The sequence below is a fragment of the Pezoporus flaviventris genome, unplaced genomic scaffold, assembly GCF_033815535.1.
Source record: "Pezoporus flaviventris isolate CSIRO_AGI_PZ_B2104156 unplaced genomic scaffold, CSIRO_AGI_Pfla_v1 ptg000112l, whole genome shotgun sequence".
Lineage (NCBI taxonomy): Eukaryota > Metazoa > Chordata > Aves > Psittaciformes > Psittacidae > Pezoporus > Pezoporus flaviventris.
The window spans coordinates 1,855-138,304 of NW_026892660.1; the positions used below are offsets into that span (position 1 = coordinate 1,855).

At 57.4% G+C, this 136,450-nt stretch overlaps 4 protein-coding genes and 2 long non-coding RNA genes across 17 annotated transcripts in view; 3 read left to right on the forward strand and 3 right to left on the reverse strand.

Moving 5' to 3' along the window:
* The first annotated feature begins 8,171 nt into the window (after positions 1 to 8,171).
* MEF2D (myocyte enhancer factor 2D) lies at positions 8,172 to 56,450 on the forward strand. Of its 10 annotated transcripts, XM_061477865.1 has the most exons (12): positions 8,172 to 8,232; positions 17,027 to 17,096; positions 30,396 to 30,673; positions 34,539 to 34,742; positions 39,432 to 39,569; positions 43,001 to 43,211; positions 45,490 to 45,546; positions 48,841 to 49,034; positions 49,662 to 49,682; positions 52,427 to 52,556; positions 55,176 to 55,422; positions 56,104 to 56,450. In XM_061477865.1, the coding sequence occupies exons 3-12, from the start codon at positions 30,620 to 30,622 to the stop codon at positions 56,432 to 56,434; spliced, it is 1,587 nt and encodes a 528-aa protein (XP_061333849.1). In that variant the 5' UTR covers positions 8,172 to 8,232; positions 17,027 to 17,096; positions 30,396 to 30,619; the 3' UTR covers positions 56,435 to 56,450. The 10 variants fall into 10 exon arrangements, with proteins under 10 accessions (XP_061333849.1, XP_061333858.1, XP_061333853.1 ...); XM_061477874.1 differs by lacking the exons at positions 8,172 to 8,232; positions 49,662 to 49,682 and adding an exon at positions 39,707 to 39,841 and having other exon boundaries at positions 17,009 to 17,096; positions 52,430 to 52,556; XM_061477869.1 differs by lacking the exons at positions 8,172 to 8,232; positions 39,432 to 39,569 and adding an exon at positions 39,707 to 39,841 and having other exon boundaries at positions 17,009 to 17,096.
* Positions 56,451 to 63,258: 6,808 nt separating this feature from the next.
* LOC133281987 (uncharacterized) lies at positions 63,259 to 72,239 on the reverse strand. Of its 2 annotated transcripts, none has more exons than XR_009747607.1 (3): positions 72,080 to 72,239; positions 66,256 to 66,409; positions 63,259 to 63,469 (listed from the first exon to the last, which is right to left on the reverse strand). It is a non-coding gene; the product is annotated as an uncharacterized LOC133281987 (long non-coding RNA). The 2 variants fall into 2 exon arrangements; XR_009747608.1 differs by lacking the exon at positions 72,080 to 72,239 and adding an exon at positions 66,560 to 66,929.
* A 19,299-nt stretch (positions 72,240 to 91,538) lies between these two features.
* LOC133281990 (uncharacterized) lies at positions 91,539 to 98,359 on the forward strand. The gene is made up of 2 exons (XR_009747609.1): positions 91,539 to 91,732; positions 98,007 to 98,359. It is a non-coding gene; the product is annotated as an uncharacterized LOC133281990 (long non-coding RNA).
* Positions 98,360 to 124,977: 26,618 nt separating this feature from the next.
* LOC133281968 (ammonium transporter Rh type B-like) lies at positions 124,978 to 128,819 on the reverse strand. The gene is made up of 8 exons (XM_061477916.1): positions 128,622 to 128,819; positions 127,196 to 127,382; positions 126,794 to 126,944; positions 126,538 to 126,685; positions 126,110 to 126,276; positions 125,796 to 125,933; positions 125,567 to 125,700; positions 124,978 to 125,161 (listed from the first exon to the last, which is right to left on the reverse strand). Exons 1-8 carry the CDS (start codon positions 128,800 to 128,802, stop codon positions 124,978 to 124,980), a joined length of 1,290 nt encoding a protein of 429 aa, XP_061333900.1. The 5' UTR covers positions 128,803 to 128,819.
* Positions 128,820 to 130,097: 1,278 nt separating this feature from the next.
* On the forward strand, positions 130,098 to 133,505 carry HAPLN2 (hyaluronan and proteoglycan link protein 2). The gene is made up of 6 exons (XM_061477881.1): positions 130,098 to 130,298; positions 130,512 to 130,625; positions 131,401 to 131,751; positions 132,475 to 132,591; positions 132,680 to 132,865; positions 133,185 to 133,505. Exons 2-6 carry the CDS (start codon positions 130,538 to 130,540, stop codon positions 133,466 to 133,468), a joined length of 1,026 nt encoding a protein of 341 aa, XP_061333865.1. The 5' UTR covers positions 130,098 to 130,298; positions 130,512 to 130,537; the 3' UTR covers positions 133,469 to 133,505.
* An 823-nt stretch (positions 133,506 to 134,328) lies between these two features.
* BCAN (brevican) overlaps positions 134,329 to 136,450 on the reverse strand; it is a 12,617-nt gene continuing 10,495 nt past the window's right edge. For both annotated transcript variants that reach the window (XM_061477892.1, XM_061477893.1), the window contains exons 10-15: positions 136,404 to 136,450; positions 136,072 to 136,230; positions 135,437 to 135,519; positions 135,008 to 135,152; positions 134,640 to 134,822; positions 134,329 to 134,543 (exon numbers count right to left, since the gene is read on the reverse strand). The exon at positions 136,404 to 136,450 is cut by the window's right edge and continues 61 nt beyond it. In XM_061477892.1, the coding sequence (XP_061333876.1) occupies positions 134,518 to 134,543; positions 134,640 to 134,822; positions 135,008 to 135,152; positions 135,437 to 135,519; positions 136,072 to 136,230; positions 136,404 to 136,450 (643 nt within the window). In that variant the 3' untranslated portion in view covers positions 134,329 to 134,517. The remainder of the gene's footprint in view (positions 134,544 to 134,639; positions 134,823 to 135,007; positions 135,153 to 135,436; positions 135,520 to 136,071; positions 136,231 to 136,403) is intronic.

Genomic DNA, 136,450 nt, shown 5'->3' on the forward strand with positions numbered 1-136,450 from the left:
CCGAGGCTTGGGAAGTGAGCCGGCAGCATCCCATTAAACCCCGTTAATACCCGGGAGCACATGGAGGTGGCCTGAGCTGATGGGGGGCTGCTGCGTAGATGCCGTGGCCGGACTTCCCCATCTGCAGCCACAGCTAAAAATACCCCCCCCAAACCCCCCTTTGCCTCTCCCCATCTGCGCCCAGGGCCGGGGCTCGGGTTTGGGTCGCTGTTTTGGCAGGTCCTGGAGGCTGAGCCATCCCCAGCTCCGAGGTGACTCTATTGCAGATGACATTCCTGCCCCCGGGAAGCTGTGGCTCTGCTCTAGCCAGGCGCGGCCAGCACAGAGCAAGTGAGTCACAGCAGGGGCAGGGAGGAGGAGGAAGAGCAGAATCCCGCGGCCGCTGACAGCAGGACCATGGGATGCATCAGCCCTTCTCCTCCTCGAGATGCTCTTTATCCCTTTCCCATCAACGCACCTCCAATTCCTTTCTCCTTCCTTCCCCCCCCCCCGCTTCTAATTAGAGCAGCTTTCAAGAAAAAGCTGGAATTTCCTCCTCATTTTGTTCCATGGGAGCTTAGGCAGTGCCGGAAAGACCTCGAGGTTTTTCCCTGTGCCTTGTTTGAGCAGCACTTTGCTTTTGCTCTCAAGATGGATCTAGCTGTCTGCCTGCCAGCAGCTCTCCCTCCACAGATCTGTCGGGTTTCATCTCGCGCTCCAGTTTGGTTTCCTTGTGCTTTTTCCTTCTGTTTTTCCCTTTTTCCCTCGCTCCTGGTGTCTCCCTGCTGGAGCTCCCCACCGCTTGAAAACAAGACGGGAGCTTGCATCCTCTAAGGAATAAAGCCCCAGTGCCCACGTGGAGTTAAAGACGTGGATTTGGGGTGGTTTATTATGGGGGGGTGTGTGTATGTTTGCTTTCTCTTCAATGGTGGCTGAGAGGATGGGGGGATCTGCATCCTGGGTGCAGGATGGGGGGAGTTTTGGGGGGAAGCTCGGCCCATGGTGCTTGTGTCCAGGTTGGGGGCTGCTCCTCGGTTTCCCATCTCCCGAGCTAGAGGTGCCCCTGGATAGCAGTGGGATAGTGGGTCTGGATGAGCTGAGCTGCAGGGGGACCTCGCAGCAGCATCCAGTGCCTGGAGGGGCTACAAGGATGCTGGAGAGGGGCTTTCATCAGGGGCTGTGCTGATAGACAAGGGGTGATGGGTTCAGACTGAAACAAAGGTTGGATCTAAGGCAGAAGCTCTTCCCTGTGAGGGTGCTGAGGCCCTGGCACAGAGAAGCTGTGGCTGCCCCATCCCTGGCAGTGTCGGACACAGGGGCTTGAGCGTCCTGCTCCAGTGGAAGGTGGCCCTGCCGGTGGCAGGGGGTTGGACGTGGATGAGCTCCAAGGTCCCTTTCCCTCAAACCATCCCCTATGACAGCAGAGCACCGGATCCGTGCCAGGACAAGCCGGTAGGGCAGGATGGTGGCCGCGCTGGGATGTGTCAGGCTGTGGCCACCACCCAGGAGCCACCACCGTGGTGTCCCGGCGCGAAGCAGCCGGGGCTGCGCCGAGCAGGACACGGATGCTTTCCCAACGTGCGATTCCCCATGGGTTTTCCTGGAGGCCGCGTGTGGAAGGGGCTCCCTCAGCACCCGCGTTCCCGACCCTCCTCCTTGTAACGGACCGGTGCTGACTGAGCTCCGGGAGCAGGAGGGAGCTGAGGCCTTGCCATCTGTGCTTGCCATTGCCCCCATGCCCCGGCGTGGACGTCTCAAGGTCAAAGTCGTGCTGCGGTGGCTTTGGGGCTGAGCCAGCGCGGGGCTGAAGCGCTCCCCACCTCCTGCCTTGACTCAGTGTTGGGTTTGGGGTTGGAAAGGGGGTAATTAACTGGCCTATTTCTGGGCAAGGGAGGAAGAGGAGGGAGGAGGAGGAATCGTTTCTCTTTCCAGAACTTCAAACGGCTTCCAGCAAGCGGCCGGCACCAGCCCAAAACCGCTTCCAGAGCAGGAGGTGCCTCCCATCTGGGATGCTCGGGGCGCGTGTGGGGTCCGGGTGCCATGGGGAGGGAAGGGGGATCTCCCCCGCGGCTCTTCCCCCTTTTATAGGAAGCAGGAAGTCGCAGCTCCCCGATGTTTGGTGGTTGAGTTTCTTTTCCCAGCCCCAAAAAGGAGTAAAGAGATTTGGGGGGCAGCAAACGGGCCAGGTCCCTGACCCCATGCCCATCCCAGGGCTGCAAGGGGGTCACCTCTTGTAGGCTCATCTGAGAAGGCAGCAAAGGGATTCCTCCTCCTCCTCTTCCTCCTTCTGCAACAGGCAGGGATTATTGGCATCATCCTGCACCCCACAACAGGGTGCTGGGGCTGTTGGCAGCATCTTCCCTACCCAGGAGGATGCAGTGGAGCTCGTGGGGCGGAAGGTGTTATTGATGGCTATAAGCAGTGGTTATAAATAGCCTTGGTTTGAAAGTTTGCATCTGCCTTTGGAAATGAAAGTGCCTTTTGGACCAATGTCACTTCTCTCCATCCTTTTGGAAAGCTTCATTATTATTATTATTATTATTAATTATTATTAAGATGAAACTTAATTTTTTAAGAGCATTTTTCCTCTCCAGTTATTGGAAGACTTCAGGGAACACTTCCTTGGGCACTGCAGAAACCCAGGAACACATCCCATGTCTTGCAGGTGGGGAAGGTTCATGGGGTCGGGTTGGGTTGGTTTTCCTCAGGAGAAGAAATAGGGAATGGGAAAATGTCCATGGTGTCAGTGAGAGGTTTCTGCTGGAAGCATCCTTATTTTGGGGACAGGAAAATGGGGTTTGCTTAAAACCTGCTGGAAAAAAAAAGACAAGTTGAAGAAATGGAATAATTTGGGTGAAAAACCGTTGTGTTTAGGACAAAGCTGGCAAAGTTTCTGGGTTTCTGCCTGGAATTCCTGGGTTGTAAAGCCTGAAATCCTCCCCCAGCCCAAGCCATAACCTTGAGCCGCGGTCCCAGCGCAGGAGTTTTCCACTGCCAAGGAAGGAAAAGGTAATGCTGTGTAAAATGAGGAATGCGAAGCAGTCCTTTGGACCTGCCAGGCATTTGTTGTGCTGCCGAGGCTGCCCTGCCCCGCAGCCCCAGGCTGGGGTGGTCCAGGAGCATCTTCTCCTGGGAGCGGGAGATAAATCAGTGCGATGGAATCCACGAATCCCAGCCTGGGTTGGGTTCAAGGGACCTTAAAGCTCCTCCAGTTCCAACCCGGTGCCATGGGCAGGGGCACCTTCCACCTTGCACTGCGAGGTGCAGTTATTCCTAGGGATAAACCCCGTGCTCCTTGGAGACGCGTCTCTGCCCTTAAGACAACGCAGGGATAGCAGACAGCGTGCTTTGCTAACTCCTCCACTGCAGCTGGGTGAGGGCAGGGCGTGCTTGGATGTGGGCTCAGGGCAGTTTTCATCTGGTATTCCAGCGCTTGGGATCACACAGGCAGTGTATCAGGTTGGATATGAGGATGAATGCATCAGGTTGGATACATCAGGTTGGATATAAGGATGAGTACATCAGGTTGGATACATCAGGTTGGATATAAGGATGAATGCATCAGGTTGGATATAAGGATGAATACATCAGGTTGGATACATCAGGTTGGATATAAGGATGAATACATCAGGTTGGATACATCAGGTTGGATATAAGGGTGAATGCATCAGGTTGGATATAAGGATGAATACATCAGGTTGGATACATCAGGTTGGATATAAGGATGAATACATCAGGTTGGATACATCAGGTTGGATATAAGGATGAGTACATCAGATTGGATACATCGGGCTGGATATAAGGATGAATGCATCAGGTTGGATATAAGGATGAATGCATCAGGTTGGATATAAGGATGAATGCATCAGGTTGGATACATCAGGTTGGATATAAGGATGAATACATCAGGTTGGATATAAGAATGAAATCCTTCCCTGTGTGAGGGGGGTGCCCAGAGAAGCTGTGCTCAAGGCCAGGTTGGATGGGGCTTGGAGCATCCTGCTCTAGTGGAAGGTGTCCCTGCCCTTGGAACTGGTTGAGCTTTAAGGCCCTTCCCAGCCCACACCGCTCTATGATGCTCCGTGCGTGCCGGGCTCTTCTCCGGGTGCATGGACTGGTGCCTGCGGGCTTGGGGCTCTCCGTGCTCTTCTGGAGCGATGCTTTCCCCTTAGGGCTTCGATGCTCCACTGTTTCCAAGGCGTGGACTCCCCGTTCCTTGCGCTGGGAGCGCGGGGATGGAGCCCATCCTCGCTCCCTGCCTCACCACAGCCCTCCTTCCCCCGCGCCGCCGGGAAAACTCGCACCTCCCGGCTCGCTGGAGCAAAAATATCCCTGGGCCCCGCTCGGATGCCGCTGCCAAGGCGGGGAGCGGAGCCGGCGCTGCCTCCGAGCACAGAATCTGTGGCGCTGGGAAGGTTGGGAGCCGCCGAGCCCCAGCGCGCTCCAAAATAGAAGCAGAACAAATGGTTGGAGCAGGATGCTGGCGGTGGAGGCAGCCAAGCCTCTTCCCCGCGGCAGCTGGTGGCTGCTTCTTGCTCCCTGCATCAATCCTCTCCCCGGTGCTGGAAGAGATGAGCATCTGGCTTTTTTTTTTTGGGGGGGGGGGGGGGTTGGTGTGATCCCCGTTGGTGTTGGGGATGGTTGGGCCGCATCCAAAGGAGCGTGACCAGCGGGTCCAAGGAGGTGATCCTGCCCCTTTACTCTGCTCTTGTGAGAGCTCACCTGGAGCATTGTGTGCAGTTCTGGGGTCCTCAATGTCAAAAGGACGTGGAACTGTTGGAACAAGGCCACAGGAGGGCCATGAGGATGCTCAGGGGCTGGAGCACCTCCTGTATGGAGACAGGCTGAGGAAGTTGGGGCTGTTCAGCCTGGAGAAGAGAAGGCTGCGTGGAGACCTCAGATATTCCAGTATCTGAAGGGGGCCTATAGGGTGCTGGAGAGGGACTCTTCATTAGGGACTGTAGTGACAGGACAAGGGATAACGGGTTCAAACTGAAACAGGGGAAGTTTAGATTGGATCTGAGGAAGAAGTTCTTTGCTTTTGAGGGTGCTGAGGCACTGGAATGGGTTGCCCAGGGAGGTTGTGAATGCTCCATCCCTGGCAGTGTTCAAGACCAGGTTGGAGGAGGCCTTGGGTGAGATGGTTTAGTGTGAGGGGTCCCTGCCCATGGCAGGGGTTTGGAACTGGCTGATCTTAAGGTCCTTTCCAACCCAAACCATTCTATGATTCTAATTGAGCTGCAGGGCGGGTGTAAAGGGGTTGTGATGGAGATAAGGAGGTGACGGGGAGTTGGGTGGCACCAGGTCACAGAAGGGACTTTGTCCCAAAACAATGACGTCGGTGCTGGGTTGAGCCCAGCGTGGTGCTGGGTGCGTGCGTGTGCGTGCGTGCTCCTGGGGTGCTGGAGGAGCTGCGTTGGGGCCACCTTGGAAGGAGCGTGGTGGGGAAAGGCTCATTGCACATCACTGCGCTGCCAGTGGGCTCCTCATCCCCCCTGCAGACCCTGCTTCTGAGGGGGGACCAAGCTGCGTGGAGTGATGGATTCTGGTTGCAAATCAAGTTGAGTCGGTGCAAGCCCTGCTCATTGCCCTCTGATCCTGGAGGTTTTAAGGTCGGGCTCAAGCAGGGTTTCACGCCTGCCCCTGTGCCCCAAAGGGCCGCTCCAGCTGGATGGGGTGTCAGTGGGAAGGTTGGGAAGAGGTTTCCCCATCAGGGATGATGTTCTTGCCGTGTCCTTTCCAGCGGATAGGACCAGCCACCGCGAGCTCAGCATCCGCTCGGGTGACCTTCAGCGCCTTCTGCTTGGCGAGGGAAGAAGGCTGCTTTGCATGCCCTGTCCCTGCCTTGCCGCACAGGTCCTGAGCAACCCGGGCTCTTTTTGTCATGCAAATGCGGCTTGGTTTTTAGCTTCTCACAGATAAATACCTTAGAGGCGAAATACGGAGCTCAGGGCCCTGTCAAAAGCCACCCTGATGGCTCAAGGCTGACAGGTTGGATGCTGAAGGTGCTCGGTTGAGGGGTTGGCTCCTTTTGGGGCACTGAAACCGAATGCTCTGAATTTTCTTGTCTCCTTGAGGTTCTACAAGTGGATGTGCGCTGAGGAGTGCTGCGAGCCCCGCTGTGCCACCCCATGGCTGGATTGCCTGGGTTTACAATGCTGTGCATGCATTTATGGGCTCGGGAGACCTTTTTGCCCCAGCATCCCGGTCCCCTCCGAGCATCCCGGTCCCCTCCGAGCATCCCGGTCCCCTCCAAGCATCCCGGCCCCCTCCAAGCATCCCAGTTCCCCTCCGAGCATCCTGGCCCCACTCTGAACATCCCTGCTTTACGCTGCCTTTTGGAGCTGTGTCCAGGCACCATGGCTCTGGCACGGTGATTTCCACACCCTCCCCTCATGCCAACCACTTGGGTTTTGCTACCGGGGTCTTCCTCACACCTCATACCCAACCCAAGGGGTGCAGGCTGTGGATGCTGTGCCCCATGCCGGCACTGGACCGAAGCGCCTTCTGCTCACCTCACCCATTACGAAGGGTGTGTAGGTGAGCTTGGTATGGGGCGAGGCGGCCCCCATGGGGCTTTCTGGCTTCCTTTGGGACCCCGTGAGCCCGCTGGCAGCTCACGTCCCCCGTGCTGGGGGTCATGGGCTGTTGGGCTGTGTTTGGGCAGAGCTGTTTGTGTACGATGCGGTTTTGGTTGTGGGTCCATTGGAAGCTCGGTGCTCTGGGTGCGGGGCGATGCGGTGGGATGGGGCACAGGGGGGTGGAAGTGGGGCTAAAGCTGCAGGACAGCTTGAGGCCGGTGGGGTTTGGAGGGGTGAAGCCCTCAGTGCTCCGGCTTGGGTCCTGGTTCATCCCTCCTGTGCGGAAACCCCACTGACACCGCATTAGACCCTGAGAGCACCCAGGGCTGTATCATGGCCTTGCAAAGCCATGGAGCAACAGAGGGGTTTTCTCCCATGGGGAGCTGGATGGGAGCTCCAGGGGTCCCACATCCTGGTGGTGATGGGATGCCACCAGGACCTAAGGTGGGCAAAGGAAGGTGGAAAGGAAAGGTGGTGGAAAATGAAGGTGAAATAAGGGCTGAGGAGCTCTTTTGGAGCTGCTGCTTTGCGGAGTTGGTTGGTTTTGGCAGTGGTCGGGTGCTGAGCTGTGGTGGGCTCAACACCCCCCCCCAAAATAGGGTGTTCAAGCTCAGGGCAGCCTTGGGTACAGCAAGAGCTCCTCCTCTGGCCTCGCCCCAACAGCTCCCTGTCCCTCTTGTGTTGTTGCCCCGGGATGCTCTCCCAGAGGGCAGGAGAGGGGGATCTACCAGATCTCTGTAGCAGGGAGGATCCATCAGCCCTGGGTCAGCCCAGCATCTTGCTGATGAAGCCAAGGTGCTGCCTTGGTCATTGTTTTCCTCTCTTTTAATTCTTTTCCCCTAAATACATCCCCATTGCAGCTCGTTCGCGTACCAGGCACCTTCTCTTCTCTGTAATGCCGAAATTATAGCATCACCCTCATCGCCATGGCAACGTGCAGGGATGGATTTGAAAGGGAAGGGGGGGGGGGAAGAGAAGGACCAAAAGCCCTCCAAGGATTATTACTTCAGTGAGGGATCAGGCTGGAGGGGAATCTGGGTCATGGCTGGAGGAGGCTTTTCTTCCAGCCTGTCTCTGGTAATTCCCCTTACAGCGACCGGAGCAGGGCCGAGGCACCGTTAGCACCCATGGGTGCTCCCTGGGATGGGTGCATGTACCCCAGGACGCGTTGTGTTCCTTATGGAGGAGATGGCTCCTCACTTCTATGTACCCCCAGCAGCGAGCATCCTCTGCCAGCTCCGTGTTTGCACCCCAAGTCCAGGCTTTGCATCCCAAAGTCGCTCCTGTTGGCGCGCGCGGATGCTGCGGGAATGCCGGAGCCGCGCTTTGTGCCTCATCCCCCAAAATAAACAGGACTTTTTTCCTTTTTTTTTTTCCCTATTTTTTTTCTCTCTTCTCCTCCTTTTTCCCCCCTCTCTTTTTCCACACCCCCAGAGCCGCTGTTGCTGGTGGCAGGGAGCCCAGACTCCGTAGGAACTCAGAAATGCCGCAGATCCAAGCCCCGGCTGCCCTCTCGCTTTCGCAATCCTTTGGAAGCAGGGGGAGAGACAAGGAATAAAATGGGAGGGGATTTATTGTTGGGTGGGTTTTTTTTCCCCTCTTTATTAGAGATTTATAGACTTTCCCACCAGTAGGGACAAGGGAGTCGGAGCCGAGCAGCCCATTTCCTACAGTAAGTTTCCAGCCTTTCTCCTCTCCAACCCTCTCTGGTGGGGTGCTGGAGTTTTTGGGATGCTGGTGGTGGGGGGTGAGGGCCACCAGCACCTCCCACGTGGGGTAGGTTTGGTGATGCTGAGAGAGCGGCTCAGGTTGGGGGGGTTTGAGCTGTTAAAGCCTTTTCTTGGCCTGTTTCTCAGTTGTGTGCGAGCCCTTCGGCTTGGGCTTGGTGGTGGTGATGCTGCGGTGCTGTCGCCGTTCCCCCTCTGCCATTTGGCATCTTAGGGCCATGTGTTTGGAGGCGATTGCAGCGTCCAGGCTCGGAGGTTGCTGGGCCAGGGAGGGTTTGGTTTGCTGGTGTATTTTAAGCAGCTGGGTTTTTACAGGCCTGGAGGGATCCGGTCAATGGCACAAGCGGCTCCTGTCCCTGCTGGTGCCGCATTACCTGCAGCCGGTGCCAAGCACGGGGCAGGGTTCAGCTCCCTGCACCCTCACCTTATCCATTCCTTCTGCTCCCTTCCCAGAGCTGTGTCCCCATGAGGTCTGGGTGCTGGCAGCTCCAGTCTGAGCATCCAGGGCTTACTGGGGTTAAAACCGGTGCCATGGTTCTTCTTTTGCATCTGGGCCCGTGTTGTGCTGCGATCAGGTTTAGATAAGGGGCTTGCTGCCTGTGAACACAGTTCCTACCGGGTAATTATTTATACCCTATATCCCTAATAAACATCTGGATCCGCTCCAAACATCTTCATTTGATTTGGGTCGCAGCCTTGCGACGGGGCTGTTTCATCCCCATCCCACCTCCCCTCCGGCGCGTGGCTTTGGATGGCTCCGCTGGAATCCAAGGGGCTTGCTTCGAGCCATCGCCCCGCTCCCATGGGATGAGCCCCGTTGCCTTTGGGATGAGCCCTGCTCCCCGCCAGCCTCTTTTGCCTGCGGCGCCGCTGCTCGTGGGGCTGGCTGAGTGGATTCCCAGCTCCTGGAATCCCGGGATGGGGGCAGAAGTGGCATTGCCTTTTCTCCAGTAGGAGAAAGTTACTGATGGTTGTGATTGCAGGGAAAATAATGAGTGGCCAAATCCACACCCCCCCTCCCCAAAAAGCACCCCCAGATGTGATGCTTTCTATTTTAAACCAGCACCGTCTGGTTTGGGGGCGAAGCAGGCTCCTGACCTTTGGGAGCGCGTGGGGCTGGCAGTCACGCCGAGCTCTTTGAGGCCAGGGCTGACTTCTTGCTCTGTTTGCCTAGAGCCAAGAAATGCCTATTAATAACTTTCCCTGAATGAGAGTTGAGTACCTGCTTCCCTGGGGCTTCTTGGAAGGCTCCGGCTCGGGCGGATAACCGCGCCGCGCATTAGGACCGGGACCAGAGCATCGCTGCGCGCAGCTGGGATGCAGATGGGAAGGGACTGGTGTGGGAGGGGAGAGATGAAGGGAGGCTCTGGCTCGCTTTTAAAGGGCCTCGGGCAGGGCTTGCAGGCGCCACAAGCTGGGTTTTGGTGCGTGTTCCTCCATCCTTTCCACAGGCTCAGCCCCTCTTTGCACGGAAAAACCATCCCGAGTGGCCGGAGCTGGCAGCGGGGGCAGCTCCGTGTGGATGGGCCCACGGAAAAAGAAGTTTCAGTGCTGCACCCAGATTAATCTCTTTAAACTCTATTTCCCTAATCCTTCATTAGGATCTCATTGTGAGCTTGTTATCCCGGGAGGGCTTAGAGAGCCCTGTGTGGCGGCGGTCCCGGGCTGGGAAGGGGCTGTGTCATTCCCACCGGTGCCACGGCAGCGCTGGGGGAGATGGGCTCTGCTCAGAGAGGTGGGGATGACTTTGGGGTGGTCTGCAGGGATGTTTCAGGTGATCTTCCCCTCCATCGCTGCCTGTGTTGGTGGTGGGAACCGGAGCTGGTCTGGTTCATCCTTAAGAGCGGCCCCGAGTGTCCCTGCTGCGGCACCCCCGGGTGCCAAGGCTGTAGCTGGGGTTATCCAGTGAGCTCGGTGCTGGATATCCCCCTTCCCACTGCCATAGGAGCCTTAAAAAGGGCATCGGATGGAGCCGGCGTGTGCGGGTGGATTCCTTCCCTTAGCGAGCGGCCGCTTTCCCGCTGGGAAGCTGGAGCTGATGCCCCGATGCTCCGTGCTGCCAGCACCCAGCTCCTGCATCCTTCCCTTGTCCTGCTGAGTGATGGCAGCAGCTCTGCAGCCCCCGGGGCAGGGTGGGGGTCAGGATCGCTGCAAGCCTCAGGTTTGGAAGGCGCTTTGGAGCCGGGGAGTGGGAATCCTGCCTGGCCGGGTGATGGAGCGGGGCTTGGCCTCGCCGGCTGCGACCTGCAGGATCCCAGGAGATGGTCTGAGGAGTGAGTGCCAAGAGCAAACCCAAAGCCACGCTTCCCACGCGCGCAGCAAGCAGGGAAGCGCAGTCCAGGGGGGATAAGCGAGCAGAGATGAGCGGAGACTCAAGCAAGAGGCTTTGCCCCCCCCTTTCCAAAGGAGATAGGTGGGATGTGTTCGTTAGCCCTGGGTTTGGGGTGGGAACGTGGCTTGGAGGAGAACCACGGTGGCTGAAAGGTTCTAGTGCTTTCCTGTCCAACCTCCTCTTTGCTGGCGCGTAGGTTCCTGTGTCCTCATCCATCCTCCGTGCCAGGAATGGTGGGGTCGGGAGAAGGGGATGAACATGACCCAGGCTCTAAATGCTCCTTCTCCGGAGCGTTTGCTGCTGTTGAAAGTTTAATGCACATTTATTTGCCTTCGGAATGTGGAGAGCATCCTTTTGGCTCTGCCAGGGCACAGCGAAGGGCTTGGGGCATCGCTCGGCTCCAGGAGATGGGATCTCCCCAGGGAACCTGGAGTAGGATTGAGCCATTAGTGCTCCTTGTGCCATTGCTGGAGCAGCCCCAGGTCCTGCTCCCGTTGTGGAGCTTCCCAGGGCGTGAAGGAATTGGGGAGCTGTGATTTGTATCCTTCCGGAAGAGGGGAATGGTGATGTCCAGGAGCGCGGGGCTGTGCTCTTCTCACCCTGCCCTTTGGGATGCTCCCACCTTGGGGCCGTGCTGCCCTGCTTCCAGCCGCTGGGAAAGGTAGAGCTTTTCCAGCCGCCTCTTTCCCCTTTTCCTGTGCCTATAATTAGCCCTGGCTCCCCGCCACCATATACTGTATGATCCTGGAAGGAGGTCATGGCTTTGCTGAAATTCCTGGGAACAGAGCTGCCTTTGCAGCTGGGAAAGCGGTGCCGTTTCCAAGCAGATAAGAAATAGGGCAAACGCAACTCCTTTTCCCTGCTGTAATTTATGGGCTCCGGGCATGGCATCCGACGGCCTCCTCCCTGCCCTGGCTCTCCGCTTCCTTGGGGGATGGATGAGGCCACGTGGCTTGGCAAAGGGGTGCAACCAGCTCCTGGCTCTGGTGTGCTGCTCCAGCCCTGCTCCTGGGTCTTCTTGTCCCCTCCTGCTGCATCCATCCAAGGTCTTGCCTTGGATAGGAAACAAACCCCATTCCTGGGTGGTTGTGCTCCTTCCCACTTCTAAAACTTCCCGTTTTGCTGAGCATCCCATGAGCAGGGCTCCTTTTGCGGCAGGAAAAGCATCATCTCAATGGTCCTAAAGGTCTTTTCCAACTCAAATGACTCCCTGATCTCCAGCCAGGTGAGGACCCCACTTTTCTGCCAGGGAAGGGCAAAGCAAATGGGAGCAGAGGGATCTGCTGGGGCTGGGAAGGGATCTCAGAACCCCCCTGTGCAAAGCAGGGAAAACCCAAAGGGAAAAAGGGGGTTTTCAAAGGGGAATGGAGCCAAATCCCCCCTGTGAAGAGTTTCCCAGAGCTCTGCTGTTGTTGTTCTACCCCTGCACAGTGATTCCGAGAAGAAGGCAGGATAAATATGACCAAAAGGGATAGGAATGGGGAGCAGGGCATGGAGTCCTGGCTGGGGCGCTACGCGTGCTGTATCCCGCCGGCAGCATCCCGCGCCCGTCTTCCCTTTCCACTGGAGAGATTAGCTAAAGAAAATCATGGCATTAGAAAGGAAAACACTTTCTGTTGGTTGGGATTGGCTCCCAGGCCCGAGAGCTGCTTCTGCTCCATCCTCCTGCATCAGAACGCTGGGATTCCCACTGAAAATTGGTCTGAGAGGGCAGGTTGGGATGAACCATCCCCAGTGGAAGGTGTCCCTGCCCATGGAGCTGGATGAGCTTTAAGGTCCCTTCATCCCAAACCAGGCTGGCATTCCAACACTTGATAGACCCCACGTTTTGTGCTGGCTGGTGCGAGTGAGGGTTGCCTTTGGGGTTTTCCCCAGGGTGATTGGGGTAGATCCATCACTTCCCATCCCGGGAAGTGCTGGCCATGGAGGCATCATTGCCCCATGGAGAGGGGGGGTGTTCCATGGATTCGTGCTGCTCCCTTCACTGTGCCCCCCATCACACCCAGATCTTCTCCTTCTCTCTGTAGGTGCCTCCACCACCACCCCCCCCTCCTCGTGCCTTCCCCTCTCAGTGGTGTACGTGGGGGGCAGTGTGGGAGTTGCTGACGACGGCACCGCATGTGCGAGTGATGCTCGGCACCTCGCTGGGGAGGAATAGCTTCATCTGGAGGCTTTGGTATCTCCAGCATCAAAGAAGTGGATGTGGGCTTTGGGGAGCAGTTCCCTTCCCTGCACGGGGCTACCGAGGGGGTTTGGGGGCTTAAACCCTTGTTTAAGGGTGGGGATGATTGTCCTGTGGGATGCTGGCTTCGTTGGGATGCGGTTTAGATGGAGACGAGGAGCAGTTCCTTCCCCAGAGGATGCTCAGGCGTTGGAAGAGGCAGGGCTGGAGGCACCAGTTGGACTATTGAGAGGTGCTGGGTGCCTGAAGCATCAGCAGAGGCTGGTTTAGGTCAGGACACGCAGGAGGGTCTGTGGCACAACCCGGCATGAGATGCAAATCTCTGCTGCCCTGTGTTGGAGCACAGGGCACCTCTCCTGTGCGCAGGGAGGGCCTTCTTCTTGCCTGTTTGCAAGTCACCCTTTATGAACGCCTTAAAGAAAGCTCTCAGCTTCCAGCCCCGGAGCTGGCCTGGGATTTTCCAGCGTGTCCCCATTGCCACCATGGGGCAGAGGATGCTCTGGGTGTTGCCTGGTCCTTCCTAGTGACTTCCCCCCTCCTCCCTGTGCACCGGCAGTCGTGCCGGCACAGGGGTTTGGGGTGCAAGCAGCAGCCCCCCCCAGTGCATCACCTGGATGGCAGGCAGGAGGTCCTGGGGACCTGCTGCTCTTTGCCAGAGCAGGGAGATGGATGGGCTGCAGGGTTTGGACCTGGGGGAAGGTGTTTGTTTGGTTTCCATAGGGAGAGGCTGGGTGCAGGCTGCTGACTCAGGCGACGGCAGAGCACGACTCAGAGCAAAGCAAAAGGGCTTTGCTCTTCGTGAGGGTGGTTTCCTTTTCCTGGGTTCCTGGGCTCGGGATGGGGGCAAGTGCTGCATCAGCCTTGGGGCCCATGGGGTTGCTGTTCCTCAGTAGGGGAGCTGGGACCCCCATGCAAGGCAATGTGTGGTATCTCCGTGCTGGAGAGGGGATTCTTCATCAGGGAGCGCAGCGATAGGAAAGGGGTGATGGGTTCAGACTGGACCAGGGGATGTTCAGGTCAGAGATAAGGCAGAAGCTCTTCCCTGTGAGGGTGCTGAGGCGCTGGCACAGAGAAGCTGTGGCTGCCCCATCCCTGGCAGTGCTCAAGGCCAGGTTGGACACAGGGGCTTGGAGCACCCTGCTCCAGTGGAAGGGGTCCCTGCCTGTGGCAGGGGTTGGAGCTGGAGGAGCTTAAGGTCTTTTCCAACCCAAACCATTCTGTGAATCCTTGGCAACTCCAGGTCCCCTCTCCATCCCCCTATGGCAACTCCTGGTCCCCTCTCCATCCCCTATGGCAACTCCTGGTCCCCTCTCCATCCCCTATGGCAACTCCTGGTCCCCTCTCCATCCCCTATGGCAACTCCTGGTCCCCTCTCCATCCCCTATGGCAACTCCTGGTCCCCTCTCCATCCCCTATGGCAACTCCTGGTCCCCCCTCCATCCCCCTGCCGAGCCCCGTGCTGGTCCCCTGCCCTCCCATCTCCCCACCCTCGTCCCTACATCTGGAGGTTTCAGTTCTGCATCTCCACCCAAGGGGGAACTGGGGTGGCGAGAGCGAAACTCAGCGGCTCCAACGGTTGCACTCTTTCCCCCCCCAGCACCCCCTTGGTGTCCCCCAGGTCCTGGCAGGGCCATTGGCCAACGTCGCAACCCCTCCGTGGTGGCTGTGACAGAGAGCACCCAAGGGACGGATTTGGGCAGGAAACCCATGCAACTGGGGCCAAATATGGGGGCAAAACCTCTGCAAGGTGAGGATGAGCCCCCCATCCCTGTGCAGGCTTTGGTGGTGGTGGTCGCACCTTCTGCACGGTGAGGATGTGTCCTTGGCACAACGGGCTTGTGCCATCGCTCCCGTGCCGTCGCTCATCCCCGCATCTCCAGCTGAGCATCTGGTGCTGCTGGAGGTGGATGTCCCCCTCGTGGCTCCCATCCCTGGGGTGTGGGATCCGGCATGATGGGTGCTTGGGAGCTGTGGTTTCTTGCTCCATGGAACCACCGGCACTGTCCCGCCCGGTGCTCCTGCCTGCAGTGGGATCTCTCCCGGTTTGTCCCTTCCCATCCCTTGGTGGCAAGCCGCAGGAAACCCAAAGGGAAAAGACAAATCAGGCCTAATGAAGGCCTGGGGGGGGTATTCCCGGTGGCTGGTGCGGGCTGAGGGCTGAGTTATGGCTGAGATGCTTTGGTTTCCTGGGTTGGAGAAAGGGAGAACGGCCTTTGGGGGCTTGGGGAGCTGGTCCATGCTGCTGCTGGGATGCTCTGAGCTCGGCATGGCCCAGCCCCAGAGTCCGGGGTCAGCATCTTTGGGATGGGGGTCCAGAATTCCTGGCAGAGAAGCCATGGAGCAGGTCAGGAGCTTGGAGATGGGGATGAAGGGGGGGGGAAGTTTGGGTTTGGCATCCAAACGTTTGCGGCCCCGAGCCCGTTGCTAAAGGAAACACAGAGAAAGGGGAAGGAGAGATTGCGGTCGGCTGCTTCCCCTCCGCAATCTGCGCCTCCCTCTTGTCCCCTTCAGCCCGGAGGAGCTCCATCCATCTCCCCCTCAGCTTTGGGACGGCCCCATGGCCCTGCGGGGTATCCCATGGGGCACCAGCACCCAGCCGGGAGCTCACTTTAGTGGCTTCCAGCCTTCTGTGTGCAGCGAGGATGGGCTTTGCCTCAGACCCTTCCTCTAATGGCTCAAGGGGGTTATTTATTTGGGGGTATTACATATATGCATGATGTAGTCAGGGGGGTGTGTGTCTGTAAATGTATATGGGGTTGTATATATTTGGGGGATGTGTATATATGTGGGTATATATATATTTAGGGATTTATGTATATATGTGGGTATATATATGTATAAATACATATATGGCAGGCTGAGAGGGCTGGGCTTGTCCAGCTTGGAGAAGAGAAGGCTCTTTAGTGTCTGTGATTCTGGGTATTTGGGGGTATTAGCAAAGGCCCCGTGCCGAGCATCAGCCCAGCAGGTACCCGAGCATCCGGGGTTGTCACCTGGAGCCATCCCTTCACATCCCCTGGGATCCTTCGGGGCAGCTTGGAGCATCCTGTCCCTGTCAGGCTGCACCAGCCCCAGTCCATCCATTAAAGCCCCCCCGAGGTGCCCCCATGCTGGGGGAGGGTTTCCCACTGTTCCTGGGGCAGATCTCACTCCGAGACCTTTCCCAAAGCTTTGGTTGTCAAACAGGAACCGTTTTCTTGCCTGCTCAGCGTTTCTGCCCCAGAGCTGGGCAGGAAGCTTGTCTGCTCTTCCTCCCTTTTCCTCCCCTCTCTTTCTTCCCTTAGAAAGGGGAATTCACCGCCTTTGCTGCCTCCATCCCTTTCCCCACCTCAGCTCATACAAGAGCATTATGAAACCTCTTCCTGGGCAGCATTCCTCCCGTGCAGACCTTCCAGGTTGGTTGCTTGGAGCCAGCTGCTCCAGTGGAAGCTGTCCCTGCCCATGGCATGGGGATGGAGCTGGATGAGCTTTAAGGCCCCTTCACCCCAAGCCAGGCTGGGGTTCTGTGATCCTATCACACCAGGTCATCTGCTCCCAGGAGAAGATGCTCCTGGAGCACCCTTTGCATTAAACCCTGGCCTCTGTGGCCTGGGTACCAACCTCACGCAGCCATCAGCAGGGCCCCAGATGCGTGGCGTGGGGTTGGATGCTCTTGGCAGCCCGGAAAGCGCCTGCTTTGGGGTGTCCCCTCCGTGTGCATTCCCGACCTGAACCACACGCCCGCCTCGGAGGCTTTGTTCGGGCTGGATTTGGTCGGGTCAGGAAGTGAGCTGGCCGTGGGAGGGGGGGAGCCTGGCTCCCTGCTTGGAGCAGGGGATGAGGGAGCCGAGCACAATTCCTTGCTCTGTTGCAGCACCGGAGGTGGGGAGAGGCTGCGGTGCATTCCCAGAGCCAGGTCCTGGCCCTGCTGCCTCAGTTTCCCTTTTGTTCAGCGGGGAAGAAGGGGCAGAAAACTCCTTCCCCCCCCCCCCCTTTCCTTTTGGGCTCCCAAAGGTTCCCGTGTCCCATCCCCACCTCCGGCCACTGGGATGCTCTCAGCGCTGGGGCTCCTGGGTCCTTGCAGCGATGCTCAGGATGAGGGCAGTGCAGGAGGGGATCCCCAGCTCCTGTCCCCTCACTCGGTAGGGGGGGTCTGGGACCTTCTCAGTGTCCCCTCTGAAGCATGGGGAGCCTAGTCCTTGCTCCCAGCCCCTCGCACTGATGTCTGCTTGCTCTTCCCTTGCAGTGTGATTGAGGAGCGGTGCCTGCAGCTCATCCTCTGGCAGGAGCAGAAGATGCAGGAGGCTGTGTAGCAGGTAGGAGGGGAAACCCCAACCTCCTGGAGCCCCTGCCCCCTTGAGTTCACCTGCCGGGGGCCGTGCATCTCCCCTGCTCCAGACCCACTCTTCTCTTGTTCCTTGTTGGGAGCGGGCCCCATATCCTGGTTTTCCCCCTTCTCCACCTTCTCTGCCTGTTTATTGCTGTTCTGGTAACTGTTGGCCTCTCCCTTGGCTGCAGTGAGGTTGTGGTAGAGACAACGCCGCGGGCCCCATTTATGAGGGCTCTGTGGTCTGATGGGATGCATCTTCTGTACCTGATACTGAAATCAATGCAGGGAGAGACAACGGGAGCCCGGCTCCTGACGGAGGGGGCTCTGTCACCGCTGCTTAGGGAGCGCTGGCTTGCGATGGCTTTCTCGTGCTGGAGAAGGGGCAGTGATTTATCTGGAGCTGGGGAGAGCAGTCGCTGCTTCCTCCGCAAGGTCAGCACCAAGGGCTTCATCCTGCCATCACTTACGCTGATGATAGAAACCAAGAGCAGCTCCTCAGGCTTGTCAGGGCAGACGCAGGGGCAGGGCCCTGCTCCATCTTGGTTTGGGCTGTGGAGCGCTGGAGGAAAGCGGGGCTGGGATGGCTCGGCTGGGAATGGAGGGCAGGATTTACACAGCCCCCGAGTGCCGTGGGCCTGGTGCCCCAGGACGCTGGCAGGATCGCTGGAAATGGGCGAGGGGGAATGGCCCAGGGCAGGGTGTTGGAACTGGAGGAGCTTTCCGACCCCTTCCAACCCAAACCGCTCTGTGATGAGCTGCGTTCCCCCCACCCCATACCCCCTGCTCACGGCTCCGTTCCCACCAGCTACACAGGCTCCTTATTGCCTGGGCTCCCCCAAATCCCAGGCTTTTGGGTTGGCAGCATCCTCCCACAGAGCCCCGTGCTGCTGCCGGCGCCAGCGCAGCGCTCTGAGCAGGGGAGGAGGAGCGCCGCAAGTGATGCCTCAGCTGCATCGTGGCTCGCTCCAAGGAGCAGCGGTGCTGTGCAGCTCGGGGAGACCAAAAGCCTCTCTGGGGGCTGCTCCCCTTCGCCCTGCGAGCCACAGGAGCGGAGCAATCAGAAGAGCAACATCGAGCCGGGCACCGGGAGCTTTCATCCCGAGGCAGCCTGCGCCGTGCAGCATCACTGCCCGCCGTCAATAGGCATTTTGTCTTCCTGGGGCCAGCCCCATTTGAGGTGCACCAGGAAAACCTCTCACAGCCCAATCCCATCTCCTCGGGCCCGTGACCTGAACTGAATCAGCTCTTTCACGTCCTGGAGACGGTCGCATCATCTCGCTGCAGCCGTGCTCGGGAAAGCACGTGGTCCTTCGGACCAACGGCAGGGACGAGCTGCAGGGCTTGTGCCAACCTCCTTGTGTCTCCATGGGGTTTTGCAGCCCAAGGTTGTTTTCCAGTTGTTTTGGGGAGAGCCTTTGGGTCAGCGGCTCTGCTCCTCTGCCCTCGAAGGCCTCTCATGGGGTTCTCTTGAGGTTTAGTGCTTCGTTTTGAAGCTCCAAGCATGAGGGTGCAGCCTTCTTGGTACCGAGGTGTTTGCATCCAGCAGGATCCTCCCCATCTCTGGAGAGAGCTTGTAAAAACCAACCGATGGGCTCACCGAAAATCCCACTTCTTGGCTCTTTCCGCCTTTGGGAGAGGTGAGATCCTGGTTTCCTGCTGCTGGACATCACCTTTTAGCTTAGCTCCCTATGGAGCCACGTGGCCTCTTGTGGGCCCAGCTCTGCTTGTCTGAGCTCACCCAGTGCGTGGCCACCGACGGGGTGGTGGTGGGGAAATGCCTTCAGAGCCCTTTTCCCTTGGGGAAAAGCCAGCGTGGTCAGGAATGCATGTGCAGAAATGTCATCTGCCCACAGTGACCCAGCAGCCGGGCCCACGCTCCCGCTGCACCCATGGCTCCATCCCCATCCTGCCTCCTTGCCCCTAGGTTTGGGATGATGGAGGAAGTGAGCATCGGGGCTGCTGCTTTCAGGCTGTTTGCAAGCGAGCCCTTCTGGGGGCTCATTCCCCAACCCTTCGGGCACCCAAACCCGGGGGGCTTTGGGGTGGTTCCATGTGGGACCGGTGGCTCCATCCAAGCGCTGCCTCCCTCCGTGGCGGCAGGAGGAGGACGCAGCCGCCCTGGCTCCTGGAAGCCCCTCTCACTCTTTCCACTGGAGAGTTAAAATTAGCCACTTCTTTTTTTAAAGCAGGCGTCGCTCCCAGGCTCGCCAGCCCCAAACCGGGTTTCCTTTCATTCCTTCCCCCCCCTTTCCCCTCCCTGTGCCTGCTTTTCCCTGGGTTTCGGTCGGGATTTCGGTGCTGTTGTTACCGGCGCTTTTCTCCCCCCCCCCCCTTCTCCCCTTTTTATTTATTGATTTCCCCTCCTCCTTCCTCCTCCTCCTCCTCCTCTTTTCGTTCCTTCCTTATTGAAACACGGGTGACGCTGCAGGCTCGGTGCTGAGTTTGGAGCCGGAGCAGCAGCCCCGGCACAGCCCCAGCCCGATCGCCTTTCAGCGCCGAATATAGAGCCCTTATCTATGGTCAGCCTCCAGCACGGTCACCGCTGCTCTGCCGTGGAGGGGGGGGGTGTGATTGCCCCAGACCCCCCCTTTACTGCTCCCGACACAGCTCTTCAATGTGAGTCTTGCCTCTGTTTTGGGTTTTCTTTTCCCCCTTTGTGTTCGTGGTAAAGCACAAAAGTGCCCGGAAATCAGGACCCCGTTGCTTTTAATCCAGGGCTGCTTGAGCAGGGAGGGAGATGGGGTTGGGGGTTGGAAATGGGGGGGGGGTTGGGGGTGAAATTCCAATGTTGGGAGGTTGAGCTGCATGGAGAGGGGGAAACTGAGGCAGGGAGGGAGCCCGCGGCTCCCCGGTGGGGAGTGGGTGAGCTGAGATTCCCTCCTGTTTGGGTATAGATGGGGAAGGAAAGCACAAGCAGGCGGATGCAGACTGGGGAGGAATCCAGCCCCTATGTGGGGCGCTCAGAGCCGTGGTCCCCTGTGGTAGGGGTGATGCTGGGGCCCAACACGGGTGCTGTGGCTGCTTGGAAGGGGTTGTTTGAGCTCGGATGTGGGACAGCAAACAGGAAAGCGGGGAGCAGGCACCGTGTTTACTCCATCCTCGTGCTGGGGAGGTGATTTATTGGGCTTCCTCCTGAGGTTGGGGTTGGGGGTTTCAAACGCCTCCCGTTAACTCCCTCCTTGCTTTAGAGTCCAGTCCCTGGGGCTGGGGCTGGCGCTGGGCTTGGCTCATCCCAGAAAAAGCATTTTCCATCTTAATCATACAATTATGGAATGGGTTGGGATGAAGGCACCTTCGGGCTCCTCCAGCTCCAACCCCTGCCACGGGCAGGGCCACCTTCCACTGGAGCAGGGTGCTCCAAGCCCCTGTGTCCAACCTGGCCTTGAACACTGCCAGGGATGGGGCATCCAAACCTTCTCCATCCAACCCATCCCAGTGTCCCACCACCCTCACAGGGAAGAGCTTCTGCCTTCTCCATCCGCCCTCTGGCAGGTTAAAGCCATTCCCCTTGCCCTGTCCCTGCATCCCAAGCCCCTCTCCAGGTTTCCTGCAGCCCCTTCAGGCACTGGAGCTGCTCTCAGGTCTCCCCTTGAGGACCCTTCTCTTCTCCAGGCTGCCCCAGCTCAGCTCTCCCAGCCTGGCTCCAGAGCAGGGATGCTCCAGCCCTGCTCCAGCAGCTCCACATCCCTCTTGTGCTGTCCCAGGGCGGGATGCAGGATGCAGGATGCAGGGGGGGGTCTCTCAGGGCACAGCAGAGGGGTCTGGAGGAGTCGGTTGCTCCCTGCTGATGGGAGCCATCACCAATGGGTCTGACCGGAGCTGCCAGTGATGGCCATTGCCTTGGCTTGATGTTGGTGGCACGGGCAGAGCAGGATCGGTGCCCCTGGGTCTAGAAGGGTTCCTGTGAGTGAGCAGCAACAGCTGAGCACCAGCTGTCGGGGCTGGATCCTCACCCACCCGCCTTGTGATGCAGGGACACGGGGTGAGGAGCTCTCCCTGTCCCACCATGGGCATGCACCCTGCTGCTGAGCCAGGGCAGCTGGGCCTTGCTTCCTGCATGGTGCTGTTACGGACCCGGGTGATTTATGCTGTTTGTGGACCTGGAAGGATCCGGCTGTTTGATGAGCCCGTGGCTATGGACCAAAGCAGGTTTTGGGGTGGGAATGTGGACGGGTGGATGGGCACATCCACCCCTGAGAAAAGGAGATGGCCAGGACACTGGTTTGTGTGGGGTTGTTTCCACGTTGGGAGAGCCAGGGGCTGGTGAGAGCTGTGATGGTTGAGTCTGAGCACTGGGATGGAGGAAGGAGCCTGGTCCTGGTGGTGCTGGCTGAGTCCTTCCCATCCATCCCTCCACTCTCTGGGGTCACCCTCCCAGGGCTCAGCATTGTCACAGCAGTGGCAAATCAAGTTCATTTGCATCAGTTACGCTCCTAAGCTTGACTTTGCTGAAGTTCATATCCTTCTTCTCATGGTCAAGAGGAGCTGGTGACTCCCATCCCCTTCCCAATGCTGGGAAGCTCCTGGCTTCACCAGCTCCTCGGTGCATGTGCTGGACCCTGCAGACCCTGAGGATGCCTCTGCTCCCTGTCTGTTAGCTTAGGGGTGAAACCCTGACCTGAGGGTGCGATGGGGCGATGCAGGAGCAGCATCTGCTTCAGCGCTGCCCTCACATCTGTAGACCTGCTGGAGGTGAGGGCTGCTGTGGGCATGGATGTGGTTTAGCAGCGAGGAGATGCAAATAAGCCTGCAGCCCCATGACTCCGGGCATTGCTGCTCTTACTCACCAGAGCCTGGGGGTGGAGGAAGAACAAGAAGTGGGTTGGGGAGGCCGGTTTGAAAGATCTTGGTGGCCCCTTGGGGAAGGGCTGAGCCTTTGGGAGCATCCTCGAGGGCTGGGGATGGAGCTTGGGACCCCGCTGCCCTCGGGTGAAGGGGAGGTGGCAGCAGGATGCCCTGTGCTGGCCGTGGAGGGTGCGTCCCCCATCCCCATGGACACGGGGGATGTTTCCCTTGGGACAGCTCCACTCTCTGCCCTGTCCCGTGGGGCTGCCGTGGGTTTCCATCCCTCTCACAGAGGGTCCGGAGCAGCAATTGGGTCTCATGGAGTTTCCCCTGGGTAAAACCCACCATGGGGAGAGCTGTGCTCTGCGCTACCGGGGGGGGGGGAATCCCATCCCCTTGCAAGGAGAGCCCCTAAATTCCCTGCAGGGGAGGTTTCCTCCTCCTCCTCCCACCACGTGGAGCCCCGTTCCGGTGTCCCAGCCTGGGATCCCACCCCTGGTGCAGGAGCTGAAGGCAGCAGTTCCCCCCTCTTGGTGCGGTGTGCTTTGGGGGTACGAACTGGTGGCCCCACGTCCTGCTCCTCCATCCCTCCTTTTCCTCCCTGTGGCCTCAGCACTGGGGCAAGTGGGGCTGAGAGCTGCTGGAGGATCCCTTCCGTTTAGGAACCCTCACCCATTCCATGCTCCGGGGACAACCTCCCGATTCCCGAGCGCAGGATCCGAGCCCGGATTCAGCTCCCTCCTTCTCGCTCCGTTCCTTTTTAATGAGTCAACCTCTCATCTGTCACATTAAACCTCCTCATTACCAGGTATCTAAATCCTGCTCTGACAACGGTGACAGGGGAAGCTGCGATCTCATTGCCAGGGCGCGGGGCTATGGGGAGCTGGCAGCTGGTTATTTCATGCCCTGCAGGGAGCCGTGGGGTGGGTGATGGAGCTGGATAATGGGCTCTTGCTTCCCTTCATTTAGAAAACCCTACTTAGCACAGAGGGGAAAATTACCCCCGGCCTCCAGCTCCCGAGCTGCTGATGGATAAGGACACGAGGGAAGGGGAATGGCTCCGTGTGGTCCGGCTGCTCCTCCCTGGGGATGGATGGAGGTGGCACAGGGATGCTCCACGCAAGAGGCTGTGCCCAGGGAAAGGGGGTGCTGTCCCTTGGGCTTTTCCCCCAGGAAGCTGTGTCCTTGCCTTGGCACGGGGTGATGCTGGTTCCCTGGTGGCCTTGCCCAGGCTCCCTTCTTCCAGGGGCACCTTGCACTGGAGCAGGATGCTCCCAGCCCCATCCAACCTGGCCTTGAGCACTTCCAGGGATGGCGCAGCCACAGCTCCTCTGGGTACCCCCCGGTTTAATAATTGCCTCCCTGTCCTTCCTGTCTCCCTGCCCTTGCACAGGCAAATGCCAGCTCTCCGGCATCACTCTGGGATGCGCCTCGCTCCCTCCCCAGGCTCTGCCCGTCTTGGCAGGGCGCGTGGTTTTGTTACAGCTCAGCAGAGCTGGTTGGCATCTGCTTCCCTCCGGAGAGCTTCCTGAATCTGGGTCAGGGATATCTGTGTCTTGTTCCTGTTCCTCAGGGACCCGATCCAATCCGGCTTCGCTCCGGCTCTCCTGAGCCTCCCGAGGTTTGTACCTGCAGCCGCCAGGATGGATCCTGTGCAGGCAGGAGGACCTGAGCCCTCGGCTCGGCTGCTGATGCTTGGGGAAGCAGGGACCTTCCCATAGGCACCAGGCGTGCGGGGGATATCGGGCGCTGGGTCTGTGCTTGCTGTGGACGAGCAGGATTCGGCCCTGGGGAGGTTCCAGCTGCGTTTCTGAGCGGGAGCTGTGCTCCGGAGCCGTGTTTCGGCCGCCTTCCTCTTCCCCTCCCCCTGCCTGCATCTGGAGGCTCGACACAGGAACCCAGATAGCATCATCCTGAAACCAGAATAGAAGCCTTGGAGGAGACTTTAGCTTGTTGGTGTGGTTTTGATCTTGGTTTGGAGATAAAGAGGTGCTAAACAATGCTGTGCTGGTGAGTTGGAGTCCTTCATGGCTGCGCTCGCTGCCCGCTGCGGTGCCAAGGACATCCCTGTACGGGTGCACATCCCCTTTGCTGCATCCCGCAGCAAAGCCGGCTTGGGTCAGTGGTTGGTGGCAAGAGCATTGCCAGTGGCTTTGCAGGCTAATGGGGACAGTGACAGGGCAAGGGGAATGGCTTTAACCTGCCAGAGGGGAGATGGAGATGAGCTCTTAAGCAGGAGTTCTTCCCTATGAAGAAGCTGAGGAGCTGAGATGCGTTGAAGGGAGAAGCTGTGGCTGCCCCATCCCTGGCAGTGGTCAAGGCCAGGTTGGACACAGGGTGCTTGGAGCAAGCTGCTCTAGTGGAAGGTGTCCCTGCCTATGGCAGGAGTTGGAGCTGGATGAGCTTTAAGGTCGTTTCCAACCCAAACCAGTCTGGGATTCTGGGATTCTATAAGAGCATCATTAACATGGATGCAGACTGGATTTCAGGCAGGGTGGCTCTTCCCCCCTGCTGCAGAGGAGGAGGAAGCCGGTCCTGCAGATCCAGAAAGCACCGAGAAGGAAACTCAAAAGTCCTTGGTGTCAGCAGAGAGGATGTGTTAAAAAAACAACCACTAAGTCACAAAAGGCAGGCCTGGCCGGCAGCGAGAAAGGAAACAGGAAGGCAAGAGCTGAACTTAAACAGTCGGGTTCAAGAGGTGACTGCAGCTAAATCCATATCCTTAAGGGATGGAAGCCCAGCGGCCCTGTTGGTTTGTGCTGGGGCAGGACGTGGGCAGCCTCAAGCTGAGGTTTGGAGCCCTCGGTTGTGCTTTGCTGCTTGCTTTGCGGTGATTCCTAAAGCTCTCCTGCGGTGGGAGGAGGAGTCCGGTGCCGCTGCTCGTGCCCCATCGCGCCTCCCCTCAGCCCCTGTCCGTGGGCAGGGCTGCAGGTGTGCGCTGGGGAGCATCGCAGCAGAGCGTGGGGCTGCTCTCCCCGCTGCCGAAGCAGCAGCATCACCTCCAGAGCATCCTCGGTCCCCCCTTGGCTTGGCCGGCTCCCCCAGCACGGGGTGGTGAAGGGCTCGGCAGCAACACAGAGGCTGTAAAACCACTTCCCATGGCAGGCTCAGCTCACGGGCTGCTTTGCAGCACAGCGTGGGCTTTCTCCTGTCATGGGCAGAGAGATGGGACAGATCCTGCGCTGTGTAACCCCCCCATGCCCATGGGCTGTGTGCAATGGTCCTCATCACCTGGAGGTGCTCCAAGATAGGGAAGGTGTCCACGGAGGGTGTTTCTGTACGTGGATAGATGCTGAGCCCCCCCCTCCCCAAGATGTTGGTCCCACTGGGCTGGGTTGGGTGAATTGGTCCTGTTGGGTGCCAGGGGAAGGATGCTTGGTCCCGTTATGCTGAGCCAGCCCCTTGGTTTGATGGAGCCAAGTAAGATTTGATGGAGCCAAATAAGGATAACCCCATCTTTGGAAGAATTCCTGCAAATCCTGGGGAAAGGATGGGTTTGTCCTGCAGGAATTGCATCTGGTGCCTGGGCACAACGGGCTGCTGTAGCTGTCATCTGCTTTTCTCCCTTTGATTCTGGACTTTCTGTGCCGTGACCAGGCATCCTCCATTCATCTCCTCTGGAAGATGAGCCACGTTGGTCCTTTCAGCATCTTCACAGGAGAGAGGTTTTCTTTTCCCTTTTCCTTCCTCTTTCCCCCCAGCCTCCAGCTGTCCTTTGAGTGCTTTTGCAGTGGCCAAGGACATCCCTGTGGCGCTGGCCTGCTTTGGGGGATGGAGAAGGGGAAAACACCCCTTGAACCAGTGCTGGGATGGACCCATCCGCATCCTGGCCTCCCTTTGGCTCCCCTGTGTATTTCAGCGCAGGACTGGGAAGCAGCAGGGGCAGATGCTGGGAGAATGAAGGCTGTGGAGGGCTCGAAGGGAAAATCCAGTTTGGGACAGGAGGCGTTGCTCTGCCTCCATTCCTCTTCCTAAAGCTTTTGGCCTCAGCGTTTTGATCTTCCCCGCGCAGCCGAGGTTGGGTTTATTTAAGCTGCCGGCGTGCTGGGAGCGCAGGAGGCTTTGCGAGGCGGAGGTTTGAGGGAGGACAGCTGAATGCCCTCACCTCCGGGGGGAGCGGCCGCGGCGGGGCTGGCTTGGAGGGAGGAGGTGACTAAAAAGGGATGCAATCAAAGCGCAGTAAAAATAGCAAGGGGCTGTGAGAAGTCCAAGTGGCTTCAAGCACGCGGGGGGAAATACGGGGCTGTGTAGAAGCGATGGGGAAAGGGAGGAGGCACCGAGCCCTGCTGCTTCCAGTGCCGAGCGTTTTGGAATAGGGAAAAGGGCTGGGAAATGTGGGTAGTGGCTAAAAAAACCCTGAAACAAAGACTTGGAAGAGAGAGCAGCTCTCGCTGCCCCCCCCCCCGCTTGTGGGGCTGTGGATGCAGCACCCCCAAATCCCTTGTTTTGTGAAAACATCTCCCAGCTGAGATGCTGAGATGCCTCTTCCTTCCCCCCCGCTGCACAATGCCGGCTCTGCTCCCTCACCCGCCGCTCCAATTGAAAGCAATTTACTTGGAGCCGGCTCTGAATTACTCAGCACAGAGTTAACCAGCACCTGCTCGGAGTTAATTAGCGAGTGTGTTAATTGCTGCCGTAGTCATAGGCGTGCGAGGGGAGGGGAGGAGGGCAGAGGGAGGGATGCGGGTGCTAATGGGCTGCCTCCATCCTGGTGCTTCTCCTCGCTTCCCTGGGGCGATGCTGAATCTGACAGACTGGGTTGGGATGAAGGGACCTTAAAGCTCACCCAGCTCCATGTGCAGGGACCCCTTCCACTGGAGCAGGGTGCTCCAAGCCCCTGTGTCCCACCTGGCCTTGAGCACTGCCAGGGATGGGGCACCCAAACCTTCTCCATCCAACCCATCCCAGTGTCCCACCGCCCTCCCAGGGAAGAGCTTCTGCCTAAGAGCTCATCTCAGTCTCCCCTCTGGCAGGTTCAAGCCGTTCCCTTTGTCCTGTCCCTGCAGACCCTTGTCAAAAGTCCCTGTGCTGCCGGTGGTGGAGCAGCCGAGATGCTCGGTGGTTGCGTGGAGATGGTCACCATGGAGACGGGTACCACTGGGTATAGTGGCAGCATGAGGGATGGGGGGGAGGCTGTGGGTGCCTGGGTTGGCCCTGTCCCGGTCTTGTGATGTTTGAGCCATCCGAAGCGTGGTTCAGGACCGCACTGGGTCACATTTTGGCCAAGTCAACCTGCCTTACAGGGCTGCAGAGATTCTCTAGTGTCTTTTAGTGTCAGCCAGGCCCTGCGTGTGGCAATGGACAATCCCAAGCACAAACACAGCCTGGGTGGAGAGCCGATGGAGCCCTGAGGAGGAGGACGTAGGGGTGTTGGTTGATGAGAAACTCCCCATGACCTGTGTGCTGTGCTGCACCCCCAGAGCATGAGCAGCAGGTTGAGGAAGGGGGCTGTGCTCCAGGTGCTTGACAGCGTGTACCTTTAGGTGCTTCAATTGCACCTGATCACGGAGGAGGGTCCTGGGTCATCCCCATGGCTTGGTATGGTGATAGAGCAGTGCTCATGGAGGAAAGGGAGCTCTGGAGGCTCTTGTCCCAGTGCTTGGTGTAGTGTGGCTGCTTCTGGGCTGGACCAGAGCATGCAGTGGCAGTGCATGGGTGCTGGGCAGGGGGCCAGGAGGTTCTCCAGGTTTCTTGGGCTCATTGATGCTGATCAGAAACTCAGGCCTGTGGTGGGACCTTCTGAAACAGCCACCTGGGCAGGAAACGTGAACGCGTGCCTGGAAAAACGTGGTGTGGGGAGAAAAACAGCCTCAAACCGCAGAAACCCACCCCAAAACTCCAGCACCAGGACCAGGAAGAGGAAAAGAGGGAGTCTGAGATCCCAGCTGTGCTTTCCTCCATCCCTCCTTTTCATCCCATCCGTGGACCGCACTCCCTGTGGGTGTTTTCCTTCCTGCGGAGGGGAGAGGGGTGAAGAGCATCAAGGGGCCAGCTCCTTTGCTCCCCATGGGGTCAAGCCAAGTGTTGCCAAGTCCCCCTTTTTTCCTGCAGGGGACTTTATCCATCAGCATGAGCAAACCCTGAGGCTGGGACAGTGGCCCCCATCCAGGCAGCAGGATGAGGACCCAGGAGACCGTGGTCTGGTGGTTGAAAAAGGTGGTTTGTGTGGAAACACCTGGGTTTATTTGTGGCACGGGAGGGGAAGGTGCTTTCAATGCCACCACTCCCCCGTAAGAAGCACCAGGTTGTGGGAAGCCTGGGGCAGGGATTTTCCCCTCATCCCATCTCTTTTTCTAACTCTTTTGGCCACGGGAGCGTCCTGTGAAGAAGTCCCACAACCAAATTGTGTTAGAATGTGTTTCCTTTCACTCGGTTTAAATTTACTGCCCGTTGTTGTGCAGTGTTTATTGTTGCTTCTGGAGAGTTCCTCTCTGGTTTGGGCAACAAATCCGCTGTCTTTTCAGAGGGTTTCTCTGTCCAAGAGCTGCAGCACAAGGAAAGAAATAGCATCTTGCCTTGGGTCCGGATGTGGAGCTGTTGCTGCTTCCCACTGCTGCCGGTGGTTTTGAAGGTGGTGAAGGTGAATATTCTGCAGCCAGTTGAAAGGAATGGCAACTCCAAAGGGAAAAGCTGCAAAGCAGAAAGGGCAGAAAGTTCCTCCTCTGCCACGTGTTCTCCGTGCGTGTGAAAGCCTCACCTCATCCCCTCTCCCTTGTGGGCTCGTGGTGGTGGAAATGCCAAGTGGACACCCTGGGTGGATGAAACACGAATCCTTGTTTTCCTTTGGGCTCTTCCTGTGTCATGGACCTTTGAGGGATGTTCCTGTGGCAGTGGTGCCAGGCTCAGCAGTGATGCTCTGGAATCGGTGGTACTCTGGGACCAATGGTGCTCTGGGACCAGTGATGCTCTAGGGCTGGTGATGCTCTAGGATTTTGCTGCCCTTTTTCTCTCTGATCTCCTTCCTGGGCTCCCCATGGTTCATCTTCCCTAGAAGGCAAATTCTGGATATCAGGAGGGGAGAAGTGTCCTGTTTGCCTCTTGGCTGCCTGAACCAGCACTGAAACCACAAAGCATGGTGCACAGTGAATAGTTTCCCCCCCAAAAGAAGCAGAAAACAAGATTAAGTGACTCTGACGACTCAGTGAACCCCCAAAACACAAGTGTGGGAGTGAGACCATCAGGGCTTGTTTGTTGTCGCAGCATGGTCCTATGGGGAGGCGAAGGATGGGGTCAAGGTCCCTGCGGGGCTTCAGTGAGGTCCAGAGGGGCTCCATTCTCTGGGGTGGGAGATGAGCAGGAGGAGCTGGGATGCAGATGCTGCGGGTGAATTTGGGATGATGGGAAGAGGAGAAAAAGCCTTTTTTCCCCATGCTTTTGGTGACGACCGAGGGCTGGGGACTGCCAAGTGGAGGCAGATAGGAGGCTATTTTGGGACTGGCTTTTCCCTCTGCCTGTGTCTTGGCAGGGGACACCCTCGCCTTAAATGCAGCGTTATCGCTGCCCTTATCCAGCCACTCGGAGAGAGAACCAGGAGGAAAACGTCCCTATGGAAGGATGAACTGGTGGCTTTCCCTTTTATCCCCCTTGCATCCAGGGATGCGAGTGCTGGGGAATGCTGAGCCCCTGTCCCATTATCCAGTGCGGAATCATGGAGTAAGAAGCATGCCCATAAGAAGTAGGTTTCTGTGCCTGATTTTTTATATATCTATATTAAAAGTAGTCAAATAAAGACTTCTTCAAATTCCCAATTGAAGATTAATGCAGGAATTGGAGACGGATTTAAATTGCCCAAGTTAATCACCAGCCGCTCGGCTGCTGCTGACTTTATTAAGGGGAAAAGAAAGCCTGGAGTGTCACAGAGGGATAATGATTCACGGGCTGGGTGCTGTCGTCTCCTCCTCCTCGATGAGCATCGCTGTGTCCAGCCCACGCATGTCCTGCAGCGCGGGCGGTTTCGGGCTCCATCCTTGGGGTGAATTGGGACCAGGTTGGAGAAAGGCAGCGGGGCTGCAGCTGCACCAAGCACAGACCCAGGCTGGGGGAGGCTGGATGGAGCAGACCTGAGGAGAAGGTCTTGGGGGTGTTGGGTGAGAAGCTCTCCGTGACCCGGCTTCAATGGGGACAGGCCAAGGGGAATGGCTTTAACCTGAAGCAAGGGATGAGCTCTGAGGCAGAAGCTCTTCCCTGTGAGGGGGCTGAGGTGCTGGCACAGAGAAGCTGTGACTGCCCCATCCCTGGCAGTGCTCAAGGCCAGGTTGGACACAGGGGCTTGGAGCAAGCTGCTCCAGTGGAAGGGGTCCCTGTAAGGCCCCTTCAACCCAAACCAGTTTGGGATTCTCTGAGTCTATGAAAGCCCTCCTGGCCCCAAGGTGGGCAGGAGGATGGAGCAGAGACTCCCGTGGGCTGGAGGGTCGGAGCGATGCTGGGGACGGGGAGAGTGCTGGATCCTGGATGGGGTTTGGGGCCAGAGGGTCTCACTCTTGTCTCTGTCCTTGCAGAGGTTCCTGAGCAGCCGCTGAGAGCTCAGCCCCACAGGACCCGGCCGCGCCGGAGGGTACCATGAACTGAGCACGCAGCCCCCCGACACAGCCTTGTTTGGGGGTTGGTTTTCCTATTGACCCCAAAGCATCCCACAGCCGTTCATGACAGCGTTTTAACAAGGAGCTCCTCTTCCCCTCCCCTGGAGCGAAGTCGTCCCGGCTGCGGCGAGGATTTCCAGAGAAGATGGGGAGGAAAAAGATCCAGATCCAGCGGATCACGGACGAGCGCAACCGGCAGGTCAGTGCCTTCCCTTCCCTTCCCCTCTCCACTCCTCCTCACCCGCTCTTCTCTTGGGGATTGGAAGGGTTCTGCTTCAAAATGACCCATCTGAGCCCAATCGATGCCTTCTGCTTTGGGTCTAACCCATAAAAAGAAGCGGAAACCGGGCCTCGGGGCCACATCCAGGCGGATCCCAGCACCGCTTCTGCCTTACCCGGGCGTTGCTCCTCATCCCGGAGCTCCTCACGCCGTTTCCATCTGAGCTCTTCTCCAGAAGGAGGTCTCTTCTCCGCTTCGCTCCCTTCTCTCCCGTGTCTCTTGCAGAAGATCTGGTTCAGTTGACATTTGCCGTGAGGTTTTTCCAATGAAAAGCAGCCGCAACGCGTCTCCATTTTTTTGGGATGCAAACAGCAAATTATTCCCTTTCTTTTTTTTTCTCCTTGTTTTTCTCAATTGAAAACTCAGATGGAGCCAGGGCTTTGTTTCCCCCCGGGCTCCCTTGAAGCCAAGCCCTAGACGTGCGCGTGTAGAGATGCCGGTGTGTATCTCAGGGATGCAAAGGACCAGGGTTCTCCCCGATGCTCATGCTCCTGGGCAGCACCAGCTGGGTGGCAGCATTTGGCCACCCCGGCTTGGCTCTGGGGTGACTCCACCGCTCTATTTTGCCATAACCACAAGACTTCCAGGCGGATCCCTTTGCTCCCTGGCTTCCTGTGGTCCTTGAGTCAGGCTCAGCACGTCCAAGCCTGTGCCTCCGGTGCAGCCACCGCTGCCCATGCCCCAGTTTGGGCTGCCCCACTTTTTCTCCTGCTTTTATTCCCAAAAACAAGATTGTTTTCTATATCCTAATGTTTCCAGAGGGGCAAATGCCAGCACTGGGGGAGCTGCTTTAGTGCCCCACAGCAAAACAAGAGGAAATTGCAGGTTTTCTTCATTAGGGCTGGGGGGATGCGATGGGCATAAAATGCTTTTTGATAATCTCCCGGTTGCTCATGGCACTGCTTAGTCCCATAATTAGAAGGGAATGGGGTTAGTGACAAAGCTGGAGTGTGTTTTATGGGGCAGCAGTGACCAGCCTTGCACAGGGGGAGAGGGATTTGCAGCTCTTGGAGCCCCAGTAGAAGTTCAGGTGAGCAGAAGGTAGTTGGTAATGCTGGGGGTTGATGGCACAGCCGAGGAGCTTCAGGAAGGCCTGGCCAGGGATGGGACAGGACTGAAGGACACTCAGGAGCAAAGGGTGAACAGGAGCAAAGTGAAGCTCTTCCCATGCATCCTGCATCCAACCTTCAGCATCAGTGAGTCCAGCCCTGCTCTCACCCTGCGCCTTGCCGCCCGTGGGTGCATGGACCACGAGCCCGCACAGAGGAGAGCAGAATGACAGCAGAAGCCAAAACCAGGGGAGGAGAGCAAGTAAGAGTCGCTAATGTCATTAAAGGACTTAGTGGAGAGGATTTGCCATAACAGATCAGAGCATCAGGCCGTCAGGGCCAGCCTGCTGACTCTGGCAGCGACCAATATGGTCTACATCAGGGGAAAGGCAAAAATCCCTTGCTAGTGTGGGGCAGTAATTCCTTCCTGACCCCTTTGGTGATCAGCTTATGCCGTGGAGCATGAGATTTGATTACCCTCTTAGACTTAGAAGGTTAATTCTTCTAGATGAGACTCATGCACGGCGGTAGGGGAAGGTTTGGGGTCTCTGCCCCAGGTCACAGGGAGATGTGCAAGGCAGCGTTGGCTGACCCTTGTGAGTGTTGGGGCTGACTAAATGGCAGGGCTTTGCTTTTCTCTGGGGTACCAAGGCAAAAGGATGTTCCTCCACCCGGTCCCTACCTGCAGAGGGAATACCCCTTGTCCATAGAGGGATGCTTCGGTGCTCTGGGTTCTGCTTGCCTCAGCTCAGGTTGTTGCTTGATTTTGGGCAGGTAACCCCATGCTCAAGGACGACAAAGAGGTTGTGAATGCTCCATCCCTGGCAGTGTTCAAGGCCAGATTGGACACAGCCTTGGGTGACATGGTTTAGTGTGAGGTGGAGGTGTCCCTGCCCATGGCAGGGGGTTGGAACTGGCCACTCAGTCTGCACCAGGGGAGGTTTAGATGGAGCTGAGGACCAGTTCCTGCCCCATTGGAACAGGCTGCCCAAGGCAAAGGCTGGACTCACCGTCCCTGCAAGTGTAGGCGAGGCCCTCAGTGCCATGGGTTAGTGGTGGCCTTGGCAGTGCTGGGCAATGGTTGGACTGGATGATCTGAAAGGGCTTTTCCAGCCCGGTTGATTCCATGGCTCCATGGTCGTGGCCAAGGGATCTCATGGTGCCCAGCAAGGTGGGTCCCCAGCACCGGGCACTGCTGGAACCACCACCCTCAGCTGTTCCCTCTGTCCTGGTGGTGACACCACTGTGTTTTCCTCTCAGTCCTGGGAGCATCCCAGGAGGGATTTTGGGTGGCTGAGAGGTCCTGGATGCCACCGGGAAGGGGGCCACCGGCAATGTGAGCGCTGGTGCTCGCAGCCCAAGCATGCTGAGAGCGGGCGCACGTGGCACGCGGGGCCAACGCGCTTCCCAAGGGATGAGGAGATTAGAGCCCAATCTCGTTACTGCTTAATCATCTCTGGATGATGGTGGGGCAGGACAGGCCGTCGTGTGCCCCTGGCCTGCCCTCCCAACTGCACAGAGGGATGCGGCTGCTGCTGGAGGGATGCTCGGAGCTGGGTGCAGCAGGGATGCTGCCGGTGGGGATGGGGATGCTCCAGGTGAAGCTCTTCCTGGTGTTACAGCTTGTCCAGGCTTGAGTTGAGCGAAGGCAATGGACTCTCCTCCCTCAACACTGCAAATTACAGTTGTTCAGCTGCAAAATCGATGCTGTGGTGGAGGCCCAAAGTGGGGTCAAGCCCTCCCATGCATGGCAAGGGGCACCCAAGGGCATCTCGGCTTCATCTCCAGCCCTTCCCCAGGCTGCTGCCTCAACCTGAGAGCGATGCCTAAAGCAAAGCACTGACTCCTGCCTTCATTTTCCTTTCTTTCATTGGCTAAGAGGGCATTGGCCAAGTGGGGTGCATTTGTTCCTTGTGGGGGCTGAGGGACCTTCAGTGGCCACGGTGGAGAGCCCAAACCAGCTCCTTCCCCACCAGCTGGGTCCTGTTAGGAGCCTTGGCTGGGAAATGCAGCCCAGCATCTGTCTGGCATCTGGGGAGTGTTTTGGAGCCTGCACCCAGCTCTGTCCTCATCCCCCAGCCAGCTCGCAAGGATCTGGGTTCTGCTGTCCCCAGCATCAGAAGGGCATGGAGCTGCTGGAGCAAATCCAGAGGAGGCCACGAGGATGAGCAGGGCCTGGAGCCAGGCTGGGATCATTGGGGTTGCTCAGCCTGGAGAAGAGAAGGCTGAGTGGAGACTTCAGAGCAGCGGGTCAGGGCTGGGGTGGGATGGAGCAGCTTTGGGGTGGCCGAGCCCCCAGCTCCTGGCACACAGGGCTGGGTGCTCACAGCACTGCTGCAGTGAGCGAGGATGAGATCTCCAGTGCTTGAATGTTCAACTTGATGAGCACCCAGCACCGCGCAGCCCCCGGACAGATGGCAGCTCTGCTTGTTGGGGGGGGGGGGGCTGAGATTCGTTTGCTCTTGATTTGGCAAGATGTGATGATTTCCAAGGCTGATAATCATCTCTGTGCTTGTGAAGTGTCTGCCTTTGGAGGAGCCCGAAATAGGCAGCGATAGGAACTGGTTGGAAGAGGGAGGTGGGAGAGGAGAGCTTGGGGTATGTGGTCCAGTTGGGCAAGCTGAGGAGAGAAGATTCCCTCTGCCCTCCTCTTCCCTTTGTTCTTCCTCCAGTGGTCATCCCGGCTTTCTCCAGGCTGTTTGGGGTTGGCTCCTCACCGTGGTTCTTGCTTTCAGGTGACCTTCACCAAGCGCAAGTTCGGTTTGATGAAGAAAGCCTACGAGCTGAGCGTCCTGTGCGACTGCGAGATCGCCCTCATCATCTTCAACCACTCCAACAAGCTGTTCCAGTATGCCAGCACCGACATGGACAAGGTGCTGCTCAAGTACACCGAGTACAACGAGCCCCACGAGAGCCGGACCAACGCGGACATCATCGAGGTGAGGTCACCCGTCCTTGTCCGGGCTTTGCCGTGGTGCTGGAGCCAGCGCCGGGTCGGGTACCGCAGCCGGATGGATGCAGGAGGTCGGTGCTGGGTGGGGATGGGAGCAAGCAGATCTCCAGGACTTGATGCCAACCTGGTTTTGGTCCAGGCTATGAAAAGACTTGGGTCTGGGTAGTAGAGTTTGAAGCTGTCTCGAGTGATGTGTTGAGCTAGTGCCATACAATCGGGTTTTTCGGGATACTGCGTTGTGGGACTTCCCCGTGGTCCAGGCAAACCATGGAGTTTGGGAGGCATCTCCCAGGGTTGCAATGGGGTGCAGTGGTGATGGTGCCCCTGTCTGTTGTTTCTGAGACACGTGGTGGGGTTGGAGGAGGGCACCAGGGGCTGAACCACGAAGTCATTCAGCTTGGGAGGCACCTTTGGGTGCCTGTGGTCCGACCGGCTCGAAGCACGGCCACTCTCTTGTGTAGATGGGGTTGCTCAAGACTTGTCCAGCTGCGGTTGGGATGGTGAGTCCAATCTGATCAGCCCTTGGCTGGCTGATCACTGACGTTCCTGGGGGGGTAGATTAATCCCAAAGGAGCGGAGCAGCACAGCCCCACAGAGAGCCCTGTGTGGGTCAGAGGCTTGGAGCTCACATGGCACAAAGCTTCGTGTCAAAGCACTGCTGAAGGCATCGGCTTCTCCTGCCACTCGGGCCTTGGAATCCCTTTGGTGCGGCTCTGGCAGCACATTTGGGCCGTGATTTCATGAAGAAGGAAAAACCAAACACCTTCCTTCCTAAATCCTGCTTTTTCTTGTGTTTTCTCCATGAAATGGCTCTTTTTGAGAGGTTTGGGTTCAGGTTTTCACCTCACTGGTTCCCACCAACATGGCCACGGCCAAGCATCCACCATGGGGGGTTTGGCTCCTTGTCCACCAGTGCCTGGTTGTGGAGGGGGCATAGAAATGGTTCTGAATTGCCCCTTTTTGGCCTCTTTGAGCCAGGTGATGCCCATGCCGGGGTTGTTCCGGCACCGCTCCCTGCCTGCTCCTCAGCACCGCCTCATCCAGCCTCTCCGGGATGCTCCGACCGCGGCGCTCGCGGCGTCGAACAGATTTGTCTTGGCCTAAAAATACCCGTAAACATTTTGGGCAGCGTTCGCTGTTCCCTTATGGTCCAGGCTGCAAACACTCCCAAGCCGACAAGTTACACACAGTCCTTGGCACCCAAAGAAATACTGTGTTTGCACCACATGAAAAGCTGGAGCCGCATCCAAAGCCGAGGAGAGAAACATCGGCAGCGGAAGGACATTGGTGGATGGCAAGGAAAAGAGCCCAAACACGCCGGGCTCGGCATGTCTGGTTGGAAGAGCTCCTTGGAGTGAAACCCACTGGGGTGGAGGCAGCTTTTGAGGCTGCTCAAGCATCCCCCCCTTGTCCTCATCTCGTCTGGGAGCAGAGTTAGGGTTGCCCAGACCATTCCTGCTCCTGGTGCTGATTTCAATCCCACCCCTCCAGCCATGTCCCCTTGCCCAGGTCAGGTCCTACCAGCCCGGCTTTGGCCCCACCACGCACAGACCCAGTTTATCTCATGTCTCTTGGTGACTCCCAGTTGAACTTGACTCCTCCAAGTGCATCTTTGCATCCTTGGAAGCTTCCCCAGCAACAAGCCGTGGCTGCCCCATCCCTGGCAGTGCTCAAGGCCAAGTTGCATGGGGCTTGGAGCACCCTGCTCCAGTGGAAGGGGTCCCTGCCCATGGAACTGGGTGAGCTTTAAGGTCCCCTCAACCCAAACCAGTCTGGTTCTATGCTATAACTCTATGGCATCCCCTGTGGGAACGCCTCCGCGCTGGGGATTGGCAGCAGTGGGGTTGAGCCACGCAAACCCCTGCGGCTCTCTCCGTGCCTGGCAAAGCCCTGGCCGTTGGAAGCTTTTAAGTCAGAGCAAATCTCTCTTAATGCAGAGAGGGGGGTTCCCTTCATGAGGCGGGGGACAGCGGAGGCCCCCGGCCAGGCACGCTGGGGGCCACGTGCCGGGATCACGCCGGCTTTGCTCCTCGCTGTCGCTTCTCGTTTCCGCGCAGCCCGCCTGACGTGCCAGTGTGTGTGATGAGGGAGTGGGGTGAGAACAGGGCAAGGGGATGCTCCAGAGCCACTTGAAGCCACGCAGCAGTGCCTCTCCTTGCTTTCCTTGGCTGAATGTCACGGGGAGGGCTGAGATTTCCCTAAATCCCGGGGCTGGTGTTCCTCAGAGGGCATCGCAGAGGATGCTGCAAAGGCAGCTGCCGGTGCCGTGTTTTCATCCTCATCCTCGTCCTTATCCAGACTTCCCCAAAGCCTGCGGTGGTTGAGTGCCCCCTCCTCGAAGGGAAGTCAGCCACATCCTGGTTGAGCATCGTTTCCTCTCACATGTTCTGCATTTCCTGCTGCTCTCTCCCCCTCTTCGGGTTAGAAGTCTGTTCCCATGTGAGCTGGGATCATGGGAGTGGGAACATGGCCTGGAAGAGGGGGACCTGCAGCGGGTCCTGCCGTGGTGGGGGGAGCCTGGGGGTGGCAGGGAGATGGAAGGTGATGAATGGAGTTTCTTTGCCATGTGAGGTTCTCACCCTGGTTTTCCTTGAAAACCTTCTGCTGTGAAGGGGTTGGTTTTAGGTCTGTTTTCTATGGGGAGAGAGTGGTGTTCCTCGGGGTGCAGCCTGGTGACAAAGAGCTTTCACGCCTCTGTGCAGCTTTTCTCCTGGAAAAGGGAATGAGGAGGAATGAGAAGGAAGGCTCTTCTCCAAAAGACCTTGCAGAGATCCTGAAACCGGGAACGGCTGGGGTTGATTCCCGCTCCAGCAGGATGGTTTTCCTTTTACATCATCTTGTCAGGGAGCAGACAACGTGGGACACACATTATTTTATCCCAAAAAAATGACAACCCCAGCAGCTCACATGGCTGGGAATGGCATTTTGTTGTCCCAGAGCTCCTTTGGAGCAGCAGATTTTGCTTTGCGACTTGGGCCCCGGTGCTTCCTGTCCCACCACACTGCAGATCATCCCCATCCTCTGCTGTGCCAGCTCTGGAGCCCATCTCCATTCCTTTCCTCCCCTCCGTGCCCGCAGGCAGCTGCCTGTAGCATCCAGGAGGGATTTTTCTCCCCATGCACAACTGGCTTGATGTTTCCTGGGGCTGCTGCTGGGTTTTCAATGGGATGGTGGCATCGCAGCCGCTTGTCCCAGCTCGGGATGCTCTGATCTGAACTTGGTGGTGGAGATCAGACCCAGAGACAATTAAGTTATAACAAATGTTGTGAAGTCTGTGACCAGGGACAGGGACCGATTATTAGGTGGCAGGAATTATAAGTAACACCAAACAGGGCTTCAGATGCCACCGTGATCAAGAGTGAGCCAGTCCCTTCGCTGGTGGAGCTGGATGTGGATGAGGACTTCTCCCCACTGCGTCATATCTAAGTAGCGAGTGTTCAACTGAGGACGGTGAAGGAGTAAGTTTGACTGGAAATAGGGTGAAAAGCTTCAGCTGGAGGATGGGTTTGGTGCCTGTTGCTTGACCAATGTCATTCAGCACAAGTGGCCACCAAGCAGGACCAGTGGGAAAAGGCAGAGCCATTCGGTTCCCAGCAGAGAACCATGGAATGCTTTGGATTGGAAGGGAGCTTAAAGCTCCTCCAGTCCCAAATCCCTGCCACGGGCAGGGACACCTTCCATTAGAGCAGGTTGCTCCAAGCCCCATCCAACCTGCCCTTGATGTTTATTACAGTTTAGGAAGACAAGAGGAGGATTGTCAAGGCTCCCTGCTTTTTTTCTTTCCTCCTGCTGAATTTGGCATGAAAAGAGATCAAGACTTCCAGGAAATTCTGTAGCTTTGACTTCTAAATAAAAACCCCCTGAATTGGCAAGTGATGGTTCCGTAATAACATCTAATTGCTTTTGGTATTTTGAAAATAGAGTGATTAAATGTGCATGTGTAACACAATCTGCAGATTGGCTACTGCGCTCGCAAGAGGAACTTTTGGGGCTTCCACCGTGCGTGTGATTACCAGGCTCCTGTTCACGAAGGAGGAGATGTCGCTTCAGTAGCTCTCTGCCCCTTTGCTGCTCGTGCAGCTGGGGATCGCTGTGGGGTTTGCTGCCCTGGGTGTTGTCACCATCACCCTCCTGTATCACCCGTGCCATGCTCTTGATGCGATGCTCTTGATGCGGTACCCATCACGCATGGAAAATGCGCTCCATTAGAACCCAGCTGGTTTTTGCCAGGAGAAGCTGCTCTTTGCTTGTTGTTTTGGTCCTTATTTTGCTATTTGGAAGAAGGTTTTTCCCTATTTTTAGCAGGAGAACAGGTATCATTAAAGTTTATTTCCCCTCCTTGTCATTGTAGTAATTGTAGGTGATGGATGCGCCTGAGCTGGTACGGGTCCAAATTCAGCTCTGGCATAAACAGATCCTCTGAAAGCACAGAAGCTTCTCCCCATCCATCCATCCATCCCTCCCTCCCCATGTTGTAATTCCCGACTTAGGGACAGCCTGGTGTCAGGGCTGGCTCCTGACTCTTTAACTCCATGAAGGTCACCGAAGCCTTGGGGCAAAGTCATCGTCTTTGCGGTCCAGGGGCTGTCCTGGGGGGGACCTGCCCGTCTCGGGCACCTTCCCGTGTTCCCCATCCCCACTCCCAGACCTCAAACTGTCCCGGTTGTGTTTGCAGACGTTAAGAAAGAAAGGTTTTAACGGCTGTGACAGCCCGGAGCCCGACGGCGATGACTCCATAGACCAGAGCCCCTTGATGGAGGATAAATACCGTAAAGGCAGCGAGGATCTGGATATCCTGTTCAAGCGCTATGGTGTAAGTACCGGGCCCCCTTGGCTGGAAAACCTTCATTATATGTTCTTCTTTTGTTTTGTCCTCCTTCTGTTCCATTTCCCCTCCCCGACACCCCCCTTCTGTGTCCTGTGTCCCCCCCCCATCCCCAAACGTCACAGGCGCTGAACAAGAAGCACAGGGAATGCGAGAGCCCGGAAGGGGATGAAGTGTTTGCTCTGACCCCGCAGACCGAAGAGAAGTATAAAAAGATTGATGAGGAGTTTGATAAAATGATGCAGAGTTACCGGCTCGCAGTGAGTAGCTGGTGGTCTGCAGCCCCCCTCCTTTCCCTTCCGAGTGATGGAGGGGCTGCCTTGTGCATGGCTTTGCTTCGGAGCCGTGCTGTGCCTTGGGAGCCGATGCGTGCAGCCCACCACAGCCCCGAATGCACCCTAGGGGTGAGAGGCACGAGGGCCCTTGGGGGTCCCTCGTGTTTCCCACCGGGAGGAGCAGGAGCATCCTTTGGGAAAGCCATTCCCATTAGCTCCAGCGTTCCTGAGCCTCGGTGGCTCCAGCTTGGCAGTGAAGGAGGATGTTCTCCCCATCTTCGCTGCAAATACTGGCTTAAGGCCTCCTTTTCCCCCCTTTTTCCCCTCAAAACCAGGTTTGTTTTGCCTGGATTAAGACTCCAGGTTCACGCCATGCCAGCCCCTCACATCCCTGTGAGACTTTGGGCTCTTCCACATTAATTCCCCCCAATCCACCGAGCCCTCGGGGCAGCTGGTGGCCGTGGCAGGAATCCAGGGAGGTTTTAGCCTGAGATCCCGGAGCCGGCACCGGGGTGGCATCAGGACAGTGCTGGAAGGGATTTGTGTCAGGAGACAGGAGGAGGAGGAGGGACACGCTTCAAATTAGTTGTTAGTTCAAGGGAGCAGAGACTGTTGATGCAGGGGAGGCTCCTTCAGAGGGATTAGCCCTGAATTGCTGCAGCCAGAACTGATGCTGCCCGGAGCAGAGCAGAGGCTCATTCCTAAGGGCTGGATGAAGCAGTGTCATAATTCCCCACACCCAGACCCCCTCCCCCCCAGAAAATAACCTGCCCTTTGGTGCTTTGCAACCCCCACGAGTTAAAACTCCCATCTCCTCTTGAGAATTAGCCCTTGTGACGTGCACAGCTCTTCCTTGTGCTGACTCAGCAGGTGAGCTCCAGGAGCCTCCCAAGGTCCCCAGCATCTGCATCTGCAGGGGTGATGGGGGGTGGCTGCCCTGAGCCCTGGGAGAGCTGAGGAGGGGAAGCCAAATGGGATGCAGGCAGTGATGGATGCTCAGAGCTGTGCCCTCCAGGCTGGGTTTAGTGCAGGGTGAGCTCCTGCAAGGCTTGGCTCTGCCTTGGCCTCCCTGGTTTCACTACTGGGGAGCGGGTTTTAGCCCTGGCACCCCCCCAGTACCTGACACAAGCCCTTTCACTGGTGCAGAATAGGTCGAAAAGTCATTAGAGGTTTAAGCTGGGTGTAGAATCACCTCAGACAGCAGGGTCTGCTCAGCATCTGTGTGTGCCTGCTGCCAAGGGAGGGCTCCAAGCAGGCTCCCATCATTGGAGGCAGCATCCAGCTGTGCCACAAAGGAGCACTCCGTGCCCTGAAGTCATTTTGGCTGGTGGCATTCAGGTGTCGTAGTCTGGGCGTAGCATCGGGCTCCCCCACTAAACCTCCGTGTGCAGCGAAGGGACCAAGCGATGCAGTTGAAGAAGACGCTGCTTCCTTTATAACCAGCTGGGTTGGTTTTGTGTGTGACAAGAACTAACCAGCCTCAGCACCCGGGGAAGCTTAACAACAGCCTTGTTTGCTCAAGAGAGGCCTCGGCGTGGCTTCTGCGTTTGGTGTTTGGAATTGCTTTGAGTGGGAACAGGAATCCTTGAGGTTTGGCTGCTGCGTGCATCTCCTGCCCCACGTTTTGGGTTGACGTGCAAGCTGCCTTCCCTAGGGGTTGGGGTGGGGGGGGGAACCTGGGACCATGTTCCTGGTGGCCTGGGTTGTGCAGTGAGATAAGAGACAGATGAAAAGCAAACGTCCTCTCCGCAGGTGGGGTACCAGCCTCTTGGTTTTGTCAAGGCGTTGTTTAAGGTGCGATGCACAAGGGGCAGCTTTTGCCTTCCTTTCCCTTGTGCACGGGCACCGATGGGTTTGCAGCGATGGAAACCCGTGAGGCACTGACTGGGAGGTGCCCCTGCCCGTGACAGGGGGTTGGAACTGGATGACCTCGGGGTCCGTTCCACCCCAGCCCATGCCGTGTCTCTGTGTGTGGTTCCGTGATTTACCCCCGCTGCCGCTCCCGGTGTTCCGGCAGTGCCCCGGCCACCTTCCTCCTCCTGGCTTTGCAGCTCCCGGCAGGAGCAGGGCGATTCCAGCTCTCCCCAGCAGTGGGGAAAGGCCGAGCCGGGTCCCCGTGAGCGCGGTGCCGCAGCGCAGGCTCCGAGCCGGCGTTCCCGGAGCTTGGCTGCAGGCGCAGGATCTCTCTGAAGGACGGGATGCCCTTGAGAGGCTGGTGGGGAGGGTTTCCAGCAGCCAGGCGTGGGTAAGCACCGTCCCACTCCTTCCCCCCCCGGCCTCCTCTCAGTCCCCAGAGGACAATCACCCGCCTAGGAGCAGCTTTCTGGAGGGGCAAGGGGCCCCCATCGTTGTGCGGTGGGGAGATGCTGGGCTCCCTCTGCCCTCACCACTCCCAGCTCCAGCCCCGGGATGGTCCCATCCGGCCCTGGGCTGCTCTGCCCCTCCATCCCTGAGCAAATTAAAGTGGGACTTTAGCAAAGCCCCTGCTAAAGCCTCTAAGCAGGTGCCTGCTCCTGTTAACGAAGAGCAAATCAGTGACATAAGACAGACGCTGGGATAATCGCAGGGAGTCTGGCTCCAGCAGGGCACCCGTAGGTGAAGCCGGTCCTCAACCCACAGCCCCGGATAGGGCTCGAGCGATGCTCCTGCTCCCCAGGGTCAGCTCCTCCTTCCCAGCAGCTCCCAGAGGTGCCAGGGTGAATCCCAGTGTCACCCTGGGGCCACGCCAGGCAAAACGAGCCTTTCCCAGCTGCCTGTCCACTGGCAGCAGTGCCAGCCTGTGTTGGTGATCCACTGCTGGCTCTCTGGGAGGGCTCTTCCCATCACAGGGGGGAGATTTAGATTAGATATTATTAGGTATTAGGAAGCTCTTCCCTGGGAGGGTGCTGAGGCGCTGGCACAGGGTGCCCAGAGAAGCTGTGGCTGCCCCATCCCTGGAGGGATGCTCCGGTGCATCCCTGCGAGCTGCCAGCATGGGCAGGGCGCCAGCAGAGCGGTGCAGGTCAGCAGTGAAGTGGGGCTTTGAGGTGCTGCCCCCCCCCCTTTTCCAGTTGCTGTGGTGCAGGATCAGGCCCCCTCTTGCTCAGAGCTTGCGACGTGAGGACCTTCCCCCCCTGCTCCCCTTCACCGCTGCTCTCTGCTCAGTCCGCAGTGCCGGCTCCCAACTTCGCCATGCCCGTGACGGTGCCGGTGAGCAACCAGAGCACGCTGCAGTTCAGCAACCCCGGCAGCTCGCTGGTCACGCAGTCCCTGGTGACCTCCTCGCTGACGGACCCGCGGCTCCTCTCGCCACAGCAGCCGGCGCTGCAGAGGAACACCGTGTCCCCGGGGCTGCCGCAGAGGCCGGCCAGCGCAGGTGAGCGATGCCGTGCCCCTTCGCACCCCTCCCTCCTCATCCTCGCTGGGGGAGCCTTGCTGGGTGTGCAGCGGCGAGCGTGGAGCATCCCGGGATGCAGGAGACCCCCGCGGCCATGGGTCCAGGCCAGGGGTCTCAGTGCGAGCATCACCTCTCTGCCTACCCCAGGTCTTGCTGAGAGCTGGATCCCTGCAGGGATGTGTTTTGAGGTTGGGAAGCACAAGGGGATGAGTCACCCGGCACCGTTCCCAGGCTTGGGGGTGGCTGCCGGCATCCCATCGCCGGTGGCACTCCGGTGACATGGGGCTGCTGCCTAAAAAGGGCCTTTTTGGAAGTCGGGCCCTGCTGGTTGCAGTTGGTCGCATGTGGATCCGGTGACAGATCGCAGGGAGCAGGCGTTTCCAGCGGGGACCGGCCATGGGTGGCCGAGGGCAGGATGGGGAGAGGAGGAGCTCATCACCCATTGCACCCTGCAGCAGCGGGGTGGGACACACACACACGACGTGTGGCCACAGCCCTGCAGTGTGATCAGGAATAAGAATAGCGTGCAGAAAGCCCCTGCCTGCTATTTCGGTTGTCACAGGTGGTCTGGAGAAATCACAACCGGCTGCAAATGGCAGAGCCACTGACTGCGACCGCCCGGACATCTGGGTGCTGGGGGTGCCCCCAGCAGTGGGTTGAGTGGGGTGAGAGTGAGCAGAAAGAGATACCAGGGCTGGGATGCAATAGGAGCAGTGGTTGGAGCTGGCTTGGTGGCTTGCTGCTCTCTCCACATGGTCTCATGATGGCTTGAAGCGCTCGGGTACTGCGATGAGCCCTCAGACCTGATGGAGAGGGCCCTTCCTGCTCTAAAAAGAGCAGCCTGAGCAGCAGAGCCTTCCTCGGCCACGGAAAGCCGTAGCTCTGGGTCCCTGCCCTCTTGCAGGCCCCTCTGCTGAAAAGAAAGAGGCTTGGTTGCGGTGCAGAAGGCGCTGGAGGCTCCTCGTGTTTCCATCCCGGCGTTCATCTGAAGGGGGATCATTTCGTGGTTGCGAGCGCAGAGGTGTTCCAAGTCCAACCATCTGCATCTCATTCATTCCCTGCCTGGGACACGGCCGAATCCTGTTTGTAGGAGCCAGGGCCTTGCATGTTAGAACTCTTTTTTCCCCTTCATTCTTTTCTTTACAGCAACGGGCTCGAGCGGAGCCGCGTTCCCAAAGCCAACGCGCGGCGCAGCCTTGGGTCAGGAGCCAGTGCCAGCTCAGGGACCCAAGGGGGTCTGCAGGGCTGGGAATGGGGCTGGCATCATTCCCCCAAGGGGATGGCCCCGCTTCGTGGTGATCACACAAAAGAAGGGTGCCTTGGTTTGGAGCCTTCCCCTATTTCAAGCTGTAAAAGGCTTTAGGGACCCGCAGCGTCCCCGGTCCTGTTCCCATGTGGGGAGCAGGGACATTTCCCTGCGTGGACGCGGCTCAGCCCTCCTGCTCTCCTGCTTTCAGGGCTTTGCGAGCTCAAACCAAGAGCACGGGGCTGGAAGAAAAAGGTTTGTGGCTCAGGCTTCCCCATCTGGGCTGGGAAGGGTTGGGCAGTGGGTAATGGAGGGCTTTGGGATCCGAGGCTCTTCATTCCCCTGCCCAGGGCTCCGGGATGACTGCGGTTGCAGCTCCGGTGCTGGAAAATCACTGCCTGCAGCGTGGCCAAGGCACCCTCGGGCTGTCAATAGGTGGCTTTGAGAAGCAGCTCGCCAACAAGGCTGCAAAGAAGGAAAATCTCCTTGCAGGAGAGGCGAAACCTTCGGTTTCTTGGGATAAGAAGGGCTCTGGAATGGTTCTTCCCGGCACAGCAGGGAGCGGCGGCGCTTCCCAAGCGCTGGGACCACGGGAGGCCGAAGCGCAGCCACGTCCTGGCAGCACGGGGATGGTTTCCATTCGGTGTGAACATTACAGGGGAGGTTGTGTTTCACGTCTTGCTGCTGGGGCTCTCTTCTCCAGCAGCACCAGCCCCCCGTGTCCCCCCAAAGCGGGGCTTGGAATAGAATAGGCGCAGTGTTTTCCAAGCTGCCTCCTTTGGAGCAGGCTCCTGTGCTGCCTGGCTCCTTCCCAAAGGAAATGGATATGCCTGGGTAATGTTTCCCAACCTGATCACCAGGAATGCTGCTCATTTTGCCCAGGACGAGCAGCGCTGCTCCTTTTCCCCTGCGTCCCTCCCTCCCGCTCTCCCTCTTCCTCCCTCCCAAAAGGAGGGATGCTCACCCTGTTCCCGAGCGGATGGTGATCCCATGTTTCCTATTGCTTTGCAGGGGCGATGCTGGGGGGAGACCTGAACAACACGAACGGAGCCTGCCCGAGCCCTGTGGGTAAGTGAAGAGCCCTTGGCTGGGTTTGCTGCTCCTGGCCTCAGTTTCCCCACGTGTAGCGTAGGATTTTGCTTTGCCATTTGGCACCGTTGGTCGATGGAGAAGTGCAAAGGGAAGATTCTGGTGCGTGGACCCCCTTCACGTACCAAAACCATCAGCACCTTCACTGGGGCTGCTGGGTTCAGTAGGGACCCCATAAGCAGGGTGCATGGCCTGGAGCCAGCATTTCCCCTGGCTCTTTGGGATCGCTGCAAACCAAGGGGCTGATGGAGGTGGCCACTGAGGACCGTGATTTGGGCGGCTCTGGGTTTAGCTCCCCGTTCCTGCCCTTGACCTGGGGTGAGTCACTTAACACCCGGTTCCTCCTTGCGCTCGGGCCCTATAAAGGTATTTTACTGCAAGGCAAAAAGCTCATTAAGGTCCTTTCCGCTGCGAGAGCCTCGCTGCTAACAAGGCTCAGACTTTGTGGCTTAGCTCCCCAGCTATAAAGTGCTCTAATAATACCTCCTGCCCCGTGCTCTGCCTCCGCTCCGCCGGCTGCAGGGCGAGCTCTTTGGGGCCAGCGCTTGCGTCGGTGCCTCCCGAGCCCCTGGATCCTGCTGGGAAGCAGCTGTGGGCTGCGGGCCAGGGCTTAGCAGCGTGGCTGCCGGCCATGCCGGTGAGGTGGAGGGGGAAGGTGGCCCTGCACCACTGGCCTGGCTCAGCACCCTCTGCAGGGGGCTCTTTGCAGTGGGGCTCCGGCACAGAGGCGGACGGTGAAGTTCAGCTTTGCCCCCCCCCACCCCAGTTCAAACCACACCGGAGCCCAAGTGCCACCGGTGGTGTGGATGGGGCTGCCCATGCCCTTCCCTGGCACCGCAGCCTGACCTTCACCCTGTGCATGGGTGGCAGCCGCCGTGTGAGCACGGGAGGGCAGCAAACCCTACCGGGGCAATCCATGGGGTTGGCATCTCCCAACGCGGGGCTCTGCTGGGGCCGTTGTGCTGCAGCCCCCAACCACCTTCATGGCCCTTTTCCCCCTCCCCACCCCGTCCCGGAGGCCACCCCAACGTCAGCTGCAGGGAGCAGCCGCGGCAGCGCGGAGCTTGGCAGGGCCCGTGAATGTCAGCATTGACGTCACCGGAGCATTCCCTGCGTTCCTGCTGCTGCTCCAGGAAACAGGAGCGAGGAGCAGGGACAGCCCGGCCGTGGCCAGCCCCGGACCCCCGCTGGCCCCACACCTCCCTGGGGCTCCCTGCGCCGGCTGCGGGCTGAGCGCGTGGCTCCAGCTCTGGCACCGCTTTGGGTACCTGGGACATCTCTTCCTTCTCTTTCTCCTCCTCCTCCTCCTCCTCCTCCTTGCAGTGTGATCACCTGCTGCCTCTGAATCATCAGCCACCGGGTGCCTCTGGCCTCATCCTGCCGTGATGCGATGATGCGCTGCGATGCGGGCTGCGTCCCTGCATCCCGCGCACCCGTGGCGTGCCCCATCCGTCCTCAGTGCCCCCGGCGGTGGGAATCACGCTGCCCACCCTGCCTGCCCCATCGCCAGGGTGCTGTGCCCTGGGTGTCCCCAGCTTGGCGAGGGCACAGGGCTCTAATTCACACCAGGGTGGTGCAAAGGCGGCCCCAAGTGCTCCGACACGCACAGGGACGTGCGTGCCCCTCAAAGGGGCCGTTACTGTGGGGCATCCGTGTCGGTGCCATCTTGGGAAGGGGAATGCTGTGGGGTTTCATGTGTCTTTTGGCTTTGCCTCCACTGGCTTCTGCGTGGCCACCGGCACTGCAAGGTGGAGGTCACCCAGAGCATTTGATGCACCTTTGTTGTTCATAGAGATCAAAGCCAGGGGCTTTGCAAGCGAAATGCATCTGGTTCATGGTGCATTGGGGTAGCCGGGACCTGATCTACGGCTGCCCACGGTGATTTGGGATTGGGAGAGCTCCTCCCTGGGGACGCATCCCCTCCGTGGCGCTGCCGCCGCCAGCATCCCTCCCGCGCCGCATCTCTGATCCCTGGCAGCACCCATGGCACCAGCCCCGGCTCCGTGGCCTGCTTGAGCCCGGGAGCGCCGTGGTCCTCCCGGGCCGGCTCCGGGAGAGGCGGTGGCTGGGGCTTGGTCCCTGCTGAGCAGGCGCCGGGGCTGCGGCGGCGCTGCCACCAGCCGCCTGCTGAACTGCAGATGCAGCACGATGCTCGATGCGATTAATAATGCAATCAGCGACCTATTTTTCCTGGTCTAACGTGCCATGAATATGAGGGCTGAATCCTGGTGATTGCTAAACGCTTTGCTATCTTTGGGGCCTATTCATAAAGCAAGCCCAGCCCTCATCAGAACAGTAATCTGATCCAATTTATTCCTTTCCTGATGTTCATCAAATCTTTTCCTTTTTACATTTTTGTCTTCCTTTCCTTTCTTTTTCTTTCTCCCTCCCTCCCCCCCCCCCCGCTTCCCCATCCCTCTTTGCACATAAAATCCTTAAGTGGGGCAGCAGGAGGAGGAGGAGGAGGAGGGAACCTCAGCTCTTCAAAGGGGCAGTGGGAGCAGTGAACTGAGTCCTCGCTCTGCCACAGCCCCCCTTTTTTTGCTGCTCTGGTGCCATAAAGAGACCTTAAAAGTGAACGGAGCAGGAATTATCCCCCTTTGCTAGGGCCCCGGTACCCTGCCCGAGCAGTGTAAAGAGCCCTTGCTGCAAATCAGGCCTCTCTCATTTGTTGGTTGGTATTGCAGTGCCAGCAGTGGGTTCCTGCAGGTCGAGGAGCTGCCCCTTGCAGGCAGCTTGGGGCAGGTTGGTTTGCTCGTGCTGCGGAGGATGCTCCCGCTGCAGGCATCTGAGTGCTGGGGAGGCTGCAGGTACCTGCCCTGGGCCTGTGGTTGAGCCTGCTTGGTGTGCAGGAGGGTTCTGGGGAGCCTGGGGGCACACGGGGCTGCTGCAGCTCATAGCCCCAGTGCAGGGCTGCTGCAGCTCATAACCCCAGTGTGGGGCTGCTGCAGCTCATAGCCCCAGTGCAGCACTGCTGCAACTCAACCCCAGTGTGGGGCTGCTGCAGCTCATAGCCCCGTTGCAGCACTGCTGCAGCTCATAGCCCCATTGCAGCACTGCTGCAGCTCATAACCCCAATGTGGGGCTGCTGCAGCTCATAGCCCCAGTGTGGGGCTGCTGCAGCTCACAGCCCCGTTGCAGCGCTGCTGCAGCTCATAACCCCATTGCAGCACTGCTGCAGCTCATAGCCCCAGTGCCGCGCTGCTCACGGTGCATCCATTTCCCAGCGCCCTGCATTCACCTCCATCCTCTCTGGCGCCCATTCTCCCTCAGGGAACGGCTACGTGAGCGCCAGAGCCTCCCCGGGGCTCCTTCCCGTGTCCAACGGCAGCAGCTTGGGCAAGATCATCCCAGCCAAGTCGCCGCCGCCGCCGCCGGCACACGGCACCCAGCTCGCCAGCAACAGCCGCAAGCCGGATCTGCGCGTGATCACCTCGCAGAGCGGCAAGGGTTTGATGCATCACTTGGTGAGTGCCCAGGCAGAGCCCGGCCACCGCGGTGGCAGCGTGTCCCGTGCCAGCAGGCACCCTGCAGGGGGGGCTTTGCGACGGAGCCGGTGCAGCGCGGGCGCCTCTTCCCTGCCGTCGCACTGGGAGCGGGATGGGGCTTGGGTTCCCGTTTATGGAACCAGGGAATCAATCTTTAAGCTCATCCAGTCCGACCCGTTCCCCAAGGCCAGCGCTAACCCATGGCACTGAGGGCCCTGTGACGTGACCGCCTGCAGGGACGTTGTGGCCTCACCAGTACAGGGGCACAACCACTGCCCCGGCCCCGCAGCCACACTGGTGCTGATCCAGACCAGGATGCTGGTGGCCTCTTGGCTGCCCGGGCACAAGCTGCTCACGTTCAGCTCCCATCCATCAGCATCCCCTGTTCCGTGAGCGGTTTCCAGATGCTCTTCCCCAAGCCTGGAGCATTGCAGGGGGTTGTTGTGGCCCAAAAGCTCCAGAACAGGATGCCAACAGCCCTGTGCTGGCCACCAGTATGACCAGTACGTGCCCTGTGGTCGGCGAGGGCGCGGTGCTGGTGAGCGTGGTGGTGCTGGTTGGTGTTAATGGTACCTCTTGGTTTTCTCCCTGTTCTCCGGCGCGCAGACTGAGGACCACTTGGCTCTGGTGAGTTCCCTGTTGAGATGAGCATCGTGGCTGGGGTAGGGGGGGACGGGTTGGGATGGGACATGGGCTGCTTGTCCCTTTGGTCCCCACACCCTGCCCTGGCATGGGGCCATCACAGGGGGTGGACGCTGTTCCCTTTGCCCTCCGGGAATACCCGGCCCATTGCCACCACATGAGAGATAGGGAGGAAATCAGGCTCTTCCCATACGAAGGATATTATGTAAAGCCACTGGCTGCCTCCTGCCTCCCCCCAAACCTCCTTTGTGCAGGGGGGGCAGCGTTCCATGTTCTTTTTAATGGCTTTGGGGGGTTTTTCTGCCCTCCCGTGCCAGCAAAGTGAATGCCACCTTGTTTGTGGCAATGATTCACTCTGCTCTGTTGCTATTCTGGTGCAAGGCAGATGGGCGCCAGGTCAGCGCAGCGAGGGAAGGGCGAGCGCTGCTCTCAGATGCAGCTCGAGCAGCCAGGGAAACGCTCTCCAGCAGCCCAGGAGCAAGCCAATGCCTCTGGCAGCCTGCGAGGAGCCACTTGGCCAAGGGGGAAGCTTTGGCAGCCTTGAGTTGTGCTGTTTTCCGTGCCTCAAACCCCCTCCCAAGCCGCTTCGTGCCTCAGTTTCCCCATGCGCAGAGTGGAAGCAGGCAGCTCCCGCCTCCCCATCTGCTCCCATGTCACCAGTCCCGCTGCCAGAGGGCATTGCCTGTCTCCGAGCAGGAGGAGCAGCTTGCTCCAGGCAAGGAATGAGCCCGCTTGGCATGAGCAGCCTTCATTGTTAGGCTGAGCTCACCGGCTTGGGTGCTGCCTGGAGGGGAAGCGCAAGGAGGTGGCAATGGGGGGATGAAACCCGGGCAGGGGGGACAGGGACCTCGGCACAGCTGGATTGGGAAGGGGAGAACCCAGCATTGTCCTTGTGGATTCGCCCCTCGTGGTGCAGATCCCCCCCCTCGCCTTGCTCCGTTAACCTTCTCCCTGGATTTGCTCCTTCCACATTGCTCAACCTACACACCACATCTCTCCGCATGGCAGCTCCCACCTCTTCACGCACACAGGGATGAGTCAGCTGCCCCTCGCGCTGCCCTTAACCCTTTGCCCTGCCTGCTTTTGGGGTGCGGTTTTAGGCTCTGAGCCCTTTAAGGGTGTCCGGATGTGTCCCCCCTATGCCCCTCATCCAAGGGCTGGAGCAGGATCCCATCAGCAAGCCCATGGTGATGCATGGGCTCACCTCCTGCGTGGCACTTTGCAACCAGGACCATTTTGCAAGGGGCACAGTGTGGGGCTGGGGCAGTGTGCACACCCTCAGCATCCTTCCTGCATGAATCAGGATGCGGATCCGGGTCTGGCATCCCCGCACTCATGGTGTAAATATAGGGGGGGGTGGTTGCTGCCCCGTTCCCAGCGCTGATACCCCCCTGCTCAACAGCATCCCCTCATCCCAACCCTCGGTTGTGGTCAGACTCATCCCCATGCCCGTGCTCTCCCAGGAAAAGCAGCTACCGGGGGGCAAAGGGGCTGTGGGGCCGCATCCTGCTGGTCTAGCTCAGGCTCTGGCGCAGGCAGGAGCGGGATGGGGCTGAATTCTGCCCCCCATGAAGGCATTTCCCTGCAGCCTCCTTAACCCGCAGGCTGCGGCCATGGCCCAGGGTGGTTGCCAGCGGGATAGGGGCCAGGATAAACCTGCTCCTGCAGCCCCAGGGCTTGAGCAATTAGAGCGCCGGTAATCGCCTTCAATGGGTGCTGGGGAGGCAGCGTGTGGGTGCAGGGGGCTCTCACCTCCGGAGGTGGCCAGGGCAGGGGTTTTAGCCTCCAGCCTTATCCCAGGCGGCTCCTGCGTGGCCATGAACCCACAGCCAGCCCCACAAGGCTCTGGGGATGCAGGCAGCCTAGTGCCAGGCACTGATTTAAGCTGGGCGCTGCCCTGGGCTTCACGAGGTGACGGGTGCCGGGGTGCTTCAGCTTAGAGGCAAGCCTCTTGAGGCCGATTTAAATCAGCTCAGCAGAGACAGCGCAGCTTATCTGCCTTGTAAACAGGGCTGGATGTGCCCACGTCACTGCCTGGAAAGCCATGGGGCTGGGGGGAGGCTGCCGTGCACAGCTCCAAGGGCAGGAGTTTTCCATAGCGGACCTGCTAATGCCCGAGTCCCCCAAACCTCAGGAGGGCTCTGAGCGGGCAGGGGGCTGAGCACTGGGCTTGCTGAAGGGTACCCGGGGGCCACGGGATGGGCTGGGTTGAAGGGATCTTAAAGCTCCTTCAGTCCCAGCCCCTAGGGGCACCTTCCCCTAGAGCAGGATGCTCCAAGCCCCATCCGACCTGGCCTTGAGCACTGCCAGGGATGGGGCAGCCCTGTGCCAGCGCCGCAGCACCCTCACAGGGAAGAGCTTGTGCCTTGTCTCCAACCTGAACTTCCACCCTTTTTTACCCCAGGGCGGATGCAAACCAAGGCATCCCCTCTGTGCATGCAGGGACATCGCGGGTCCCTGGGGTGAAGCCCAGCCCTGGGTACCAAGGTGACCTAAGGCCCATGCCAAGTGACCTGCAGATGAACATCACAGGGGCCCCCAATGTGATGGGGTGGTTTGCACCTTGCTGCAGTGAGGAGTGGCCCTGCTCAGTCCCACAGCCTCGGATGCTTCACAGCCTGGTGCATGCCTGGAGAGGAGTGGGGGGATGTAGCTGCAGACTGAGGTCTGGGGGGGATAACAAGTGCAATGCACCGGGCTCCTGACCCCTTCTCCCTTTGCTTCCCCAGCAGAACACGCAGCGGTTGGGTGGCTCCCAGGCAGCTCACTCCTTAACCACACCGGTTGTTTCCGTGGCCACCCCGAGCCTGCTGACGCAGGGGCTGCCTTTCTCTGCCATGCCCACAGCCTACAACACAGGTAAGAGCCCGCAGCCCTTTCGTGATGGGCAAGGGGTAGGTGCTGCTGCAAGCACGCGCCCGGCCCTCCCTCCTCACCTCCATCATCCCTCCTGGGGCTCACCGCCAAGGGTTTCACCGCATCGAAATCAAGGGGAGAACCAGTATCGAGCCCCCTAAGAGCTCCCTGTCCCATGCTCAAGGGCTGTGAGGGCAGGAGTCTGTCACGCTGCAGCCCATTGCGCTGTGCTGGCAGCGTGAAGGTGCTTTTAAGTGGGTGCTAATTACAGCTCCACCCATCTGCATGCTCTTGAGAGCTGGGGGTGATGTTGTAATAGGGGCTTAATGGAAATGAGCGTCGGGGCCCCTAAAACTTTGGGAGGAATGCAACCCAGCCTGCTTGTGGGCCATATGGGAATGGAGGGGGATCATCTGCAACGCATCCACCAGGACCTTAAGGACTCGCTGCATGTCCTCCATAGCTCACTGGGGCTCAGAGCAGCCACGATGTCAAAAGCTGCTTGTCTGGAAGAGCCCGAAATAGGCACGTTGGGAACTCCCTCTCCTAATGAGTAGGTGTAGCCCACAGGATGCGTGCCGAGGAGGCTCCTCTCCCCCCCCCGCACCCCATGCAAGGCAGCCCCAGCCCTGGCTCCACCAGCCCAAGGGCCCAAAATAGGCTGTAATTGTGCCCCGCGCTGCTCCCGCTCCGCGTGGGGACAGGAGCTGGCTTCCAGCTCCCCGGGCTGGTTTTCCTCCTGCAGTGACCGCAGGCACGGAAGCGATCCCACGCGGGCTCCCTCCGTGCCGGTGGCTGGGATGTTATCGGGGTTGTCATCGCCTGCACGAAAACCCTGCTGGAGGCTGCAGGTGCCCTGAGCAAGCTCCAAGCCTGGGCCGCTGGGGCTTGTTCTTTCCGGGGTTATCCTATTCATTGGGTGGGAGCTGTGTGGTTATGTTGAGCTTCTCGCTGGCCAGGCTTGCCCTTCCCCATGGCTGCTCTGCAGCCTGGTTGGGTCAAACCCAACTGTTCTCAGCTCTGAGATGGGAAACTCGTGTAAAACGTGACAAAAGAGGTATGGGATCGTGTTCCCTGTGAGGGTGCTGAGGTGCCCAGGGGAGCTGTGGCTGCCCCATCCCTAACAGTGTTCAAGGTCGGATGGGGCTTGGAGCAAGTGGAAGGTGTCCTTGCCCGTGGAGCTTTAAGGTCCCTTCCAACCCAACCCAGTCTATGGGGTGGCTCCAGCTCTTGCCATTGCCCTTGGTGGAGGCTGCCATAACCAGTGGGTGTCAGGAGCTCCTCAACCAGAAGAGCTGGTGCTGGGGGGGTGAAAGGGCTGCGCAGGGCGAAGAGCCAGGCCCTGGGCCTCTCGCAGGGTGTGCTCGGCTCAGCCCGCGGCATTGGCAGCGGTTCAGCACCTTTGCAGCCACCTCTTTGTGCTCGGCTGCTGCTGGCGAGCGGGGCCCCGCTGGGGTGGGGACGCCCAAACCCAGAGCGAGAAAGCAGGAGGAGGCACTAGGGGGGGGCACAGCAGGGAATGGTTTGGGTTGGAAGGGGCCTTAAAGCTGCTCCAGCTCCAACCCCTGCCGCGGGCAGGGACACCTTGCACCGGAGCAGGATGCTCCGTGTTCGGGAAGAGCATCACCCCCATCCTTCATCCCCGCCCCACACCGTGCAAAGGTGGGGGGGGAATGGACCAGAGGGCGGTGGGAGCCGGCGGTGGGCGGAGAGCGCCCTCTGCTGCCCGCGGGGGCGTGGGGCAGGGGGGCTGTTGGCCTGCCCCCTATCCCTGAGCCTGCCCCATGTCCTGATCATGGAAGAAGGATGGATGTAAGGGTGAAATCCTTCCCTGTGAGGGTGCTGAGGCACAGGGTGCCCAGAGAAGCTGTGGCTGCCCCATCCCTGGCAGTGCTCAAGGCCAGGTTGAACACAGGGGCTTGGAGCAAGCTGCTCCAGTGGAAGGGGTCCCTGCCCGTGGCAGGGGTTGGAGCTGGGTGAGCTTTAAGGTCCCTTCAACCCAACCCGTTCCATGACTCTATCATCAGGCTGGCAGAAGATGCCTCATTAGCTGCCAGCTCTAATGACAGCGGGTCAGGGTTGTGGTGGGATGGAGCAGCTTTGGGGTAGCCGAGCCCCCAGCTCCTGGCACACAGGGTTGGGAGGGACAAGGGGGCTTGGGGCTGCTGCATCCCTGCAACCCAAGTGGTGATGAGCAGCGAACCATGGTGGGATGCTCTTGGGAGTGATGGCGAATGGCTCTGAAAGGAGAAGGAGATGGGGAGAGGCTGGATGAAGCCTGTGGTGAGGTTTGTGGCTGGGAACCACCCTGGGATGTAAAAGACCAAAGGGCAGGGAGTAGCAATGAGTAGGCCAGGTTGGATGAGGCTTGGAGCAGTCTGCTCCAGTGGAAGGGGTCCCTGCCCGTGGCAGGGGTTGGAGCTGGGTGATCTTAGGGCCCCTTCCAACCCAACCCAGTTTGGGATGTCCAGTGCCCAGCCTCCCTGTGTGACTCCCTGCAGTAGCTGAGCCTCTCTAAGTCGTGGCTGGTGTGTGCCTCTGGTCTCCATCTCCTCGCAGTGCTCAGGGCTCTGCTGGAGGAGCTTTGACATTGAAGTGACCGAAGGGCTCCTTCCTTTCCAGATTACCAGCTGCCGAGCGCTGAGTTGTCTTCGCTGCCAGCATTCAGCTCACCTGGGGGGCTGTCCCTTGGCAACATCTCTGCCTGGCAGCAGCAGCAGCAGCAGCAGCAACAACAGCAGCAACAACAGCAGCAACAGCAGCAGCAGCAGCAGCAGCAGCAACAGCAGCAGCAACAGCAGCCGCAGCAGCAACAGCCACAGCAGCAGCCGCAGCAGCATCTGGTTCCTGTATCACTAGGGAATTTAATGTAAGTGAAAGGCTGACAAGAAACCTGGAGAGGGGCTTTGGGCAAAGGGATGCAGGGGCAGGACAGAGGGAATGGCTTTAACCTGCCAGAGGGGAGATGGAGGTGGGATCTTAGGCAGAATCTTCCCTGTGAGGGTGCTGAGGCACTGGCACAGAGAAGCTGTGGCTGCCCCGTCCCTGGCAGTGCTCAAGGCCAGGTTGGACACAGGGGCTTGGAGCATCCTGCTCCAGCGGAAGGGGTCCCTGCCTGTGGAGCTGGATGAGCTTTAAGGCCCCTTCAACCCAACCCATCCTTTGGCTCAATGATTCTGATAATGGGTACCAGTGGTCACTCAATTGATGCTGCCCGTTAGAGTTGTGCAGGGTCTGATCCTGGCGCGGCAGTGACTGTTTCATGGTGAGCTCATGGATTGTGATTCCTGGGGTCATCATAACCCCTAGTTCTCACCACAAGTCCGGATCTAGCGTGGAATCAGATTCATAATCTCAGCCAGGTTGGCCGTTCTGGATTCCTTCGGGTGCGGGTTATGAGTTCTGTGCTCCGGCACCTAAAAGGCCACGGCAGAGATAATAACGAGCAACTTCCCATTATCTCCTCCTCCCTTTCTCCCCCCTTTCCTCCCTTCCCACTCCCCTCCTCCTCCTTTCCCAACCTCTCCCCCGCTGCCTCCCGGCCGCCCAGACAAGGGAGTCACTTATCCCACACCACCACTTTGACTGTCAACACCAACCCCAACATCAGCATCAAGTCGGAGCCCGTCTCGCCCAACCGGGAGAGGAACACTGCCACCCCGCTCAGCACCTTCCCCCACCAGCCCCGGCACGAGCCCACCGGCCGCTCGCCCGTCGACAGCCTCAGCAGCAACACCAGCTCCTACGAAGGCAGCAGCGAGCGGGATGATCCCGCCCGCCCCGATTTCGGCTCCTCCCTGGGCCTCCTGCGAGCCAGCAGTGAGCCCGAGGGCGAGAGCCCCTCCGTGAAGCGCATGCGGTTGGATACCTGGGTCACATAACGGGCTCCTCGCCATCCCTTGGCGCCGCGGGGCAAGGGCGGGAGGGGTGGGAGGGATGGGGCGAGACGGGTCCCGGGGATGGGATGGGATGGGATGGGATGGGGTGGGAGGGGAATGATCATAAACTGCCTGAAAAATAGCTTTAGGATTCTGTAGGCATTCATCCTAGCGCAGCAGGCGACGCGCGCAGTGCATAGCGGCGCTCCTCGGCTTGGGAATAGCCAGCGGGTGCTTTGGGAAGGGAGGGATGCCAGTCAAACGGCTGAGTCCTGCCCAAAACCAGCTGGGGATGCTCATCCCCGTAGTGGCGGTGGGGGCCCGTTGAGTGCAAGATGGGGGGATGTTGGTCCCCCTCGGGAGGTGGGACCGGATCCCTAGGGAAGAGCGCCTGCAACAAGGATGGGCTCGGAGGGGAGATGGGGCACAGAGGCTACCCCAAAGCGCAGTGCTGGGGCTCTCCCAGGCCCAGTGTGCAGGGGAGGGCAGCTCGGACGTGATCCAGCTCTCAGGAAGGTTGAAGGGTTTTGGCAGGCACTGATTTTCCTAAATCAAAAGGGATAAGAAGGAGGAAGAGGCAGATTTGGGAGGCTTAAACCTGTTTGCATGAGGTCGATGCAGGCAGCACCCAAGGGAACTCCACTATTCCTGGCCACAACCGTGTTCAGACTCCGGTCATCCTTTCCCAAAGGCTGGCCTCTGCCTGGGTGCAGTGTGTTTGGAGAGGAAGGATTCCTTAGACACTTCCATCCCACTGGACAGGGCTTGGAGCAACCATGCTCTAGTGGAAGGTATCCCTGCCCATGGCAGGGGTGGGAGCTGGATGAGCTTTAAGGTCCCTTCCAACCCATCCCATTCCGGGATTCTGTGATTCTTAATGCTGCTTTTACAGAAAACCACAGGTTTTACCAAACAGGATTGGTAAATGCATTGTAAAAATGCATTCCCCATTCCCATCCCACACGGGACAAAGCTTTAAATTGGAAAAACAGGAATACGTGATTCTCATTGAAAGATGCAGCTGACCTCGTTATCCTTTGGGGTTTGGCCTGAAGGCTTCTAGGCCTCGAAAGACAAAGGTGAACTGGGTGGAAAGGAAAGTCTCAATGGAGTGATTTAGTGGAGGGAAAAAGGAGGAAAACTCAAGGAATTTCCTCATGTTGCTCAGCTCTCTCTGAGCCCAAGATGCAGCCTCCAGCTTAGGGATTGAGGGTTTGGAGACGGGCTTTCTCCCTGCAGGCGCTCTCCTCCAGGATGCTGGTCCCCATCCCCGTCCCCGTCCTTGTCACCGCACCGGCGCCACCGGCACCAAACCTGCCCAGATGCCACCTTTGCCAAACAGCTCCTTTGGATGGGCTCTGGGAGCCAGGAGCGGTGCTGGGCTTCCCCCCCAGGCAGTGCAAGGAGAGAGGAGCAAAAAGTCATGGTGGGATTCATCCCCCTCCCCGTGCCTCCGTTGGCCAGCTCTGTGCGTTGATTCGTGGTGCTGATGGCAAACCAGAAGCAGATTTATGGAGATTTATCCACTTTTCCCAACCAAGCGTTTTTCCCAATGTTTCTAATGGGAAAAACACCCAAAACGTTGCTTATTATGAACAGGGATAACTTAAAAAGTGAGTGGTTGGAGGAAATCCTCCCAACACTGGGTGAAAATCAAGAGCCGAAGAGGGCGCATCCCTTCAGAGCCAACACCTACCCTGACTTTTCCCTCTCTCCCTGATGATGGAATTGGTTCGGGCTGAGACTCAGCACTGGCATCAGGGAAGCCTGTGCTCAGCCCATGACCGGTGCCAGCTCGCACCAAACCTTGCCCAGGTACCAAAGCTTGGGCTGAGCATCCTGCCCTGAAATCCCTGCCCAGGGGAGTCTCCAAGCCAAATTTCCCTATGGAAACCTTGGAAATAGCCAGTCGCTGCCACAGAGTTTGTCCAATTGATGATTTTCTTCCTTTTGAACGGTAAATGTTTAATTCCCTCTCCCATTCCCATGCTCCGTCGAGCCTCGGGACGGCTCCGGGCAGGTTCGATGTGGTCAAACCCCCTCCCGCATCCCTCCCTCCCCACGCTCAGCTCTCACCTCCAAGACGCCAGCTCGGCACCGGCGGCAGAAGCAGATCTCCCTCCCTCCAGCTCCGGTTTTCCATCCGGGAAGCGGGAGAGACGCTGCGGACCGTGATCCTCCTCCTTCGCCTACGCTGACCCCCCTGGCCCCTTCCCGAGCCGGCGATGCCGGACGCGCACCTGAGCTCTTTGCACGGCCTTGCTTTGGAAATTAGGTGGGATTATCGACGTCTCATTGGTCTCATTTTATAGGTTTGATTTTGGGGTTCCTTCACAAAGAGAAAGGAAATAAAACCCAACCCAAAAGGGGGGGTCCTGCCCCGCTGGGGAGCAGCTTGCTCCGGAGATCCCGGCGGGAAGGAGGCATGGAAAACCCGCCTGGCACTCGACGCCATCCGCGCCGCTGGAGCATCCCTGCGGGGGACACAAAAACCATCACCAAAACCCCCCCCCCACCCCTCCATTTTTGCTCATGAACCTCATGCCCTGCCTCCCGACTTCACTCTTCCGAAGCTGAGAGCCCGGATGGAAAAGACCACAAACCCCAGGCCTTAAAAACGCTCTGGGTTCCGTGGAGACGCGGGTTTCGATCCACCCGGCGCCGCCGATCGGCAGCATCCTGGCGGCAGGACTCCATCATCCCCTTGGGGTTGATGCCACGGGCAAGTACAGCTCGTGGGAAGAGCAGGGATACCCGGGCTCGCATCCGGCATCAGCTTCACCATCGCGGTGATGCAGTTTCAGGAAGGGGGGGGGCAGCGTTGATTTTGGGGGGTTATTTTAGGGTTATATTCTTATTTTTGTGTCCGGGTCATTCTCCCCTTCCCCCCCCCCCCAGACTTTAAAACCCAAAAAACTCCCCCTAATTTTCAAAAGACAACGAGAGAAACGACAATCTTAAGACACCAACACCCTCCTTTGTGCTCCTCGAGGCCCGTTCCGGGTCTCCCTTTCTGTTCTCGTGCTCATTGTACTGTTGACAGTTACAATCGTGGGTCATTTTTTTTTTAAGTTGGGATTCTTGGATTTTATTTTTTTTTTTCTTTGAGTTTGGGACAAAAAAAAAAATATTTTCCATTTTTTAAAAAGGGGTGTTGCAAAAAAAAGAAAAAAAAAAACCCACAAAAAACCTTGCACGATTTCAATGACAATAGTTAAAATGCTGCAGTTTTTAGAGATGTGGAAGCAAAAATGGAGCTTATTTATTCTCAAAGGCTATCAAAGGTGTAAAATGCATGAAGAAACAGCAAAAAAAAAAAAAGAAAACTTTACAAAAAAAAAACAAAAAAAAAGCCAAAAAAAAGCCAAAAAAAGTGTAACCTGAACAAAGTAGCGTTCAAATTTGGGAAGGAGGACGAGAAAACACGCAGAAAAGGACAAAAAGGCAAAAAAAAAAAGCTAATATATTGTGTTTGGGCTAGTTTGCTTTTGTTTTTAATTGTTCCTTTTTTTTTTTTTTTTTTGGAGAATGAAATACAATTGTGTATATTTTCATATTAAGAAGTATGCACTGATAATGTTTCCAAAATGATATATCCCTTTCTAAAAGTGTGGTTACTTAACCAAAGTCTTTGTTTCTGATCTTTTACCTTCCTTGACATCTCTTGTGGATCCCTCCCCAACGCGCGCGACCGGGGCTCGACGCCGCGGGCCGTAGGCAGAGGTAAGCTGGGGTGGTTCATAGACCCCCCCCCCACCACCCTCTCCTCCACCAGCATCACCCCTTTGGTACCCCATGGGGACCACTCATCACCCCATAGGACCCCACTGCTCGCTATGGGGTGATGGGGGCACCGTAGTGCCAAGGGGGGGTTTGGTGCTGGTGGATGCAGCTGGGATGCTGGCGTTTGGGGGGGGGGGATGGCTGTGACCCCCCCCATCCCGGGAAGGCTGGTCTTTCCCAGGGTTTGGAAGAGCCGAGGCTGGCTCCTTTGGGGGGGGTTGTGCTGGTGGGGATGGGGATGGGGCTGGTTGGGTCCATGGTGTCCCCTTGGTGGGGTGATGCTGGGGAGAGCAGCGTTGGGGGGGGTATGGCCGTGTGCTTTGGGGGGGCACCAGGAGCAGATGGGGGCTCTGTTGCTGGTGTGCACTGGGATAACCGGGGCTTCACCCTGGCTTGGTGCAGGAGGAGGAGGAGGATGGAAGGAGGTCGCGGGGGCTGGTTCTGCAGCTGCAGCCGCAGGATGGGGCAGGAGATCCCCATGAGGAGACATGGGGATGGAGCAGGACCCTAAGCGATGCCTTGAGCCGCAGATACCAGCGTGGGGTGCATCTGGAGGGTGTTGAGGATGAGGATGGATGGATGGGGATGGTCTCAGTGCAGCGTGGAGCGATCACACAGGGTCTGGTGTGAGGGGTTGGGGTGCCCCCCCCCCCCGCTAAATGGGGTGGGTTTAGGGGATGGCGAAGAGCCCGGCTGCGTTGGAGGCTTGGATGAGGATGGATGGAGATCCTTTGGGAAGGGGGTTGTTGCCGTGTGTATGGGGCTGCTGCCGGGCTTGGGGGTCTGAGGGTTGTTGGAGCTGTCACAGGGGGCTGTGCATGGTCCCGTGGGGGAAAGCGGGGTGAGGAGAAAGACGGTTTCCTTTCCTTGCCCCCTTCATTTTCCTCTTCCTCCCCCCCAAACCTCAGCAAAGCAGGGAAAAAACAAATCTACATCCCCCCCCCTCCATTTTCCATGGAAAATTCCATCTCCTGTGCTTCCCCCCCAGTGCTTTTGCTGGGAATTGGGAAGTTTGGCACCGGGAATGCTGGAAGTGGCCGAGGTCGAGCAGGACCCCTCGGCACAGGGAAGGAGTTTGCATCTCCCCAGCCATACCTTGTCTGTGCCTCCCCCCGGTGCCACATCCTGCATTCCCCCCCGGATGAGGCACAATTTGGAGCTGTTTGGGGCGTTTAGAGCACCCGAAGGGGCAAAACTTCATCCCCATCCGCCTCTCTTGGGGCCGGGGGTGAGTCTGGAACCGTGGGCTTCAGCTCTCGTTTCCCTTTCCCAATCCCACACCATTTGCCTTTGCCTTTTCCTCTTCCCAGCCCACTTCGCTTCTCCTCCCCCTTTTGTTTCCCCCCTTTTCTTGTCGTTTTAACGTGGAAAAGCTCAACCAAGTGTTAGGTTTCACCGCCTCCATCGCCCTTCCCTGCCCGAAGCCTCCCTTCTCTGTCCTCCTCTCCCTCTGCTCTTCCACTTGGGGTATTTAACCTGGCTACTGTACATGTAAATAGCGAGTCTCACTCTGTCGGCGGTGGTAACAGGGCAGAAAAGCTCCTTTTTGTTGTATTGCTATGAAATGAGATTCTATTTTTGTCAGAGTATATTGTAATAATACTGCCCTCGGCCGTGGCCGCCTTGTACAGCTTCTTCTTGTCCCCCCCTCTTGGCTCTTCCCGCGTAGCCCCCTCCCCATCCCTCTCTGCTCCCCACTTTGCCATGCCCCAGCCCGGTGATGGTTTGAGCCCCACGGATGCGTTTCCATGGAGGGCTCCCGGATTGCCTATGGGTCCTGGAGCTCAGCACCACGCAGGAACAGCTTTTGTGGGAGCCTTGGGAGTGGGGAGGTACCTGGTGCACAGGGATGCTCCCAGCAGGAAGAGGGGACCTCAGAGGAATGGATGTGGTCGCCCCAGCTCCCCTCCATTCCCCAGCAGCTGAAAAACCCATTCATGTTCAGTTTGTCCCTCTGGAGCTCCGTTTTGAGCGAAGTCCTCTTTGGAATATGCTTCCTTTAAGCCAGAAGAGGGTGGTGTGGCTCAGACCTCGCCGCATCTTCCAAGCAGGCAGCGATGGGGATTTTATGGCATCCTCATCCCGATGCCGTGGGGAGAGGCAGAGAAGGGCAAGAGCTGCTTCCCCCCTCCCTGCATTTAACCACAGCACAGAGCAGTACAGAGCATCCTTTCCCCATCATGGGATGGATGCTGGGATGTCCCTGAGGGCTCCCAGCAAATGCCTTCAAGGCTAAGGGAGGAAGCAGCCCCATCACCAAGCTCAGGCCACGACTCCCCTTCTCCCCACGGCTCGTCCCAAGCTGTTTGCAGGTGAATGGGATGCTGAACCAAGTGGGACCATTGCGGCTGTGCTGTTAAATCCCATTGGCAACCGGCTCCTAGGATGGCCTCCGGGTCGGGGCCTCAGTCTTCTCCCACCCCCAAGCTCCCCATAGCTCAAGTAAAGCAGGTAGGTGTTAGCATACTCCGGGGCATCTGCAACCGTCTTGGTAAGATAGAACAGACCCTTTAAAGGATGCACTAAAATAAGGGAATAAAGCAGAAATCCCTCTCTCCTCAGTTCCTCTGCATGGGGTTAATGGGATCCCCTGCACAGCTCGGTCTGCATCAGCACAAGCAGCTCTTCTCCTTCTTTCCCCCCTAAGGATGCTGCACAGGTAGAGGCGAACCAGGACGTGCACTTCCCCTGAGGAGCTTATTTATTGTTCTGAGAAGCAGTTGAAAAGAGAGGACAAAAAAAGGACAAAAAAAAAGGATGAACTGTGTATCTATAATATATATCTCTCTATTTTTGAACCTCTTTCGTTTTCCTGATGCTCCTCCACGTGTGTGTGTGTGTACGTGTGCGTGCGTGTGCGAGGCGAGATTGGGATGCTCACGGGATGGGCGGTACGGAGCGGGAGGCAGCCTGCTGCGTGCATGGAGAAGGGGACCGGGGTGTCCCCCTGCCCCATGCTGTGTGTGGGATGCTGCCAAGCAGCAGCGTTGCAAGGGAGGATTTATGGAGTTTGGAACCGGGATCTTTGCCTAATTCCATCTTGAGTATTTGCTGGCCTGGCTGGGAACCTCCCGAGTGCTGGGGACACCATCACCCCCATCCCTGTCCCTTCCCATCCCTGCTCCCGACCCGCACCCTTGACAATCAGTGGCTCCTTCCCAGGGACTGCAGCCCGTGGTTGAGGCGTCCGGTTTGGTTTTCCGATGTCCCTTTTTCTTTCGTGCTGTATGGTGATGCGTTATTGTATATTCCACACTAAGATAAAACAAAGGAAAAAAAAATAACAAAAAGAAAAGGAAAAAAAAAGAAAAATATATTAAAAAAAAATGATGATGATGATGATAATAATTACCATGAAAAATTCTTATGAGTTTTGTTTGGAAACTCTTTCACTATATTTGTTGTAAAGAGGTTTACTATTAAAAAAAAAGAAAAGAAAATACACGTTTCTGATAATTTCCGCTGCTTCTGGCTCTTTCTTTCCTGGGTTCAAGCTCCTGCTGAGGTGGGGATGGGCCTTGGGCTGTCCCAGCACCCAGGGCTGTGGGGTACATCTGGGGCAGCCACCGGGCCCCTGCTTTCCTCCTCAGCTGTCCCCAAGTCTCCCATCCCTGTCCCTGGGATCCAGGCAGTCTGAGGACCTGGGACACCCCGGGCTTTGTGTGTACCCCACCAGCAGCCCTAAGGCTGGGTGATGGCTCCCCTGTGATGCTGTGGGGAGATGAAGTTCTGATGCCTCCCATCCCTGCTTGCTTGCTTGACACCCCGAGACAGCCCTTGCTATAGCTCCCTATGGATCAGGCCCACGTTTCCCAGTCAAAGCCTTTCCCAGCGGGTGTCCGACCATCCCCAGCTCCTTGTGAGCCTGGTTTTAGAGCAAGGAAAGCCTCGCTCTGCCTGGAGGTGGGACTTCTGCTGGGCTGCCAGCGAGGATAACAGGTAAGCGGGAGCGCCTGAGGACGGTTTGGGGTCCCCGTTGCCCGCCTTGGCTCTCTGTGGGGTGTCTTTGGGACCAGGGGAGCTGCTGGGGGACACTGGTGGGAACTGGTACAAGCAGAGGGGAGGTGGGGGGGAGAGGGATGGGGACCCTGCACGGTCGCGTTTGGCCGCCAGGTGGCGGCAGAGCGCAGGGAGCCGCGGCTGCGATGATCCCGATCCCAATCCCGGTGGGAATTCCTTGGGCTGCCCCTATGCGGACCCCATCAGTGCTAACAGAGAGCAACAGGCAGCCAGCAAGGCCCGCAGCGGAGGCAAGGACACATCCCATCGCCTGCACGCCTGGATTTGGAGCTGCCCAGCGGTGCCCAGCATTCCCAGCGTGGAGTTTCCCCATCCCATGAAGATGCTTGAAGTCCAAAGCCATTGACCTCCAATAGGCTGCTCCTTGCAGGCCCTTGACCAAATGCAGGCAGCTGGCTCCGGATTATCCCACTGTTTTACGTGCTGGAAAACGCCATTCCAAGTGTCTAAGGGAGGAGGCTGGATGCTTGGTTAAACCCTTGGTTAAAACATTATCCAGGTCTCAGTGTCCCCACATATGATGCTCACTCCCCGCAGCCAGAAACTACTCTTTGTGTGGTCAAAGATCAGCAAAAGAATAGTAAAAGGTCAGTAAAACAATAGTAAAGGATCAATAAAGGAATTGTAACCGAATCAAGCACGGGTTTATCTGTTATTCCTTGATGTCGGAATTGTGGCCGTAGCCCTGGAGAGGGTCCTGCGGGTCAGCACCGTGTGGTGCTTCAATCAGAGCTTGGTTTATCCCCCCTCGGAGCCAGCGCTGCTCTGTGCAATGGGACCACAAATCAAAAGGAAGCAGAGGAAATTTTCCATTGGGAATTCTCCATTTCCCAACTGGGAGTTCATGTTGGCTCGAGGAAGTTGGGCTCTGAGAGATGGGGAAATTCCCGCTAACTTCGGCTTTGGCTGGGGAGTGCATCGCCCTCCCAGCGCTGGGAAGAGGCTCACGTGCCTACAGCTCCAGGAAGCATCCGCATGGATTTATATCCATTGGGAATTGGTCCCCTGAGACACCCCGGAGCATCTCACCAGCTCTTCCCACACTTCCAGCTCCTGAGCGCATGGCATGTGGTTGTATTCTTATATCCTGTTGTGTTCTTATAGGTGGTACCATCATTATAGGTGTTGCTATAGGTGACAATTCCATTATTAACATTATAATTACCATTAATATTATCGATTATAATGCTATTAATGATGTTATTGCTATTTGCATATGCTATGATGTTCACATATGTGATTATATTCTTCTATGTGATGATATTCTTGTAGGTGATAGCATTATTTTAAGCGATCTGATTATTATATGTGGTGCTGTTATAGGTGATATTATTATAGGAGGTTATCATGTTATTGATATTGATATTATTAATATTGGTATCTTATATGTTATTATTTTCCTATATGTGATTATATTCTTATAGGTGATATCATTATCTTATGTGATATTATTATTATTATACATGATGCTGATTATTATTATACATTATAGGTGATGATTATATTATTATTGATACTAATGATAATCATGATATTGGTATTGATATTCTTACATGTGATGATATTCTTATAGGTGATATCATTGTTCTAGGTGATATTATTATTAGACATGGTGATGCTTATTATACATTATAGGTGATGATTATATTATTCTTATTATTGATACTAATGATAATCGTGATATTGGTATTGATATTCTTACATGTGATGATATTCTTATAGGTGATATCATTATTCTAGGTGATATAATTATAGGTGGTGTTATAAGTGATGTTATAGGCGATTATTATTAACAATTACTATTAATACTACCTATTGATATTCTTACATGTGATGATATTCTTATAGGTGATATCATTATTACATGTGATATTATAGGTGTGTTCTAGGTGCTATTATTATAGGGTTTATCATTATAGGGGCTGTATTATTATTGTTATTATTGTTGTTGAGGATGAGATCATCATCATTATTATTACTGCTATTATTACTGTTATCATTCCCACCATCACCATTATCACCTGAGGAATCCGGGCCTCTGCACTGAGAACTGTCTGACACGTCGCATTGTTCTCAGCCCTTGGAGGGAGCAGCCCCCTTTCCCTCGGGCGTTGCGGGTTTGGGTTGATTTCTCCTCTTTTCCCTTCATTTCGGCTCCACGCTCCAGGGCACAAACTGTAAAAACTACACTGGGAATCAAACCCGGCCCCCAGAGCCCCTCCAGGACAGGTCGAGCCCTTTCCTGCTAACAACCCTCTGGCCCAGCCTTGAAACCTCGGCGAGTAAAGGACTTTGCGGCAAAGAATGGATCATTTTCCCATTTACCCGTGATTCAAGGATTAATAACTAATCCCATCAAAGGACATCTGCTTAGATTGTTCCTTGTCACTGAAAGTAAATAGAGCCTTTTAGTCTTTAGACCTAAACTCCTCTGAGGTTATTATGCGCAGGGAGCCTCCTACAAGCCCTTGCTTTCTCTTCTGCTCCTGCTGTGCCTAACCCTGGAGGGAGAAAGCAAACTTTGCTAGGCCCTGGACATAAAGGTTATTTGCTCCAATGGAGGAGACTTTGATGCGAGGCCGGGTAAGCCGAGACCCTCGCCCTCCCCTAAGGCTCGGCTTTAGCAGGGGGCTGCAGCCCGCCGGGCCCTTTGAGCCGCATTGTCCTGCCTCCGTGCATCGTTTCCCCCTTTCAGGATGGGGATGCTGTGGCTTCGCTTTCACCCCCCCAACACACACACACACACACGTTTAGGTGCTGGTTTGGATCTGCTTCTTGGGGGTTAAATGGGAAAAGGAGGAATTGCTCGGGTCTGGGTCTAAAACCTCGGAGGAGAAGGATCATGGGTTAGGATGGATGGAGCTGTGGGCTCCAGCCGCATGCAGGATGGTGGAGGCACAGCCCCATAGAGGGAAAGATCCAGGTCTTGAGGGCCAAAGAGCTGGGAAATAATGGACTTCTTGTTAAATAACAGATCTGACTCGGGGGCTCATCTGCAGGGCTCCCAACGCTCCGCAAAAAGCTGCTTTTTTGGGGACAGAGACTCTGAAAGGAGCAGATGAAGCCAAAATGTGGGCAAATTACCCCAAATAGGCCTCATCCTCCGCCCGGGAGCTGCCATCTGTAACCATTAACCAAAGGGCCTTCCCAGGGCCGAAAGACCCCCGAAAGAGGGAGATATCCATGGAGAGAGCATGGAAAAGATCGCAGCGGAGCCGAGTTCTCCTTTCCTCTCCTTGTGCTGGGGTGGAAACCAGCCCCCGTGCCAGGCCGTTGGAGGGATGCATGCTGTAAGCATTGCAGAACATCTAAAATTAGAGGGTTAGGGTGGGTTTTCCCCCTCCCCTGCCCTCTTTGCAGAACATGGGAGGAGCGGCTCATCCCCACACCAGCTGTGGGCTTTTCTGCTCTCGTTTTGGGGGTAAAAAAAAGCTCCCTGCGAGGTAGAGCCAAAAAGGGAACGCTGCTCCCAAATCCAAGAGGAATTCTCAACGGGGCCGTGGGCCTGGTGTGGGAAACCCTCCGACATCCAAGTGGATCCCGGCCCCTTTCCTGCACGGGGAAGCCGGTCCCGCTGTGCCTCCCATCCCTCCGGCCCTGTGATGCCGCTGCCATCGAGCCTCGCTCGGAGCTCCGGCGAAGGGAACAATTGCAGGGAGAAGCCAGTGGGAGTTCAAAAGGAGCAATAGTGGAATTAAACGGCAGCAATTTCCCTTATTTTCTGCCGCTTAAAGGTGCACGCTGGGAATGTTGAAATATCCTTGTTATCCCCTTCACTACCTAGGGAAGCTGTTTTTAACGAGCAGGGCTGTAATCAGGCCGCGTTCGTGCCAGGCATCTCTTACTAACAAACCCATTCTCCAAAAGAGCTGTCCACATCAAAGCCCTTTGAAGGAGAAGAAAAGGCACCTGCTGGACTGAGTGCGTCGGGCAGCTGTGGGAGCCGGGGTAGGTGCCGGGGAACACTTCACCCAATTCCATCCAGACAAAACAGAGCTCCCCTCCGCTTGGGAAGAGGGAATATTTGCATTCGGGTTGGGTTTGGTGGGGTTAGGGGGGGGGGTGTGTCTGCTGTGGGTTTTTATTGCTGTTGGCTTGGGAAAACATCCCAAAAGGCCCAAATAATCCCATAGAAATGAATTTCCTTCTTTCCAGGCTCCAAGCCCGCTTCCCTTCGGATGCTCCCAGGTTATAGGGGTGCTTCTGAAGGCATCCGGCTGCGGTCTGGCCTTTTAGGTGAACTATTCCAGTGTCCACCTGAGGTAGGAAATGGTGGGGAGAAGCAGGAGGAGGACACGAGGCTTTCAGGGAGAAGGGATTTGTTTCCCTGTGGGTGCTGGTGGGTGAGGATGGAGCAAAGGGTGAGGGTGTCCATGGCTGGCCCAGCCCTAGGGCCAGATCTGGAGCTTCTTTGCTCCTGTCCTCTTCAGCACGCAACCAAAAAGCATCTTTTGTTGCACTTGTCTTTGTCTGGGGGGATGCTGCAGCCGTGGCACTGCGAGAATGCCCAGTGAAAGCACAAGTGGGTGAGACAAAGACCTTTCCTTGGCAATCACCAGCTCCAAACCCCTCTCCTTCCCCCCCAGATCTATGAGATTAGAGCTCAGACAGCCCAGATTTTGAAGGAATTCTCCACAAGGAGAATTGCGACCCAAACCCTGTATCTGACCATCACTGGGTATCAGCAAGATGCGCTTCTAAGAGGCCTCCCACACGGAGCTGATAGGCAAAAAGGAAGGGATTTCCCTTCAAAATCCCACCAGGGCTGGTCCATGCCAGGGCCCTGAAGGCTCTCAGCACCCTGCAAAGGCATCAGAGCCTCGGAGATGCTCCCTGGTGCCCAGCACCAGTCAGCAAAAGGCTCATCCCTTCCTATGGGCAGAGCAGTTTGGGGGGGCTATTCTGCCCCTCCACACACGGAGGGGCACGGGGAGCATCTCGCTGCGGGTGTGCTTGGGTGGATGGAGCTGGTGTGTGCACGTGTGTTCACGTATGTGCACCCAGCCATGTATGCACCCCATGCGCGCACCGCAGCCTGCGTGTCCTGCACGCGGGGTAAGTGCACCCTGCATGCTCACAAGGGCTGCATGCCTGGGGCACACGCAAGTGGGGTACATGTGGGGAAGGGATGGGTGCACCCCAAGGCTTTCTGAGCCGCTTTGGGGATGCTGCTGGTGCATTCACAACGGGCGCACCCCCTTTGCAGCTCCCCGTTGTGCGTGGCCTCAATGGGGCTGCGGGGAAGGGGATGGGGCTCGAGGGGGGGCTGCGCAAAATAGAGCAAAGACTTTGACATTAAACCCGGGGGGGGGGCTGCACCCCTGCCTTGGGGGGGGGGACGGGACGGGCGGACATCCCCAGCACCCGCTATATCTTGTGCCCAGCGATGGGCGCGTTTCTGGGCAGAATTAAGGGGTTGCTTTGGGGTTGATGGGGGCTTTTTTTGCATCACGGTAAGGGCTACGCGGCTCCGGTGCGCGCAAGTCCCGCGGGGCGCCGCGGGTCCCCTCTCCTGGGGCAGCGAGCACCGAAAATCCCGGTTTTCCGTGGAGAAAATCCTCCTGGATGATCCCTTTCGCCTCGCCGCAGCCAGGGATTCGCCTCCCATCATCAGGTCGCTTAAAGAAAAGCATCCGTTGAAACCGCCTGTTTTTCCCTAAATAACGCCCGTGTGGGATCCCTGGTGCTGTGCAAAAGGGATGGGAGCTGGGAGGGCAAAAGAACTCCGGCTGTGGGGAAGGGCTGGGTGCCCTCCGACGGAGGAGCCAGTCCTCCCGCAGGCATTCCAGGGGGAATTCCGGGAAAGCCGGCATGGATCTCCCTCTCTTTTTCCCTCCACTTTAAAGTTCGATAGAAGAGAAAATAAAGCGGAGCTTTGCGCCCCAAAACTTGCGGTGCGGAGGGGCCGGGCACATCCCCTCCGGCTGCCGGCACTTTGGGAATTGCTGCTTTGGGATGAGAAGGGGGGAAGTGGAAATGATCCCATTTTTTGGAGCATGATGTGGGGGGCGAAGCCGCCGTCCTCGCCCGCGGGTGGTGAAGTGATGCCAGAGCCGCCGTGGCTGGGGTGAGGGCTTACGGGGAAAAGGCTTCGCCTCATCGGGAACTGTGGATTTGCCAGGAGAGGAGGAACCGAAAGGGATTTGGATCGATTTTTCCCCCTTTTCCAGACACCGCTCGGTCCATTCCAAAACTCGCAGGAGATTTGTAGAAATTGGCGGCTTCATTCCCTAAATACAAATAAGAATCAAATCAAAATCTGGGATGCGATGGAAGGGAGATGCCCGGGATGAAGGAGGATCCCTCAGCCTGGCGCTGGTTTCCATTTTGGGCCATTCGCAATAAATAAATGAAGGCGATGGGGGGGAAATATGTGTGTAAAATAATCAGTCCTGGGAGCTGAGGAATTAATGAGGGATGAGGCAGAGGAATGCGGGGAGCAGCGACCTGGATGGAGCCGGGACAAGCGGTTCAGCTGCCGAGCTGCGGATGCGGCCGCTGGAAAGGGGCTTTTCCCAGTTAAAAAAGGGGGAAAACGGGGGGAAAAGGGGAAGGAATAAAGACAGAGCCCGCTGCGGATACCTCCGTTCAGGGCTGTTGCGCTGGCCCGGCTCGGAGAGGGACTGACCGGGGCTTGTGGAGCTGCTGCGGCCGATAATGTGTGGGTCCCCCCCCCCCGGAGCCCTCGGGATGGGTTTGTTCACTTCGGGTGTTTTTATAGCTCTTATTCATCCCCAAACCCCTGTTGAGGGGAAGGAATCGATTCCCGGCTTTCATTTCATTATCGTTACATTAAAGCGGGGAGAAAACGTTATTTATGGGGAATTAAAAACCATCTATCCCAAGTAGGGAAGGAAATTGGAGTCCAACTCGGAGCGAGCATTATTTACCTTTAATAAAGCATGATTCGGGCTTGGGGAAGGAGGAACACAAAGTCATTCCCCCAAATAGAAAGACGGAAGCACAGACCCGGCTGGAAGTTCATAAAATACCCTGGTGGAAAACGCTGCTGAGGGGGGGGGACACCCGCTCCCTGTGGTGTCACCCCCAGCCTTGGTTACTAAATATCAGGGGGGCTTCGCTCCTAATCTGCGCTTATTAAGCGAAAAATAGACCCCGAAAACGCGACGATGCCCATGAAATCACGGTTAATTCCTCATTGCAACGGGGGAACGCGCGATCGAGCCCGAGCGCTGGAAAATCACCCTCTTAAAGTGGGGGTTTCTATAAATCAAACGTTAAAAAGTCCTTAATTCCCCTTAAAATCCTCCTCTCGGTGCCAGAGCCGGGGCTGGGAGCGTTCCGAGCCCCCCCGAGGGGTCGGGGACCCCTTTAGACCGAATTAACGGGGTTTTCCCTGCAGGGCACCGGCTCGGGGTTTTGGGGAGCTCCTCGGGGAGTTTATTTCCAAAAGGAGGGAATTTTATTGTTATTTTTAATTTTAAATGACGGTTTTGGGGGCCACGTTCAGAGCAGGGACGCGGACGAGCCCCGAGTCCTTTGTGCACCCGCGGCCCCTCCGTTTGCCTTTAAACCCACCCCGACACCCCCAAAACCCCTCTATTTTCCCCTCTCCTATCCTTTCAAACCCACGATTCCCGACCCGAAACCCGCTGCCCTTCCCCCGAGGCGCTCAACCCCCCCCCCCCCCCCCCCCACTTTACGCGCCTGCGGAGCGGGCTTGCTAGATTTGCATATATGGTAATGAGCTCTTAATTGCCATCCTTGCTGATCGATTGCTAGCAATAAGCAGGGTGAGCTTGGAAATACGCCCCCCCCCTTCCCCGGCCCCCCCGCCCCGCGTTTGCAGCCCAACTTTTGTTAACTCCAACACGTATACTTTACGTATAGGCTACGTGGAGGCTCCGCGGACGCTCCTATATATCCTTACGCCGGGCACGGCCCCTTCTACCTCCGCCGGCAGCTCCGGTCCCGGGGCCATCGAGGAGACCAGAGGGCTACGGGGAGGGGCGGGCAGGGTAGGCAAGGAAGGCAGAGCGATGCAGGCAGGGCACCGGGGTGCAGGCAGGACAGGAGGGCAAGGAGGCAGAGAGATGCAGGCAAGGCACCGGGTGCAGGCAGGGTAGGCAAGGAAGGCAGAGCGATGCAGGCAGGGCACTGGGGTGCAGGCAGGACAGGAGGGCAAGGAGGCAGAGAGATGTAGGCAGCGCACTCAGGAAGGGAGGTAGAGCCGTGCAAGAAGGGCACTGAGGGTGCAGGCAGGATAGGGCAGGGAGGCAGAGCGATGCAGGCAGGGCGCTGGGGTGCAGGCAGGGTAGGGAAGGGAAATAGAGCCGCGCAGGCAGGGCAGTGGGATGCAGGCAGGATGAGAGGGCAGGGAGGGATGGCAGTGCAGGCAGGTGAGCAGAGCAGGCAGCGCAGGCAGGACCCGCTGGCCTTAGGGGCGCATTCCCCTCGAGTTGGGCTGAAGAATCCGGGGGGAACCCCGGGACCGGACCAGTCCCCCCCTTCTCCAACCGCTTCCCCCCCACACCCCTCAGCCCTGCGGCTGCTGCCGGCAGCCGGGCCGGGGCGCGGAGCCCCCCGCGGGCCGCGCTGGGCCGGCCCCGCAGCCGGACAAACAATGTGAGACTTGGCGGAACAAAAGCGGCGGGGCTTGGGTTGCTGAACACGTCTGAGGCCAGACGAGCAGCGCGATTTATTGGACTCGGTGAGAAAATCATAACAAAAACAAAAGGGGGGGGGCGGCGAAAAAGGGGGGGTCTGGGGGGCTCCATCCCTTAAAACGTCTTTATAGGGGCTGCGGAGTCGGGAAGGGGATGCTCCGGGAGCGGGACCTTGGAGGGGCTGCGGGGTCGGCAGGTGGGATACCCCCCCCCCCCCGGGCATCTGAGCTTTGAAAGTTTGGGGGACACATCCCCCAGGTTCCCCCCCCCTCCGCGTTTCACCAATCCACGATGGCTTTCTCCCGATCCCATGGGGGATCCAGACCCACTCCGGGTGGGGTGCAGCCGAGGACTGAGGTTTGGGGTGCGGGTCCTTGCAGGGATGCTGCTATTCCCGGTCGTGGTCCCCCCCAGCGTGTCCGTTGCTCATTGTTGCCCTCCACGCCAAGAGACCCCCCTGTCCCGATAGGATTTGGGTGGGGGGACCCCAAATCTCCCTCCTGCGAGCGGCCGAGGGTGCTGCGGGGACACGAACACGGGTGACCCCCGTTCCCTGCACCCCCCGGCCGGGCTTTGGGGGCAGGATTTGGGGGTGCGCAGAGCTGGGGACTCGCTACCGAACAACCAAATCCCGTTGGATGGGGCTGTAATGAAATGAAATCAACCCCGCGTTACAAGAGCGGAGGTTACGCTCCTCTTCCTGCTCCCTGCGCGGCTGAGCGCGGCCGGGTGTGGAGCTGAGGGGCAATGGGAGGATTCCCCCCACTTCCAAACTTCTCCTTGCGTGGCCTTCATTTAATTCCCCCCCCACACCAATTCCCAACCAGGGCCGAGCTGCTCCGTTCAGTTAAAGCCCGATGAGAGAACCCCGCAGCAGGCCGAGAAGGGCCCCAAAATGAAGTAATTGGGGGGGGGGGGGAGGTTATTATAATTGGAGCCGTTATTCGGGGCAGATGGGACGCTCGGGGCTGGTGATGGTGAAAATCCCGCGTGGCTTTTTCCTGCCCAGGAACCTTTGAATTAAAATTTCAGTTTTATTGAATTTTTAATTTTAAAATTTTAAATTTCCCCATTTTTTAAAATCTTAAATTTCCCCAATTTTAATTTTTTTTTTTTAAACTACAACATCCGCATCCCTAGCCCTCATTTTCCCTTCCTGGGGAAAGAGGGAGTTTGTGCTTCAACCTTGCTCGGGGAAGAATAAAATCGCGCAGCATTTGGGGTAGGTTTTGATTCCTTTTTCGGTCCATGAGTGGATTCCGGTCTCTGCAGCGCTGGGACCCGCGGGGTCAAATCCTGCCCAGCTCAGCTCCGCTTTTAGCCTCCCCAAAATGAAGTTTTCCTTGCTGCAATGGCCTGCGAGCTCGTTTGAGGGCTGGGAAGCTCCGAATCGGCCGTGCCCGGTGTGATGCCGCGATCGCGGCGGCGGCTCTCGGGTATTTACCGGCGGGTTTGGGGTGGCTTCGGTCTCCCTAAAGCGCCTTTCGGCAGCAGCAAAGCGCGGAGATGGGCTTGGGTTGATAATAAAACACGAAATGCACCCCAGCATCTATGGGGTCCTTCCCCAAAACCCTCCCGGCCCGGGACGGCTCGAACGCGACCTTAATACATACGTACGTACATACATATATACATATGTACATATATATATATATATACACCATGTGTCATTGGGATAATCCCGCTGTGAATGTAAGTTTGAAAGTGGAATCCGTATCATTGCATCGCGTCTCGGGATATAACAAAATTCATCGTGTTTATTCTTTTGGCGGCTTCAACCAAAATTCAAGGGTAATTCTCGGAGGAGCCTAAAATACAAATTTCGATCGTTTGGAACTGATTTTCTTCTTTTCTTCACGTGGATTTACGAAAAAGGAGACTAAAAAGAGGCGAAGGCGCGGGGCCGCGTCCCTAAAATCCCCTCTGGGGGATGCTAGAACCGGGGGTGCCGGACCCCCACGCTCCTCTCCCTGAGCACTCTTTAGGATGTGTCCGAAAATCCGTGGTTTTTTTTCCCTAAACCGAGCTGGAGGTGAAAATTCTACACCCAAAAACCCCTTCATGCAGCCGGGGGGCACGTAGGAGGCCACGAGGATGGTCTGCAGGCAGCGAGAGTCCGGGGGTAGGGAGTAGAGGCTACGTCCTGGGGCAAAAGGGGTCAGGATGCGCTGCCCATTCCCCCCACTTCCCACCTCGGACAGGTTTAGGGCCCCCAGGGCTGGTCCCTGCTGCTCCTGCCCCAGAGGCAAAGCTGCAGCCCCAAACCCGGCTGTTTGATCCTAGGGAAAGGAAACCCAGGCAAAGGGGAATTTTCAGAGTAAAGGAAAAATATTATAAAAAAAACCAAACAAAACAATCAAAAAAAAAAAAAAAGACCCCAAATAAACCCCAAAACCCCGTTCTTGTTTGATGAAAAATCCCGTTATTAGTTTTAAGGCTGGGCAATAAAAAGAACAGGGCTGGGTGTCTTAACGGCAGAAATACAATGCCATCTGATGGCATCTGATGTCCCTCTGGGTCTGCAGAGTGCGGGCAGGCCCCGGTCCCTGCCCGACCCCGCAGTGAGGGGCCGCAGAAGGTAGAGGGCTGAGGCCCCGAGAGGGTGGAGAGATGGAGGAAGGTTTGGGGAGATGATGGTCATGGTGGTGATGCTTGGTGTTGGGGATGGGTAAGGGCCGATGGCGCTGAGGGTGATGGCGCTGGTGCTGAGGATGATAGCGGTGGTGGTGGTTGTAAGGTGATGGTGGTGGCATTGAGGATGATGGTAGCGATGGTGGCCAGGGTGGCGGTGATGAGGGCGGTTGTTGTAACGCTGGCGATGGCGGTGGTGATGAGGGTGGTGGTGGTGATGAGGGTGATGGTAACCGCGATGGTGGTGGTGAGGGCGGTGGTCGTGGTGCTGATCGTTGTGGCGATGAGGACGATGATGGTGCTGAGGGCAATGGCCATAATGACGGTGATGGTGCAGATGGCGGGGGGGGGGGGAGGATGATGAAGGTGAGGGGGGGGGTGACAGGGTTTTTTTTTGGGGGGGGGGTGGTGATGGGTGGCGGCGACGCGCGGGTGCGCGCGGCTCGGGGCCCCTCACCCGCCCATTGATGAACCGATAGGCGCTGCAGAGGGGTGGGAGATCAGGGCCGGGGTGACGTCAGGCGGGGCCGAGCCAATGAGGGGAGGCGGCGAGGGCCGGGAGTGTGAAAGCATGAATGAAAAGTGCCGCGCGCCGCTCCCCCCCGGCGCAGAGGCTGCGGGCAGCGGCAGGCAGCGGCAGGCAGCGGCGGGCAGCGGCAGGCAGCGGCAGGCAGCGGCAGGCAGCGGCAGGCAGCGGCAGGCAGCAGGTAGGAGCCGAGCCGGGCTCCGGCCCCGCGCTGCCTCCGCTCCGCTCCGCGGGAGAGATGCGGGAGAGACGGGGAGGGGGCGGCGGCGTTTTGGAGGAGCGGAGCTTCGAGGACCCCCCCCCCCCCCCCCCCCTCCTTCCGCCTCCCGCAGCCTGACCGGAGGGATGGAGGTGATGGAGGGATGCAGGTGGAGGCGGGAGGGAGGGATGCGGTTCTCCCGGAGGAAGGCGAGGGATGCGGGGTCCTCCCCTTGAAGAATGGAAGGATGCGGGTGGCCCCGATGTGTGTGTGGAGGGAAAGGTGGAGGGATGCAGGATCCTCACCAGAGGGGTGCGGGTCCCCGCTTGCCGAGGAAGCGAAGGACGGAGGGATGCGGGTTCTCCCCTCCCGAGGAAGGGAAGGACGGAGGGATGCGGGTTCCCCGCGCAGGAAAAAAGGACGGAGGGATGCGGGAAAGGAAGGCGAGGACTGCGGGTGCCCTCGGAGCGGAGCTGCGGGTCCCCCCCGAAGCAAAGGAGGGCTTCGGGTCCCTGCGCGGACCCTGCACGCAGGGCCGGGGTGCTGAGCTGCGAGCAGGACTCGCTCCCTTCCTCCCTCCTTCCTCCCTTGCCTCCCTTTCATCATTTCCTCCGTGTTTTCTGTGTTTATTCATCGCTTCTGTCCCCCCAGATCTTGGCTGAGCCCAAGGCACCACAAGTTATTCTTTATTTAAACGGGCAGGTTTTGATTTTCGCAGTCATTTTGTTTCGAGGGCGTTAAATGCATTTATGGGTGGGGAAACGTCCTATCGGTCTTTTAACGCATATTTTAAGTTGCGGGCGCAAATTCTATTTGCTTTGATTATTACCACTTCGAATGCATTAATTTGATAGTTATTAAAAATAATGCGGGCTTAATTCTCAGCACCTGCAGAATAGCATTTGGTTTGCAAATGAAACAAATTCCAACTCGGCAAGAAAATAGGCAGCTCCTGGCGGGGCGATCCTGGAATTCTACTCCAAATTGTGTTCCCGAGGGGCCTGATCCCGCCTGTCCCACCGATGCTTTCGCCCCTGGGATGCAGGAACAGGGCCGCTGCCGTAGCGGGGGTGATATTATGGATCTCGCTGCTAATATTTGCATCTTTTTATCCGTTTTTCCTCCCTCATTCCTTCCTTAAAAGCCATGTGGCCCCTCGACCCCCCTGGAGAAGAAGAGGTTGGCTTTTTCCTGCTAATGCTGTAGACTTCAGGGGTTGGTTGTTATCTTTGGTTATCTAGCTGTATGAGTGGTGTCGAGTCTTCATAAAGCTAGATAACCGAAAGTAAAAATAACCCCATTACACGCCTGAGGAGGAGGATGTGGAGAAGAAAGGAAATTCATCCAAAGGAAGAGGAGGAAAAGAAAAAATGAAGTGAAAAAAAAAAAAAGCAGGGAAGAGAAAGGAAAAGAGGAAAAAAAAAAAGGGAAAAAAGCCCCCCCCCAAAGACAACTTTTTGAGACTGGAATTAAAAGCCGAGGTAGGATTTGATTTTTTTCCTAAAAGAACCTCTTTGCCTCCTGTGATTTGAAGTGAGTTTCTTGATTCTGTGCATGCGAAGAGAACGTCCGTCTTGAGAAAGACGAGGATGTGGCCGGGAATTGGTCTTGAATTAGCAAAGTCAAACTTCCCATCAGATAAGGAATTAGTTAAACCCAGGACGCAGAACTACAGCTCAAGGAGGAACTTTTCGTTGCATAACCAGTCGTAGAGCACCAGAGAATCCCTAAATCAATGCAGATTACTGTGCTGGATTATCTGTTTAATAAAGCAGCAACAGAGCACTGGTTATTAATGGTTGTTTTGCAAATACGAGCGCTGGATTCCTTTTCTTTTTCTCCTTTTCCTTTTTTTTCCCCCTCTCCCCGTATCCCATTCCCTCTTTTTTGTCTGTTTCATTTTCTTCCCTGATAGATATAACTCCATCTCAGGATTAAAAGAGAAGGATCTGGTGATTTGGGAACTGCTTTCTTGCCGTTTTCTTTGTTTTAATTCCCTAGTACCTCTATCCAAATGCTTTCTTTCTTCTTTTAACCCTTTGTCTGTTCCATTTCTTTGAATAGACTCGAGATGCCAAGATTGGGGATTTGCAAAAAATATATTATGCGCGTATGAAACCACGGGAGACTAATCAGAGAACTTGATTTTGCTTAATTTATCCTCTCTGCAAATCCACGCTGGTCCTTATCCCTTCCCCTGGTTTCTCTACCAACCTTTCCCTGATGGAAACAGAGATTTTCTTTTTTTACCTGCTTTACCGTAGAAGGGAATTTTGGGTCAAAGAGGGGAACCGGGTGCTTCCCCCTCGCTTGTAAGGTTCGGACTGGTTGCCTTTAGATGCCACCTGCAAAACACAGCAACCAATTTGGAAAGGGGTCTTGATGGTGCGTAGAAGAACACAAAGATCTTGTGATGGATTGTGATGATGTAAAGATCATTTCTAATCTCAAAATGGTGATTCCAACGCCGGGGGGGGGTGGTGGGGGGGTGGTGGGGAAAGAGTTCATGATAATAAAGAGCAAACGGGGGTGCCAGCACCTGAACTGCTTTGGAGAGGAGCAATTCTGGCATTGCTACCTCATGAAAACCCTCTTGTGAGAGACAGAGGCAAGGAGCTGCCTTCTGACCTGTGCTGGACCCGCTCGTTTCGCTCATGTGCTCGTGGGGGTCTTCGCAAAAAGCAAAGGGGCAAAGAGAAAGAGGCAGAAGAAGCTGTCCCTGGCAGCTTGGCCGGGGCAAGGCTGCACCTCTGGGTGTAACGTAAAAGAGATCTCCTGCTCATACGATGACTTTAAATGAACGAACAAGGTATTTGCCTCCCTCCTCACCCACAGCCCTGTAATTCCGAATAATTCAGTGCATGCCTTAACTCCCTGTAATGATCTGCTTGGGGAAAGCTGAAGGAAAACCTCCTTTCTGTCTTCCCTTCAGGGTTCATCTAGGTGCTGCTATTGTTCCTGGCGCTGCTCCCGCAGCCCACGCCGGCGGTCGCAGGGGCGTAGGGAAGTTCTTAAGAGCTCTTGTTTTATTCTCTGGTGCCTTGCTGCTCCTCCTTGCCCTTGGAGGTGCCACTCTCCTGGCCTGGTTGCTTGTCTCCAGCCAGAGTGGGACATTACAGAGGACAGGGCAACAGAAGCATCCGAGCCTTGGTGCGTGGAAGGGGAAAGAGCATCCTCCGTGGAAAGGGAGAACGTCCTCTATGGATGCTCGCAGCCCTGAGCATCTCATAGGATGGAGTTGGACAACCTTGGCTTTGGTGGCACCAGGAGGTCATCACAAGGAGCTCTCCTCCTTCATCCCTCTGAGGCAGATGGAAATGGGAGGAGAACAGTTGCCGGTGGAACTGGTGCTCACCAGGCTCATGGACTGGGAGGTGGCTTCGGGTGGACCCTGGCGTTGAGCCCTCATGCGAAGGGGTTTTGGTGGCTCACCCAGGGACAAGGGACTTTTATTGCTGGGTGAGCACTGGTGAGCTGCCATGTGCCATCCACCATTGGCCAGTGTCTTCGTTCAAGGCGGGGGGGAAAAAAGCGCCTTTTGTCCAATCAGAGGCTGGAAGCGATGGGATGCGATCATCTTTTGGTGTTCCGAGGTGACCAATCCTGGTCTGTGCAGGGCCAAGGCGGCACCACCATAGGCTGATGGTTGATGGTGTCACTTGCTTGGGTATAACAAAGACAAGAGCAGGAATGGGGGAATGCGAAGTGGGACGAGGGCGAAACTCGACCGGGAGAGGAGGGAGCCCGTGTATGGCAGGATGGATCCAGGGGCAGGAGGTGCCCATGGTGGTCCATGATGGAGAGGATGGGTTTAAAGCCTGGCCCGGCTCTCCAGAGCTTGTGCATTTCATTCCCTGATGCAAAACCCACCCTTTAAACCAGTCCTGAGCCTCCCATCGGCTCAGGGACATCGCGACACCACAGGGCTAAAGCATCTCCAGGTCTTCTCCTTTGTGCTCCCAGCCTGGCAAGGAGAATGGGAGCCAGTTTCACCCCACTTGCTGCTGCTGGGGTGCTGTTGATCCTTGGTACTCTCCATGCCGGTGGAGATTCCTTCTTCATTCGGATCTTTGTCGTTGTGAGTGATGATTCCCAGTGGTGGGACCGGCTGCATACTCAGAGCTTGGCTCTCTCCGAGGCCTTTGGGAACACGGGTGGGAATACTCTTGCAAAGAGCTGATTTATGACTTTTTTCCCCCCTTTCTCCTCAATTTGCCACTGGAATGCAGGAGCAAGGAGAAAGCCCCGCGTGTTGGTGTGACGTTGATCCAAATTGCAGCTTACATGTGGCTGTTTAAGCTTGCTTGGACACTCTGATTTGACTGGTTAACACTCAGCACTGTCTACTCAGTTCTCCCTTCTGGTCACATAACTGCTGGAGACATTAATAGGAGATATGCTTGCATGTTGTGTATCAAGAGATTAGCTCTCTGCATTCTTTTCCGTGCTTAGAAGCAGTGTTTGGGGAGAGGTAAAAATGGAGCAATGCTAATTTTCCTCTGGTTCAGTGAGTCATTGAGAAGAACTGAATATACAAATAGAATTATTGAGAATTAATTTCATTCACTGTAATGCTTTCCCTTAGGATAGAGCTTGTCTTTAGCTCCTGTCCTTAATACTTAATGCCAGGCGGTGGGAATGCAGCGGGTTGGTTTGTTGTTGGGTCCAAAGCCCCTTCTCCTCATGAACAATGCGGGTCGGGACATTGCCAAATGTGCAGGAATACTTGTGCTGGTCAATGCTGCCAGTGGATATTGGAGAGGAGAAACATTCCCCATTTTTACCTATAAGAGAAGGAAATTCTCCGCTCCAAACAGTGAGAAATTGGTCATTTTTTTTCCTATTTAAAACCAGGACTGGGGAAAGCAGCGATTTCCCAACTGGAGGAATTTTCTGCTGGCCTTTTCCACTTCTCAGCTGCAAACAAAAGGAGGCCCTGATGGCTCAAGCCCTTCCAGGTCTCCACAAAGCTCCTTTCTCTCTCTGGCATCGCGCTCCCACCGCAGGGTTGGCTAGGTGCGAAATGGCACGGCCGTGCCACCCCAAAGAAACCATATGGATATGATGTAGATCTGTGTGTATATCTATAGGGTTGAACAATGTATGGATATATTTCCTTTCTCCAAGCACTCCCAGCCATGTTTGCATGGGAGATGCGATGGTTTTAAAGGTGCTTTTGAGGCAGGAGGCAGCGGCTTGCGTCCACATCACCCCTAAAGCTCTTCTGCTTTTGGGGTACTGGGTCCATGCGATGTGCTCCAGGACCAGAGCTGGGTTTTGGGGGTGAGGAATGTCTCTGTGCCAAGAGAAAGCAGAAAGCTTCTTGCCATCGGTACCTATAGGGGTCAAAAACGCTTATTGAAGGCTCCAGCCCTGGATCGAGGCTGAAAGGGGAGCTCGTCTTTGTGCCGAGAGCAGGGTCTTTCCTTTGCAAACAATCAGGGCTCCAAAACCCCCGAGGGTTTTCAAGGGAATGATTTTCCTGTGGGGATTATGAGAAAGCAGCTGAGTGGGCGCTTTAAGCCGCCATCGGAATCGCATCAGGCCCTGCTTTCCTTCCAGCAAGTGCCGGGTGTGTGGGATCAGGGGCTGGATGGATGCTCTGCTTTAACCAGGGGCCCTCACTGGGACATGAGGAAAGGTGACCCCGATCCCTGTCCCCACCTGACGTGGCTCTGGTCACTGATGCGGCTTGGGATGGCTTTGGGGTGTCTGGTGCTGGTTTCTGTGTGTGAGAAGGGATTTCTCCTCTCCCACCCCATCCCGGGGTGCAAGCGCGGTGCTTGGGGGGCCCGCACGGTTCTCCTGCGCCTTGCCTGCGGGAAGAGGGTGGCAGTGCCTTGGGGAAGGGGACGGATAGGAGCAAAATGATGAGCTCTGTGGTCTTGAGGCTGCTTGGAGGAGACAGAGGTCGCTCAAATGCAGCCGGGGTGATTGGATGTGAAGGCAGAGCCGCGGCGCTCGCCGGCAGCTTCGCCTCTCCTGTCACCCGCCGCTGCTGCTGCGGGAGGTTCTGCTGGTCCAGGCTTGTGTTGACAGCGCTGCCAACGTGGCCCTAAAAATAGTCCCTGGGGGCTGCGTTCTGGCTTGTCCTGTGGGATTTTCAGGGATGGAGATGGAAAGGGACGTGTGCGCGTGAGGGCCGACACCTCCCCGCTCGCTGCGCTTCCCCCTGGCTGTAAAGCACTGGGAGGAAGGATGACAACCGATGGGATTGGGAGCAGCAGGGTCTGCCTGTGGCTGGCTTGGCAGCAAAAGGGTTGGGGAGTTGTGGTTCCCAGCTGTGGATTGGGATTGGGGCTGAGGGGTGTCCTTATGGACGGGAGGTCTTGGATCTGAATCCGTCTCTGGTTATCGGTGGATCGCAGGCTTCATGCTGATGGATAACTCCAGGCTTTATCCTGCTCCAGCCGAGACCAGACTTAAACCTGGCATCTGTAAGTGTAAAGCTAAGCTGTGTAATCCTCACCCAGCCGTGGCCTCAGCTTCAGCTTTGACAGCTCGGGCTAGGTGTAAAAGCCATTTTAATTCCACTTTTAGGGCTTGGAGTATTGCCGGAGCAGGGACAAAGGGAGCGGTGCCAGGATGCTGGTGCCGGCAAAGGGAGCATCCGCTTTGGGTTCAGCCGCTTGGTGCAATGGGTTTCTATGGGTAGGTGGAGCTGGTTCTGGAACGGGCAGAAAAAGCAGCTCTAAGAGAGGAAAAATGAAAGAAAAGCTGATTAATAAGTGCTGGCAATGGGAAAAAGTGGGTGTTTGGTGGCTGGCTCAGCCCCGAGCCTGCGTGCGGCTCCAGGAGGCTTTTGGCTTCTCCTGTGGCCTTGCATTGCTTAGGTGGGTGCAGCTAAACCAGGTTTCATTTGACCTTCAGCAGGTTCCTGCCTGGTGGAAGCTCAAAACTCACCCCTGTTCGGGGGGATAAAGGGAAGCAGAGCCCTGGGAAAGAAGGAAGGGTTATCCCTGAGCAGCCTGCTTTGTTTTGCCCATTCCTCCCCTCTGCCTTTGGTAAATACCTGCAAGTTTAGGTAAGAATAAGGCGGAATATTCAGCTTTTATGGCATTTCACAGGGTTGGTTTAGGGATTCCCGGGCAGGAAGGCGCCTGGTCCAAATAACCTTTCTCTGGCATCAGCAGGCACCAGCTGCTTGGGAGGAGAGTGCTTGAAACCCTACAATTATGGGATAATGTATTCCGAGAGAGTTTCTCGGCTTTCCATCCCCAAGCTGGAGAGTTTATATTCCCGATCCTTGTAAAATGCTGCTAAGCTTGGATGCTCTTCCCATCCTCTGGGAATGGGAGCATCCCTCAGCAGCGAAGGGTGCCTAAAAAATCCCTCTGTTTTTTAACCTTTACTTGGGATTTGCTTGGATGACCCCCGGAATCATGGCTTTGGAAAGAGCTGGAAGTGCACCGGTCTCCAGAGCCGCACATGGAGCCGATGGGAAGGCTGTGGGGTATTAAGGATGTAACCTTGGTTGGCTGTTGAAGGGAATGAGGGTCGTAATTCCTTTAGGAACCTTGATGCATGCTGCGAGTATTGGTATCTAAAGGACCTTTCCACTGCCTACAGGGAGCTTTGAGGGCTCATGATGTCGGATGGGTACCACAGAGGACGGGTAGCCCCAGACCGTGGACCCACCTCATGATTTTGCAGACAAACCCCATTCTTTGGGGCATTTTCTCCCTTCTCCCTCTTTGTTTCGACTTTGAGCCACAAACCCACCAAATTCGTCCCTTTTTTAAGGCAAAAAAAGTTATTTTTTTAACCTTAAACCCAGGAACATCCCCTGGGTTGGGTGGCTTTCTGGACAGAGGGAGCTTTTCCATCTTCTTGGCCCTTTTGTCTTGGGATAACCACTTGGTTTTGGAGCATCAGGGAGCGAACAGCTCCCGGCCCCGCTGCCCATCTCACGGAGGCTTTGCCAGCACCAGGGCAAGCCGTTGAGCTGCCTCCCTCCTCCGGTGCGAGAGGGATGGCCACGGAGCAGGTTGCCATGGAGAAGCGGGATTATTCTGCGCGTGTGTGGACCGGGGAAAGGGAGGGGGGAGGCTGGAATATCGTCATTCCTCTTTCAACCCTTGGCGATGGAGCGCGGTGCCGCGCTCGCTGCCGACCTTGGGAGCTGCAAACTCCCAACCCCATCCCCTCCTCCCTTCCTCCTGCAGCCCCAGCTCCTGCACCAGCTCCTCCATCGGACTCTTATCTCCAATAATCCCCCCGTAAGAGGGCTTTCTGCTTGTTATGACACCCAGTGAAAGCGTGGGAGAAAGATCCTTTCTTCGCCCTTGTCCTCCACAGCCAGCCACTGGCTTGAATGGGAGGCTTTTTTGTGTCTCTGTGTGCCTGACTAATTGAGCTGAAGGACTTGCGTCTGGAAGGGCTTGAAAGGGACTTTTGTTGCTGCTGTGGAGTTTGGGGAAGGAGAATGAGTCCTGCTTTCTTAGGGACCGCGGGTCCTGGGCAAATTTGACTCTCGAGTGCTCGCGCCTCCCGGTCCTTTGGGAAGAGCAGAAGAAAGGGCGCTGGGTTTGGTTGGGTTCCTTTCTCTTTTTCCGTGGTGTCTTTGGAGGGATGCAAAAGGGAACGTGGCCCAAAAAACACCGGGCCCTGGCAAGGCTGGTGAGGTGCCTTGGGAAAAGGGCAATGGGAGAGGAGGTGCAAGTGGTTACAGAGAAGAGCAGCAGGAGCTCCTGCCTCCAAAACAGTGCAGGGAGCCTTCGCCTCCTGCTGCGTTAAGGCTTGCTCATCAAATCCCCTCTGTGATCCCAGCGGGAATTGGTTGGTGGGCAAAGTGTGTTTCCGTGTCCCATTGCATCCTTAGAGGTGATGGGCATCAGGTATCGCGAGTCGCTGCTGCAGGATTCCTCTTTTCCTCTTGCTTTTGCCAGGAGTGGTGAAAAGTCAGGATTCTCCCTGAAAGAGAAAGAATTATACCCCTTGGTGCACGTATAATAGCCCCAAATCCCAGATTTCATCAAGAAACCCCCACAGGTCCTGCTAGGGAGGAAAACCAAGAGGTTTGTGCAGCAGTTGGGCACTTTAAAGGCTCTTTTCCTTTGGGAATGTTGGTTTGGGGCACGGAGCTGGAGCCTTTAGGGACTTCCAACCATGGTGGCGGCTCCTGCTGCCCCATAGCTCATCCTGAGGACTTGGTATTTCCACATCTCTGTTTTCCATCATCTGACACTGGATTCAGTTAGAGACCAGCAGCATCCTCGCCCAGCCTGTTTTCCGCATGGTGGGGCTTAGGAAAAGCCCTGGACAAAGCCCAGTGCTGAGCATCCCATCTGGAAATCACCCCCTTTGGCAAGGAGGGAAAATGGGTCTTTTGGGGCATAAAACAGGGCTTATGGGCAGGAAACAGCCAGGTTCCATACCCCCTGGCATGGCTGAACACTCCCAGTGAGTGCTGTTTGGCAGTGGGGTTTTAATGCAAAGTGATGAAAACACTTGGAAAGCTGTATTTTGGTGTGGGGGGAGGTAGAAGCTGCAAATTTCCCTGTTTTTCCCAAAGACTGCAGCCTCGGGGCTGGGAAAACGCTGAAGTTTTCCAGGGCTCAAGAGGTGCAGCAAGGATGGGGCAAAAAGGTTTGAAACAGATGCGGGTGTGAATGGGGAAATCTGACAGAGGAGGGAGGTGGAGGGAAAGAGGTGCCTTTTCCATAGCAAACCACACTTGAAATCACTGCTGCAAACGATGCTTTTCATGTGGGAAGCTGGGAGAAACCCAGAATTCCAGCTCATGGAATCCTGGAGTGATTTGGGTTGGAAGGCTCCTAAGGATCAGCCCGTTTGGGATGTGATCTTCTCCAGCTCTTTCCAGCACTAACCCCACCAAACTTGTGTTTCATTCCCGCAGCCTGAAGCCCGTGCCCTGCAGCTCCGGGGATGCCTCTGCCACCAGGTATTTACTAAGTGAATCCTAAGGAGGTACCAGGCTGAGTAAAGGACAATTTACAAGCTCCTTGTGTGTGTGCTCCTAAGGAAGCATTGGAGAAGTTGGCTTTCTCAGCAGTGTGCTATGATAATGATGCTGCCTATTAGACACCAGCAATAGGGATCTGCACCCACCAGCCCCGTTTTCTGCCTCCAATTCTTTTATCCTTTATAGCATTTCCAATCCTTCTTCCCCCAAAATCACCCGCTTCCAGTTTGACCATTGGGAAGTGGGGCTGGGAGTCCAAAGGAGCAGGGCAAGGGCCGCACATGGCCCATTGCCACGTGCTGGAGGCCAGGAAGAGAAGAAAGAAACCAGATTGGTTTCATTGATAAGGGTTTTAATCCTGATTTGGTTCATTTATTTATTCCCCCTCCTATTTTTTTTTTCCATAGGGAATGGGCTGACCCATTTCTCATTGGTTTAGGATGCTCAAGGTTTACCAAATGCTGCATATTTCTCCCTCTGCAGGGGCCCGAGCAGGCAAAGATCACATTTATAAAGACTATTTATTAATGAAAGAAAAAGCTTTATTTCACTTGGATTTGGCCAATAGCTCGGGGTTTGGGCACTTCAGCTCCCTATAAACCAATCCTTTCAATGGTGTTCCTAACCAAACCCCTTAGATTAGGGAGCTTCTTGCCCTAGCCCAGATTTCCTCCTGCTCCCAGCAGCTCCCAGCCTCAAGAACAAGAGGTTTGGAGCAGATTGGGACCAAAAAAATCAAATGTGGGTATAGGAAGGAGCATAAAAATCATGGAAAATCACAGGAAAATCAGAGGGTTTAGGCATAATCCTCAGGAAAGGCTCAGAATTGATATTAAAATGCATTATTATTGCTAATCAATAGCAGCAGCTCTATAAAACATTGAGAACGATGCGATGCATCCGTTGCTCCCTTGCCATAATCCCTGCGGATGGTGAGCACCGGGATTTCTCCATTTCAGCTCCTGGCACCGGGGCCTTTGTGTTCTGGGGGCTGGGATGGGGAATTGGGCTCTTCCCAGAGGGGTGGTGGTGCCACGACTGGGAGCATCCCGGCTCACAGGGATGCAGATGGGGGTCCTGGTGCCACCCCTCCATAGGTCCCTTCTTGGAGGGGAACGGCCTCACGCAGCACCCGGGAAGCTGCGATTGGAAATGAGGAGTTTTCCAATGCAAAAGCTGGCAAAAAAAAGGGGGATTTGGGGCCGTTTGGGGCCTTCTTTCCCCAGCAGAAAGAGCCGGTGGCTCCGTGCCTGTCCCGGCACCGGCGGGATGTGAACAGCAGAACCCTCGTGGCTGCCACCAGCCTTTGTGGGTGCAGCGTGGGGAGGGTTTTGCCTCCTGCTTTTCCCTTCCCTTTCTTTAGTTCATGGGTTTCAATCCAGATTTTCCCCTTTTTTCCTTTATTTTTTGTCTTCCTTTTCCATTTTCTTTTTTCTTTTTCCCTTTTCTCCCTTTTTCTTCTTTTTTCCCCTTTTCCCTTTTCTTCCTTTTTTTTTCCCCTTTTCCATTTTTTCCTTTTTCCATTTTCCTTTTTTTCCTTTTTTTTTTTTTGCTTTTCCATTTTCTTTTTCCTTTTTCCATTTCCTTTGTTTTCCTTTTCCACTTGCTTTTTTTCTTTTTTCATTTTCCTTTTTCCATTTTTCCCCTTTTCCATTTTTCCCCTTTTCCATTTTTCTCCTTTTCCATTTTTCCCTTTTCCATTTTTCCCCTTTTCCATTTTTTCCCTTTTCCATTTTTCCTCTTTTCCATTTTTCCTCTTTTCCATTTTTCCCCTTTTCCATTTTTCCCCTTTTCCATTTTTCCCCTTTTCCATTTTTCCCCTTTTCCATTTTTCCCCTTTTCCATTTTTCCCCTTTTCCATTTTTCCCCTTCTCCATTTTTCTCCTTTTCCATTTTTTTAATTTTCCATTTTTTCCCCTTTCCATTTTTCCCTTTTCCATTTTTCTTTTTTTTTCAATTTTTTTCTTTCCTATTTCCTTTAATTTTTTTTGTTCCTTTTTTAATTTTTCATTTCCCTTTTTGTTTGTTTTCCCTTTTCCTCCCCTATTTTCTCTTCTTTCCCCCCCAGTCCTGCATTCATCCTGCTTTGTCTCCCCTCCTGCCCGCGTGTGGAAGGAAGGGGCAGGCGCTCCCACGCCAGTGGGGTTTTGTTGGTGATGCTGGGTTTGCCCTGGTGCTTTGTTCCACCCTACACCCTCCATGGGGACCACGGGGCACCCACAGGGGGTGCGGGTCGGGGTGCCCGGCCCTGGATGAGGGAACACAAAGCCCTACGGAAGACACGGGGGGCTCTTGTGATCCCGGTTGCGCGCGAAAGAGTTAACCCATTAGAAATTCCGAGCCCTTCTTCCGATAGTTAAACCTGATTTGCATGCATTTGCATAATGAATGTCATTTGCATTCTTGGAGGTTGGCTACTTCTGTGGGAAAAGTCAAAGCGGGATTGCGGGGAGGGCGAAGGGGGGTCGGCGAAGAAAGGAGGGAAGATCCCCCCCCTTCCGCACCCCATGCGCATCCCTGCCCCTCACCAGCCTCACCCTAATACTCTTCATTCCCCCCCCACTTTTTTCCCTCCCCTCGAAGCCTTCCTGCTTCTCCCTTCCGCAGGATGCACAAAAGCCAACGGATAGGATAGGCCGTGTCGAGGCGAAGCGCATCCTTCCCCTCTTTTCCCCCCCTTTCCCCTCTTTTCATTTCTCCCTCTAATTCCAGGCTGGCTCCCGTTGCCGGCGCCCTTGCCCTCTCCCTCCCCTTCCCGCGGGTGCATGCGTGCTGGAAACGGGAGCAGAAAGGGATAAAAAAAAGGTGGGAATCCACCATTTTAGGCAGCCGACGTCTAAAATGGCCGATTCTCTTCCCCCCCTGGTCCTCGCCATGCGGGCGGCTGCATCCTTGCAGCATCCCGGGCAACGCCGACGATCCCGCCCCGGGCACCGCATCCTCGCCGCGGGGTGCTCATCCCAGCCTCATCCATGGGGGTTTTCCTCTTCCCGCCCCTCGTGGGGCTCACTGTAGGGCGTCGTGGCCATGAACGACCCCCCGGCCATGCCCAAAGCACCCAACTCACCCCCTAAAACTCGAGCTCCTTTTGTTTCGGCTCCAGGCTGTGCAGTGGGATGGAGCCAAGGCAAGGGACAGGCTTTTGTACCCCATCTTCTATTCATTATCATTGGGCCCCACATGGATAATGTGGGGTTTGAGGCTCGGCAAGAAATGCTATTTCGTTCCTCGTAGACCTCAATAGGATGAAGGAAACCCCTTTGATTTGTAATCTCGGTGTCCCCCCCCACTTCTTTCCCCCAGAAAAACCCAACAGAGCCATTTTTAAAGCTGCTGAGCCCGTTCTGTGGCTGTTCAAGAGGGGAAATCAAGGTGAGCCATGAGCAAATTCATCCCCTCCTTGGATAAGCAGAGGTGGGAGAGGCTTCACCTGGTCCGGATGGGTTGTGGGTACAAAGATCTTGCACTAAGAGGGGGGAAACCTCCCTTTCTACACCATAGAACCCAATGGGGTGTGGACTGAGCCATTCTACTCCGGCACTGGGAATGCTGTGGGGTGGGTTTATCTGCAGATCCTGTTGGGAGAAACTGATGCTTTAGGTGCAGATCTGGGTGTTACAGGAGAGTTTTTGTTGTTCTTAATTTCTCCCCATCCCTCTGTTGCCATGGGACCCTAGAAACTTAAAAGCCTCAATACCCCGAGTGAGTTTAACCCTGGTGCGACGGGAATGTGGAAAGCAGATTAAAACCAACCGGAAATTTATCCTGAGAAGGAACAGAAATCCCGGGATTTTCCCCTTGGTGGGTGGATGCTGGAGCCCCAAACGCGCTCGGTTGGGATTGTCCCCATAGGGAAGTGCTGCTCAGCTCAGTCCTGGGCCCGCCTGGGGTCTCTGAGGTGGGAAGGGAGCAGGGAAGTGGTGACCACGACCATCACCATCCCTTGGGATCCCTCCTGCAGCCACGCGCTCCCCTCCGCCTGCCAAACGTGCTTAGTCAGGAATGGGAACCACGTTCCTAAAGCTCCCAAAAATGCACTAAGGCTCTCAGCTATTTGGCTAAGCCGCATGGACTTAGCTGGTTTCTCACTGCTTTCATTGCTAACCTTTGCTCCACGCTGGGTCTGGGGGGGTTTCTTCCTTCCTTATTCTCAGCCTGGGATGGGGCACGTTGATGGGTGGGAAGTGGGGCTGGAAGGAGAGGATGGATGTGGGCATCCCTGCGCTGCTCCCGCTCACTCTCCGTCACTTCCTTCCCACAGCATGGATTCTCTCTCTGATTTCTGTAGTGTTATCAATGATTTATGGGACTAATGGGCAGGGGAAAAGGCTCTTTCTCTGGCCCAAGCACCTTCCTCTATCAAACAAGCCAAGCAACCTCTGCACTCGCTGTTTGAATCCATGTGTGAAGGGATGAAGGCAGAGTTTATGCAGATGGGAAAGGAACCAAGCTCTCCTGCTTGCTTCCCACAGAGCACCGGGTTGGGGTCACAGGGATGGGTTCCACCGGGATCCTCACTCTACATTTGATCCAAGCATCTTCCCTCGATGCATCTCCCAAGGCTTTCAAGTGCCTTGGTGGAGCCGGCAGTGGCCTGGGCAGGGAGGGAAGCCTGGAGAAGGCAAATGGGGAAGAAAAGCAGCCACAAAAGGGGGGTTTTGGCTTAGATTTCCAGTCTCCAGCCCTGCTTTGTCCCAACTGATCCCTCTCTTCCTCCATCCCCTTTTCCCGCCAGGAACGTGGCTGTAATCTCCCTGCTCTGGTGTAATCCAGGCACGGGAGGATGGGGCTGACATTCAGCACATTCCCATCCTCTTTTCTTTCTCTCCCTGCCAGGGACCAGAGTGGGATCCCCCTCCGTGATGCTCTGCTCGTTTTGCAGCTGGTGAATCCCGTGTCTCCGGCCCCGCTGACAGTTGACATGGAATTTCCTAGTAAGTGGATTCATCTCTAAGGCTTTCCATAAGCTCTTCCACTGGGCAGCCTCTGCACGCTGCCGGGATGGGCTGAATCCCATAGGGAATGCTCAGGGACTGCTTCAAGACCACCATGACCGCATCATAGGGAAACAGAGAGGCCAAAAGCTCTGTGGTCACCAGCATCTTCCTCCCCATCCCCTCATCCCAAAGCCTGGGACAGTTGTGGATGTAACTTTGTCCATGTGGGTTTGTTACCTCGTGATCCTCAATCCCTGTGAAAGGGTTTCCACCTGGGAGAACAAAGGGGTCTTTTGGGGTTCTTTTGTCTTTGAAGTGGAAAGAGGGTGAAAAAGGTGTTTCTGCTGCTTTTGATTTTAACTCAGGTGAGCATGAACCCAGCAGTGGGGAAGAAACCACCTCCAAAAGGCACCAGAGCCCCGCCAGTGGGACCTGTGCAGAAGCCCCTCACCGTGGCTGCTCCCACTTGCATCCTCTTCCTCCTTCTCCTCCTCCTCCTGGAGCACAATGATGTAGACCACGACTTGCAGCAGCATCCCTCCAGGCTGCTCGGGGCTCCTGGGGCTTCGCCATAGGGACGCCAACACCAGATGGGACGGAGAAGACCCTGGGACATCACCATCCTGCTGCTGTGCATTGGTCCTGCGCTACTGGTGAGAGCGGGGTGGGATGCGGGTACCGCATTGGGGCGCAGGGATGCCGCATCCGTCCGGGGATGGGTACCACAGGTAGAGCAGCCCCGAGGCGGAGGTGATGGGCAGGGGGAGAGGGGCCGGGAAGGGACAGTGTGTTTATTAACCAGGCGCAGCTGAAGCGGGTCCTTTGCCAGTGGTCAAGTCTGAATCACAAACTCCGCATTGTTGCCGAGTGGGTTCAGCGCATTTCCCTTCTCCCCCCCTCCCTTCCCCTTTCCTCTCCTCTCACCCTCGCACAAAGATGTCATTGTGCCGGGGACTTGGTGATGGCAGCGTTGTTATTTGGTCCAAAACTAAAGGAGAAAGAAGTGGGGAGGGGGGAACCCAACAAGGTGAAGAGGTTTAAATCAGCTTAGCCCAAATGCCAATTAAAAACCAAAGAGGATTAAGCTTGTGATCAGCAGAATAGACACTCATTGTACCCCGACGAGGAGGGTTCCCCCCTCCAGGCCCGACGCAGCCGTGCCGCAGGTCTCGCTGCCGACCGTCGCCGTGGTGGGATGGGGCAGCAAAGACCCCGTTCTTGCACCTTTGAGTGTGTGCAAGGCTGGGGTTGAGCCGAGCAAGGGGAAGTCTTGGTCTCTCTGCCAAGGGGAATGGGTTGAATCCCCCCTGAAGGGGAATGGGTTGAATGGAGAAGCTGTGGCTGCCCCATCCCTCGCAGTGTTCAAGGCCAGGTTAGATGGGACTTGGAGCACCCTGCTCTAGTGGAAGGTGTCCCTGGGTTGGAGCTTTAAGGTCCTTCCAACCCAAAGCAGTCTGGGACTAGAGCAGCTTTTAGGTCTGAGTGCATCTCTTGGCCATGAGATGGTGGTGACCCCCGGAGGTGGGATCCTGAGCACGTGTCTGGGACAGAGCTGGATGAGAGCCCTCATCACCTGCAGGACCTCTGCTCCCAAAAAGCCAACACCAAGCCTTTGGTCCTGGAGCAGTGATGGAGAAACGCCAGGAGCATCGCATGGGCTGTGCCGCAGGCAATGGAGGTCCAGAGAACACTTTGTGCTTCTCTGCACCATGGCCTGGAGATGGCATCTTGGTGCTTTCCTCCTGCTTTAGTCCTCCTATGTCTCACCCAGCTCTAGGCACCTCTGTCAGTAAACTGGTAATACCCCAGGAGCAAAGATGCTCTGTACCCACATGGCTGTTGTGGGTGTAAGAAGTGTGTAGACATCAGGGATGCCTTAATACCACACCAGTGACTTAGAAAGGGTCTTCACTTGGGCAGAGGCTGTCATTACGTGCTAACTTGAAGGCTATGTTTTGGAAGGGAAAGGCTCCCAGCATAGGTGGAAGCCAGACCAAGCAGGGCACCACTGTCTGCATCCCGCTGTCCTGCTTTGCATGGGAGTCCAGGGCGGGCTGTGATGGAGCCTCATCCAGACCCAGGCAAAAGCTCATGGGAGAAGCTGAGCTGAGACGTTGCTGCTGTTGGCTCTGGTTGCAAAATGCTCCCGGATCTGAACCACCAAGAGGAAAAGGAGCAAAAGGGCCTCTTCTCTGAAGAGCAGAAGGAGAAAGCATCGCGCCTCTGCACCAGGATCTCTTTCTCCCCATTCCTGGTTGGCACTGGCTGAGGGACCACATGCCTGATGTGATGGATGACTCCATGCGCAGGCATCGGATGCTTGGCAGCATTTTGGGGCAGCATGCAGGGTTGCTGTGGAGTGGAGACAGGAGGAAGGTGCAGGAGATGTCATGGGCTGGGAGGGGCAACGCCACCACCTCCCTCCTTTGGAAACCCATCAGGCTGCCACTGCCATAGAATCATAGATCATAGAACGGGTTGGGTTGCAAAGGACCTTAAATCCAGGTCCAACCCCTGCCACGGGCAGGGACACCTTCCACTGGAGCCTGTGTCCAACCTGGCCTTGAGCACTGCTAGTGACGGGGCAGCCACAGCTTCACTGGGCACCCAATGCCAGCGCCTCAGCACCCTCACAGGGAACAGCTTGCTCCTTATCTCCAACCTGATCTTGCCCCGTTTCAGTCTGAACCCATCACCCCTTGTCCTATCGCTCCAGTCCCCGCTGAAGAGCGGACCCTGTCCGAGGATGCCCGCCAGCACCCAGGCTGCGGGAGTGGGGACGAGGGCCGGATCCATCCCCTTTTGTTGCTGCCGTGTAATTTATGATATGAGAGGGGCCATTGTCTGGCCCCATCCTGTATTTCTCCGAGGGCTTTGCCTCTCTTCCCAGACCCCCGCTGTGCTCCCGCTACTGTACGGTTGCTATGGGACGTGCTCCCCGCGCCGCGGCTATGCGGGGCAGTGCCGGGGAGGGCTGCCCACGGCGGCCGGACCCATCTGGAGCCCCGAGCCCGCTGCCGGCACCCGGCGGCCCCGCTGACGTGCCGAGGGCCTGGGAATGGGGCTTTCAACCCCTCCAAGTTCACGGCCACTGGAGGCATTCAGCTGCCAAAAGCAAGGGAAGCGGGGGGGTGCAGTGGGATCTGGGGTGTTTGGCTCCATTCTCCCTTCCCTTTCAGTGTCCTCGGCGCATACAGATCCCCCCCGTCCCTTTCTCCTCCTGACAAGTGCGCACATAAATAAATTACCCCACCGGGCGAGTGTGGAACAATCTGTCCCCTAAATTCTATTCATGGCCAGACAGGAGCCATTATTCCCCCGATTAAAGCCGCTGGAGTAGCTTGCAAGGGTTACAGTTACTCTGTCAAACTGTAAATAAGACACTAAAAATAAAGGGCGCTGGCGAGGGAAGGGGGAAAGGGAACCAGACTAATGCCTGCTGCTAGGGAAACCGAATGAATCCCTAATGATGCCTGTGTACAAACTGCAGATAATGAAGGCAAAGTGACCCGCTCAGAATCGCCCTGCTCCGTGGGGACCTGCTCACCCCTTCCTGCAGGGAGTAAACCCTTTTCCTGCGCCCCAGTGCTGAGGTCCCGGTGCTCAGCGTACAGGAAGGGCTGGTGGATGGGGATGTGCTTGGGGCGTAGAAACCCCGCATCCCTGGTTGAGGAGGTGGGATGCAGGGCAGCGGTAGGACCAGGGAGGGTCCAGGTCTGTCTGCCCTGAGCCCATCCCTCGGGCAGTGGGGATGCAGCCAAGGCTCCTTCCTCCTGCAGCAGGTCATGGCTGAGGCACGGACCTGGAGCTCAGCCCTGGGGCTGCCCCTTGCTGCTGCATAGAATAGAATCAGCATCAACCAGGTTGGAAAAGCCCTTTGAGATCGGGTCCAAGCATGGCTCCAGGACTGCCAAGGCCACCGCTAACGCATGTCACTGAGATGGATTAGAGGGAAGATCATCTCCAGCCCTAGAAAGCCTCTTTGGATAAAACCCAATTCCCTTCTTGCCGTTCTCTTACCAGCCAGGAAGGGCCAAATGCTGGTGCCCAGGGAAGTGTTATTGTCATAGAACCATAGAATCACAGAATGCTTTGGGCTGAGGGACATTAAAGCTCATCCAGTTCCAAACCAGGGATACCTCACGCTAGAGCAGCTTGCTCCAAGCCCCGTCCAACCTGGCCTTGAGCACTGCCAGGGATGGGGCAAGGAGAAATCCGGCTGCTCCGTCCATCCCAAACATCTGAGGCCAGGCAGGGAAGCGCAGGAGGCAAATCTCATAACCAGGGTTGAGCAAAACCCAAACCTGGGCTGTCCTGGTGCTGCCCCAGCATGGAAATGGGCAGCTCTGCATGAAACCTGCTCCCCAGAGGTTGCCTTTAGAGGAATAATGGGCTCAGAGAGCTTAATCTCATCCTGGGAGAGGGGTTTGATCCTGTGGGCTTCGCTCCATAGCCAGGGGTGGCTTTGCTTGAGGACGCTGGGGCTGGGAGCAGCATCAGCGCCAGGGATGCACTCAGGGGTATCCAGCTCCCCCTGAGCCCGCAGCGAGGATGGCAAGACTCAATCAAGTGAACTTCCTTGCCTTTCCCTGCCTGCACCTTTTAGGTCACGTTGTTCAGCCTCCAAAAGGAGGATTATTGCTGGGGTTTTAATGCAAGTTGTGCTGGTCATCACCTGGCTCCAGAACCAGGAGCTGCAGAGGGGTGGTTTGCCCTCGAGCAAAGCATGTCCTGACCTGGAAAGATGAAGAAAATCAGAGAGTCTTCGACATTCAACATCTTTATGCCAGTTGGGAAAGGAGAAGCCCTTCTTTGCCTCCAAATACCGAGGGGTTCTGTCCTGTCCATGGGTGTAATCGACCCGTGTCCATAAACCAAAAGCCTCACCTCGCTCCTCTCTTCCTGCTGTGGAAGGGCTTGTGGAGGGTGAGGTTTGATAACGCCATTGCCAGTCCCCTTCCCCTTTCAAGGATCAGGATGAGGGCAACCCCTTCAATCTGCTTTCATTCCAAAGAACGTGATTGTGAAAGCTGCTGGCAGGGAACGCGCACCCCTTTGCAGTAATAGCCAGGTAGCTGGCATGGCTAAACCACAGCTTTCACCTTTTCCATTCCAACCTCCTTTGAAAGCACATTTAAACACGTCCCGGCAGGCAATGTGAGGGCTTCATTTGACCCAATAAGTGCATAGGCACATAGGGAAGAACATCACCATAACCCCCTGTAAGCCCTGGTGCCAGCGATGGCATCAGAGGACTGGCGAGTGGGAGAAGGGGCTCGGTGTTCCATATTCCATAAAGGAATGAAGTATTCCTGGTTTGGATGACTTCAAACACAGTGACTCCAGGAAATAAGCCCCTTCTTTATAATTAGTGGGATTTCCTCCGCATCAAACGGAGCGATTGATTCTTTAATCTGCTCACATGCTTTTGATTTGGTCGCTCAGCTCCTTGTACCAACTGCTTCTACTCCCTGCTCGGGCCGATAAAGCCTTTGCAAAGGAGATTTTGGGGAGGCATGACCCGAGTTGAGGTCTAGGATTTGCTTTGTGTGGGGCTGTTTTGCGTAGGCTGAATTTGCCAGAGATGATCACGGTGATAGTGAAGAGAGGATCTAACATGGAGAATTTTAACAGCAAGGTCAAATAATGGGGGTTTGGGGGGGGTCTTGTTGTAGTTTCCTCTTCCCAAGAGGCTTTTTGAGGGCTCGGTTATAATAAGGACTTGATTTCTGAAGGACTTGGGATGTGCAGAGGAAAGAGGGCCCTTTTCTAGAGCATTTCAAGTGTTTGGTCCCCATTTAGGGCTAAACCCAGGCTCTTTGAAAGCAAAAATCCCCCCCAGATGTTGATGCTTTGCACAGGAAGAGTTCAGGAGAGAACAGGATCTCAGACCCATAGAATGGGTTGGGTTGGAAGGGACCTTCCAAAGTCATCCGGTCCAACCCCCCTGCAATGAGCAGGAGCATCTTAACTTGATGTCCTCTTGACAAGTGCATGAGCAAGCAGCTCCTCCCTGGGCACGTCCATGGGGTTGGTGGCACCGCATTGGTCATACAGGGAATGTGCTCTGGTGCCTGTGCTGGTTCCGGGCATGGATGAGTCCTACCCTGTGATACCCCCACCTCCAAACGAGCTCAGATCCTGAATGATCCCAACAAACAGCCCCTGGGATGGATTTCTTTCTGGCATGCAAAGTTCTCCTGAGAAAACAGAGGGAAATGTGGGACTGGGCTGTTTCCCATCCACCTTTTGGTCCTGTTGGAAACGGAGCATGGGCAAGAGTGATGCCCGCAGTGCTGCGTCTCAACTGCATCCCTTCGGATGGAGCCATCAGAGGATGATGGCTCTGCCGAGGGTTGTTTTGGTAGCAGGGACCAGCATCCCGACCACAACCCCTGTCCCCTGGGGCTGGCATCGCCCTCGGTGCACGTCCTCACACAGGTTGTGTGTGGGGCTGGCCCCACCGTGCTTTGGGGGTCATGAGGCTGCAGGGAGGAGCTGTGGGAAGGGGATCCTAGCCCAGAGCCAAGGTGAGCACAGAGCAGTGGTTTATTATGCCCCTCACAAGCGTCCCTCATTGGAGCGGTGTTGAACACAGATCATATCATTAGGGACCCGGCGAGCACCTAACCATACAATTATGCAAATAGTGATCAAAATCAGTGTTTTCAGCAGAAAAGCCTCAAGATCAAGACAGGAGCTTCCTGCAGCCTTAATTTAATCTGGTCCTGCAGGAGGGGGGAGGTCTGATGGATGACCCAACCTCAGGCCTGCCTGTGCTAAGCAAGGCTGCGGTGGGAGGCAGGGGAGGGAAGGATGCTAAGGGAGGGAAAACCAGCGCCAGGATCACGTTGGGATGATGGCAAAGCAGGAAGCAACCATCTCCAATGGAAGCTGCAGTGATTTTGTGTTTTCTTTTGCTTGCAGGTGAAGAACACGCTGCTGGGAGGGGAAAAGGAGCAAAGCAAGGAAAGGCAGTCTCGGAGCGCAGGAAATGTGTGTTAATGGCTTGTGGATGTCTCTGTCTCCCACATGATGGAATTGCCGGTGCCGGGCTGTTTTTGACAGCCTGTCTTTTCCATGTTTTTAAAATATTCATGCCCCGAAATCTAATTACCAGCAAATTTCATGCTAATGAAGGGAAGGCTTCGGCTTCCCTCTGCCTCCCTCTTGTTCGCGGTGCTCTAAGAGAGCTCTTTCTTTCTTCCCCACTGCTTTTCTTGCATGGCAAACCCAACCCCAAGCGAAGGATCGCCGACAATAAAGCTTGGCTTGCTCAAGGTGTCTGTTCACTGGTGGCTCTGTTCCTATGGCGGGGAATGGTGATGAAAGAGGTGTTTGGCGCAGACCGAATGAGCAGATGAATTATTAGGAGCAGAGGGGTAACATTGCGAGGCTGGAACAAAGATGAAACAGGGGGAACGTCACCCTTGGCATCCCTTGGACATCTCCAGCCCCTTTGCAGGGTATTGGGCTGGTCCCTGTCCTCCCAAGGGAGGCTGGAGCGTGTACATGATGCCTGGCGTGTGGTTGTGATTGATGGAGCATGGGGTGAATAGAGCATGGATGTGATGGATGGAGCATGGATGTGATGGATGGAGCACATGTGTGATGAAGGAGCATGTGAGTTTCTGGGGTCCTTGTTTCTCTATGAGAATTCGGGGGGAATTTGGGAATGTGGGTTGGGCCAAAGTGGCTTTTCCTCCCCACAGATGCTGCTCCTTGCATCCTGGGAGGGCTGGGAATGGTCCTGAGGGAGGACCAGTAAAGGCCTCTCCTTGCCCTGCGCTTGGCTGTGGCAAACCTCTTGGAAGTAGCTCCTGGACCATGTTAATCCCCTTAATCCTTCCTGCAGCCATTCCCTGCTGGAGATCAGCTGCTGAGAGGCTTCCTGCCACCATCCCTGAAGTGCTGGAGGGATCAATGCTCGCTATAGGTTAAGGGGAGACCCTTCACGCCTCCAGTTTCCACCCTCCTTGCAGCAAAGGCTTGCACGCTGAGAGGAGGATGGGGAGAGCTGCTGCCTGCTCCTATAGCCAATGGATTTGGGATGTGGCTTTCCAGGCTTGTGCTCCCTCTGCCCTTAGGGGCTTTGCAAAGGACCCCATCCCCATCATCAGTGGTGCTTCTACCCCTGCCCTGTGGAGATGCTGAGGCAGGAGGGGTCCAGTGCACGCCTTGGGGCTCCCATGAGGGGGGCAGAGCAGTTTTGGGGGTTCTCAACATGCAGAGGGCATTTGATGCTCAGTTTTGGGCTGAAAAAGCCCCTTTTCCATGAGGCCTCGGGAGCATTGAGAGCCTGCCCATTGACACGCATCTCTGTTTGCTTTCCAGAGCTCTCGGGGCTGCATTTATCCTGCCAAAATGACAGTTTTCCCTTGGAGAGCCGCAGCCTGGCACCATGATTATAATTGGCACTAATTTCTTTCTTTTTCCAATCAGGTTTGTACCTTGACACACACACAAGCAGAAAAGGAGGCAGATTCCCACAGGAGAAGCTGGCGCTGCCCTGGGGTGCTTCCAGAGAGGTGCCAGATTTCAGGTTATGGTGAGGAAGGGGCAATACGAGCCCTTGTTAGCCCCTTCCCCACCTCAACATGCAGGCCTCAAGGTGGCCACTGGGAATGGTTCATGCAAACACCTTCGGAAGGAGCAGGCACCCCTCAGAGCGGAGAAATCCCAAACCCACCCTAAAGAAGGCTGGATGGGGGATGAGGGCTCATAGGGAAGAGCTTCTGCCTTACATCTAGCCTACATGTCCCTGGTTTAAGCTGTAGGCCCGTTCAGATGCTGGGATACCTTTACATTTTCCAGTACCTGAAGATGCTCCAGCATCCCCCTTCGGATACGTGGGATGTAGGAGGCAGGAAGGCACCAGAGGGAAGGGTGAAAAGAGGCTGTGGAGCTCAAAGGGGGGTTGAGAAGCGCTTCTGAGCTGCTCCTGCATCTCTGCTGGGGTCAGGAGAGGAGAATTTGGCCACCTTAGCCATTGCTTTAGCTGCAGAGTGAGCTGCAGAGGGGGTATCACGGGCAGAAACGCTGGGATGCCCTCCAAAATATCCCCCCCCTTTTTTTTTTACCCCTACCCAGAAATAACTCCCTAAAAACAAAGCGCTGGATTGTTCAGCCAGCTAAAATTACCAGCATGTCAACGAAAATATGTACAGCATTACAGTCAAATTTGCATCGCCATAATGCTTTATTAAGCACATTAGGAGATTAAAAGAATCAACCCATTTGTTCCCATTCACGGCGCGCTGAGGATTTGCATTTCTTCCCCCCCCCCCCTTTACCCCCTTCCTCAACCAGCCTTGCAAAGAGCCCCCACCCCATAAGAAGGTGTCTGTGTGTGTGTGTGTGTGTGCCGAGGGGGGTTTAAATCACAGCACTTGACTCGGGGCTGTTTGTCTGCGTGAGGAGGGCTGGGCCGCGGAAGAAAAGGTTTGGCTGCTTCCATTGCGGCTCAAATGGTTAATTAAGACAATAGAGGCTCCCTAACAATCGGGGCCAGGGCTCTGAATGCTTGTCTAGACTCTATAGTGCGGCTCCAAGTTCTCCGTCGGAATTTTAACGTGGCCGGGCTGTCCCCTCCCTCCGTCCCCGCCTCCCAGCTCCTGGCCAGGAATTCCCGTTTCCCTTTTGTTTGGTTCCCCCCCCCCCCCTCCCCATCCTTCTCTCTTTTTTGGGGGGTCCTTAATCAAGCCTTTGAGTGCTCGGGGCTGGATTGACAGCTCGGCCTTGTCTGAGGGCTTGGGTTTGCCACGCCGCTTCCCCGGCACCGCAACCGGAGGAGGTGTTAACGGAGCTGCTCTGCTCCCCGATGGACCTGATCCTGGGGCAGGGGAAAGGGGCTGAGACCAGGTGCTGAGGCTCAGTGGAAGGGGGGATGGCAGCAGGAAATGAGGGAGCATCAGTCCCAGCATCGTTTTCATGCTGGAAGAGAGAAGGATTTTCATGCTGGAAGCCTTGGCAAGGGCTGAGGAGGAAGATGGGGGAGGCTGATGCTCAGGGGTTTGGGGTCCTGGGCTGCCTGAGCTGCATTGCTCTGGCTCTTGCAATCCAGTCTGCCCAGAGCCAGGGCTAATCCTGCTCTTGGGATCTCTGTGGAGCAAGTGGATGGGGTTGGGCCGTGTGAAGCCAGCGCTACCCCAGGTAAGGGGGTCCCTGCCAGCCCTGCTGCACACCTTGAGCAGGAGCTGGGTTTGTAAAGAGCTGGTCTGGTCCCAGGAACAACAACGACCCAAAGCTCCCCCTCGAGCTCTGAGATACCTCCAGGCCATGGAGAAAAGCAACATGAGCAGGGAGAGGTGCAGGGAGACCTCAAGTTTTTCCACCTCCACCACTTTTAACCTGCCCTTTGGGAGCTGCTTCACAAAGATCCTCAAAGCACCTAAGAAAGAGCATCCCAGGGCTCCAGCTTGCAGGAACTCAGCTGGGCTCCATCAACCCAAAAGCTTGGTCCCTGGAGGAGGATGGGGGCTGTGACTGGAGCATCTCCCCATAGGCATGCTCTCCATAGCTGAGGCGTGGGCGCTGCTGTTGGGGTACCCCTTAGCCACGCTACATCAGGTCTGCTCCGTTTGGCCACATATGGGGCCTCAGCCCCTCTCTTTCTGACCCACGGGGAGAGCCTGCCTGGTGTCTCGGTGGCTTTGGAGGCAGTCTGAAGTGGCTGCAGGGTTATAATGGCTCGCACAGCAGGAGGGAACCTCTCTGGAGGAGGATGCGGGGATGCAGCCACACGCTTGAAATATGGGCGAGATTATTCCAACTGCATCCATGCAAATGAGGCCCGTCTGTAGACAGGAGAGACAAAAGGTCATTAGCTTCCCATGTAGAGCCCTTGCACAGGGCCTAATTTACTGTCTTCCGAAGCCTTTTCTACAGATCTTGCATTTTTAGGCTTAAACTGGTGAGATTTGGGCAGGTCTGGATGGGTGTTGAGTAACCCGGGGGTTATTGGATACCCTGGGATGTGCAGCGAGCAGGAGGGATGGCGCAAGAGTCCAGCTTCTCCTCAAAAGCAGATGTTGGAGGCCGGTCGCATCCTTCGGGTTGGCTTGTAAATGGAAGTGCACTTCAGGGCCTCCAGAAACATGAGATCCCCCAGGTTTTTCCCTCAAAACATGCCTTTCTGCCTGCCCAGAAGCTTGCAAGCCCTTTGGATCCCCTCAGTGATGCTGGATTTGGGGCCGCTGGGACCAAAGTGAGCTTGGAGCATCCTTGAAGCCAGCCTGGCTGCCCCTATGGAACCCAACATCCCTCCTTTGGGTGAGTGGCTCTGGCTGGGGCATTCAGGAAGACTCAGGGGCTTTGGAGGCTCCTGCAGCTCTTGGTGAACCCTTCCAGGAGCTGAAGGGAGCTGGCTTGGATCCGGCCCAGTCTGCTCAAGCGGTGCAGGGAGCTTCCCCATCGATGCTCTGGCTGCTGCTGCCTGAGCTTGGGGCTCTAAAGGAGCCAATGGTCCTTCCCTGCTTCATCTGGGCTGCTCTGCTCCTCCAGCGAGGCCTCCCGGGGAGGCAGCAGTGATGGGAAGGGGTTGCCATCACCCCAAAAGCATCCCCTAAGCACGGGAGCTGGGAGGCGGGATCCACCCTGAGGATGCTTTGGGTGGGACGGGATCCCCCCTGGGTGCTGGGTGCTGGTTGAGGGGCTGGGAGGGCTCCAGCGCTGCTCCCGCCGGCTCTGCCTCCCCCAAGGCCGGGATTGAGAGTTTATTCACGCACTAATCACAGTGACATGATGGTCGTGGCAGACTAAAGCCATTCACTCCCCGAGCTGCCGGGGTCGGGAGGTCGCCCAAGTTCGCAAGAATGGGCCTTTTGTGATGCAGATCGGGCCAGACAAGCGGCAGGGTCCCGTCCCGTCCCCCCCCCCCCCACCACCGCCGGCCCAGGTTCCCCCCCTCACCACCATCACCACATCGAGAGGGACCAAGCATTACCATGGGGCTGGTCCATGGGGGGGGCGGTTTGGAGGGGGTGGGTGCTCCTGCACCCCTTTGGGTCCTGCGGATCCTTTGGGGTGGGTGCATTGCTGCGGTGAGGATGGAGGGAGGATGATGTGGGGCTGTGGGATGCTTGGTACTGGGGTGAGGCCACCTCGGAGCAGGCACCCAGCTCCCCCTTGCCTGCGTGTGGGGCTTTTGGGTGGCTCTTCCCAGCACTTCTGCGCCCGCATCAGCTTGGTCCTGGTGCTGCTGCTGGGCTCTGGGGGGGTTATATGGGGCCATGTGGAACCCCCAAGACCCCCAGGGTCACCGCGAGGAGCTGTGCTCCTGAGGACTTGACCCAAGCTATGGCAGGGAAGGGGAAACCACTGATGCTCAGCAGGGATAAGGAATGAAGGGCTCGTTCCTGAGCTGAGAGTGGCCTTGGAGCAAGATCCATCCCCTCTGCACTCCCTCTACTAAAGCCTAACAGGGACCATGCCCTGGGCACCTCCTGTGGGTGGCCTTTGGGTGGCTTCTGGGACCCCTCCAGAGCCCAGCAAAGCAGAGCCCAAGGTTTAGAACCGGCTCTTGACCAGAACCAGGGTTACTTGGAGGGGGGCTTTGAGCAATGCAGCTGATGGAAGGGGCCCCCCAGGACGCAGCAGGGCCTGGCTTGGAGCTTTGCTGCTTCCCTGGTCAGTGGGGGTAAAATAAATGGCTTGAACATGAAATTGGGATGAGGCTTTGGGAAAGCTCGGGAATACTTCCCCTGCCAGTGGCTGCGCTGCTGGGAGCCAGGAGGAGGAAGCTCAGGTTAGGTTTGAGGTCTGTTCCGCGGAGGGAACCTGCTCAAAGTGATGGCCAAGAGATGGGCACAAACCTGCTTCTTTTTTGGCTGAAACGGGGAATTTGGGGAGCAAAATGAAATCTGCAGCAGGCTTTGTCCCAAATTCTGCAAGAAACAGGAATTTCCCCTCTCTGGGGGTGAAAATTCAGGTTTCAACCCAAAGCGCTGGGGGGTTCTGCTGCATCCCTGGACTTTGGAGCGTCCTGGGGCTGCTTTGGGTCTCCAGTGTGGTGGGACAAGGGCTGGAGGTGGATCCCGGGTGCTGCTCCGCCGGCCACCCTGATAGAGAGATGTGGCCGGTGGCAGGGCATGAAATCTGCTTGAATGGGCGATTCCCAGCGCCTGGAATGACTAAATTACCTCCACAGGGCCGCCGAGGGCGGGCGAAGCCGCTCCGCTCGGCACAGCCGCGTCCTTGCTGGTGTGCAGGGGATGAGCTTGCTCAGCAGCCGGGCAATGATGGGTTTGTGCCTCTCGGATCGCACCTTGAAGATGCTCGGGTGCATTCCATGGCCGTTTTCCTGCTGTTCAAGCTGGAAACTTCCTGTTCAACCTGGAAAGGGATTGCCGTGCCCAGATACCCCCCTGCCTGCTTCTCCCAACCTCCCCGAAGCCCCTGTTGGGACCCATTGCGAGCGGCGCTGGGGAGGGACGGAGAGGAGCAGGGAGGGATTCACCTTTTCCTATCTGCTCTTTATTGACGATCCTTCTTCTAGGAGCCTTTTGGTGGTGTCTGGGGGGAGATGGAGGGAGAGGAGGCCGGGAGCTGCGGGGCTGGTGGGCTGCTCGGGAAGGGGGGAGATGCGATTCCAAGTGCGGCAGGAGCCGGAGCCCGACCATCTCCCTCAGACAGAGCACAAAGGGGTGGGCTTTCTCCTTTGATTTGGGGCTTCTTTTCGCCGGGGGAATACAATGTGATGAATTCAAGGCGAGGGCCAGCGCCACCCTTTAATATACTCGCAGCTAAAAGAGGGGTTTCTATGGCAGCCGGGAGAACCAGGCGAGCCCTGAAAAGCTGTTTGTGCACAGCTTTGCCAATGGCATTTGTGGCGAGGGGGCACCGGTGCCAGACGGGTAACGCCGCGCAGCCACTCATCACACGGTGACAGCCCCCCCCCCACCCCCAATGCTTTCAATGGGCTCAGACAAAAGGGGCAGCAGCGTTTACCCGGGATGGGGCTGGCATCCCCCTGGCACCGCTGCCTGCGCCATTGTGGGGTTGGAATTCCACATGGGAAGCAGCCGTGTGCTGGGGAGGGGGAGAGCAGGAGGCAGTGGAACCCCCCCCCCCGGGCAGGTGGTAGGGAATGGGATGGAGAAGGAGGAGCTGGGCATTGAGGGTGCCAGGACTTGGCCATCCCTCCAGCTCCATCCACTTGTATTCCCATGGGGTTGGACGTGGTTTCCCCCAAAATAGACAAACGGAAAGGATTTTGGGTGGGTTTTGGACTCGGTTGCACCACTGATTTGCCGGCACCACTTGCAGGTACCACTTGAGAGCTTCCCTCTTGCCTTCTCCTGTTCAGGCTGGATATAAGCTCTTCCATGTGAGGGTGGAGGGACCCGGACAAGCTGTGGCTCAAGGCCAGGTTGGATGGGGTTTGGAAGTGGAAGCTGTCCCTGCCCATGGCAAGGGGTTGGAGCTGGAGGAGCTTTAAGGTCCCTTCAATCCAAACCAGTCTGGGATTGTCTGGACTGGACCAGGGTGGATGCAACCCTTCACTGGGGGTGAAGAGCTCTGTTCTCCAGTTGTGCCCCAGTAGAATCTGTTGGGGTTCTCTCCAACACATGGATGTGTTTTGGATGGCAAATGACAGCTCCTCAAGAGCAGGATTCCTGCATGGCTCCGTGTCTCCAAAGAGGTTATTTGGGGAGGGGAGAAGCACTGAAACGAGAGCAAAATGGCTATGAGGAATCAGGGGTAAATCACTAAGTTAAGCATCCCAAAGGCTTTAAAGTGGCGCTGAGCAGTGATGCCTTGCTGGGAGAACCCCTGTGCCCACAGCTGCAGTGTGTGATCCAGTGAACCCTTCCCAAATCCACTATTGCCGTAAATGAGGAAACCCCCGTTTATTAAGGCCAAAATTACCCATCTCCCCAAATGATAACAAATCCCATTGCAACTGTGCTGGCGGTTTTAAATGGGAGTATTCGGCAGAGCGGCTCAAGGTTGTTTTAAAGGGGGTGGGAGGGATGCGGTGGTTCAGCTGGGAAGAGATTGTTTCTTTTCCCCGTGTTTTCTGCATGTTAATAGCAATAAAACACAGGGCACAGCCAGGGATGGGCTGGGAGACAAAGGGCTGGTGGGTGGCAGTAGGCACGGGAGGTTGGGATGCAACACGGGTCTGGGGCCATGGAGCATCCCAGGCATCACCCTGCAACCGGGCTGGCGCTTCCTGCTTTTGGGTTTGCAGGGCTGTTTTCCCACCTCCTCCTGGATGCTGCAGCTAGCAGGAGGTGGAAGCAGATCCCTGAGAAATCCCAAATTGGCTGGGATGCGCCATGTGTGGAGAAGCAGGTTTGGGAAGGGGCTGAACGACAGGAACCAGTGGGGGGAGAGAAACCCAATGCATCCGTAGCTAACCCCCTAACTGCCCCCCCTACAGCCTCCCCGATGGCCTCGCTCAGCTCACACCGGGGACTTGCCCATCGGAATACGTTTGGATCCCTCTTTTTCCTAGCCTTGTGGGTGCATCCCGCGCCGGCATCTTTCCTCTTGGAAACCTGGCCTGGGCGAGCGCTTTGTTCGTTGGAACAATCTTGTTTAAAGGAAGATGAATTAAACCCCCCAAATAATGCAATAATCAGCAGCCAGCTGCCCCCATCGGTCCCCCCCCCCCCGCAGTAAATGTCATTGCTTCGGCGCTGCCTGGCAGCTGCTGCCCTCCTTTCTCCATGGTGTGTGCCAGGGAGCAAGCGTTCTGCTGGCACTAGGGAACAGCGGTGGGTTTAGTGGGGAGCAAACGGCTTAGGGGAGGGCTTCAGGATGGAAGCTGCTCCGTTTCCCTTCCATCAGGCTTTTAGGGCTTTCCTGGGGTGGTTGGCAAAGGCTGCCCCATGGCACGGATGGGATGGGGGGGGATCTTGCTGTGGAGCATCCCCCCCAGTGCTGGTGGCTGGGGCACAGGGACCCTGGCCCTGCCTGCTGGTGGTGGAGCCAAGGGAGGACAGGTGGGATTGACCTTGGGTTTTGGGGGGCACCCTATGACTCTTATCCCACCCCACGACTCCATTCATGCCCTTTGCTTAGCTCCATAGGGACCTATGTGTGGATTTGTTGTCCCAGTCTGTGGGGAAGGGGGCTGTAAGAGCCAGACTTGAGGCACATCATCAGGGGACTCCTCTCATCTTAACGTATTCCACAAGGCTTTAGGGTCGTTGCTGGTGTGTACGTCCCTCTGCCCTGCCCTGGGCAGCCCACGGCTGTTTCCCTGCCTGTTTGTGGAAGTTTAATGGGATCAGTGATCCTGGAAGCCCCCGGGTGCTAAATCCCATCTCTGCTGCTGGAACCGGAGGGCTAAGGGGAGCCGGGGGCGACCCATGTAGAGAACGTTAAACTGATCCCTGTGAAATATCAGGTTAAACCCCAGCGTGGTCGCAGCCGTGTTTGGGGTGAATTATCCTCGGTTTGGCTTTATCCATCACCCAGAGGAGGTTTTGGTGCTGCGATGCCGATGCGGGAGCAAGAATCCCATCTGCCTCGTAGCTTAACTGTGTGTGCACCAAAAAGGAATGGGGGGGTGTGTGTGTGTCATTTCCCACCAGGTTGGAATGTTTTCCTTGGGATGCAGGGGAAATGGGCTCAGGTCGAACGCTCCAGGCTGGGGTTTGTTGTGTGGTTGGGGGTTATTTTAGGCGAAAACGGGGGGAACTTGATTTGGGGCGAAGCACAGGACCCCCCAACCCCGCTGAGGTCAGAGCAGAGCAATAACTGCCTTTGAAAAGCACTTCGGGGTTTTAGTAGCTTAAAGAGAAGCTCCAGCCTCCCGAAGCGAGTCCGAAATCAGGTTGACGTGGATGGAGCTTTCGGAGCTGTGTCTCTCCTTAATGCCCGTTACCGGTTGTTCAGTCCCGGTGCCACCCTCCCGTTCTGCAAACGAGCATTAAACGTCTTTTATCTGGGCTTGAAGACTTTGTTTGAAATCACCCTGCTGGGAGAGCGGTTTCCCGAATCCCGGTGCTGGGAAGCCCCTGGCATTGCACGACCTGGGGTATTGCGTTATTCCCCCTAAAATCTGTGCCGATAGGAGCTGGGTTAAGATCGCGACGTGGGGAGAGACAGCCAGGACACAAAGCAAAGGGAGTGCAAAAGCATCTTGCGCTGCCGGGTCAGTGCCAAGGGGGGATCCTGGGGCACCCGGGTGGCACCAAGGGGTGCAAGGATCAAGCTGAGGTGCTGCGAGGGATGCCCAAGGGACCAGGCACCTCATACGCTTTGTGGTTTCCTCCTGTTGCAAGAGCAGAGTGAAAGCAGGAGGGTCCCGGATCGCGCCCATGGGTCCTGGGGGAGCAGCAGCAAAAAGCAGCCGCAATTTCTCTCTTTATCGAAAGAGATTTTTCCATCCTGAAACGCGTCGATTTGAGCTTAAAACTCCTCAAAAGTTGCCCCAAAGTTGGCAAACGGCAGGAGCCTCCTCAAAGGTGAAATAACGGGACGTGATCCAGCGGGGATGGACAAACCCAGGAGGCAAAGGCAACCGCCTGCACTCCGGTGACGGGTTTAGGTTAGGAATAGCTTTTGATCGAATTGGGAAGTTATGGATAGGATCAAAACTGTGCGAGGTTGTGTCCTGGTCCCAATAAATGTGGTTAAACAGTGACTGCAGGGAAAAGGAGTAAATCTAAAGGCAGCCAAAATCTCTCTCTGGTTGCAGCGTTTTCTACCAGAACCTTGCTTTAAATTGCAATAAATATCACAGATAATAATTGTAATATTTAATCTCTGCGGCTCTAAATGTAGGAGCCGTGTTTAGGTACGAATAAAATCACGAAACCCAATGAAATGAATGGGCTCAAGAGGAAAGCATTTCTCGTTTCCCAGGATTTCCAGCCCTTCTGTATCCCGACGAGCTGAGGGTGCATTCAAAAGAGGGATGTGTTCGATTTATTGCCATTATTCTTTAAGGTTTCAAGGTTTTTTTTGGGGGGGGTGCAAATGTCGGGATGCGGGGGGGGGGTACAGGTTGGACACCCTCTGTGGGTGCTGCGTGGATGGAACGGGACATCTCTGTAGCCCCCCCCCCTTGGGCTGTTTTCCATTGCTTTACGATTAGCCCCAAATTTCAGCGAATGACAGATTGAAAAGGGGGGGGAGGGGGGGGAAGCAATTTAATTAATTTGTAATCTTACATTTCATTATAAAATGCTCGGGGGGGGGGGGATCGTAACCGCCCGTTCCCCCCCCCCTCCCAAAGCAGATTAGAAAAGAAGCTATTTTTAATTCAATTACTTGAGGGGCATTTGCTGGGGTGACCGCGCTGGTGATGGGCGAAGCGAGCGCACCTCAAGGGGGTAACGCGCACCCCAAGTTAAGCCCTCTCCTCTTTGCCCCTTTTGCTCCCCCCCCCCGGCCGCTCCTGAGGCTTCGGGGGGTACCGGACTCGCAACAGGCGATTTGGAGCAAGGAATTCGTTTGCGAGGAGGGCTCCGGAGGGAGCGGGCAGGTCCGAGGGGGATGCGCGGGCGCTGGGTTGGTTTTAAACGGGGTTAAAGCGCAAAACCCGCAGCAAAGGGGCATTTTGGGGGGGCACGCACTGAAACACCGCTCCCGGCTTTAGCACCCCCGTTAAAGCGCACAGCCCGGCTCGTCCCTCGGTTTAAAGCAGCCTTTGGCATTCCCGGTGGCTTCTCCCCCACGGAGGAGCGCTCCCGAGTGGGGTTCGTTCCCCCCCCGCCCCCCAGCCTCCTCCCACTGCCGTCCGCGGCTGGGGGTGAAGGGAAATCCTGAGACCCCCCCAAATCCCCACTTTCCTCCCCCAGATTTCCCCTTCGTTTCCTTCTATTTCTCCCATTAAAGAGGCAAAAAAATCCCTCCTCGAACGGACTCAATCGACCCTTTTGGATTTGTAACTGTACAACTCGTTAAAGGCGAATTATCCCCTTAAATCCTAGAGGGGAAATTTGGGGGGGGGGGAGAAGGGGGGACACGGGACACGGTGTGTTCCTGGGGCTGCTCCCAGCTCGGGGATGGGGGGAATCCAACGCTCAGACAAAGCCGTCGTTACTCGGGATTTGTCGGGTCGAGGATCCCGATTTAAGGCTCTTCCGAAATGCAATTCCTCCACTTTGCTTTAGAATGGAGCAAACGAAAAAGTACTTGTTCTTCTGGGAAGGGGGGTTAAATCGTAGTGCTCGTTCCCCCCCACAGTATTTAAAGGAAAAGAAGGGATTTAACAGCGGTGTTATTACTGCCGCTAGATTTTTGTTCCTTTTTCGGACCAGCAACGTTAGGGAAGTGTTTGAACATGCTCAAATGCCCGCATTTAATTCGAATTTATCCTGCTCAAATCTCCTGTTTTCCATGAAAATGGAAAATTTGAATTTCATTCCCATTTTTTTTTACAAGGAAATCCCCCCAAAAAAGTCTTCCCCGGCATTTTTTTGCAGGCTCCTGAGCTGGTGGCAGCCGCTTTAGCTCCATTGTATCGCATCATCCCGGGGTATTTCCTATTATTCTGAGGAATTTGGGTTGATTCTTTCTTGGGAACGAAATATTTTTTTTTTCCTTTTGATTTTAAAAAAAAAAAAGGATTAAAATTAAAAACCTTTCAGGAAAAAGATAAAAACAAAAGCGTGCGTTTTGAGGTTTATTCCGTGTGAAATCCCTATTGTGGGGCTTTCAACTTAGGTCAGTCCTGCTTAAAACTCATTTTGATGGACAAACCGGCCTTGAACCTCTCAGGTAGATAAAGCTTCCTCAGTTCTGGAGCTGCTGGAATTGTCCTGGATACGGTTAAAGCCAAAGGATAACAACAGAAGAGGGTTCGCACTTCGACAGGCTCAATAGTGCCTGTGCTCCGAGGCATTCCCAACCCGCGTGGCTTGTGCAGGGAAGCAACCGCTGCTCCAGGTCTTCCCTGTCGCAATGGAGCCGTTTCAGGCTCAAACACTTTTGTTTCTCGATAAGAAAAGAGAGGGGGAGAGAGAAAAACAAGATCCAAAACTACCGGGTTTTGAGAAGGCTTCTCGGGAAAATGCAATGGGAATTCAGCCGGATCCTCGCTCCAGCTGGAATTAGAATGAGGAAAATAGGTGGGGTTAAGAAAAATATGTGGGGTTTAGCAAAAATGTGTGGTTTTTAGGAAAAATGCATGGGTTTTAGGAAAAATACATGGGTTTTATGACAAAATCCGTGTGTTTTATTGCACACAAAGGGGTTTTCAAAGGGATGGGAGATGGGGGTGCCCGCTCCCCTGGGATGCTGCCCCTGCAGGGTGGAACTCAGCTGCCCTCTGCTCCATAGGGATTTGAACCAAACTTTGGGCCCTCATTCCCCAGCTGGTTGGGTTCCTATTGGGAAAGCTCCGGGCAAAGGATCCAATTGCCAACGGATCCGTGTTTCCCTCGGCACAAACAGGGCTCTGGCGCCGGTTGGCGGGTGAGGAACGTTGCGGCCACGGGTGGGGAGGGTGAAAACCTCTTTGTCCCGAGGCCGGAGGATGCTCGACGAGGTCCATTGATGGCATTTGTTCCAATGGCGAAGGTGGAGGTGTCCTTAAAAGCCTCCCTGGGTGCCCAGCCCCGCGCGTGGTCCCGGCGGCCACCATTGTGCTCCGCCGGGCCTTTTGTCAGCCCCCTTTTCTGTGTCAATCAGGGGGCTTTTGTCAGGCCCCAGACATGTTGTGTCCACACACGCACACAAATGTCCCCCGTGCCTTGGAATTGGCCTTGGGATTGGCTGCGTGTCCCCAGGGCTGTGTCCCGCCGGCGGCTCTGGCACTGTTGCTTCTCTTTATCCATCGCTTTAAGCCGTTTTCCTTCCGTTTTCCCCCGTTTTTGCTCAACGCTCGGCTCATTCCTGAGCTTGCACCTGGAAAACGCGTTTTGTGATGGACGGTTGGATGCTTCCTCACGGCACAGAAACCACAACCGAGGCGCGGGGGATGCCCTTAACACCACCCCATCTCTCCCTATGCTCCTCTCCATGAGCCCCCAGCCCTACCGTGTACCTCAAGGCACTATGGGGCTGACCCCCACCAGGCCCACCCCTCGTCGCATGGCCCCTAACCCATCACCCAAGGCCATGGTAGACCTGGCCTCCCAGCGACCGCTCAGCCCACAGAGCCCGGTAGCACCTGCAGGCCCCGATGGCCCCATAGACATGGCGTGGGGGGAACGAAGGGAGCAGGGAGGAGGCAGGAGGATGGCGGGGATGGGGCCGGAGCACAATATGGCCACGGGCTTTGGCAGGGCACGGACAAAATGGCGTCGGGGGCTCCCAAATGGCGGCGGGGAAGGCGCCGGCGCGGTGCCAGGCTGGCTCCGGAGGGCACAATGAGTGGCACATAACGGCCCCTGGGCTATGGCGGTGCCAGCTGGATCCCCCCCTCCCGCTCCCTCCTTCCCTCCGCCTTGGCACGGGCAGGCGGCCCCGCCATGGCGGCCTCACAGGAGGATTAAGGCCGCAGTTGTGTCTCCCTCTTTCTTTCCCCCTCAGTGGCTGAGAACAGGAAACGTGAACCTATGGAGACTTAATTGACTTGCAAATTAATCGGGTGTCCCTGCGCCTGATAATTAGTGCTAACGAGTTTTACACCCCCCCCCCCTCCCACCCCCCCCCCCCCCTTTGGCTTTCTCCTCCTCCTCTTTGGTTTAAAGGGGGCTCTTTTCCCTTTCTTCTCCTTCTCCTTCTTCCCCCTCTCCTTCCCCTCCATGGTGTGGGGATGGCACCGGCTTCGGGGCCCAAGGCCCCATGGGCTCCTTCCCGCTGCTTCCCATAAAGGGAGCTGGGAGAAGGGGGCTGCCCCAGGGAATGGGGCTGCTCGGGGTCCGGGGCATCGCTCCCGAGCTTCCCAAATGGCCAGGAAAGGGGTTTCATAGCAGCTCTTCCCAAAGGAAGCAAAGGTCGGGGGGTGTTTCCCACTTCTTTCCCTCTTCCTCCGCCGTTATCCCTTTGTACAAGCGGGAAGAGGCGTTCCTCCTGAAGGATATTGGGAATCGGCCGTGCTGCCTTTGTCCCGAAGCCGGGATGCTGCAGGGCATGGACAAGGGTGATGCTGATGTGGGAAACGGAGGAAAAGTAGGGATTCGTGCCCAGTTTTGTGCTGCTGCCCAATGGGGCCGAGCCCAGGAGCGGGTTCGGGCTGATGGGAGGGGTTGTGTTGGTGATGGTCAATGGGAATACACAGGTTTGGGGTGTAGGGATGTGTTTTACAGGGATAGTTCCCTATCAGCAGCAAACAACCCCGTTAAGACTTTGCTCCGGTGCTTGTGTTGAGGGCTGGTAACAAAACCCACCCCAAAACTCCTTCATTTTGGTCATTTCAGTGAACTTCTGCGGTGTATCTCACGTCTAGCATGCCCGTCTCATGCAAATAATGGAAGGTTCTGCATCCAATCGTTGTGTTTCCACTGCAATTCAACCCAAAACACCACCCTGGAATTCTTCGGGAATTTCCACGTGGCCAATGTGGTTTGCCTTCCCTTTTGTTAGGGGAAAAGGTGTCGTTGGTGGGGGGATGCTTCGGGATGCAGGGGCACTCGCTGAGCCCTGGATGGATGGATGGATGGGGGCTGCATCCTTCCAGTGCCAGGCGAGCGGTGAGCCAGGATCTGGAGCAGCCTATGGCAGACCCCGCTTTGCCCACCCTCCCCATTCCCAACCACCACTCGGGCTGTGGATAGGTGTATATGGAATGTCCAGCATTCCCACTGCCCCCCTCCAGCCACAAAGCCCTTCTTCCTCGGGTGCCCATCCCTTCCCTTTGCCGATGCTGCTGGTGCCTGAAGCAATGGACGAGCCCTTCCCTTGCTCCCATCCCGGTTTCACTTTGTGCCTCCTCTCGTTTTCCAGCTTCTTCCCATTCCATGGAGCCGGGAGTCTATAAAGGCGCCCCGGGCTCCGTGCTCGTGACCCGGCTCTGTTTGCTTTGCCCCCACTTCATTGCACGCAAACTCCCGGCTGCCGGCACACAGGGGCTCTTTGTTCCTGCAAGAATCACTTGCCCTTGGGGGTCACCGTGGCCGTGCCCTGCCGGCCCCGAGGCTCACCCCTTCGTGTCAGCCGGATCCCGGTGGGATACGGGGCCGGCTGCTGCGAGGAGGAAGCGGGAAGGGACAGGAGGAGGCATTGGCAGAGCCTTTTGGGTCAGGCTCCTTGAAGTAATGGGGTGATTAAGCAGAGATGGGTGAGCTTCATGGCTGGGCAGGGGGAAGGAGATGCTCAGGGGGGATTAACCCCCGTCAGACCTGGCTTAGAGGGTTCCCAGGTTAAACAGGAGCTCAGTGCTCGGCAGATGAGTCCTTTTCGCCAGGGTGCTTTGCCACGGATGCTCTGGCATCAGCATCCCAATCCCTACTCCTGCTCCCCGGGGCCCACATCCTTTCAAAGGAAGGTGGGCCTTCAGTCCCCTGAATTAACCCCCCTGTTTAGAGCCCCTGAGCTCCCCAAGAGCCACATGAACCTGGGTTCCCCTTCCCAAGCTGCTCAGGAGCATCCATACTGGGCTCTGGTCCCTCCAACAGGTCCCATCCATCGGTGCTGGCTGCGATGTGCACCCCATGGCGCGCAGGGACCCTGGGTGCTGCTCGGAGCCAAGCAGAGACGAGCGCTGCCCTCCCAAGCCCTTCAGGGGGGCAGAGGATAGGCAGAGGGCCCTGGATGCTCCTCATTCCCGGGGTCCAGCCCTCGGCGCAGGGAATCCCGCAGGCCAGACGCTGCCTGGAGGCGCATTCCCAGATTCCCAATCCCGCGCACCTGGTCCTCCCTCAATGCAGCCACTTGGGCTAAATGTGGGTCATTGTAGGAGGGTGCAGCCACTCGAGCCTCAATTGCCCACTGATTGGGGTGGCTGAGAGCACCAGCACCGAAATTTGGGGGGGGGGGGGGGGAGGCATTAATAATGCCCATTCAGCCCTCACCCCCTTGTTATTTGCCTCTTTGTGTCTTAATTTGCCCCATTATTATTAGTTTATAAAAGGGCCTTTTCTCCACCCCCTCCCTCTTGAAGACACTCCTGAGCCCGATGGGAAAATGGCAAGGAATAATTATGGAAAACATCAGTGGAGAGAGGGCCATCTGAGAGGGATTAAAGGATTACAATTAAAACTCATTTTAGGGAGGGGATGGGACATTAGCGTTCCCATTCTTCCCCCCCCCAAATCCCCTCCTCCCCTTTTCCCAAACCCCCTCCAGGCGATCTGGGTCGAAGTTGATTAAACGGCAAATTCCAGCTCGGAGGGAAAAGAGCGACACTTTAAAACTGGAGGAAAACCCAAGCTAACAACCCCAAAACGAAGGGGAAAATGAGGCCACTGGGAATGGCTGGGAGTCTGGAGGAGGCTGGGAATGGGGTGGACAAAGCACCCGCTGCCAATAGCAGGTTCCTGGTGGTGGGAGCATCTCCTGCCTGCCTGGACCAAGGGCTCTCCTCCAGGAGCTCAAGTGATGCTGAAGGGACCTCTCCTCCTTGTCCACCAGGACACAAAGGTTTCTTCCCATTCCCGCTCCTCCTCCGGTGTGGAGAATCCCGACGGCGCTCCCGAGGATGGGAGCAGCTCCTCGTGTCCTTAAAATTCAGGGAATTCGAAGCGGGAAGCTGGGTTTTGAACTGCTGGGAAAGGCGGCGTGCACAGAGAGGGCTGCTGTGGGGAACCCACGTTCCCATATGGAAACGCACCCCGAGCGACAAGGAACGAGCCCTCGGAGGACGGCTGGCTGCCGGGAATGGGGGATTTCCCTTTCTAAGCTTTGGGAATGCAGGTCGGGAGCAGAGGGGAGCTTTTCCCTTCTGCATCCTCCTGGTTTTCCAGCCAAAGGGCCCGGGATGCAACCGCAGCCTCCTTCCTTTCGCCTGGCAGAGCCGGGCACCCATCACGTGGGCGCGCACGTGGGCGCACGCACTCCTCATGTGAGATTCCAGAGTGTCTCATATTGGGAGAGCTGCAAGAAGCTTTAACGGAAGGGAAACTCCCCCTTCCACCTCCCCCCCCCCAACATCCATCCCATTTTCTTTCCTCTCCTTTTGTTTCTGGTTTCCGGATCCATGCGGCAAAGCAAAGCGTGGGGAGAAGAAAGAGCCTGAAGAGAGCTGGCATCTGGCAGGGAAAAGAACAAGCCGGCAGAGCAGGGCTTTGCTAGGCAGGAGCAGGGAAGGAGGATGCTCCACAGGGCCCTTTCCTCCCTGGCAGCTTCCTGAACCCAGGTTCTAAGCACAGGGCAGGCTCCCCGTTGGGTATAAACTGGCCCAGAGCTCCCATCGGCTTCACGGGCATCTATCCCATGCTCTACCACGAGCATCCCGTCCCATCCCATCCCATCCGGTCCTTCCCTAAGGGCACGCCGTGCGCTTCCAGCACAGCAGCGAGGGTGTGCAGTGACACAGCCCCAGCCCGTGCTCCGTTTGCCAAGGAGAGGAGGTCGAGGTGCGGGTTGCAGGGATGGGAGCAGCTCGCTTCCACCCCGCGATGTCCCTTTCACAGCCGGGGCTGGGAGAAGCCGGGATATATTTCACCCCCGGTTTTTCCCCTCTGTCCCGACCAGAAAGCGGCCTTTGCAATAGAGAGCCAATGCAGATAATGTTAATGAGGTAAATTAATTAGGACCAAGATGCAGTGTTTTCCCCCGGAGGAGGAAACAGAGTAAAGTGGGGCTCTGTGAGCTGTTTGTTCAGCCAGGGGGGTCGCAGCAGAATAGCGGTGTCAAAGACGCTGCCCATTTCCAAGGTCCTTGTGTCCCTCCCGCGCCGCCCTCCAAAGGGAACAAAACTCTGTTGATGGCAAAACCTCAGCAGGAGCCGCTGGGCTCAGGGGCACGGGGAAGCCAAGTGGAAAAGGTGCCAGGTTTCCGAGCGCCTGGAGGGAACAGCCTTTGGTCTCCGGCGTTTCAATGGGCCCGGGGAAAGCAAATCAGCCCTTTCAAGGCCAATCACGCTGGGGACAATGTGCTGTTGGCAGCAGGGCAGGGGGAAAGGGACTGGGTGGCCATGGCAAGGGGAAAGGGAGCAAAGCTTCCCGGAGCTCCTGCTCCATCCAGCCTCATGTCCTCAGAGCCCTGGACATCCCTAACCCGAGGCATTGGGAATAGCCCAAGGGGGATGCTGCTGGGGGGGGGGAGATGGGGCACCCAGGGGTGTTTCTCTCTCTGTTTTGTGTTGGCTTCTCCCCCAGCTCGTACGGAGAAGTGAAGGGAAGGAGTGCGCTGCTTCCTGCTCCTTTGGTGCCACAGCTTTCCATTCATTCCACTCTGAAAGCCAGGAGAGCTGAGCCCATCCCAGCGTCATTCCTGAGCACAGGGTGGGTTTGAGCCCTCGCGGATGGGACGGATGGGTGCTGTTGTAGCTCGGGCTATTCCCGTGCTGAACGTCCTCAAGGGGAGCCAGGGCTCTCCCTGCCCACAGCACCATCTCCCGTCAGCATCGCTCCGGCTCGCAGGGGCAGTGCATCCTGGGAATTTCCTTCCCTTGTGCCAGAATACCTTCACCCCACGGCTGAGCCCTTCCATCGTCATGGTGCTCTCCCCCTCCCCAGCACTGACCAAAGGCAGGATGAAAGCGCAGGGCTCTTTCTCCCTCTTTCTTTCTGCTTTAATGGCGTTTCATTAGCCTCCGAATCAGACAGGGCCAAACAATGGGGTTCTGTCAGTGATGGGCTTGCGTGCTGATTTCATCTCCTCTCTCATCCGTATGCAAACCAGGCTCCAGCAGGCTTTGGCCATGCCATGGAAACCGAGGTGCAGGCCCGGAATGGGGGTTCTCGGAGTGAGAAATCTCCTCTCTGCTTTTTCCCATTTGCATAATGCAACTTTTCTTCCCCCCAGACACTGAGGCGCTTTGTTTATAGAGAGCCGAGAGAAAAGGGGGATGCTGGGGACAGAGGAGGGGGGAAGCGCCCGGTGGGAGTGGGGAAGAGGAGGGCAGCTCCCGGCTAAAGGAGAACACGCAGAGAGAAAAGCACTGGGGGGGGGACGGGGACTGGAAGGGAATTTCTATGAGGATGGGGACTGGGAAACGGGGCTGTTCCCTGCGAGCCTGGGACCTCGGTGCCAGCCGAAGGGTGCCGGGGGCACTTGGCGTGGCTGCGGGTCCGGCTGGGAGCCGGGAGCTGCGCTGCCTTGAAGCCGCCCGTCAGGAGGATGCCCCCCAGAGGAAGCCGGAGCCTTTCCGAGGCCGGCGAGAAACCCCTCAAAGGGGTTTTGTGCTGCGAGCCCCATAGAACCTCCACTGCGAAACTGCCGCGGCCCCAGGACCCGGCTTCAGGGTGCGCTGGAGCCCAGAGCAGCAGCTCAAGGAGGGGATCCTGCCCCTCTGCTGCCTGAAGGGGAGACCTGAGAGCAGCTCCAGTGCCTGAAGGGGCTCCAGGAAACCTGGAGAGGGGCTTGGGATGCAGGGACAGGGCAAGGGGAATGGCTTTAACCTGCCAGAGGGGGGATGGAGATGGGATCTTAGGCAGAAGTTCTTCCTTATGAGGGTTTGGGGACACTGGGATGGTTGAATGGAGACGGTTTGGATGCCCCATCGCTGGCAGTGCTCAAGGCCAGGTTGGACACAGGGGCTTGGAGCACCCTGCTCCAGTGGAAAGGGTCCCTGCCCATGGAGCTGGAGGAGCTTTAAGGTCCCTTCATCCCAAACCATTCCAGGATTGCACAGAGGGTTTCCCTCCATTAAAACATGGCAAACTCGTGTGTGGGGAGGCAGGAGGAGGAAGGGACCAGGCAGTCAAGTTCCCACCAGTGCCTGAGGTCTATTGGAGTTATCGGATGTAAGCTACTTCCCATCTTGTACCTCTCCTTGTGCCGACTGGTGACCTGGTTCTCTTTCGCAGGCCAGTTTGACATCAGATGCCTCATCTCTGGCGGCTGCACCTCCTGAAAGCAAAGCCTGCTTAATCCCGGCTTTGTGCTGTTCGACAGGGGTTTGATGTCTGAATTGGATGGATGCACGTTTAATAGCAATAATGACAATGAGCGATGAAGTGCATTAATCAGAGATGGGTGACAGGCACGAAACCTGCAGTTAAAGGTATTTTAGGGCATGTCAAAATCCCTGCCCATGATTTGCAAATGAGGTGCAGGCAGCAAGGGGGGTATCTGGGTGCTTTACTATGAGGTGGATGCACAAACACCACCAAATGTGATGGATGCTCCAAAGTTAGGGTCTGGATTCAGCAGACCGCAATCCTGCAGGATGGGCTGGTGGGGCCATGGGCAGGAGCCCCTGTGATTCCCAAACTCCTGCCTGCACGTGGAATATGCCCAGGTTTAGACTGGAATTGGTCCCTGCTTGTGCTGTTTGTGCTCTGGGGCCCTGGGTGCACAAGGGACCAGACATTATTCCCTCCCCTTTAAGTTTCATCTTGGATAATCTACACAACATCAACTGTTCAATCCCTACCTGTGGGCAGGAACACTGGGCAGTCTCATCCCAGCATTCCCATGATTACAGTGTTCAGAACGGCTGGAAAAGCGAAGGGAAAAGATGAGGATTATGGTGGAACTCCACAGAGCCCCTTTACCAGCGGTAATCCCCACCTTGGCATCATCTCAGGTGCAGTGGTACCTTTATGGAACAGCTCTGCATCCCTGAGGTACCACATAGAGCAGCAGGGATGCTGTAAAAGGGATGAAGAGGGGCAGTTGAGGTGTCTGATCTGGGGCTTTTTCTCTCTGTTTTCAGTCTGGTTTCTGCAGAAAACGAGATTTTGGTGCTCACAAGGGTGCTCCTGTCCCAGGAGCTTCTGCAATGGGACTTCTTCAGCTCCGTTTGGCTCCATTGAGGGTTTGATGCCCAGGCGGTGGGAAGCGCTTTGGGCTTTCAGTTGCATTTGTTTTTCGGGAGCTCCTTTCTCCTCTTGGCTCCCAACAGCAGCTTTTACTTCAAGACAAAAGCCCAGAGAAGGGCTGGGACCCTTCCCTTTGGCTGGGGACAGGAGCTGGGCTCTGTGCGCTGGGGGTTTGCCAGGGTGCAGCCTGTGAAGGGCTGATGGAGCATCAGAGCATCTTCAGCCCAAATGGGGGGTTCTGAAGGAGCCTTGAGCCTGCTCAAGCATCGTGGCCATGGTGGCACCTTCGGGCAGTGCCGTGAGAGGAAGGAAGAGGCTGATCCAAACACCTCACCTCAGGTGTAAAGCACTTTGGGGGTGGCCCGTGCCACACCAGGAAGGGGCAGTGGGTCGGCTCCTGCCGGAGCAGGGATAGCACTTCCCGGCCTCCCTTCGAGGCTCGCCTCCGGCCCGCTGGTCATGCCAATTTGTCACCAAGCTGGGATTTCAATTAGAGCCCTAAAGGGAGGGTCAGGGGTTAGGCAAACACAGCACTAAAGGCCACTCGCCTGGAGGGCTTCCCCGCGGCCGCTGCTGCCGGCCCCTCACTTTACACAGTCCCCACTGGCCCGGCTGAGGGCTGGCATTGTTCCCCCGCGCCATTCAACAGGCTCTCTGTCAATAAGCTCGACCTCTGGGCTCCCCGGGATGCTCCCACCTCCTCTTCCTCCTTCCTTTTCCCACCCGTTCGGGCCTGGCGCCCATGGATGCGCTGAGGGTGAGGGCAGGGATGGGAGCAGGGAGGCCGCGTGCTGCAGGGGATGGAGCAGGCAGGGCAGCGTCAAATCCCAGCCTGCTTTGGGTCAAAAGGAGCTTAGGGCTCACCCAGCTCCAACCCCTGCCATGGGCAGGGACCCCTTCCACTGGAGCAGACTGCTCCAAGCCCCATCCAACCTGGCCTGCTCATTGCTACTCCCTGCCCTTTGGTCTTTTACATCCCAGGGTGGTTCCCAACCACAAACATCTCCACAGGCTTCATCCAGCCTCTCCCCATCTCCTTCTCCTTTCACAGCCATTCACCATCACTCCCAAGAGCACCCCACCATGGTTCGCTGCCCATCACCACTTGGGTTGCAGGGATGCAGCAGCCCCAAGCCCCCTTGTCCCTCCTCATTACCCAACCAGCACTGGGCTGCATCCCTGCTGGCACCTCCATCCTCCTGGACACGATCCCACTGGTTTTGGACAGGGAGGACATGGTGTGAATTAGAGACAAATCCCTGCACTGAGGTCGTTCCAGAGTCCCCAAACTGCCTCCCTGACCCCAAACGTTGGGGGGCAGAGCTCAGCCCCTCTGCCAGCCCCCACCACCTTCCATCCACTGCACTCACAAAGCCCCATTCGAGGCTCCATCCACCGCCAGCACCCTAATGAGGCCTCGTCAGTGGGGACACAGCAATTAAAATCCCTGCCGTGCTGGCACATGGGTGGCTCCATCGGTGGCTGCTGCCAGCGCCCAGTTCGGGGTGAGCGGGGTAACGGTGCCCCGGGCAGCACCCCAAGGGCTGCACCTCCCCACGGGTGAACAATCGGCTCCTTCTTCTGGCTTCAAAGAAGAATCCACCCCTAACAAAGAGGGAACAAAGGGGGCCAGGCAAACTGGGAGTCAAGTTTATTTACAGCCGGGATAGGAAGTGAAGGGCCTGGAACAAAGGTGTTCTGTCAGCGACGGGCACTAAGGGGCTCTTTACCCTCGCTAATTGCCACTTGCTCCACGATATCCATTTATCTTGTGGCTGAAACGGCCTCCTCGGCCCTGCAGGTTCAAGCACTGCTTGTGCACAACGCTGCCCGGCACAACTGGTGTGCAAGGAGCAGTGGCTGCTGCGGTCCCACCGTCCAAACCCATCACGCCTCTCAGACAGTGGGATCGTGTCCGGGAGGATGGAGGTGCCAGCAGGGATGCAGCCCAGTGCTGGCTGGGTAATGAGGAGGGACAAGGGGGCTTGGGGCTGCTGCATCCCTGCAACCCAAGTGGTGATGGGCAGCGAACCATGGTGGGATGCTCTTGGGAGTGATGGCGAATGGCTCTGAAAGGAGAAGGAGATGGGGAGAGGCTGGATGAAGCCTGTGGAGATGTTTGTGGTTGGGAACCACCCTGGGATGTAAAAGACCAAAGGGCAGGGAGTAGCAATGAGTAGGCCAGGTTGGATGGGGCTTGGAGCAGTCTGCTCTAGTGGAAGGGGTCCCTGCCCGTGGCAGGGGTTGGAGCTGGGTTTGCTCTAAGTTCCCTCCCAACCCATTCCATGATTCCCTGTTCAGTGCCACAAGCAGCGGCTCTTCCTCCCCGCCGGCTCTGCCATGGCTCAGTGCTGCTCTTCCCGACGGTGCTGGTGATGGGGAGCCATTGGGTGCTGCTCTTTGTTTGGCACGGAGCCGGCTGGGCCCCTTCCCCTCTCCTGAGCCTTCCCTCTCCCATATGGCGCCCATTATTAGACGTGTGTGCACCAGCCTCGTCTGACAGGAGCTTTCCAGGTGTCACTGGGATAACGATTCACACCCTCCGGAAGGTGGCAAAGATGATTAGTGGGCTCCCTATCAACAGCACCAGCATCAGCTGTTCCTGAGGGATGTGTAAGGACACGTACGCCGGGAGCTGGGAGAGCCCAGCCTTTGTCCTGCCTCTAATTCCAATGGACTCCCAGGCACCTCTTTGTGGGCTTTACTTTCCCCAGCTGCACCAGGGAGATGCTGTGATGGCTCTGCCTTGCAAACCCCCCCTTGGAGCAGCTGATTGAGCTCCTGCGTTAGCAGGAGGTGATTTAAGCAGGTCTCTTGGCAGCTGGGCTGCCACGGGAGAGGCCAAAGGGAGCTGTTAGAGCCGGGGCTCTCCGGGGACCAGGCTGCCAAGGGGGAACGGGAGTTAAATGAAGCCCTGGAAGCAGGGATGCGGTGGGGAGCATCCGGAGCGGGTCCTGCAGCGCGGGGAAGGGCTCCCTGGCGCAGGCAGCGCTGGCTCCATGCAGGGGTGGCTGTGCCCTCCCCTGCCCCATCCTGCTTTTCCTGCTGATGTGTTTGCAATAAGGACTTGTTCCGCAGGCATCCCTGAGCCTGACGCAACCAGAACCCGAACCCAGCCCTTGGGAGCGGGCGGAATGGGCTCTCCAGCCCTTTCCACCTCTTAAATACTGAACATTTCACCTCTTTCTTGGTGGAGAGGGAAGCAAAAGAGGAAAATGGGGCTAAAATGAGCTTTAGCGTGGTCCTGGAGGGGATCCTGCCCCTCTGCTCTGCTCTGCTCGGCCCCCCTGCAGCACTGGGTGCAGCTCTGGTGCCCTCAGCAGCAGGACATGGAGCTGTTGGATCCCATCCGGATGAGCAGGGGCTGGAGCAGCTCCCATAGGAGCCAGGCTGGGAGCACTGGGGCTGTTCAGCCTGGAAAAGAGAAGGTTCTGGGGGAGACCTCAGAGCAGCTCCAGTGTCTGCAGGGGGCTACAAGGATGCTGGTGAGGGCCCCCCATCAGGGACTGCCTCCTGGGCCATCTCCCCACATCAGGCTGTGATCTGAGGCTAAATCCTGCTGGGAAAAGGGGGGAAACTGAGGCAGGAGCAGGGCCTGGCACCCAAACCTCCCCCTCCCCTTGAAGCAGGAGAAGCTCAAAGGTCGGCTTCTCACCCAAGCTCCTCCTGGGCTGCCATCACCACCCAGGCACCACCATGACCCAGCGTGTGCCGGGCCGGGCTGCGGGCAGCGCTGGTGGGGCCACTGGGATTATCTGCTTTAGCTGCACCATCTGTTCCCCAAACTGCCATCATTCTGCTCAACCTAGGAGGAAAACGGCCCCCACAGAGAAGCAATTTGTTCGCTGACTGAACCCTCCAGGCTCGCGCCATCGGCACCCACCTCAGCTCTCGGCTCGCTGGGAGAGCAAACTGGGGTCTGCTGGGCAATGGGAGCACTGGGAGGGCCCAAGGCTGCCCTAATCCCATTGCAGAACAGAGGGGCCGGGGATGGGCGCAGGGAGGAGGAGGAGGAGCGAGGTCCATTTCATCCCCGAGCCCTGGGGCTGGGGTCTCGCCATGATCCCACTGGAGGGGCTTTTCTGCCCGTCGCAGTGGGGTGCTTTTGGGATGTGCTGGGAGGAGATGGGCAAGGGGAGGGCTGGGGGGGGGGAAGGTTGGAGGAGGTGGTGTGGGGCTGGGGGTGACCGTGAGCCTGGCACCCCCTTTGTAGAGCTCCCTCTCGCATCCCTCCTCTGCCCCATGGAGCCGTGTGTGCCATGGGGACTCTGCACACAGAACCCTGCCCAGTGCCTACGGTGGTAGCAGGATGGCACCGTGTGGGCCTCTGTTTTGGCATGGGACTTCAGTGGCACCAAAGCATCTCCGGTTTGCGTGGTCTCAGGGGGAGAAGGTTTGGATTTGCTCTGTGGGGCAATGCGGGCAAATCCTGAAGCCACAAAACCTGTTTTAATGCTGTATGCAGAAGTGTCCATAGGAAGCCTTTTCTGTGGGGCCGGGTACCCCAGCACAGCCCCTGCCATCGCCTTCCTCTCCTTGCAGAGCAGTAGATGGGGAAACCGAGGCACAAAGCAGAGAGGGGAAGCGGCCGAGGTGTCCCTGGAACACTCTGATCGCTCCCACAGCAGCACCCCGATCCCCGCAGCATCTCTTCACCCTGCAAAGGCCTGTGGGGCACCCGACTGCGCCCAGGACAGGACCCGGAGCTGGCTCCCACATCGGGACAAGCATCCTGGCTCCGGAGCAGCCCATTGGGGAATCCAGGCTGGCAGAAGCCGCCCATCCCTGGCGATGCCGGCAGAGGGTTCAACCGCTGGTGCTGGACCTCATTAGACCAAGGTGCTGGTGCCCGGCTCCTTTCCGCGCTCACATCCCTCCTCATCCACCTGCACCGAGGAGAGGCACGGAGGAAAAGGGGCCCTGCTCTGAGCAGCCCAGGACGGGACGGGAGGGACCTGGGGGATGCTTCACGAAGCTCCCGCACCCCGGATGCTGCTGCAACCCCCCCGCAGGACCCCGTCCTCTCCCAGCTTTACCTCCGTGCCCTGCAGGTACCGGTTGGCCGCGGCGCTTCTCAGCCCTTTCATCCGCAGGACGGCTCCTGAGGATGCCGAAAGCCGCGCTCCTGAGCCCGGCGGGGAGCGGCCCCGGCCCGGCTCCTCTGCCCGGGCTTGCTCTGACATCTAGCGGCAGCACCGAGCGCAGCCCCGGGGCCCCCTCCCCGGCCCCCCCAGGTACAACTCACCCGTGAGGCAGCCCCCGAGCGCGGCCAGCAGCAGCGAGAGCAGCAGGGCGCTGAGCTGGAGCAGAGCCTGCCCCGTGCGGGTCCGGCTGCCCCGGGCCAGCAGCGGGAACACGGGCTCCAGCCTGGGCACCAGGGAAGGGGGAATTGGGGAGCTGAGGGAGCGGGGCTGGGGCAGCCTGGAGAGGGGAAGGCTCCGGGGAGACCCCAGAGCAGGGCTGGAGCCTGGAGAGGGGCCTGGGACAAGGGATGGAGGGGCAGGACGAGGGGAAGGGCTTTAACCTGCCCGAGGGGGGATGGAGATGGGGTGTGAGGCAGAAGCTCTTCCCTGGGAGGGTGCTGGGACGCTGGGATGGGTTGGATGGAGAAGGTTTGGATGCCCCATCCCTGGCAGTGCTCACGGCCAGGTCGGAGCACCCTGCTCCAGTGGAAGGTGTCCCAGCCCGTGGGGTGGGAGCTGGAGCAGCTTTCAGGTCCTTTCCGACACAACCCACCATGATCTGGTTCTCTGCTGTCCTGGCCCTCCTCACCTGCCACCATAGGCATCTGCAGTGGCCAGTGCTGCCAGCAGCGTGCCCAGCAAGGCGCCCAGCACCCCGGGCAGCCCATGGACGTTGTGAACCCCACACGTGTCCTGGATTTTGAGCCTGGAACGCAGGAAGGGCTGCGGAGAGCACAGAGAAGAGCCGGGACTCAGCTGGGGGGATGCTGGGTCCCTGCCCTGGCACCGGTGTCCTGGGTGCTCCCAAGGCCGCTCACCGTGAGGAACCTGAAGCCAAGCGGAGGGATGAGACCAGCCAGGAAGCCTGCGATGAGCGCCCCGAAGGGGGTGACCAGCATCTCCCCAGCCATGCCCATCACGGCCACAGCAGCCACGGCGGCATCCTGGATCTGAACCTGATGGAGCAGGATGCGGGCAGGGGAATGGATTGTGGAGGACATCAGCGTGGGGCTGGGGGGATTTGGGCCTTCCTGGGGCTTCAAACTTGGGGAAGCCTAAGGGGTGAATACGCCCGTGTGCCCTGGGTGTGCTCATGCTCATGGACTTGGGTTTGTGTCAGGAGAGGACCCACCATGCGCAGGGTGCTCTGCTCGTAGAGGACAGGCGAGAGGACGAAGGTGGCCATGGTGCTCGCTGCCATCGAGAGGTAGGTGTTGAGCACTGCCCAGGGCTCAGCGCTGCCATGGGCAGTGGTGGCGGAGGTGAAGCCGGGCCAGAAGATCCACAGGGAGATGGTTCCTGTGAGCAAGGGGAAGAAGCAGGTTTGGACCTTGGGGTTGATGCAGGCTTCTCGCCGGCGTCAAGAGATGCGAGCGGCCTCAGCTCGCAGCATGGGAGCTTCAGGCTGGCCAACGGGGCACAGCTTGGTCCTGGAGAGGGTGATGCAGCCCCAGGGAGGGGGAGAGCCTCTGCCCTTGCTGGTTTGCAGGACTCTCGCTCAAAGCCACGCTGTCCTCATGGTCCTGCCACCGCCACGTGCTCCGAGCTCGAGCTCCGTACCGACCACGACGAAGACGTCCGGCTGGTGCCCCGTGTCCTGCTGCTCTTCCCGCTGCTCGCCATGGGGCTGGCGCAGGAGCCGGGATACCAGCAAGCCAAAGTAAGCTCCGAAGGCGTGGACGGTGACGGAGCCGCCGCTGTCGCTCACCTGCTGAGCACAGCAAGCACCGTGCAGGAAGGGGGATTGGCTCCATAGGCAAGGCAGGGCTTGTCCCTTTAGGCAAGGCAGGGCTTGTCCCCATAGGCAGTGACTCACCCCCAGGAGGGTGAGCAGGGTGTACTCATTGAGGGTGAAGAGGGTGACTCCCAGCAGGGTCAGCAGCAGCGTCTGCACTGGATTCACCCTTCCCAACACAGCTCCGGTGGAGATGAGGGCGGCTGCAGCTCCAAAGTCAGCACGGACCATGCTGGGAAGCACAAGGAGGAAGATGTGGGGCTGGGGGGGGGGGGGGGAGCTGAGCCCACAGCATAGCGCCCGCATCCCACTGCTCCAAGGGGCAGCGCGAGCCTTGCGGTGCTGATGACAAAGTGGTACCCAGCGCCCACGGAAACCCTCCTCATCCCGCTCCGGAGCAGAGCTCGAGCTGCACAGAGGAGGGAGCTCGTGTGCCAGGGCTGGAGCAGGGATGCTGGAGGAACCGGGACACAGCAGGCTCACCTCTGAGCTCCCAGGTGGATCTTGCCATTCCGGAACTGGTGCAGGAAGCCCTGGAGCAGCAGAGCCCATTGGATGGCAAAGGCCACCACCAGGATGCTGATGGCCGCGCTGCCCGGTCCATAACGGCTGAGGAAGGCCACCAGGAACCCAAAGCCGAGGAGAGTTTGGATGTGGGCATCCCGGAACCCTGGAGGAGGAGAGGCAGCGGGATGGGGCTGGAGGCAGCAGGGTCCGTCCCCATGAAGGGGTTCAGGCACCCCCTGTTCTAACAGGCGTTGGGGACCCGAAGGCTTCAGCTGAGCCCCTCAGGTTGGGCTGGTGGGGGGGGTAAAGCTGTCCCCTGGCACCCTTTGCAGTGGCTCTGGGTCACCTCCATCACAACGGGCTCCCCCTGCAGCCCCGAGACCTCTTGGGGTGTCTGAGAGCCATCAGCACCTCATTGCAGCAGGGTGAAGGTGGGGCAGCTCCCCCCTGCACCCCCTTCCCACGCTGCCCCTCGCACCCAGCCCCAGCAGCTGCTGGTGCAAAGGGGGGAGCCTGCTTCTGCCTTGGGCTTCCATGCCCTTTGCACCCCTGGGCTCTGCTGGGAGCTCTGTCCCATCCCTGCCCTGTGCCGGAGCCGTGAGTCACTGTGTGGGGTGGGGAGAAACCGGGGGAACCTGCCTGGTCCTGTTCCTGTTCCTGCCCCTGCCCCTGCTCCTGCCCCTGCTCCTGCTCCTGCCCCTGATCTTGTTCCTTCTCCTGCTCCTGCCCCTGCTCCCGCTCCTGCTCCTGCCCTTGCTCCTCCTCCTGGTCCTGATCCTGATCCTGATCCTGTTCCTGCCCCTGCCCCTGCCCATGCTCCTGCTCCTGTTCCTGCTCCTGATCTTGTTCCTTCCCCTGCCTCTGCCCCTGCTCCTGCTCCTGTTCCTGTTCCTGCCCCTGCTCCTCCCCCTGCTCTTCCCCATTCCCCTCCCTCGGTACCTCTCCAACCCTTTCCTCAGAAAGCCGGGATCAGCCCCTCATTCCCCAGCTCAGGGTGAGCTGTGCAGGAGGATGCTCCTGGTGGGCTGGACCAAAGGAGCCAAATCCTCTGCGAAAGGAGGGGTTGGGCACTGCAAAATCCAGCACGTCCATGGGATGCTCGGCTGCCCCATCCCTGGCAGTGCTCAAGGCCAGGTTGGACACAGGGGCTTGGAGCAAGCTGCTCCAGCGGAAGGGGTTGGAGCTGGCGGAGCTTTAAGCTCCCTTCCCACCCAAACCATCCCATGACCCTATGAAACCTCCCCGGTTTGAGCCTGGCTTTGTCCCACGTGCAGGAATCCCTTGCAATGTGCCTGCTTCCCCCCCCCAAACCCCGACCCCACCTGGATAGGATGCGCCGGCCCCACAGCCCTGGAGCCCGCTGCAGAGCTGGGGCAGAGGGAGCCGGGGCCGGGGTACTCACGGGGGGGCTGCGATCCCCAATCCTGGATCCTGCGGCTGCAGTTGAGGGGCTGGGAGCAGAGCCCGGGGCCGCTCTCGGGGCTGAAGCGCACAAAGGCAGCGAAGAGGAGGATGGTGAAGGTTTGGAGGAGGAAGCAGAGCCCGGAGAGCCGGAGCCTGGAGGTGGCGCCGGGCTCGGCCATGGTGTGGGGCAGGACCCCCCCCCCCCCCCAGATCCAGAGGAAGAGGAACGGGGCTGGGGCCTCAAACCCCGCCTGTGATTGCGGCTGCCGGGCCCTGCCCTGCCCCGGTGCTTCCCACGCCTGGAGCTGCCGACACGGAAACCCCGGCACCGGGTGCGCCCCATCCGGACGCTGAGCCGGGGGCTGCCGGGGCTGGGTGCGAGGGGCGGCGTGGGGAGGGGGTGCAGGGGGGAGCTGTGCCTGGGGGTGCCCCAGGGCTCAGCCTTGCCGAGGTCGGGCATGGGGGGAGCAGGGGGGTTCGGGGTGGGATGGGGGAGATGGAGGCTGGGAAGGGCCTCGGGTGCCCCCTTGCCACAGCGCCAGGCCAAGGGGGGAGCTCAGAGGAGCGGCGTGGGGCTGGGGTCGTGCCCTGACGCCAACGGGATGGGGAACGGGAATGAGTCACTCCTGGAGGGCTGGGGCCGGAGCCTCCGCTCGTGGTGGTGCCGTGGGGCTGGGACCCAGCATCCTCCAGCCAAGGAGCCCTGAACAGATCCATCAGGATCTGCTCTCGCAGCCGTGGGAATGGGGATGGAGGGGTTGGGAGCTGGGAGGAGGGGGCCGGGAAGCAGCGCACCCCGCACTGCTGCTCCCCGGGCCGTGGTGAAGCCGGGGTCACTGGGTCCCTTGGTGCTGGGGACAGACGCTGCTTGTCTTGTGTGTCCTCGGAGGAGAGCTTCCTCCAGCCCTGGAGATGGATCCTGGCGGAGGGAGGGGATAAGGGAGCCCAGAACACAGCCCCCATTGTGCACCCGGGTCCTCTTCCCGGCAGCATCCCGGCCACAAGATGAGGATGGGGAAGCCTCTCGGATGCCTCTTGTCAGGGCTGGTGGGGAGCAGGAGTGCTGGGACCCCCCTTCCGCATCCCATGGGAGCTCCACAGGATGGGAGCAGCATCCCCCCTATCAGAGACTTGCCACATGAATGCCCACAGCCCTGATTCCTGCAGGAGCAGGCAGCACCCTCCGGCCCTGGGTGCTGGTGCTGAGGGGAGGCTTTGCCAGTCCCAGGGGTGCTGGAGCCCGGGGTGGTGCTGGCATTCCCGGTGCTGTGGCCGGCACATAAAGGGATGTTTGTTACCCGGGCGCGCTGTGTTTTGCCGAGCAGAACAATACAGAGAAAGATGCTCACAATGGGAAATTGTGCTTCCTCCTCCCCTGCGTCCCTCGGGGAGGTGTTGGAGGGGGGGGGAAACCGGACAAGAAAGTGGGAAGAGACGGAGACAGGTCCAGGAGCGCGGGCACGGCCATGGGGCCGCAGGGGCACCGCGCTGCAGGGGCACTGCCCACGCCGGGGTGGTGAGGGGGCACCCATCCCTGCGTCCCTGCGTCCTCTTTTCCCTCTTGACCTTCGCAGAGCCCTCAGCCCCGCCATGGGGCGGCTGTGACGGAGCGGGGCCGCGGCAGGACGGGCGCTGGATGGGAACGGCGGCTTCCCAAAGGACACGGCTGGGGACGGTAAGAGGGGATGGATAGAGGGGTTGGCACATCCTGCGTCCCCTTGGCACAGTAAATGTGGGTGAGACCCCAATGGAGAAGCAGGACCTTGCCCTTGGCCTTGCTGAACTCCATGGGGTTCGCACAGTCCCAGCTCTCCAGCATGTCCTGGGTCCCAATCCTTCCCTCTGGCTTTATCGACCACCTCATCCCCGGCCGCTGTGCTCCCCCCAGGCACCGTCCTGCCCCCAGCTCTGAGGATGCCCCAGCTTCTCCTGCTCAGCTCCCTCTGGCTCTTGGTGGTACCCCCAGCATTGAGCATCTTCCAGAGTTCAACTGGGACCCCGGGTATGGAGCTGAGAGGCACTGCTGGTTGGGGTCAGTGCTAGAGGAGGGAGGTAGTGGTGGGGAGGGGGGGTCCAGCCAAGGGCAGGGGCTGATCTGTGCAAAGAGGTGGGGAAGGAGGCAGGATGGGTGATGGAAACCAATCTGGAGATGCCAATGAGAGCTGGAGGGTGGTGGATGGTGATGGAAACCAGGCTGGAGATGCCAATGAGGGTGGTGGATGGGTGACGGAAACCAGGCTGGAGATGCCAATGAGGGTTGGAGGGTGATGGAAACCAGACTGGAGGTGCCAATGAGGGTTGGAGGGTGATGGAAACCAGGCTGGAGATGCCAATGAGGGTTGGAGGGTGATGGAAACCAGGCTGGAGATGCCAATGAGGGTTGGAGGGTAATGGAAACCAGGCTGGAGGTGCCAATGAGGGTTGGAGGGTGATGGAAACCAGGCTGGAGATGCCAATGAGGGTTGGAGGGTGGTGGATGGTGGTGGAAACCAGGGTGGATATGCTGATGAGGGATGCAGGGTGATGGATGGTGATGGAAACCAGTCTGAAGATGCCAATGAGGGTTGGAGGGTGGTGGATGGTGATGGAAACCAGTCTGAAGATGCCAATGAGGGTTGGAGGGTGGTGGATGGTGATGGAAACCAGGCTGGATATGCTGATGAGGGATGCAGGGTGATGGATGGTGATGGAAACCAGTCCGGAGAAGCCAGTGAGGGCTGGAGGGTGGTGGGACAGCATCGGAGCTCTCTGGTGACCCCGTGGCGGGTGCCCCGCAGCCCCCCCCCAGCTGCAGTACCTGCTGGAGCCCCTGCACAGCGCGGTGCACACGCGGCGCGGCGCCACGGCCACGCTGCCCTGCGTCCTGCGGGCGCTGCCCCGCAACTACCGCGTCAAGTGGAGCAAGGTGGAGCCGGCCAACTACGGCGAGAGCGTCATCATCATCACCAACGGGCTCTACCACAGGAACTACGGGCCCCTGAGCCCCCGCGTGCGCCTGCGCCACAGCCACCGCTACGACGCCTCGCTGACCATCAGCCGCGTGGCGCTGGAGGACGAGGGCCGGTACCGCTGCCAGCTCGTCAATGGGCTGGAGGACGAGAGCGTCTCGCTCACGCTGCACCTCGAGGGTGAGGATGGGCTCGTCCCCTGCGTGCCTGGGCTGGATTGGGCCGTGGCTGGGTGCTTGGGTGCGCAGCGAAGCCCCATCGCCCAGCACTGAGTCTTTGGGGATGCTAAAGCAAAGGGGTTTTAGGGGAGCAGCTCCTCCACATGGAATCCCAGACTGGGTTGGGTTGGAAAGGACCTTGAGATCATCCAGTTCCGACCCCCTGGCACGGGCAGGGACACCTTCCATTAGAGCAGGGTGCTCCAAGCCCCTGTGTCCAGCCTGGCCTTGAGCACTGCACGGATGGGGCAGCCACAGCTTCTCTGGGCACCCTGTGCCAGCGCCTCAGCACCCTCATGGTAAAGGGCTTCTGCCTAAGATCCCTGGTTCAGTCTGAACCCATCACCCCTTCTCCTATGGCTCCAGTCCCTGAAGAAGGTCCCTCTCCAGCATCCTTGTAGCCCCCCTTCAGACACTGGAAGCTGCTCTGAGGTCTCCCCCAGAACCTTCTCTTCTCCAGGCTGAGCAGCCCCAATGTTCTCAGCCTGGCTCCTATGGGAGCTGCTCCAGCCCCTGCTCATCCGGATGTGACCCAACAGCTCCGTGTCCTGGTTCTGGGGCCACCAGAGCTGCACCCAGTGCTGCAAGGGGGCCTCCCAGAGCAGAGCAGAGGGGCAGGATCCCCTCCAGGCCCCACTGCCCTCGCTCTGAGGGGGGGTTTCAACCTCTGCCCCTGTCCCCCCAGGCATCGTCTTCCCCTACCAGCCCAGCAGCGGGCGCTACAAACTGAACTACCAGGATGCGAAACGAGCCTGCGAGCAGCAGGACTCCCGCCTCGCCACCTACCAGCAGCTCTACAAAGGTGAAGCATCCCCGAAACCCCCTTCACCCGCCCCAAAACGCTCCTCCCTGGGCACTGGGACGGTGCTGAGCCGCCTCGCACCCTGCAGCCTGGACGGAGGGGCTGGATTGGTGCAATGCTGGCTGGGTCCTCGATGGGACCGTCCATTACCCCATCATCAACTCGCGGGAGCCGTGCGGCGGCCGCCTCCTCCTGCCCGGGGTCCGCAGCTATGGGGCCAGAGACAAGCAGAAGGACCGGTTCGACGCTTTCTGCTTCACTTCTGCTCTGCAAGGTAGTGCTGGGGTCCCCTGTCCCTCCCATCTCACCCCGGTGCCCACCTAGGCCTGCACTGTAGAATGGGTTGCGTTGGAAGGGACCTTAAAGCTCATCTAAAGCCACAGAGAGGGACCCCTTCCATCAGAGCAGGGTGCTCCAAGCCCCTGTGTCCAGCCTGCCCTTGCGCACTCCCAGGGATGGGGCAGCCGCAGCTTCCCACCACCCTCACAGGGAAGAGCTCCTGCCTAAGGTGCAGGAGGTATGAGGGATGGGGCCGTGCATCCCACCACCGGTGGTGCCTCCTTCACTTGCCACGTTCCCCCCTCCATCCCCAGGCCACGTCTACTTCATCCGGGGCCACCTGAACTTCAGGGAGGCGGCGCAAGCGTGCCACGACCACGGGGCCGCCATGGCCAAAGTGGGGCAGCTCTACTCCGCATGGAAGTTCTCCCAGCTGGACCGCTGCGATGGAGGGTGGCTGGAGGACGGCAGCGTGAGGTTCCCCATCACCACCCCCCGCCAGCGCTGCGGGGGGCTCCCGCATCCCGGTGTCCACAGCTTCGGCTTCCCCAGCAAGGACCGGCGCATCTACGGCACCTACTGCTTCGTGGAGGAGTAGGAGCGCCGGGAGGAGAGGTGGGAATGCGGTGGGATAGCAGCCCCCGGGGGGCAGGGCATGAAGCAGGGGTCTCCTGGTGATTTCGGGTGGTTCCTACATCCCCTGATGGAGCAATAGGGCTGGGTTTGGGCACTTGGTGCATCCTCCGATGGAGCTGCTCGCTGGCTGCTCAGGGCTTGCTGGAGAAGCCAAACCCATTGCTGGGCTAGGAAGGGGGTCTCATCCAGCACCCTTTCCCCCAACCCCAGTGCATCCCTCACCCTGTCCTCCCTTCCCACAGCCAGGAGGACTCTGGAGGGGTTGGCATTACCCTGTGTGACTAATGGAGTTTCACCCGCTCGATTAATAAAGCACTTAAAGCTGTATGGCAAAGCCACGCTCCCGCCTGGCTGCTGCCTCTGGGAGAGGGGAATTTGGTGAGGATTTTCCACCTCCATCAGGGGACGACGCTACGCTGTCGCAGGGGTTATCGCTGCTCCTGGCACCACACTCCGGGGCTTGCTGAGTTCTGCTGCTATAAAGAGCTATAAAAAGCACCGGAGTTGGCGTGGTACAGGGGGAAAAACCGTGTGGGGCGATGCCAGCATCCCTCAGCATCCGAGCCCACACGTCCCAAGTGTTTGCTGCTCACAGCATCCCACATTGGGCTTTGCCTCCCTGTTTGCGTGGTCCCTGGGGACATCGCTGTGGGGAAGAGCTCAACCACCACAGGATCCCATCCACGAGGGTGTCACAGGATGAGGCCCCTTGGGCCAGAGGTGGGAGAAAGCTGGTGGTGACACCGGCACGTCGGTGCCAGCCTTTGCCCCTGGTCCCCACCTCTGTTGTGCCCCCAGGAACAAACCAAACCCTCGTTCCCGTTTCGGGTCGCGGTCGGGTCCTTTCCAGGGGATCTTTAGTTATGGGGGTTTCTTTGTGCAGATACAAAACCAAGGAGGAGGGGAGCCCCGTTTGTGCCACGCTGGCTCCGCGCCGCTGTCCCAGCGCCATCCCCATCCGCACCAGTGCCAGGGCCCCGCGAGGTGGCGGCTTCATCCCCGGGGTCCCTCTCAGTCATCGGGGGGCTGAGCCAGGCCTGGGGAGTTGGGGGGGGGGACACGGAACACATTGATGTGAATGGGGAGCCCCGAAGGCAGTCGCTGGGCGGAGTGGGGGGGAGCGCGGAGCTCACCGGGCCGGCAGAGGAGCTGCGGCGGGTCCCATGTCCCGTCCTCCCGGCACCGGAGCAGGGGCGAGCGGCGCGGCAGGAAGCCGGGGCGGCAGCGGTACCGCGCCGTGGAGCCGATCTCGTAGCGCTGCTTTGGTTTGCCGAAGGCGCGGGCGTTGCTGATGGCGGGGGGCGGCCCGCACTGCACTGTGTGTGTATGGGGGGGGGGCAACCAGGGATGGGCACCCCCAAACCACAGCAAACAGCCCCCAAACGAGCCAAGCAGCCCAAGGGGCTGGTTCCGCACCGCAGCCACGGTGGGAAAGCCCCGCTCTGGGGGTGCAGCCCCCCCCCTCAGCCCAGTGCAAGGGAACAGGGGGGGCACGGCTTACCCAGCCCCATTTTGCACGTGTAGGAGAGGTGGTAGTTGCAGGGCACGTCGCTCCACTGGCCCCCGTCGTGCCACACGATGACCACGCAGTTCTCCCCACTGAGGAAGTAGCTGTCGGGCTGCCCGTGGTGCCAGTTCTCATAGAGCTGGGGGGCACAGAAGGGTTGGGGGGGGGGGGGGCCTCACCAACACCCCCCAACCTGTCCATGACACCCCTGTTAGGAGCGAGGTGGCAGCTCCATGCCCCTTGGCACGGCCTTGGGGTCCATCCAGGCACCCCTGAGGATGCTCTTGGGGAATCAAAGCCTGGTCCCAGTGCTGGACCCACCCCACCGACACCTTCCCAAGCGATGGAGGAGGAGGAGGATGATGGGGAAGGATGATGAGGTGCCGGGGGGGGGGGGCACATGGCATCTGGCCCCCCACTTACCAAGGGGCTCCCGTCGGACCACTGGAAATCCCCCTCTATGGTCCGGTCATTCAAGCCGATCCACTGGTATTCTCTGTACTGGTCTGGGGGGGCAGGAGGGTATTGAGCGAGGTACAGCCAAGACAACACACACACACACAGCACCAGCCGTCAGGACGGGGCTCAAGGAAGCTGGAGGCTGAATATGGGGAGATTTGGGGTCTGGGGGTGAGGGGGGGCAGTGCTGGGACGCTTGGGGACATGGGGACAAGGCCGGACGGGAGGTGGCGGCAGAGCCCCGTGTGCCCAGGACCCTGCTGGTCCCTGCCTGTCCCTGCCTGCTCCTGCCTGTCCATGCTGAGCTTTAAGGTCCCTTCTAACCCAAACCAGTCTGCGATTCTATGATTCTGTGTGTGTCTCCCCATCCATCCACCCATCCTCCATCAGCCAAGTGAACATCTAACCACACTCTGGGCAATCCATCACATCAGCTGCTTCCTTTACCCTTCATTTCCTCTGCCTTCCCCAGCCTGGCTCCCTTTGCTCTCCCTTGGCTCTCCTTTAGCTTCAAGGTTTCAATCTCTGAAGCCCAGCACTGAGGGATGCCGAGGGCCCCATGGGCAGGGCTCCGGATGGGGATGCGGTGGGGTCCGTACCGTTGATGAAGTCCTGCTCCTCAGGGGTCAGGATGGTGGCCAGGTGTCCCCCGTAATGCCTGCACTGTCCCTCTGCGTCCTCCCAGCTCCTCCGGGTGGAGAAGTGCTTGTAGCAGGCTCCCTGGAAGCTGTCCCAGCCGGGGCTGCACTGCCTCAGTGCTGAGCCGCAGTGGGGAGCGAGGAGGGGAGAAAGGAGAGGGTCAGGGTGATGGAGCCCCACTCGGCAGCAAGCAGAGACCCCCAAACCCCTCAGTTCCCCACATTTACGTGTCCAGGCTCAGCAGGACCTGGGCAGGGGCCTGGCACATCCATGGTGGGTCCTGGGCACTCACGTCTTTCGCAGCTGGTGCCTCCGTAGCCGGGCAGGCAGAGGCAGGAG

Excerpts from the sequence above, each read along its gene's own strand:
- HAPLN2 (XM_061477881.1), top strand. The coding sequence starts at position 130,538 with ATGCCCCAGCTTCTCCTGCTCAGCTCCCTCTGGCTCTTGGTGGTACCC. Across the intron at positions 130,626-131,400 it reads GAGTTCAACTGGGACCCCGG|CCCCCCCCCAGCTGCAGTAC; the intron begins GTATGGAGCTGA and ends GGTGCCCCGCAG. Across the intron at positions 132,592-132,679 it reads CTACCAGCAGCTCTACAAAG|CCTGGACGGAGGGGCTGGAT; the intron begins GTGAAGCATCCC and ends CGCACCCTGCAG.
- LOC133281968 (XM_061477916.1), bottom strand. The coding sequence starts at position 128,802 with ATGGCCGAGCCCGGCGCCACCTCCAGGCTCCGGCTCTCCGGGCTCTGC. Across the intron at positions 127,383-128,621 it reads TTGGGGATCGCAGCCCCCCC|GGTTCCGGGATGCCCACATC; the intron begins GTGAGTACCCCG and ends CTCCTCCTCCAG. Across the intron at positions 126,945-127,195 it reads ATCCACCTGGGAGCTCAGAG|CATGGTCCGTGCTGACTTTG; the intron begins GTGAGCCTGCTG and ends TGTGCTTCCCAG.
- MEF2D (XM_061477874.1), top strand. The coding sequence starts at position 30,620 with ATGGGGAGGAAAAAGATCCAGATCCAGCGGATCACGGACGAGCGCAAC. Across the intron at positions 39,842-43,000 it reads TGCAGAGTTACCGGCTCGCA|TCCGCAGTGCCGGCTCCCAA; the intron begins GTGAGTAGCTGG and ends CTCTCTGCTCAG. Across the intron at positions 49,035-52,429 it reads AGGGTTTGATGCATCACTTG|AACACGCAGCGGTTGGGTGG; the intron begins GTGAGTGCCCAG and ends CTTCCCCAGCAG.